This window comes from Aplidium turbinatum, chromosome 15, assembly GCF_918807975.1.
Source record: "Aplidium turbinatum chromosome 15, kaAplTurb1.1, whole genome shotgun sequence".
Classification (NCBI taxonomy): Eukaryota; Metazoa; Chordata; class Ascidiacea; order Aplousobranchia; family Polyclinidae; genus Aplidium; species Aplidium turbinatum.
In genome coordinates, this window is record NC_137486.1 from 12177894 (window position 1) to 12288250 (window position 110357).

At 38.4% G+C, this 110357-nt stretch overlaps 2 protein-coding genes across 2 annotated transcripts; both read right to left on the reverse strand.

Moving 5' to 3' along the window:
- Nucleotides 1–2364: 2364 nt before the first annotated feature.
- On the reverse strand, nucleotides 2365–5720 carry LOC145784748 (uncharacterized). The gene is made up of 2 exons (XM_082596599.1): nucleotides 5609–5720; nucleotides 2365–4129 (listed from the first exon to the last, which is right to left on the reverse strand). Exons 1-2 carry the CDS (start codon nucleotides 5675–5677, stop codon nucleotides 3230–3232), a joined length of 969 nt encoding a protein of 322 aa, XP_082452725.1. The 5' UTR covers nucleotides 5678–5720; the 3' UTR covers nucleotides 2365–3229.
- A 20175-nt stretch (nucleotides 5721–25895) lies between these two features.
- LOC145783975 (uncharacterized) lies at nucleotides 25896–93720 on the reverse strand. The gene is made up of 12 exons (XM_082595736.1): nucleotides 93618–93720; nucleotides 81171–81398; nucleotides 77080–77235; nucleotides 76033–76449; nucleotides 75668–75850; nucleotides 66753–66890; nucleotides 62795–63022; nucleotides 53842–53970; nucleotides 42823–42826; nucleotides 32721–32824; nucleotides 26235–26459; nucleotides 25896–26152 (listed from the first exon to the last, which is right to left on the reverse strand). Exons 1-12 carry the CDS (start codon nucleotides 93718–93720, stop codon nucleotides 25896–25898), a joined length of 2172 nt encoding a protein of 723 aa, XP_082451862.1.
- Between the last annotated feature and the right edge of the window lie 16637 nt (nucleotides 93721–110357).

Below are 110357 nucleotides of genomic sequence, written 5' to 3' on the forward strand. Positions count from 1 at the left end.
GGAGCTATTGGATTAATAGGTCATCCAGTTCGTGCAGCCATGCTCGCCATTTGGCGCATGATAAATGGCTCAGTTGCCGATGGTGTGATCAGGCCCGGATTTAGGGGGGGCAGAGGGGGAAGTTGCCCCGGGCCCCCCGACTTTTGAAAGGCCCCCCTATGTAAAAAAAAATGTGATTTTGTGTTATTTTTTTCTTTTGGCCTTTAAAGTTTCTGCAAAATGCTGTGCAGTACTGGACTGATGCTACTGAAGACGTAGAGGTGGTTTGTCGCGCCGTAGGCGCAAAAAATTTTTTTGCACGGGGGCCCCCCGATCTAAAAGTGCCCCGGGCCCCCCATCAGCTAAATCCGGTCCTGGGTGTGATCTGAAATATGTTCCTCATTGGTGCAATTGCGGATGGTGCCATCCCCCCTTTGTGCATGTTGGAGCGAAATAGTCCGACGCCAGTGCGCAGGCGATTAAGTCGCACCAATGTCTTTCATGACAAAGCATCCCGGTACGCAGATCCAGTCACGAAAACTGACAGAGTGAAGCTTCCGCTTGTTGACATGTTGATGTTTGTAAATAATTCCATCCAAAAGATGTCCCTAAATTGAAAGCAATTCTAAAAATGAGTTGCACAAGCCCACATTCTGAAGGCTAAACCAGGGTTGCTTGATCTTGCCGTCGTTTTCAGCAATGACGCTTGCCGTTTTTGGCAGCATTCTGTGCTGCCTTGCGTTGCATCTATTTTCATTTCCAGCCAGCAAATCAGTATTTTCTACAATCAATTGTTCTAACGTCTGCAGACGTTAAATCAAGGCAAAAAGGGGCGGATATGTTGACTTGGCTTTGTTTGACTTTTGATACGCGTTTCCACGTCAATCTCTGGTGCTTGACGATGGTCTACGATTGGCCATGACTTATTTACATTGAGTTTTATTTGTATTATCTTGCAATGTCGAAGACTGAATAGTTTCAAAGGAATATAATGGTCAGATTTAAGCAACCAAATAGAGAAACTGAATTTGATTTGACAATACTGAACAGCTCATAACTTATCCCCTAATTTGATGCCTGAATCAAAGGGTGGGATATAAGCACAACCAGTGTCGTGCGAGGTATTTATTGAAGGATTTTACTCGATCAGATTGATGAACATTTTTGTTTTAAAACAAAACTGCCTCATTTTCCAGCTTAAGTAACTCTGTGAGTAAGATCTAATTCTAAACCACACAGTATAGGCTACTTGCCACAAATCAATCTAATATAAATTTAGTAATAATAATGTTATGGTTTCATTTATTGTTGCTCTACAACTGCTAAGGTCTATTAGGGACAAGACTCATGTTTAATTTTATATCAGGTTTACGACGTCATCACATTATTACGTGGCTTGTTCCCACTGTTGTGCAAACAAGAGGCACAATCGGTGCCATTTTTAAAGTCTTCGGTTTGACACGATCTGGAATCATTCTCACATCTACCAGCACTAAAACCGAAGTCGAAACCACTCGGCTACTGAGCTGGTTGTAAATTCAGTTGGAAAAATGCCATTCCAGAGAATAACTGCTTGTTGGGCTTAAGGGTTGCGTTGTTTCATTCGAAGTGCCTCGTGAATTTTGGTTTGAAATTCGGATTGACAGTTTCGAATTATTTCATATGAATCTGAAGCACTATAGATTGCCGACAATTAACTGCGTCGGTCAACGCAGCCCTTATCAAACTACAGTATCAAAGCTGACTTTGGCATCATTCACTGTAGCCTACTAGCCTATAGTCTGCAACTGATTCATTGAAGTGTATTTTTGATTATTATTGTTTTAATTTTGTTATTAACTAGTTTTTTCCCCTTTTTATTTTTTTGTTTTTACCACTCATTCCATACAGTCCGTCTTACACTCATTCAATTAGTTAATGTACACGTTAAAATATCCCATGTTGGGCACCTGGATTTAGAGAACCGCATGATTTTTTCGATATCTTTATCATGTAGCTGCATAGCCGACTGGAGAGAGCCATGGTTCGACGTTCGAAAGGCCGTCAGTTCGACACCGCTCAAGAGCATGTGGCTGTGCCCTTGGCAAGACACTTAAAAGCATGCTGTCGATTGCGGAGTAGCGCTCCAACTATAGCCCTTGACTTCTCTTATGATTATGAGCAGCAAGCTGCTCTAGCGAAATGCCTATTGCCCTTCTGAGGGCTATGGCCTACTGAACTGAATAGTGTAGCTTCCAAATAAACAAAAGTAATGAGTTATATTATCTGTGGTCACAGCGGTAAACCATAATCTCTTCGTGGGAAAATTGTAACATAAGATTCCCGCATCCGTTCGTCTATATGTAATGACCGAAAAGAAACACTCTTCTGAAACGTCTATTCAAGAACTGTATTTCTGTAAAAATAGCCACTGGCTGTCGAAATTGGGACGCAACACCGTACGCCACTAAAACTTGTCACTACAATACAAATTACTGAGATAAAGACGGAAATTTCGTCCAGCTGGCAAGCACTAAGCAAAACAGTTAAATATGCGAACAACTTTTCAAGCAACAATTTTAAAATGACGAGAATAGATTGCAATCTTCCAAACGCACGTAACCATCTTATGTGACGTAATAATGATAAGCATTATGAAGCTATTCAGGCACCTGTTAAATTTGGCTTACACCATATCTCGTAATTCAAGATTTAACGATGATGTAATGTTTCAACAGGTGTTACAAAGGTGATGCAATCTTTGCTTATTTCTAGCAATAGTCCATTACGTCAGACGCCAAGATTCAGTACACCTGAACAGTTTTATGTGACGCTTAATTTGAAAATTGTCCGGAACAATCTGCTATTATAGCCAACATTAAAATGAATGTGGAGCTATACTAAAATAAACTCGATAGATTGATCAACAGAAGTGACTACAAAAAGTTTAAACCAATCGACAGCATAGTGACAATTATTGTTAGCAACGCTAATTCACTTGGGCAGAAGTTTACATTCTACCATCACTGCTCCAATTGTAGTAGGCCTAAATGTAAATATTTTTCTGGCATACATTGATTAAGATCCTGTACAGCATAATAAGTTCTGTCGTCAGTTTATCTAATGTAACAGCTTCGATCAAAACGTTGGCAAAAGTAATATTGCTACAAAAATAATGACGTCAGAAAATGTGCAGTGGTAGATTCCCAAGTTCTGTGGTGTGCCATAATCAAAAAATTTGAAAACCTCTGATCTAAAAGACTACTGACTTCTATTTCAGAGTTACTTTCTTGTTGTTTGTGATGCTCGTTCCGCTGATATTGCTGGATAATGACGAATAATTATCTTTCACACATTTATTTACAACTCCCCTTCTCTTTAAACTTGCAACGCCAGTTTCTCGAATTTGTCCATTGATGAACACACTTCCTACGTGCTCCCATCCCACTCGTTTTGTTGGAAATGGCAACCCTCCGCCCCACTTATCACATGAAAAAGAGTCGTGTTGCAGCAAACTTTTCTTCGCCATTGGCCATATGACTCTATTTAAAAAGTTCATGTCCTCTAAATACTTTTGGTTTGATACATTTCTCAGTAACTCAATCATATTTGGAATAGTCTTCGAACACCACATGCCACCAGACATGGCGAAACGTGCATGTGCAGGATGGTCACGCATAACGTGAAATTGTTTCCCTGACTTTATCCATTCATCGACGGCAGCTTTTTCTCGCAACGATAAGCGTGAATCAATGTCTCTAGAGCACGAACGCTCTGCACTTGCAGCAGCTTGGAAGCGCCACGACATTTTGTTTACTTTGGAACCTGTCATGCTAATGAGTTCCACACTTGCATCTTCTAATTGAGACAAGATATTTCTGGGGACACTATCATCATAATATACACGCATTGTCCACCCAGGATATATTTTTTTGTACAATTTTGCGTTTGCAAGTGCCCCGTCAGTATAACGAGGATTTGAACCGTACAACGAGTAAGAAATGATGCCTGTTACTATTTTTGAAACATTTGGTTTCTTTCTATTAGAAGCATGATTTCCAATATGTGATTCATTATGTTGTTTGTCGTAAGCAGTTGTCCATGTTGCGTTTAAGTCATCGTGGTATCTCCAATTTATCCAAATCATAAAACATACCACAGACCCAACAACCTGGAACATAAGATTATAACAAAAGCATGTCTCGACCAAAGTGGGATCAATTACACAGTTTTCGGTTCAATTACATTACAATTACATTGTTCTGAAATTTTCAAATTACCATTGTAACCAGTGTTGTACGCGTCAATGAAATAAATTGACGGCGTCAGCGTCAGCGCGAATTGCCTAAAAACTTCACGGCGTAAAGTACTGCGTCAGCTCTTAAAGAAATTGACGGCGTCAGCGTCAGCCCTAATTTCTTCCGCTATTTTATCCAGGGTCTCACAAAACAGAAGTATCTCAACCAAGTTTAGGCTAACAATAGCTACAAATAAAGAGCAGGTATTATGTTTTGAGACTGTATTGTAATCAGCTGCTTAGCCTATTAGTTATTGCCTTGTAGAAACACAAGCATTTTAAAATGTTTTTCCGACAATCTGCTGCGTTTGGGACGCATAATGTCCTTTCCAAGTGAAAACATGCGTTCCACAGCAGCGCTGGATGGTATTGGTGTGTTGTATTTCAAAAACAAGCCTTGAAAACGCTTATTCGGAAAGGTACCACTGTTCCAAGCGTGCTATGATGGTGTAGCATATATATATCTTTTAACGAGGTCCACTGCACCAACATCGTTCTTTTCGGGGGCATAGAGCTCTTGAAATAAGGTATCTTCAACCTCTGCGATGACATTCATTGATTTTTCGCTTTCTTTCTCTGATCCCTCGTTTTCGATACAGCTCACGATATGAGTGATCACCATTTGGCGAACTTCTTCCGCTTGTATTCCAGGGAGCCATTCTAACCAACGCGAAAGCCGGTAATTCGGATGAGTCGCGCTGGCCAGAATACATTGTGAAACTCTCATTGTGAAACGAGATTTTCCATGAAAACAAAAAATGACGCATAGCGCTTGACGCTTAAAATCGGCGAAATAGTTGACGGCGCTATCACTTCCGTCATTTAAAAACTAAATTGACGGCGCTAGCCTCAGCGTCAACAAAAAGTTGACGCCGTTAACGTACAACACTGATTATAACTATAATTACTTTCAAATGTAATTAAATACACGGTACTGCTAATTTGCATTCATTTAATTACAAATATTAAATGTTTCAATGTTTATTTTAGTCGATGATATTTGAGAATTTGATCTTTATGAAAGACAACCAGAATTGTGTTTGATAAAGATTGTTGCAATGAAGAAGTAGTTAATTACATTAAATAAGTGTTATTATTATCCAAGCTTATGTTTATTGAATAAATAAAAAGATTATTAACAAAAATAACCAGTGTATCTGACTAACTTTTACAGTACTTGTAAGTGTTTTTTCAGCATTGTAGTGTGTTCTCACAAACACACGAAACATTAAACATAAACGCTCAATAGGGATAATTCCTGACGCTCAAAAACAAACATACCTCCAACATAATTACAAACGAAGACTTTTTTCTCAATATCTTCAACTTAAGTAGAAAATGGTTGGTACTTACAAAAGTTAGGCAACGGCGCTTGAGTTTCAATGCTTTGAAATTTCTTTTTTTGTTATGTTCAGTGTTCATTTTGAGAAATGTAAATGCAGTATGTTAAGAAAGAAAAGAAACGTCCTGCAATGGATATGGGTTAGTATTGATAAAATTTAATCTGCAAAAAGCATTTACAATATGGATGACGCTGCACAGATATTATAAAATACTGTAGGCCTACTTGTGGGCGTAAGAGTCAACTTTTCAATATTTCAAAACTATCAACAACTTTCATAATTTTGCACATTGAGTGATCTCAACTTCACCAGGCCCTTGAAATTGATCCCATATGACTTCTTATCAACTCATCAAATGTCATAATTGTGTTTGAAAATATAAGTTACTGTAGGCTACTAAGAAACCACACGCCACCATCTGAAAATAAAACTGTTAGCCTATAGGCTACTACTTCATCAAAATTTAAGACAAAGGAAGGTTCGCAATGGTTTTGTTCATCATACCATAACGTAGCTTACTTCTTACAGGTACATTCGCATCTTATGAATATAAAAACCCCGAACTATTGTAGGCCTGGGATTGTGTTTAACAGGGGTGTCCAAACTTTTCTCTTAGAGGGTCACATTCAGAAGAATACATGTCCGAGCCGCGAAAAAATTTTTCCTACGAACTTTTTGCTACTTTGCATAGAGTTTGTATTTATACCGTGTGAATGCAATCATTTTTCGTTGGCGCGTTTGATTCAATGATTTCGTGTTTTGCCTTACATTCGTGAGGACATCGGTTCGACGCCCATCGAAGTCAATTTTTTTTTTCTTTAGGCCTACACTAATTTTTGCAGTGCACAAAAGCTTTTTAAAAAAAAGTAAGGTTAGGGCTAATGGGTTAAGGTTAATTCTTAATCAATTCGGAAAATCTTACTTTTAGACTAGTGACCAGAATCAATTTCTTTTCTCAACTTTTTTTAACTTGACTAGACTAGGTGTGTCTCCAGGCTACGTATTTTTTCAAGTTCAATGTTTACATTTGGACCTGCTGGAGGGCGAAAATCGGTAAAAACAGTTACGCGCGCCGCGCGGTAACCAGTAATGGCTACGCTTACAGAAATATGCAAATGAGACAGAAAGTTCGTGGGAAAAAAATTTCTCGTCCGGGCCAGTCGTCAAAGGAAAGGCACATAAGCAGTGCCGGATTTACCATTAGACTAGAAAGGCTGAAGCCTGGGGCCTCAAAATTTAAGATGGACCACGTATATTGCAGGGTATGGGATGGAATGGAAGACGTTTTTTCCATCTTCCATCCTGAGATTTTCTTCCATTCCATCTCCATTCCATCTCAGAAATCTCTTCCATCTTCCGTTCCATCTTCCATCTTCACATTTTGTGATCTCCGCGTTGAATATGCCACAAACAAATCTAAAAACCATAGGCTAAATTCAAGCTAAAAATTTAACTAATTAAAAAGGAGTTTGACACATTTAACCTTAAATAAACGTAAAGTTTGTAAGGGATCCACGTAAAGCAGAAACTTATGCGTCGAAAATTTAAGAAAAAAATAAGTTGAATACTTTAACATATTAACATCCATCTTGCAGACATCCACCTTACAGTCTACAAGGTGGATGTTAATATGTTAAAGTATTCAACTTATTTTTTTCTTAAAAATTTAACAGCAGTATTTTCCTAAGGATTATTTACCGTTTGGTGTTTAAACTAGAAGCGTAGATTGATTCTATAAATACAGCAAGAAACAACATAACACGTAGCAAAGTTAAAGAAACTGTAGCAGTAGTCTACGTTGGAGAAGATAAAAAAGTAGCTAACGAAAATACTTGAGAAGCATCGCGGACAATTGGTGTAATAAAACCACAAGTTAAAGTCATCATCATCGGATGATATGGTTGAAGCTAGTCCTGCGTGAGTTTCACAAACAAAAACACTAGTACTGATGGGTGGCAGCCACAAAAAATTACATAAGCTGCATTGCACTACGCGCTATACGTAGCTACGCTATTAACGTCGGCCCTGCGTGGGTAGCTCAAAGCCTCTACAAAAAGTAGCCTACGCAAAACTGCCAGGAATAAAAGTCCGATGATATTAATATCAAAGGCTAAAATATCAAAAGATAAAAGGCTATTCAAAAGATAATATCAAATGCTATTAATATCAAAAGATAATATCAAAGGCTTTGTCAGTCCGATGATAAAGATTCATAACCAACCAACCTATTGCACAACATTACTTTTGTTTAGGTTGCAAATACTTTCAAACGTTTAGTCCTCCTTTTGAGACATTTTTGTTTTGTTTCCTTCTGTTTTTTGTACAAAAATCTATTTCGTTTAACTGCCTTCTCGAAACAAAACCCACGAGAATCTCCAAACATAGAACACAAGTGTCGTATGATGAAATGCTGTCAAACGTCAAAAAGTTTCCATCTCTTAGGAGAAGTGTGAATTGTGTATTGCTTTCTGATTGGTCAATTCTACCTAACGATAGTAGGTTTGACAAATACGCGTCAGGCAACAGTCCCATTGGTTTAATACGAACCGAAAATCAAATTATTTCAGCAAGCAACGTAATATTTATCATGTCTTGAAAAAGCGTTGAAAGTTAATGATGGAATTGGGATGGAATGATGGAAGATTGTCTTCCATCCCATCATCAAGATCTTCCATTCCTTCCATTCTTGACATTTTCCACCTTCCATCCTAAAATCTGTCTTCCATTCCATCTTCCATTCCATTCCATCCCATTCCCTGTATTTAAGAACGTAAACACATGGCCTATATATTTGGAGAAACTTTCAACTGGTAATAACGTAAAATTTTCTGGCAACCAGTTCTAACAAAGTAAAGTAGGTATTCATAAACCGGTCGTAATGTAAATTAAATTTCTTGTGTGTTTGCTTTTCATGGGAAGGAAATATGACACACGTTAAAGGTTACATTTTTAATGGTTACTTTGAAAATAGCTTCATTGTTTTTTTTTGTTTTTTTTAATATTGTATTATTATAATAATAAAAAAATTGTTAATAGACATTGTGAAAATTATCTGCTAATTTTAACGAACCATGTAATTAAGTTAACTATTTTCTTTGACCAACATTTCCTATTTTACAGTAGCCTAAGACTTCACACAAATGTTTACAATCAAATTACACAATTTGGCTGTCTTCAAATTGATAATTTCAACACTTGCATGCAGGAGCGTAATCAGGGGGGCAATTTCCCCAAAAAATATTTTTATATATGCACTGACTAACAGACATTTAAGCTAGGCTATTGGCTAATAGATATTGATATACCGGTACTGTCAATGTCAGTTACATTATTTTTTGTGTTTGTCTGAAATGACAAAATCATCGTTTCTGTGAGGTGGCAATTGACTAGTCTTATGGTCGTTTCGTTGTCTCTCGTCAGTATGGCAACTTGTGCCACTTTTGCAGTGTATATAAAACTTGCATATTTCAAACATGTAGGCTACTGTTTCTGACAAATAATTCATTGGTTGACTGTCAGGTCTCGCAATGATGCAAATAAACAGAACAAAACAATGCAGTTGTTTTGGTTTAATGTAAATTGAATAAACTTTTTGCACTCAGTTGCAGTATCATTTGGCAAAGCTTTACTATTAATTAGCGCTGAAAGTGCTCTCAGAATGCGCAATTTTAAGACATTTTCTTCAAAATTTTATGGGGGAGGTCCCCCAGACCCCCCACGTTGCCGGGATTACTGACATGTGTAATATAATAGCTTATTCATTTTCCCCCCACCCCGAAATTCTGTGCTGGAGACGTCCCTGCTTGCGTGCATATGTCTCCATCACTAATAAATTCACTATCGAATTAGTGGTTGCTTGAAATACTCGTTTTTATGGCTGTTAGAGTGGAGGTTAGGGGCCTAAAGTGGACAATGGCCTAGAGCCTATTGTTCTCTAAATCTGGCCCTGCACATAGGCTAAGGCTCCTCTTTTATGTGGCATATCAATGTTTGTGGACTGTGCGTCATGACTGAACATAAAGAAAACGCAACACTTAACACATTTTCTTTCCTTCGCTTATTTTTCTTTTGCCCAGCTGGACTGTCTTGGTACAGAAAGATACCTATTGGACGATACAATGTATTTTAACAGCTTCATCTCCATTTTCTTGCATTTTGTCGCATACCATGACGTCAGTCGCCACATTCTCCTCACCGCCTGCCATAGTTTGAGCTCTACCTGTTGTAAACGTGACACCATACTGCTTGGCATTGGACACAACTGTAAAAATGTCTTTCTTGTAGTTGTGCCCTTTAGAGTCCTGACATCAAGCCACTCTTTCGCAATACCATAAAAGTCGTCACCTTAAAAGCCACTCTTTCGTTATAGGTACCGTAAAAGTCGTAACCATAAAAATCGTAAAAGTCGTCACATTCCGGTAAAAAATTAACAACTGTGTTGAGCAACCATTGTCTGTAGCGTTGTTACAAGAACGATAAGATGGCTAATGGCTTCAGAGGCTGTGACCTACCTCACTGATATATTCTTGAGGCTCATCTGATTGAACTTGTCTCTCCGAGGTTGATTCACTGCAGTGATTGAATTCATGGACAAATTACCGTTAGGCTACTTATCATGAAGATAGATCTATGGAAAGTGGAGGTCAAACATGGAAATCTGAGCATGTTAACGAACATAAAATCTGAATAATTGAAATCCGAACAATCTTGATGAGACACTTGATAAAAACAAAACCATCGGAAATACAAGTATGACGCAGCTTGTGCAAACGCACCTAGCTTCTCTGCAATATTAATTGCAGTCTTACTTCACCAAATTGAATGAACTGGAAGCAAAATAGATTAAAAACCAGTGTGATAAACTTTGAAAGTATGAATACTATCTGAAAGATGTTGTACACTCAAAAAGAATTTTCGAAATTAATGAATAATTCTGTTGCAAAAATGCATTTAAAAAGCTTACCCTGACTAAGTTTTAACTTTATCTGATATTGTTCTAATCTTAACTCTTTGCTGATGTGTCACAATACCCACTTACCAGAGCGAGCAAGAAATGAAAACTAAATATAAAGTAGGCTACAGCTTTTGTGATTCATGACTAACACGCGTGCCTGTCTTATCCCAACTACTGGAATTGGGAAACTTATTTGCAACAAATGGACAAAGCTTCACACTAAAGTTTAATATTTCAGCTGAAATAATTACCGGTACTGCTGTAAAGCGCTGATAATGTTTGTGATTCTGCGATGCAAAGCCATTTAAGTGTTTATATGTTGTCATAGGTGTACGGGAAGCATATTTTTTGGGGGTGCAAAAGAATTCTTGCCCAAATATAATCAACTGGCCTAAACAAAAGTACTACACATGTAAGAAAAAGCAATAACATAGCCTTAAAAAAACAGCATAAAGCATCAACTGACAAGGCTCCCACAAAACCACTGGTATGATAGGCTAAGTACGTTACGGCAGTGGCGTAGCCAGAAAAAAAATTTGGGGGGGGGGCCAAATATTTGATGAAATGATGAGAACAACAAAGTGTTTGATTAAGCCATTGCCACCTGATGTGCGGTGGTGTATCCTGGTGGGTTGAGCAAGGGAAGCAATAAAAGTGGGAGGGGGAGGTTAGAGCGTGCCGAAGGCACGCGTTTTTTCAACTTCTAGGGGAGTCCGGGGGCATGCTCTCCCGGAAAATTTTTGCAAATTTAAACTCAAATAATGGATTATAGCGCATTCTAAAAACACTTTTAGGGTAATATTTGTATGAAATTTATTAGCAGAAAAACAGCTATTAACTTATTAAAGGTAGCTCTTACACACAAACGGGCAAAAACTGCGGCTAAAATTAGAGAACACCAAAAACTCAGCTACACAAAAACTCAATAACTACACAAAAACCCAACAGAGTAAGCCATTCTGAAATTGATCCACAAATTAGTTAAAAGAAACGTAAATCGCGTAAATTTTGCGCGATTTACGATTTGCAAAATTTATTGGTGTGGTGTGTCTAAAACAAATCCTTGGGGGTGTTAATAGCCGGATGTCTTAGAAAACTTTATAAATTTCTACAAATTTTGTTTATTATATTTTCAACAAAGGGCTCAACTTCGGAATCCAATCTTTGAAAATTTGGGGGGAGCATGGCCACTTTCGCCCCCCCTGGCTACGCCTATGCGGTACGGTATACCATTAGGCTATGCAAATTTGCAAAACAACAAATTCATCAAAAGACAATTGAAGGAAGTAATTGACACTACACTAACGAACCAGTAGAATGCAGTACTACCAGTACATGGCTCTAAAAGTGCAAAACTAAAACTGCAAAACTGAACTAGAAAGTATTGATTAGTGGTAGACTGGTGGTTATAGGCTACACAAATTTAAAAGAAGTATTTGTTTCGCCAACTTCGTTGTCCAAATATATCTACAATGCGATTGACATCCACTTTATTTGTTGTTGTTCTTTCTAAGTGCAACAAAGCTAAGTTTGACAGTCGTGTTTGGCCCATTATTGATCTCAGATATGTCTTCAGTAGTAAGTAAATGTCAAATACAAGCCTTTTTTGTAATAACCCAAAGTAATAACCTGCAATAGGACAATATTGGGAGCACAATTTTCGGCCGATTTGAGCGGGCGGTTGATTTGAATCAGGAAGTGACAAAGTGTAGTTCGGCTAGATTGTGAGCATATTTTTCTGGGTCCAGCTCATTTTGAACTTCCTGCGCATTGTGAACGGATTTTTTTTTTGGGACAATATTGTGAGCACATTTATCTCGATTTATCATTTGTTGAACAATATTGTCCCAAAAAAAAAAATCCGTTCACAATGCGCAGGAAGTTCAAATCGGCCGAAAATTGTGCTCCCAATATTGTCCTATTGCAGGTTATTACTTTGGGTTATTACAAAAAAGGCTTGTATTTGACATTTACTTACTACTGTCTTCAATCGTCGTAATCCGGAAAAAAAACTCTCAGCTGAACATAAAGTTGCAGGAACTGTTGCAAGAACTTTTGCAGCTTTGGCAAAGTGGGGCATAGTTTTATCTAATCCATTTGAAATTAGGAATTTTGTACATTGTACAGCAGTTTTGATTTCTCTGTTGCGAGTGAGTTGGTGAAACAGTTGATATTCCGATTCCAGGAAATCCTGTTCCACGGTGTAGAATTCAGATATCAACTTCAAGCTTTGTTGGTTGGCAATTGGCATTATTTGTATCTTCCGAAAATTCTCCTTTTGAAGACTAAGGAGGATAGATAGGTGTGAAATCTTGCCCAAATATGAAAAATTGCCCAAATTTTCGACAGATTGGGGGTGCGATTGCACCCCCTGCACCCCCGGCTCGTACACCTATGTATGTTGATATCCTTCGCAATGTCGTTTTTATTGACTTAGTCAATATTGACTCTTACCGCTTCATTTGATGTCAGCTTTTTTGGCAGTTCGGGTTGATTGTTTTAAAATTCCGGGCTGTGTAGCAGCCCAGGGGTTCACCAAACTTTTTTCTGTGACGGCCGGATTGCTGCGAGACTAACAGCTGCGGGCCGGATACAAATTGGGAAAAGATATACAACTATTTAGAATCTCCATTGGCTTGAATTGAGCACTATAAATAACAAAATCAGTGGTGGAATAGCAAAGTTGTGATGAAAATCGAAAGGTTGCTGGAAAAGTTATTCCCTGCTGTGATACACTACAGGGCATCGTGCTCTTGAAAAAACATTACATCTTACCAATCTTAGCCTTTTCCAAATTTATGGAAATATCATTAGCAGGTTGCGTGTAGCTCAATAGCAACGTCAGTCCTTTACACAATGTTGGTCACAGCGGTAAACCATAATCTCTTCGTGGGAAAATTGTAACGTAAGATTCCCAAATCCGTTCGTCTGCATGCAATGACCCAAAAATAAACACACTTTCGAAACGTCTATTCAAAAGTGTATTCCAGTAAAATTAGCCCGAGGCTATCGAAATGACTGGTGCAACGCCGTACACCTAAAAACTGTCACTACAATACAAATTACTTGGATAAAAGACGGAACCTTTGTCCAGCTAGCAAGCACTAAGCCAACAGTTAAAAGTGCGGCCAACTTTCAAACAATCATTTTACGAATGACCAGAATAGATAGCAATATCTCAAATTCACGTATGCAGTACTGTGACGCAATAATGAAAGACAATTATGAAGTCATTCCAACAGGTGTTTAAAGCTGATGTAATATTTCCTGTTTAAACAGGCCCAAACAGGTCTGACAGGTTTGACACAATTCTTATGAACGCTGGTGCAATTTTGGCACATTTTCTAGCAACTTCCATGACGTAATATTCAGTAGACTTGAACGGTTTTATATGACGTTTGATTTGTACAGAGATTGGCCGTAACATAGCGGCCCCTAGTTATGACAGTCTAACATGGCATAACTAAAAAAGAATTGAAGGACAATCGTGAGCCAATGAATAAAAACACATGATACACAAATTGTTTGAATCACTCACGTTTAAGTTAATACGCAAATACAAAGGGCATGCAAAGAATGAACAGCAATACGGAATAATACACGACGATACATGAAATTGGTACCATAGGTACACGCTAAAATGACGCTATATACAATAGTTGCGATAATAACCGACTGTTCCGGGCTCAGACAAGGGTCGGCCACCGCAGACAAAACCAGGCTCAAACCCTAACACTTAGGTGTTCTTTACGGGGGCGAGGCACGAAATATCCCTCAACACGTAGTCTACTTTTACTTTCCCCGTACTCTCATCATAGTTGCAGACGGCAACTTTGGCTCTACGAACCACAGGCTTCCCTTTCCTAATTTGTGGAACTACCTCATGCACCCTCCCAAGTTGATACTTCCCACGTTTACCAATGTCCTGGAGAGAACCTACCACTACAAGTTGACCAGGCTCCAAATTCTCGGCCATTTTTAGCCATTTTTTCCGGCCCTGAAGACCTGGCAAGTAAAAATCGATCCATTTACTCCAAAACTGCTGAGAAAGTGACAAATTAAACCGATAATCCCTTCTTAATTGGTCACGATCATGTGGTTGCCCAACAGCACAGTATGGGTCTAAGTATGGGGTCAAAGGTGAGGCAGGGGTGATGACAGTAAAATCCCTAGGGTCGTCACTCAAAGGTACCAAAGGGCGTTCGTTCACGATCCGAACGGCACTGCCTGTGTACGTAAGCAGTTCAATAAAACTGGGCTTACGTATTGAAGAGTCCAAAATGTGAAAAAAGTACTTGGTCATATCGGCCACGAAACCAAATCTTTCAAGCCGAAATCTAGCCAAAACATCTGCCAGAGGGTTTAACAAGTCAGACAAGTCAAGACAAGAAGACATTAAATCATTAACACAAGTTCCTCGAAATTCAGACTTGCCATCGTAAACAATGCGCTTTTTTAATTGTGACGTAACAAAGTATGGTAAATACCATTCAAATCCCTTGACATTTCCTGCTTCACCCGCGCGCTCAATATAGCCATTAGATTTAAGATCTTTCATGGTGTCAGTAAGGAAATCACGAAGTTCAGGTTGTTTTAAAGCTTTCTTTCTTAAAGCAGCAGCTCTATCTGACGCCAACACAAAATTGTTAGGTAAATCAATATCTTCCCTCAACGGTACAGGTATCTCAAATCGACCATCTTTCAACTCATAATTCGGTTCGACAAGTTCTTTAGCCAAAATATCATTGCGAGACAATTCACAGGTTTCATTTTGCAAAGTCAAATCCTGAATGACTTTATTCAGGTCTGCTATTTCCATATCACGAGACTCAATTTTACGCTGAAAGCCAGAGATGACATCCGACTCTGAAGACGTCTGCACTCTGCACACTTTAGCAACACTTTCAACTAAGGGTGACTTACCACCACAAGCCAACCAACCGAGAGGAGTGAGTAAAGCATGCGGTTCACTGCGATTTTCACCAACACGTTCTTCTTTTGCCCACATCAAATAAGCGTTGTCATTGCCAATCAGTACATCTACAGTACTACAATCATTCAAATGAAACATATTCACGTCATGAAAATGACGGAAACTACTTAAATCCTGCTTATGTGGTAAAGTTTTAACATCGTCAGCCCAAGCTGGGTTAACCACCGAGGTTATATCACAAAACAGTTCATCAGTCTCTAACGACTGGATGTTAAGTTTAACAAGTTCAGCACAAGTAGGTTTCTGACCAGCCAGAGTATCCATTTTAAACGACGCTTTATCATACGGTTTAAGACCAAGTTCGCACACCAAGTCACTCGAAACAAAGGTCAACTGCGAACCAGGATCATGCTGACAATACACCAACTTCGATTTGCCAGTCATTGGATTCAAAACACGAGCAGCAGTAACGCGGTTAAAGGCTGCTTTAACATTTCCAATCTTAACATTACGCACAGGAACTCTGGCACCAGCCTCATCTTTACCGACCAAATCGAGAGAATCACGTGACGTCACATAAAAATCATGCAGAAGAAAATAGTGTTTCCTATCGTTGTTAGGCCCACACTGACGACAGTTGTTTGCATGATTACAGTCCTTAACCATATGCTGGCGCAAACAGTTCAAGCATTTTCCAGCTTTCACAATGACATCTCTCCGACCTTTAGGTGTCAAGCGCAAAAATTCTTTACAATTAGACAAAAAATGATATTCAACTTGACCACGTGACGAACAACAAAAACATGCCGGTAGGTCTTTACGTCTAGCCTCACCACCGCGCGGTGCGCCAACAGCAGTCGAGTACTGCGAACTTCCTGACATGACAATATCATGGGGTTTTACAGACGTCTGCCTAACCGGACATGAAGGCAATTTTCCTTTGCCAAACTTTTTAAATTGCTGCGACTCACCAGAATCGCCCATTAGCATAATGCTAAAATCAGTCGACTTGCGCGTTTCCTCTCGTACTACAAATTCAAACAAACTCTGAAAGGTAGGTTCCTCAGTGCTACCATACTGATCACCTAAAAAGTCAAGATAACGCTGCTTAGCGTCAAACGGGAGTCGCTTAGCCAAATCCAAAACAAAACGTCCTTCTAATTTATCACGCTGACCATAAGCTTTCGCGTAAAGCAAACACTGCGACAATTCATCTTTAAACTCTTTCAAATCACTGGAAGAGATAGAAGTCAATTTGCTACCATAGCGATACTTTCTAATTTCTGGTTCTGCGAAAAGACCTCCACGAACTCCAAAACGTTGGGACAAGCGAGATAACGACATTTCTATCCTGTCTTCCTCTGACAAGCCAGGAGTGTCGGAAACCAAATTAGCAATCGTTTGTGCAGCTGTTCTAACACAAGCTGCTTGCAACAAAGTCAAACGAGTTCCCTTAAAGGGCGAAGCTGCCATCAAGGCCATAACACGATTTTTAAAGAAGACAAATGGCATATTATTACCATCGTAACCAATCAAGGCCGCCTTATCGAAGAACGTCCTACTATTTTGGTATTCAAAAAAGCAATCCTGCTGTTGAGAACTCGATTTAGCGGGAGAAGACGAGCTATATCCCTTAAGGGGCTGAGTGGGCTCAGTCACATGCACAGCCCGATCACGATCCTCAAACACGTTAAAATCAGGAGACGCGATACGCCTCTCACAACCACCCAAATTACGTGTAGCTGGGCGATCAAAAACTAGCGGCGCTGAAAACTGTGAAGGGGGCAAAGCATTACTGCTAATGGCGGCCCCGTGACCTGTACGCTCTGGGGGAGAAGTTCGGTTGTAATTTGCAGACCTTGGCTCTACAGCCTTCGGAAGACCCTTAGCCGTGGCCCCGAGACCTCCTGAAACAGCTGGAAAACATGTGGATTGTACAGGTCCACTTACGAATTGAACAGGCGTGTGGAAAAGGTTAGGTAAATTAAACTGTGATTGATGTTCACTTCTGGAATGCCTAGAAGAGCCCTTCCTAGAGCTACGCCGGGAGCCCAACTCAGAACGATATTCAGCTAAAACTACCTCTTTACGTTGTTCGGCCCTCAACTGAGCGTCTTTGAGTACGAACTTAGCAGCTCTCGCTTCGGCCTCAGCTCTCGCGATGGCCTCAGCTCGTATGGCCTCAGCTCGTATGGCCTCAGCTCTCGCGGCGGCCTCAGCAGCTCTTGCTTCGGCCTCAGCTCTCGCGGCGGCCTCAGCAGCTCTCGCTTCGGCCTCAGCTTGGATCTGGAGCTCCTCTCGTCTTAACTGTAGGTTAATTTGTGCAACTATCCGTGACGAGCTCTCAGACATCCTAGTGCTTACATTTGAGGCGCTATCCTCAGGATGTATGTCAGCATCCAACCTATCTGACAACTCACTTTCTTTTTGTTCGAAGTTATTTTTTAACGAGTTAAATTCGGGATCTACCCTATCACGAAGTTCTGCCAAGATTGCAGAGTTAACAATTTTACTCAAAAGAGCATGGAAATGCCGTAATTCCTCTTCTAAAGTAGATAAGTTAGATCGAAAAATTAACAGTTCCTGCTTATCACTCAAAGAACCTAGGGCCACAGAAAGTTTCCCAATTTGAGTCAAAATATCCCGTCTAAGATGCCGGGCCTCTCGAACTGACTTAGCCTCATCGTTAATGGGTCCCTCCCCAGAATGGCCTGCCCGACCGCAAAGAACATCATCAGGCTTAAACTCAGTCGAGTCGACGGCGGTCGAGTCCCTGTCACCACCGAGTGTAGACATATTAAATGTTAGGGCTAAATTTAACAATTAAAAAATTAAGTTACACAAACACACAAATTACAGTAGTTATAAAAAACTTAACTGCAAAGACCGTAAAAATACAAAAAAGAATTTAAATGCACGATACCGTAGCTGTACGAGTATGTGAAGTCCAAACGTCCACAAAACTTGCTTGGATTCTTCCACTTGAATCTTCAAGCACAGATGGATTGCCTTTAATCTTCTTTCTTGCCAATAAATGTCAAAGTTATTTTTCTTCTGTACCAAACTGAGAAGAAATGTCTTTACTTTTCTTTACTTCTTTAGACTACCAACCAAACTTCGTCTTTTATTTTTCTTTGCTTCTAAGTGCTTCTGTGCCAAACACTAGACAGAGAAACGTCTTTTATTTTTTATGGTCACAGCGGTAAACCATAATCTCTTCGTGGGAAAATTGTAACGTAAGATTCCCAAATCCGTTCGTCTGCATGCAATGACCCAAAAATAAACACACTTTCGAAACGTCTATTCAAAAGTGTATTCCAGTAAAATTAGCCCGAGGCTATCGAAATGACTGGTGCAACGCCGTACACCTAAAAACTGTCACTACAATACAAATTACTTGGATAAAAGACGGAACCTTTGTCCAGCTAGCAAGCACTAAGCCAACAGTTAAAAGTGCGGCCAACTTTCAAACAATCATTTTACGAATGACCAGAATAGATAGCAATATCTCAAATTCACGTATGCAGTACTGTGACGCAATAATGAAAGACAATTATGAAGTCATTCCAACAGGTGTTTAAAGCTGATGTAATATTTCCTGTTTAAACAGGCCCAAACAGGTCTGACAGGTTTGACACAATTCTTATGAACGCTGGTGCAATTTTGGCACATTTTCTAGCAACTTCCATGACGTAATATTCAGTAGACTTGAACGGTTTTATATGACGTTTGATTTGTACAGAGATTGGCCGTAACAAATGTTTAGTAACTTTTTTCCTTAACAGTTGCAGTGCAGCTGTTATTTCCGCAGCACGTGGTGAGCCGGATGAAATCAGTTTGCAGGCCAGTTTCGGCCCGCGGGCCGTAGTTTGGTGACCCCTGTAGTAGCCTGTAACATGTACCATGTTTTAACTAAAACCTAACGTTCTCACAGAACATAAGTCAAGCTTCCTGTTGACAAACGCCACTCACACAGAATCTAGCTCAACACATCTGTATTTCTAATGCGACATAACTATGAAACCGGTATAGCTTTTCCCTTGATTCTTACGATAGCTATTATTGATGAAAAGGCTCTACCGGTATATTATGAAGTAAGCGGGGAATTGAAAAAGACAGGCATTCGAAATTAGACTTGCAAAGCGAACGAAATGAACTTTAGAACAAGAAGGTTAAATTCACGACTGGGGAATGTCGCTCTTCTGACACCGGTCGCAATAAATTATATTGATTAGAGATATTTTTCAATTCCCGAATAGCAAATTTGTAACTTTGATTTAATAAAAAATGATTAATTCTATTTAATTCGTTTGCTTTTTTGTAGGAAGTCATACCCCTAGACTAGACAGCCAGAAGCCTAAACTATCCTTTGAATTATCCTCTTTAATTAGAGACTTAGAGTCTTTCAATATCCTTTTAATTATCCTTTTTGTTTTCTTTTTATAAACAAATTTACGACAAATTAGACAGCCAAACCCTACGCTGACGACTTAAGTTAGGCAGAACCCTACACTAGGGAACATAGAATAGCTAAGAACCCTACATTGCTGCGAGACTGACAGCTGCGGGCCGGATACAAATTGGGAAAAGATATACAACTATTTAGAATCTCCATTGACTTGAATTGAGCACTATAAATAACAAAATCCGTGGTGGAATAGCAAAGTTGTGATGAAAATCGAAAGGTTGCTGGAAAAGTTATTCCCTGCTGTGATACACTACAGGGCATCGTGCTCTTGAAAAAACATTACATCTTACCAACCTTAGCCTTTTCCAAATTTATGGAAAAATCATTAGCAGGTTGCGTGTAGCTCAATAGCAACGTCAGTCCTTTACACAATGTTTGGTAACTTTTTTCCTTAACAGTTGCAGTGCAGCTGTTATTTCCGCAGCACGTGGTGGGCCGGATGAAATCAGTTTGCAGGCCGGTTTCGGCCCGCGGGCCGTAGTTTGGTGACCCCTGTAGTAGCCTACTGTAGTCCTTTCTCTGACAGCAAATGACACGCCAACAGCGTCAAAGAAGCATACACGATAGCGTACTGACCAAACAAAAGATAAGCAGCATACAGTGAAACAAGAATATTTGCCAAAAACAAGTAGCCTGCCCTGCTTGATCAACATGAAGTGAGGAAAAAAGCTGAATAGGAGGAAATTTGCTTACACAAATTAAACGTCATAAATACTCAGCAATAGCTTAAGAACTTGTGAAGTACTGGTAGGCTACTTAATATAAGTTTATGTTATTCTAAAAACACACATTCTCTGCCTTGAATCTTTTCTACAGAATCCGCATCTTCAACCTCAAAATTGATGGTTTCCAAACCCTTTGTAATTTCTAACTCTCAATTTCCACCAGTCCTGAAATGTTCACCTGTGCAGCTCCTCTGACGGTTATTATCAATTTCACTTTAGCGCAGTGCAGTTCTGCTGGTTTATCGTATGTCGTCGTTTGGTTTGCTTTTAATAAATTGGTATAAAAAAATGTTTAGAGATCTAGTAAAAGTTTATCTCTTACAACGAGTTCAAGACGTGAGCGGTTTGACGCTTGCTCGCTACTAGGTTTTGATTTAAATAACAGAGTGCGCTTCGGAAGTTTTTGGTTTAGAATTTAAGCTCTGCCACAAATAGATTTACTCCTACTTGCTTTGTTACAATAAGGTTTGGGATTTCGGCACATGGTTGAAAAATCCTAGGATTGTTACTGTGAGAAAAATATTTAGGCTAACTTTATTTGCTGGTAAAACGATATTGCTAATTGTCATTTGTCAATTGTGCTTGTTTGATTATACCAACAGTTCGTTTCTTTCCGGATTATACTGCAAGGTAATGAGTTATAATTAAGTTTAGTTGCAATAGACTGTTTTAAAACGAGATTCTTTCTACTGGGAAGGTGGCTTTAAGTTTCTTAATATTGTCGGATTTAACCGGATTAGGAGTTTACAATGCTTATAATCTGCATTTGGATTTTAGGTTAAAATCCGGAAGTGGATTTGGATTTTAAATTCTAAAATCTGTAGATCTCTGCTGTGTATCTATGCACCTGGTTTACGTCTAGGCTACAGAATTATTTAAGCTGGCTACAGGCTGCGAATCAGGCATTTTTAATTGAAACAAGCATGTTTATCAACATGATGAAATGAAACCGTCAAAAAAATCTGCGCACGCCATTGGTTGTGCTTATAACCTGTCCTATGTTATAACGCTTGCACCAAATTAGATGATTAGTTATATGAACTATTCAACAACAACGGATCGAAATGGGTTCTCCTCTGTTTGGCTGTTTATTTCAAATCTAAACCACATTTCCATTTGAAATTATTGTCTTTGACAATACAGGATTATACCTTTTGTAACTAAAAAATGTTATCACTTTTACAAATATTCAACGTTGCGACAACGTAAATATGACCAAGTAAAATTGATGCTTGACCTTTGCGCAGTCGTAGACACTTTAAAATTAAATCGTTGTAGCCTACAACTGGCAAGCTAATAGGTTTGGTATATGTTGAAATTTAAAACACAATAAGTGATGACCACCAATTAATGGTAAATGATTGACAAAGTAACACGTATCAAAAGTCAAACAAAACCCAATCAACAAAACAGTCGTTTCATATCTTGATTTAACGTCTGCAGACGTTAAAACAATTGGTTGTAAAAAATACTGATGAAAAGAACGGCAAGCAACGTGGCAGTGAAGAACCGCAAGATCAAGCGGCCCTGGTTCAGCTCTCTGGGTGTGCGCTTGTGCAACGCGTTTTAAAGACCCCTAAGCGGAAACGTCATTCTGCCAATCTTGACAACTTAATTACGTAATTTTTGCGTTTCAGTCGAAAATTCCCTAGTCTGATATCCTTGTACAGATGCACCGACAATATTATGGCACTGGACATAGAATTGGACTAGCGCTGGCGGAGCCTCCTCTCTTTTAACCGTTTTTAATTGAATTGTCACGTGTTGTGCTTTTGTCCATCTTGCGTAATCTACTGGAGTCCTTCTCTGAACAATTAATTTTACCTTTCAAATATTTGACCCGTTACGGTTGTGATGCGTAACTTTTCAGTTATCATTTTGTGTAAACAAGCTTGTGTGAACAAGCCAAAAACTTTCTCTTCTTGCTTTTTTGTTTTTATAATGTTAAATGTAGTGTTGTTGCTGAGTTATGTCTGTTTATAGTTATCGCAATCGGTTACAAGCGATTCATACAAAAAAGCACAAAGCAAAACAAACGCATTTTAGTATTTTTGCACAAACAATGCACACCAAAAACATCTACAAAATCCTACATTCCACTGAGGGAAGGCCGTAGGCGTAGCCAAGGGGGGCAAAAGGGGCCATGCCCCCCCAAATTTTCAAACTTTGGATTCCGAAGTTGAACCCTTTGTTGAAAATTTCTGTGTGAAAATTTCTGTGTTTCTTTCTGTGTGTCTAAAACACCCCCCCAGGACTTGTTTTAGACACAGAGAAAGACACCAATAAATTTTGCAAATCGTAAATCGCGCAAAGTTTACGCAATTTACGCTTCTTTTTCAGAATCGCTTACTCTGTTGGTTTTTTTTGTAGTTTTGTGTAGCTAAGTTTTTTTTGTGTTCTGTAATCTTAGCCGCAATTTTTGCCCGTTTGTGTGTAACAGCTATCTTTAATAAGTTAATAGCTGTTTATCTGTCTATAAATTTCATACAAATATTACCCTGAAAGTGTTTCCAGAAAGTGCTATAATCCATTATCTGAGTTTAATTTTGCAAAAATTTTCCGGGAGGGCATGCCCCCGGACCCCCTAGAATACGCGTGCCTTCGGCACGCTCTAACCCCCCATCAGCTTTATTGCTTCCCTTGCTTAACCCACCAAGAAACGCCACTGCAGATGTCTTCAATTAAACACTTTGTCGTTCTCTTCAATTTATCAAATATTAGCCCCCCCCCCCAAAAAAAAATTTCTGGCTACGCCACTGGGGAAGGCTTGTCTGGATAGTTAGCAAGTCTGTTGCTGACTGCCTCTAAGCCTTCCAAGTTCCACAACATCGATGACGAAATATTTGCATCAATGCCTTGCTCCGAGAAATTATTCATTGGATCATGAAGATCCAACACCAACTGAATTGGATAAGGTTGTTTAGATTTATGAATCTTGTAATCACTCCAAGTTTTATCATCCTCAAGCTCCTCATTCATCCTTTTTTGCATTTTTTCAACTGGATTTACAACCAGCTCAGTGGCCGAGTGGTTTCGCCTTCGGTTTTATTGCTGGTAGATGTGAGATCGATTCCAGATCGTGTCAAACCGAAGACTGTAAAAATGGCACCGATTGTGTTCTTGCTTGAGTAACACAGTGGGAGCAAGCCACGTAATGCGATGACGTCGTAAACCTGATATAAAATTAATCACGAGTTTTGTCGCTAATAGACCTTTATTAGCAGTTGTAGAGCGACAATAAATGAAACCATAACATTATTATTACTAAATTTAAACAATAAAAACTACAAAAAGTATTTAATGCAAAAACCCAAGCAGAGCGATTTAAATCAAATATAGTTATATTACTCTTTAACTAAATCCTTGACAAACTGTTTCAGGACCTTCTGATGATCCTCCTTTTAGGTGAAACAGGCTGTCAAGGGTTTGCTTTAGAGAGAAATGTTTGATTTTTTTACCAAATTTATATTAGATTGCGTTTGCTTCATGTCATAATTGCTTCCTCGGATTATCATTTGTTGCCGCTGGCTATCTCGCAATCTTGTCTTGCGTTTACACTAATATAGGTTAAAAAAATTATTTATCCCGTTAAAGAGTATTAGAGAACGATTTTTCAGCCATTCTTTTAAATTGAGCAAAATCAGTGATTACGCTTAGACTGCCGTGATTTGACAAATGGCTGACCAAAAACAGAACCAAAAAGTGGACAGCGAGTATGGTTAAGAAAAAAGTGGAAAGTTGAATATCCTTTACAAAGTCAAAGAAAAGTGTGCTTGCTTGACCTGCGACAAAACTGTTGCTGTGGTGAAGAAGTAGGCGGTAGGTTAAGTGCAACGACATTTTCAAACACACAAGAAAATGTTAAAACAAAAAATGTTAACAAAATGTTAACACGTTTGGTATCTGTTCTTTAGTTGTCTGTGTACTTAGCTCAGATCGAATTGCAGTTATTTGTTTAGTTACTTATCACTACCGTACCATTATTTACAGGTACAGTATTTGTTTAAATGTATTAGGGGGTATTTTCTGATGAGGGCAAAGAGTTCTTGCCGAAAACGTTTAAATTTATTATGTATTGAGCGATTTTTGAAATTTGTTGCTCAAGCGCACGCTCCAAGAATCGAATCAATGCCGCTTGATCCTGCTGTTTCTAAGTTTGCTTTCTTGTATTTTACAAGACTGCTTCCTATTGTGGTGTTGGTTTAACTTTTTAAGTACCAGTAACCATTGGAATCTAGATGTGCGCGTTAACATCACATTCACAGAGTAAATTCATGATTAATTATTGCTTGATTCCTGATATGAAACTAAACAAAAGAACGACAGCATAGCGGAAACACACAATGAAGCGCATAAGTTTGACATTTCATCAGGGATTTATAGAAGTAGGCTATGGGATGACCAACTAAGTTACGGTACCTGACAAGTAAAGAGTGTGTTAAACAAAGGTAGCGTACATCCAGATATTTAAATTATTTTTAGCAAAAATATATTTTTGAAATTTTTAAAGTAGTAAAGTAGTAATTTTTACAGGCAGCACCTTGACTTGTTAACCGCAAGGTTGTTCGGTGCTGCCAGACCTTTCTATTGCCATATTTTGATTTGTATGTAATTGTGTTTCTTCATATCGAGTCGTATTAGAAAGGCAAATAAACAATATCTCTCTCTCTCTGGTCGCCCAAAGCTTGTTCATTTTAGACTAGCCTGAATTTTGAAGTTGCACAAATATTATTTAAAGCAATTCGTAATTATAAGCTATCTTGCAATTAAATTGTGAATTTTCTTATAAAACGTAAATTGAAAAGACCTTACATGTTGAGAAAATATGTCATTAAGCACTTTACACAAAAAACTGAAAATACACCTCAGAACTATACAGCTTCATGTTTTAAGTGTTGAAGCTTATAATTTCAGGTAAGCTACCGTAGGCCTAATAAGTTCTATGCGTAGGAGAGGTTAAGTGTGAATGCATTATGATGGTTTAAAAATGGATATTTTAAATTGCTTTAAGTTACCATTGGAATATTTTTATGGGCAAGTTTTGGGTTACCACCAGTGTAAAACAATAACTTCTCAAAACCTTTGAAAAACAACTGGCAACACTATTGTTTAACACACCCTTTGCTGGTCTGGTAGTTGGACATCTCGATTCTTACACTTCTATGAGTCCTTAGTATTCATGCACAAACAACCCACACCAAAGATATCTACAAAATTTTATAATATACTGCATGAGGAATTGTCTGGATTGTTAGCAGGACGGATGCTGGCTGCCTCTAAGCCCTCCAAGCTCTGCATCATCGATGACGAAATACTTGGATCGATGCCTTGCTCCGAGAAATCATTCATTGGACCATGAACATCCAACACCAAGTAAACTTCACAACTGTCATCGATGTTGTAGTCATTCCAGGTTTTATTATTTTGAAGTTCAATATCATCACAGAAGAGACTTTGTCGCTCTGAAGGTATTTCTGAGTATTTGAAATATTAACGAGATTTAAACTTCGGAAAGCACCAGCAGTTAATCATAGCTAAATTTGCAACTTGTCTAACCTTCATTTTCTTCAATGATTTGCTTGACTTTTCCAATCGAGTCTGATGAATTAAAAGGCAGGCCAATAAGTTCTCCTGTTAAAGTTCTTATGCAGAATCCCCCTCCTCTCAGACGCAACACGAGGTGCAGTGTAGACTTATGTTGAATGTTGTAGTCACTAAGTGTACGATCGTCTTCTAACTGCCTTCCAGCAAATATGAGACGTTGTTGGTCAACAGGAGTTCCTAAATATGTGTGATATGTGTTATGGTTTAGTCAAAAATTTTAGAACATTGACTGCTTATTAGGAAGGTTGGTTTTGAATTTTTATCTTCAGAATGACAAAGCTTCTGGTAGGTTATTCCTAACAGATTCAGATACTTGTAGAGGTTTTGAACCACTGACACAGGGCCGGTTACCTAGATTGACAAAACAAAGTTTCCAATAATTGTTGAAGTGTTGTTGCCGGAGAATTCTTCCATTCACTAGGTATCGCTGAATAGAGAGCAGTCTTGAAATGCGTTGCTCAAGTGCACACATGGAGAGTCGAACCAGCACCTTGATCTTGAGTCGTGCTCTTAACTACTGACTTGAGCTAACGGGACGGACAAAATAAGTCGGCGAGCTAAATCACATAGGCTACTATTAATACACGATCAAAGTTCATGAATTTAGTTTTGATACTTTATTTCTAATTTCCAAATGCTTGCAATCAACCATAGCATATTATTTGTAGGCTATCGCAACCAATATAGGCTAGTACAGTGATTCTCAACGTGGTCCAGCTGGACCACTGGTGGTCCACCTGGAATTTATGTTGGTCAACAAAGAGTTCTATAAATCCTTGCTGAAACGTTCTTCAAAATTGTATCATTTACTACAGTAAATTATGTAAGGACTACAGTGCATAGCCTACAAGTGTAAGAAAATTATGTGGCATGTGTGATTGTATGTCAGCGTAACGTATCTGCGTAATAATCAAGTTTATTCTTGATTTTTGATCGATTTTTCTGGAAGTGCTTGATGAGCATACTAGATAAGCTCAGCAGTTTTTGAATTTATTTTACTAGTTGACGAGTAGGCTGTTGAACCAGGTTGAATCGTTCAAGGCATGAGTGAAGTGCTGGCAGGCCTAATCAATAAATCATATGTTGCTGTAATTGTTGTGGTGTTGTCAGTGCACGAAGATTGTGCTTTTTCATGGTACAAAGTTTCTGAAGGAGAGCTATATATTCGCTGTTTCACTGAATGTTAATTAAATTATTTTATGAATGTCACATGTTATATTTTTTCAGACGCTAAATTAAGTACTGTATTCTGCCGGAATGGCCCATTTCGGAGAAGCGGATTTGGAGACAGCCTTTTTCGGAGAAAGCCATTTTCGGAGATTTTTTGAAAATCCAACGACGCCTTCTGTAAATCCAACGACGTCTTTTGTTTCTAAACAATTCGCATTCTAAACTGCCACTTAGGTTTTAACTTAGTTGATTATGTCAAACGCTATTTGGCAACTGTCTTTTTTTTGTTGACACTTTTTCGCTGATACTTTATCTCATTTACCTCTATTAATCATGAAACGCTGTTGGAGCAAATCGTTGTTGCAATTGATCGGCGAAATGACCATTGCATTTACAAGCGCGCCGAGCCAGTCAGCAAAACAGTTTTTTTAACATTGAATCAACCTGTTCAGACGTGAAATCAACGTGAAGAAAAGCGATAGACCAACTGAGTGATTCAACGTATTCAGACATTGAATAAATGTAAATACGAACTGTTAGGCTAATACTAATAGGGTTCTTTAAACAAATCGAATGGCTTTCGTAAATGTTTTTCTCAGTTTCAACCTATATCTAGTCAGCAAAAGCTCCCTTTTGTACACGATTTCAACGTCTGGCGACGTTGAAACGATGTAAAAATGACAATTTTTGCTGGTCGGGAGCTATAGGCTACCGTACCGAAGTTGAGCTTGACCAATTAGGCGGTTGCAAACATATTTCCTTTCGATGATACCTATAGGCTACCACGTTTGGTTTGCCTTAAATTACATTCAAAAGTTTTGTTGACATCACAAATTCTTTGACTGTTTTGAGTTACAGCATCTTTTTGTGAAAAAGGTTGTTTTAATCCAAAACAAATATTTTGGACAGTTTGTTCAATGTACTAACTTACAGGCTGAAGGCACTCAAAAGTAAACACTGGATGAGATATATTTGAAATATCATATAAAATCAGCAAATAGCTTATTTAAAAAATGAATGCCTTGACGAATGACATAAACATGACGCAAATAAGGTGGATGAAACAATATCGATTCTATAGCCCAGGATGTGTATGCTGCGAAATGGCTGCACGGCTAAAAATGTTTGGAAAGTACTGCCATAGCTTATGCATACAGATGGTCTTTACAACAATCCATGCATTACAAACATCAACAATCCAATCATTCATTTTCATTCATTTCTTTATTGTAAGCTAATTCCTTTCAATATACATATGCCGCTGTGATTTTACAATTCTCCGAAAAGGGCTTTCTCCGAAAAAGGCTGTCTCCGAATAGGGAATTCTCCGAATCGGATTCTCTGAATAGTAGCAGACCCGTATTCTGCAATGCTTTCAAATTAACAAAATGATAGAAGCTCCTGTTGCTAACAAGGCAAGACTGAGACATTACCATGACATTACCATTCTATTGAAACAATATGTGCATGATGTTTTGTTAGAATAAAATTTGAAATTAAAATTATGTGGTATTCAAGTAGTTAAGGTTGAGTGTGCAAATTAAGAGGGTTTGCTTAATTTGTTAATTGCGCATTATTTTATTAACGACTAAGATTGAACACGCCCTTGAGTTTTCTGACCTATGTGCAATACAGTTTCGACTAGTGGCGTTCATGAGGCGTCAACATAGCAAAGTGGTCCATCGGATGTTTTTTTTTTTTGAATATGGTCCATGGGCCAAAAAAGGTTGAGAATCACTGGGGCTAGTAGACTAATGTTCACTTGAGTGCCATAAGCCTATCAATTCAACATGATGTGCTAAACTAGAGATAACTTTCATGTGGCATTGTCATAACAAGTCACAGGTTACCGCTCTAACGTTGCGTGTTGCTGGATGGTTCCTTTCCTTTTGCTCAAGCGCAAACACCCTACTTACTTACTCAGCATTTAACTTCAGACATGAAATTCATATAACATTAAACATTGATCACACAACCATACGTCATAACATTATTTTTGTGGTGGAAACACGATTATTGTGAAACTTTCGTTATTTCTAAACTTTGATGCGTAAAATTGTGAGTTGATCAAAGTATTTTTATTTGCCACACGAGGCAATGCTCCCACATAATCGACCTAATACTATTAACTCATCAAATACAAACATCATCATCATCATTATTTTCAGCCTATGAGAGCCCGGCCACTGCAGAGCGTAAGCCTTCCCCTTTTCATGCCAATTTACATGATTATGTGCTAGTTGGTACCAATTGGTTGTATTGCATTGTTTGTCGATGTCGTCCCTTCATCTCACTTTTGGCTTTCCTTTCTTTCTCTTGGTTTCTCGTGGTGTCCATGTTGTTAATTTTTTAGTCCATTTATTGTCCTGAATACTTGCTATATGACCTGCCCAGGACCATTTTAGTTTCTTGATTGTGCTTAATATATCTCGTAATTTTGTATGATTTCTGATTCATCCGGCAGTCTTTTTATCTCGCCATGTTAAACCCATCATGATTCGTTCATGTGCTCTCAGCATAGTTCTTAGTTTAAGTGTTAATTTCTTTGTAAGGTTCCAAGTTTCTGCACCATATGTACTGTAGCGGTTGGAAGGATGCAATGATCGTAGACTTGCTTCTTGAGAGAAAGAGGCAGTTTTGACTTAAATATTGAACATATCAAACTTGCTCTTCCGAAGGCTTGCCATCCAAGTGATATTCTTCTTTTGATTTCATCTTCTTTATTGGAGTTGGTTGTAATTTTTTGGCCAAGATAGATATAGTGATCAACTTTTTCGATAGTCGCTCCGTCCAAAAGAATATTGCTGCCGATGTCTGCCAGCATGTTAAACATAACTTTCGTTTTGTTAAAGTTCATATGAAGGCCAATCTTTTTGCTTTCTGTATTGAGTTCACTTAGCATTGTTTGTAATTGTTTAGGTAGCTCAGATATAAGGATGATGTCATCAACAAAACGTAAATGGTTTATGTATTCACCATCAATTTTGATTCCTTTTTCTTCCCAGTTAAGTTGCTTAAAAATTTCTTCTGAGGCTGCTGTAAAAAGTTTTGGAGATATTGTGTCACCTGGACCGGAATGGCCCGTTTCGGTGAGTCCGATTCGGTGAGTCCGATCCCTTAATGGGGGATTTTTTAAATTTTTTTTTTAAATTATCGGGTACCATAGCCTAATTATTATTGCAGTTTTAGGGTTAGGGGTAGGGGTTAGAGGTTAGGAACTCACCGAATCAGACTCACCGAATCGGACTCACCGAATAGTAGCAGACCCCACCTGGACATACCCCTTTTTGAATCTGAAATGGTTCAGAGTCTTTGTGCAGCCAAATTATAGATGTATTTTTCGCGTAAATGTTTTTGAGAAGTTGAGTGTATGATTGGTCAATTCCCTGTTTTTCCAGTGCTGAAATGACAGCTGATGTTTCAACAGAGTCAAACGCTTTTTATAATCTATTAGTCCAAGGCAGAGTGGGATGTTATATTCGTTTGTTTTTTCAATAAATTGGTTGATAATATGCAAGTGGTCCATGGTTGAAAACCCTTTCCTAAACCCTGCTTGTTCTCTCGGTTGGTGGTAGTCCAAATCTTTAGCAATTCTGTTGGTAATTACTTTTATTGGTATTTTTTAGTTTATCTTTTTAGGTTGTCTTTCTGTAGTTGCCTGTTTGGCTACGCCTTTGTAGTAGACAAGGAAAAGTCTATCGCTCTATGTCTGCACACTTGGTTAGCGCTTAACTTCGTGAACGAAGAAGCTTCAACATCAAGCGGTGCTGGTTCGACTTGCGGAGTGTGCGCTTGAGCAACAAATTCTAAGGACTGTTCTTCATTTAGTGGCACCTAATAGATGGAATAAGTCTCAGGCAACAACACTTCAACAATGGGAAACTTCACTCTGTCAATCTCGGTAACCGGCCCTGCGTCAACAGTCTCAGGAATAACCTGGTAGTTTCGCACTACCAGTGACTTCCATATTTTTCGCCCGACTCCTCAGCCCTGGTTTTTAAACAACCAGCTTATGCCGGATGTCGAACCTGGTTCGCATTATTGAAAAGCGAGGGTCTAATTATCTTCTGCGCTTTCCCATCGCTAAGTCTAATAGTAGGCTACTGTATAGGGCAGGGTTACTCAACTGGCGGACCGCGGTCAGAATCCGGACCTTCTGGGTGTTGATGGTGGACCTCGGCTTCTTAAAGAATAACATCATTGCCACGTTTCAGGGTCTCTTTAAACATATTTCTACTGGAAGAAAGCAATTTTGTCTGTAATTATCCTAGTAGCTAAGGGGCTTCGACCTCAGACCCCTGAACACTTTGTCAAAAACCTAATTTGAGTTATATTTTTCCAAAAAAAAATGGTTCGGTACTGGTGCTGATAGTTTAATTTTCTTGGTTGCGTGTGATATAGGGTCCACGTCCACGTCTTTTAATCTACAGACTTTACTAGGCATAGCACCTAAATGACCGGGCGCCACAGTGCTCCGCACCTAAATATCCAGACGCCACAGTGTGCGCGCCTATTAGACCAGCGCCTAAAAGACTTGCTCCCAAAATTAATAGGTGAAAGTTAATAGCCTACGACCAGAGTTGGACAACTAGATACTTCTAGTTGTCTAATTCGATGAATTAGAGCAAAATGTTAGTAGGCTAATTCTAGTTCTAATCTAATTTGGTAAAAACTTGTTTACTCTAATTCTAGCTCTATTCTAATCTCCGGTTTTGCTAAAAATTCTAGTTTGTCCAACAGTGTTTTTCAGCAAATGAAAGGAAGCCTCATGCAAGAAAACGATCAAGATCAAAGTGTCATTCCATCGCTTAAATAGCGAAGTCATTAAAAACTCGATTAACTCATCAATTCACCCACATCACAATGTCGATTCCTAGACGTGGTTTTAACGCAGTAATGGGGGAATGACACTTTGATCCAGAGTTGCCATATTAGCGTTTTTATCCAAAAAGAAAAAAAAATGTGACGACTGCCTCAAACTAATTCTAATCTAGTTTAAATTCTACTCTAGTTTGCGAAAACTTAGCTAGCTCTAATTTTAAGTCTAGTCCAATTTGTAAAAACTATAATAGCTCTAATAATAATTCTAATCTAATTTTAAAAAGCTAAAAAAATTCTAGTTTTCCAAGTCTGCCTACGACAGCCTACGTTTTGCATAAAATAGCAACAATATTTACATAACCCCTTACTGCAGTTTGGCTACAAAATTGGTAAAGTTTGTTGTAAAATCAGACGTTGACCAATTTTTTACATTCGAGGAACATTTACCTTCTTGGTTCTGAATCTTCTGTTTAACGTCATCGATAGTGTCAGTAGATTCAACTAGTAAAGTGATTGTTTTTCCAGTCAAAGTTTTCGCAAAAATCTTCATTCTTGTTTGAAAACCAAATAATTAATTTGAACGCTTTAGAATCAACTTTGTTGAAATTCTCTGTTCAAAAATCGTTAGTGACAAATACTTCGACATTTTCCATGTAGGTTCTGAGGTCACGATTCACAAAATTTGTCCGCCCCGTTAGCTCAGTGGTTACGCGCCGCAAGTGCGACTCTTGGGGTGTGCACTTGAGCAACGCATTTCAGAACTGCTCTCCATTCAGCGGCACCTAGTGAATAGAATAATTCCCCGGCAACAACACTTCAACAATCGGAAAACTTCACTCTGTCAATCTCGGTAACCGGCTCTGCGTCAAGAGCCTCTAGATACTCTGATACAAGTATGCAAAACTACTAGCAATAACCAATCAAGGCTTTATCAGTCCGAGGATAAAGATTCAAAACCAACCAACCAAAATTTTGCTCAAAGCGTTGTAGGCCTATAGTGCTTTTCAGTTCATCAAAATTAAAGTTTTCCGTTCATCACTTAAGCTTTGCGTGGTTTTAAGTTGCTTGAACAATGAGCAAAACAACATCACTAAGCAAGGACGTCGCTACAGTCGCTATTATTGGTATCTCCAATTTATCCAAATCATAAAACACACCACAGACCCAACAACCTGGAACACAAGATTATAACAAAAGCATGTCTTCACCGGAGTGGGATCAATTACACAGTTTTCGCTTCAATTACATTAAAATTACGTCGTTTTGAAATTTTCAAATTACCATTATAACTATAATTACTTTCAAATGCAATTAAATACACGTTTTTATTACAAATATTAAATGTTTCAATGTTTATGTTTATAGGCTATTAGGGAATTTGATGTTTATCAAAGAAAAGCGGAAATGTATTTAATTACATTAAATAAGTATTATTATTATGCAAGCTTATGTTTATTGAATAAATAAAAATACTATTAAGAAAGAAAATAAACGTCCTGCAATGGATATGGGTTAGTATTGATAACAGTGGCGTAGCCAAGGGGGGGTTTTGGGGGTTAAAACCCCCCCTTTGGCACGCGTGTGACGTCACGATATTGAGAATGATGCTTTCAGTATAAAAAAATGCCTAATTTTAAACAAAATTGCATTAAAAGAGCAAGTTTTGCCAATACCAAACATCTCAGCCAGGAATTAGTAACAAGAAAACATAGAGACTTAGCTTTATTTCCGAAAAATGCCGAAGAAAACATGATCTTATCCTTTTGCTATGCCACCAGACACCACCATTTTACAGGAATATTCGTAACCACATTTTTGTTGAAAATGCTCTCAGAATGCACCAAGTTCAAAGTGATTTTTTAAAATTTTCTGGGGGAGGCCCCCCAGACCCCCCGCCGCTGGGTCTCGTCAAAACCCCCCCTTTCCAAATTCTTGGCTACGCTACTGGATAAAACTTAATCTACAAAAAGCATTCACGATATGGATGACGCTGCACAGATATTATGCAATACTGTTCTTGTTGGCGTAAGAATCAACTTTTCAATATTTCAAAACTATCAACAACTTTTATAATTTTGCACATTGAGTGATCTCAACTTCACCAGGCCCCTGAAATTGATCCCATATGACTTCTTACCAACTCATCAAATGTCATGATTGTGTTTGAAAATATAAGTTACTGTAGGCTACTAAGAAACCACACGCCACCATCTGAAAAATAAAACTGTTAGCCTATAGGCTACTACTTCATCAAAATTTGAGACAAAGGAAGGTTCGCAATAGTTTTGTTCTTACAGGTGTCATATTCTGTCTGTTTACTGGTGTATTATATACAGAAATAACGTACACTTCCACTGTGATTAATTACTGACAACAGAATGTACTTCCGGGATACTTGCCAGGGTTGCCAAAAGATAATCTGGTAACCGGTCATAAGCATAACATAATAATCACATTTCAATACACTACATCCCTTCCTTCTCGGTTTAAAACGTAGTTTTCAAAGGCATTACTTCTTTCGATAAAAACCTATTTTACATTAAATGATCATAACAGGTGATGAAAACCATGAGCACTTGAACCAAACGACGCATCATCATTAGATTTCGTTTACGTAAGCATCATTCATGCAATCTATGGTATACACAGATTAACTTTAAGTACCAACATTTACTGTCAAAAGCAATATAGCCATACTCCAAAGATCATGATTAGCCTAATACGTTTGCTTCTACTTTTCACACTTTGATCTTGAAATTGTAGTGGCGAACAATTAAATAGATTACTGCTCAATTGACATGACGTTTAAACAAATAGACATGCGTTCCAGAGCTAGTCTTTATAACGAAAGAACAAAAGGAATCATAGGTAGGGATGGGCAAAATAGAAGAGTAAGCTATTCTAGAATAATTTTTCGAATTTAGAATTTCGAATACTTATTCTAGAATATTTTTTTTTAATGTCAGAAAATGTCAAAAAGCTTTTATTCTGGTTTTATTGAAGACACATAATGGAAAGTGGCAACTAAACGAAAAACAATAGTAACTGCCTAGGAGAGCATGTCTTTGTGGCAGTGAAGAATGTTTAAAGCTTCTAAATGCTTGCCATTGAGCCGCAAACGCAGTTTTGATGCTGTTAATCTAGCACTCGAGAATAGTCTGTCTGAGGATGCGGAAGTGGCTAAATACTTCCTTGCAAGATCAAACAACATGGCGAACTTTTCTTGATTTTTGTTCCACCATTCAATTGCATCGCTATATGGTACTTTTGCCTTAAGGTAGGATCGGTTTTCTACGGCAACTCAAAGCTGTTAATTGTCATGGTTACTTGATGCTGAAGTATTTGTCGCCTCAACACCGGAGCTCAATAGATCATCCATTTTATTGGATTGGTGCATTGTTGCGGCAATTATGACACTAGGTGTAGCGGTAGCCTCACTCAGAGTTGAACCGTGTTCCATGTTTTGTATGTACGATAAAAATAGATGCAAATCCACAGCACAACGGTCTTCCCACGTCTACAAACCGCACTGGTAAAGAGAGCTGGCTAGCTGTGGTTGAGCCGAATGTAATTGATCGACGAAAAATCGATAAAAAATTTTGGTAGTCTGAAAAGTGGATATTTTCATTTCGGTTTGGAAAATTCGATTCGAAATGTCATTTCAATTCGAATAATTAGATATTCGGATTGTAACTATTCGATATTCTATATTGCCCACCCCTAATCATAGACATACAAGTCTGCATTCTAGTCACTTCAAGTTACATAATCGTTAAAGCGAGCAGGTTTACTGACATTACGTGTCGGACGAGTACGTACATGTATTGAGGACTCATTCAAATCAGCGTTCACGGTCATGTCAGCAGGAGGTGAGTTTACATTTTCATCACTGGTGTTCAATTTCTTAAAAAACGACGAATTTCGTGTCAATTGAACCTCTTCATTGTTTTGTACTGTCACTTCCCCCCTTTCCTTCCTAACTACCTGTTGGGTAGCGCTATCAAAATTTGCAGAAAGTTTATTTGATTTTTGACTTTTAACCAAAACTTCATCTCCAACCCGAACATCTGAGTCGACAGCACGTCGCTTAAAGTCAGTATATAGTTTACCGTCTATTTTACCCTTCCAGTCTCTGTCTCGAATCCCTTCATCAAAGATCTGAGGTTCTCGGCACAGTTCAGGTAATTTAGACTTCATTTCTCTGCGAAACATCATATAATAAGGAGTAGAACCTGTAGAAACTTGCGGAGTTGAACGATATGCCATTAGAAATTTGTTGATCTCATACCGCCAATCTTTCTTTTCAACTTGAGCAACTTTGATTGCCTTTAACAATGTTCGATTTTGTCGTTCCACCTCCCCGTTTGCTTGAGGCCATAATGGTGTTGTTTTGCGGTGTATTACTCCATATTCTTCTAGAAAATTCTCAAAATCATTCGATACAAATTGTGGACCATTATCAGTTCGCAATGAGTAAGGTACTCCAAACCTTGAAAACATGGGCAGAATCGCTTGAATCAATTTTTCGCTTGTGATTGATTTCAAGATTGCAATTTCGTAAAAACGACTAAAGTAATCTACCACTACTAAAATGTTCTCACCACTTGGTAATGGACCAAGAATATCTGCCGCACAATCTTGCCAGGGCCCACTTGGTGGCAATACCCGAGCAATTGGTTCTGGTCTGCAAAAGTCGCTGGTGACTTGACATCCGTGACAAAGTTTACACATCTTTTCTGCATCAACATCGATCTTTGGCCACCACACCTTTGTGCGTAATCGATTCTTTGTCTTGACAATGCCTTGGTGACCCTCGTGTGCCAAATTGAGCACTTTTTCACGCAATGTAGCAGGTATAACGAGTCTTGTCCCTCTGAGCAACAAGTTTCCATATGTACACAGTTCATTTTTTACATGCAAAAAGCTTGTGGCTGTACACTTGGACCAATTTCCTGAATGAATATAGTCCCTAATTTCTGACAATTGTGGATCAGCAGCTGATTCTTGTTCAAGTTCTTCTGTAGATAAAGCGACTGGCATACTTTGAAGAACAATAGATCTCACATAATCATAAGGTTCTTTTAAATCTCTGCTTTCTTCATAGGGCTCTTTATTTAGCCTTGACAATGCATCAGCAATGTTAGTTTTTCCTGGACGATAGATAACACTAAAATCAAACGATTGTAAACGCAATACCCAGCGTTCTATTCTTGCTGATGGTCTTGATTTCTTCGTGTAAATGTATTGCAGGGGCTTATGATCTGTTTCAAGTTCAAAATGTCTTCCAAATACATACAAATTGAATCTTTCACAAGACCAAACCAACCCTAGAGCTTCTTTTTCCGTTTGGCTGTACTTCTTTTCCACATCTGACAAACTTCGAGATGCATAAGAAATGACTCTCCACACTCCATCTTGTAACTGAGTCAACACAGCACCTAGACCAACTGGAGATGCATCTGTCACAATTCTTGTCTTACAGTCATTCCGGTAATATGCCAATGTATCAGCCTTTGTGATCGCTGCTTTTAATTTCAAAAATGCATCTTGGTGTGCTTTATGCCATTGAAACTTTGCAGTCTTTTTGGTCAAGTCTAGTATAGGCCTTGCAATGGTTGCTAAATTTGGGATAAACTTAGCTGAAAACTGAACAAGACCCATGAATGATCTGACTTCACTAGCTGAAGTTGGAGGTTGTGCTTTTTGAATAGCTGCAATTTTCTCTGCACTGGGACTTACCCCTTGTTGGTGCAAGTCATGTCCAAAAAATGTAAGCTTTGACATTCTAAACTGACATTTTGTTTTATTCAAAGTCAATCCAGATTTTAACAACTTTTCCAGTACCACATGCAATCGACTGTCATGTTCTGTCCTGTCTTTTCCATAAATGACAATGTCATCTGCAATGTTAGCAACACCATCGCAGTTCTTCAATAAATCCCAAATAATTTTCTGATATTTTTCAGGAGCAGAACTCAGTCCAAACATTAGCCTTTTATATCTGTATAGACCTCGATGTGTAACAAATGTTGTAATATGGCGGCTCGTTTCATCCAACATTATTTGATGAAAACCCCATTTTAAATCCAACTTACTGAAAACAGTACTACCATTGAGTTGATACAACAGTTCTTCAACAGTGGGAATTGGATGTCTCTCTCTAACTATAGCCTGATTGGCTTGTCGCATATCAACACAAATGCGAATGTCACCATCACTCTTAGGTATGACTACCAATGGAGAGATCCAACTTGATGGTCCTTCTGGGACTTCTTCTATAATATCAGCATCAAGCAATTCATTTAACTTCACATCTACCTTTTCTCTCAGCGGAAATGGTATTCTTCGAACAGGTTGAGCTACTGGCTTAAGAGAATCATCAATATGCAATTTTAACTCATAATCTTTTAACAAGCCAACACCAGTAAATAAACCATCATACTTAGACACAATGTCATTATCAACTTGAGGTTCAACATTATTAGCACCAGATTTAACACCATTTACATGTATTGGACCAACATGCAACAAACCTAAAGTCTCTGCGGTGTCTTTGCCCAATAGTCTGTGTCCATCGGTATCTGCTACCACAAAGTCAGCAACACATACTTTTTGTGTAACTTTTGATTCAACTTTTGCCGTAAATGTTCCTAATGTTGGAATTGGCTTCTTACTTCCATACGCGTACAATGTTTTAGCAGATTTCCTTGTTGTTGCATTAATATTACATGTCTTCAGCCATTCCCAAGTTTGCTTGTTCACAATGTTGCATGATGCACCGGAATCAACTAACATGTCTCCCACCGACACACCACCAATGTTTAAACTTACACTGCACAGCCCATGTGTTGAACTTTTCATTGAAAAGACATTATTATAGTTGATGCTCCAAATTCATTTTCACCCAATCCTGAATTATCTATTTGATTGGCATTAGATTTTAAAAAGGTTTTAGATTTTGCATTTCTTTGTTGATAAAACTGTGTTGTATTCCTTACTTTTGATCTGCATTTCTTTTGAAAATGTCCCAGATTTCCACATTTGTGGCACTTCTTCCCTCTTGCTGGGCACTGCCTGTCAAGTTTGAAATGACCAAATAATCCACATGCAAAACACTCTTGTGTGTCTTTTCCCTGTTTTGACTTAATGTTACTCTTTCTTTGTATAGGAACTGAATTTACTTCATGCTGCATGCTTGGTTCTAATGATTTTCTTTCCATCATCTTAACCTGTGAATTAACTGCTTCATGTGCTCTAGCAATAGCTAATATATCATTTAACTGCACATCTCCTTTTTCCAAAAACTTTCGTCGTAATTGATTGGAATGACATTTATCAATTACTTGATCACGAAGTTGGGTATCCAATGAATCACCAAATTCACACATAGCTGCCTGTTGTCGCAGTCTGCAAACAAATTTGTTCACCGGCTCATCATGTTTTTGCATCAATTGCCTAAAAACATGGCGTTCAAAAGGTACATTAGCCTTAGGAAGAAAATGATCATCCAACAATGTTAAAGTCTCTTGAAGAGTTTTACCTTCATTGTCTGGAACCAAAGAAAAATAAATTTCTTGCACATCCAAACCAGCAGTATGCAGCAGCAGAGCTTGTTTTTGTTCATCACTGGTGACACCTTTTCCAGTGATATACAATGAAAACGCCCGTTTCCATCGCTTCCAACGTTGTCCCTGGCTTTGTGTATCACCATTGACATCAAAGGGTAATACAGCTGACACCTCGCAGGTAACTGCAGCTCCATTCATGATGCTCACTAGTAGTTTGGACAACACGATAAGAACAATTCACTGTCTGCTTGGACCTCTTGAGCTAATAGGCTACAGATTTAAATATTTTCTTCGTCGCCAAATGTCATATTCTGTCTGTTTACTGGTGTATTATATACAGAAATAACGTACACTTCCACTGTGATTAATTACTGACAACAGAATGTACTTCCGGGATACTTGCCAGGGTTGCCAAAAGATAATCTGGTAACCGGTCATAAGCATAACATAATAATCACATTTCAATACACTACAACAGGTACATTCGCATCTTATGAATATAAAAACCTCAAACTATTGTAGGCCTGGGATTGTGTTTAACAGGGGTGTCTAATTTTTTTTTCCTAGAGGGTCACATTCAGAAAAATACATGTCCGGGACAGTCGTTAAAGGAAAGACACATAAGCAGTACCGGATTTACCACTAGACTAAAAAGGCTGAACTCTGTAACCTCAAAATTTAAAATGTACCACGTATATTTATAAACGTTTATAGGCCTACATAGCCTATATATTTGGAGAAACTTTCACCTGGTAATAATGTAAAATTTTCTGGCAAACAGTTGTAATAAAGTAAAGTATAAGTATTCATAAACAGGTCGTAATCTAAATTAAATTTCTTGTGTGTTTGCTTTTCATGAAAAGGAAATATGACATAGGTTAAAGATTACATTTTTAATGGTTACTTTGAAAATGGCTTCATTGTTAATATCATTGAGAAAATTATCTGCTAATTTTTAACGAACGATGTTAGGTAGCTATTTTCTTTGACCAACATTTCCTATTTTACAGTAGCCTAAATTTTCACACAAATGTTTACAATCAAATTACAAAATTTGGTTGTCTTTAAATGGATAATTTCAACACTTGCGTGCGGGAGCGTAATCAGGAGGGCCATTGCCCCCAAAAATATTTTGATATATGCACTGACTAACAGACTTTTAAGCTAGGCTATTGGCTAATAGATATTGATATACCGGTACTGTCAATGTCAGTTGCCTTTTTTGTGTGTCTGAAATGACAAAATCATCGTTTCTGTGAGGTGGCAATTGACTAGCAGACTGTATGGTTGTTTCGTTGTCTCTCTGTCAGTATGGCAACTTGTGTCAGTTTTGCAGTGCATATAAAACTTGCATATTCCAAACATTGTACTGTTTCTTACCGGAATGGCCCGATTCGGTGAGTCCGATTCGGTGAGTTCCCTATTCGGTGAGAGCCTTTTTCGGTGAGAGCCCTATTCGGTGAGTTTTTTTTTAAATTATTGAGCGCCGTAGCCTAATTATCATTGCCGTTATAGGGTTAGGGGATAGGGGTTGCGGTTTTGGGGTTAGGGGGTTTTGGGGGTTTTTGGGGTTTGGGTTTTTTGGGGGGTTGGGGTTTTTGGGTTTTTTTGGGATTTGGGGGGTTTGGATTTTTGGGGGTTTTGGTTTTTTTGGGGGGTTTGGGTTTTGGGGTTTGGGGTTAGGGGGTTTGGGGTTAGGGGTTAGGGGGTTTGGGGTTAGGGGTTTTAATTAGGTTACGGTACCCGATAATTTTCAAAAAAAAATTCAAAGAAATCACCGAATAGGGCTCTCACCGAATAGTAGCAGACCCGTTTCTGACAAATAATTCATTGGTTGACTGTCAGGTCTCGCAATGATGCAAATAAACAGAACAAAACAATGCAGTTGTTTTGGTTTAATGTAAATTGAATAAACTTTTTGCACTCAGTTGCAGTATCATTTGACAAAGCTTTACTATTAATTAGCTCTGAAAGTGTTCTCAGAATGGGCAATTTTAAGACATTTTTTTCAAAATTTTATGGGGGAGGTACCCCAAACTCCCATGCTGCCGGGATTACTGACATGTGTAATATAATAGCTTACTCATTTTTTCCCCACCCCGAAGTTATGTGCTGGAGACGTCCCTGCTTGCGTGCATATTTCTCCATCACTAATAAATTCACTATCGAAAAAGTGGTTGCTTGAAATACTCGTTTTTATGGCTGTTAGAGTGGAAGTTAGGGGCCTAAAGTGGACAATGGCCTAGAGCCTTTTATTCTCTAAATCTGGCCCTGCACAAAACTCCTCTTTTATGTAGCATATCAATGTTTGTGGACTGTGCGTCCTGACTGAACATAAAGAAAACGCAACATTTAGTACATTTTCTTTCCTTCGCTTATTTTTCTTTCGCTCAGCTGGGCTATCTTGATACAGAGAGCTTTCTATTGGACGAAACAATGCATTTTTACAACTTCGTTTCCATTTTCTTGTATTTTGGCGCACACCATGACGTCAGTAGCCATTCTCTTCACCGCCTGCCATAGTTTGAGCTCTATCTGTTGGCTTATATCGTGATGATGGTCTGGCTATTTTGCGTAATTTATCCGGCCCTAAGATTGATCGTTTGAGAAAGAATGTCATTCAATTATTTAAACAACATGGCTTAAATATTACTGTGGATACTGGTCTAATTGAAACTGATTTTCTTGACGTCACTTTGAATTTGCTATCTGGTAAATTCTGGCCTTATAGAAAACCCAATAATGATCCAATTTACATCCATGCCCAGTCCAATCACCCACCCAACATTAAGAGACAAATCCCGACTATGATTTCAAAGCGATTGTCCGCCACATCATTTGGCCAAAATGAATTTGATAAGACCGCATCTGTTTATAATGATGCCCTTTTGAAAAGTGGTTTTGCGGAGAGAGTTTGCTACAACCCTGCTAATAACTTAAGAACATCTAGGAAAAGGAGCCGGAAAATTTTATGGTTTAACCCTCCTTTCAGCTTGCAGGTTGATAGCAATATTGGTAAGGAATTTTTCAAACTTGTTTCCATACACTTTCCACCCCATCATAGATTGCACAAAATATTCAACCGTAATACTATTAAGCTGAGCTACAGTTGTACTCCGAATGTTGCAAGCGTCATATCCTCCCACAATAAAGCAATATTGCAGGCTGATAATATACCATCGCAGCCTGGTTGCAATTGTAGGGTGAGGCCAGAATGTCCTTTGAATGGGCAATGCTTGCAGAAGGCCATTGTTTACAAAGCTACCATTGATAACAGCCCGAAGGTTCTTAATTACATTGGTTGTTGCGAAACTACTTTTAAAAAACGTTTTTCCAACCATAAATGTACCTTCATGGGTAGGTCTAAACGAAACAGCACCGAACTATCTAAGGCAGTTTGGGACCTTAAGGACAAGGGTGTTGATCCTAAAATAACTTGGTCCATCCACAGCTGTGCTCGGCCTTATAGTGGTGGTGGTCGTAACAATTGTGGCCTATGTTTGGCTGAAAAGCTGGCCATTCTGAAGGCTGATAGTGGCCACCTTTTGAACAAGCGTTCGGAACTGGTCGGCAAATGTCGTCATAGAAACAAATTTAAACTCAAGTACTTCAAAATAAAATAAATTCCTTTTGATTTTCACAGGTTTTTAAAATTTCATTTGATTTTTACAGGCTATAAATCTCATTTAATTTTTACAGGTTTATAAACAGATTTTATTTCATTTGTTCAGGACACTACAGGTTACATCATCACAATTCCTTGGGATTTTTACAGGTTATAATTTTGAAAAAATTAAATTTCATTTGATTTTTACAGGTTATAAATCTCATTTAATTTTTACAGGTTTAAAAACAATTTTTATTCATTCTGTTCAGATTACTACAGGTTGCGCCGATCATAACAAGCATTTTGCTTCTTTGTGATGTCATAAATGTTGCCATCATGTTGCTTGGTTTCCATTGGGACAAATTGATTGAAACTTTATGTGGCGGATGGAGGCTGTCCTTAGTAATTCTGGAGTTTTTTTTTGTGCAGATTGGATTACGGTTATAATATTTAATATCTTTTCAGGAATTCAGGTTTAGAGGGGTTTTTTTGCAGATTAAATTACAGTTGTAATATTTAATATCTTCTCAGGAAGTACAGGTTTAGAGATTTTTTTTGGCAGATTAATTTACAGTTGTAATAATTAATATCTTTTCAGAATTATCGATTCTTTACTGTTTACATGTTTTTTCAGGCTACTTATTATATGCTTGGTAGCATATAGCCTACTATCTATACTTGTGATCGTGTACTTAGAAATGTGTTAAAAAATTGTAGGCTATGTAGTAGCCTACTGTACTGTAGTCCTTTCTCTGACAGCAAATTACACGTCAACAGCGTCAAAGAAACATACACGATAGCGTAGGGGAAGTGTGGGACCTATGGAACACCAGATTTGCTCCTAAACCAAAAGTGGATTTAAAAAAATATTTATATTTGGAAACACCGTTTTGACATGTGAGCAGAAATCAACTTTGAAAATTCTGGAAAAGGCTGTTTTGAAAGACACAAACGCTTTTTTATGTTTTTGAGCTTGAAAATGTACCTTTGAGGTCTAACTTTGTAAGAATTCTTCAGGAGTTTAGGGCAAGCAGGACTCTTAGCGCAGAATCTCCGATAAAACCATTTATTTAAACAGTATATAAACAAGAATGCAGCACAGTGAAGTGCATCATTTCAAATTTACAACCAGATCTAAACATCATGGCTATGTGGGACCTATGGAACACTGTTTCACATAGGTGTCCATCTCTAAGGGGCGCTATCAATATTCTGGCTGGATTTGTCATTTAAATGGTAAAAAACTAAGAAAGAGACACTGCGGTTTTAAATAAGCTCTGCATGCAGTCGTTGCCAAAATGTTACTGTTCAATGTGAACCCTATTACCCAAAATTTGTTGGTGGCAACACTGTTTAATAGGCTATATAATGTTCGTTGCATAGTGTTTTTACTGAAAACTTCGGAATAAAGAATTCACTTTGAAAGGTGATATCTTGGACACGCCTGCACTTCAGTAAGAAAGTTTAAATTCGGAGGGGTAGAGTTTTTACGTTTTTAATATTTTTAGTAGCCTAACAACTTTACCACGTGACTTTATTTTCTGGGTTTCATTTTTTGTTATTTTTCTGTGTATTCGTTTTTTTCGATTGGTGTTGAATGTTTTCCGTGGTGCTTTGTTAAAAATCTAGATTTTGCTTGACAATGAGCAGTGCTTTTAGCTTTAATGCTATAGCGTTCCATAGGTCCCATCGGGTGTTCCATTGGTCCCATAAGGGTGGGACCAATGGAACATTTTGCTAAATTTTTGTTTTTTCTTGTAACTAGCTAACCAATCAACATATTTTTATTTCGCTTTATCGTAAGTTAAAACCACCCACCAGCATGATATAATCCAAAATTTAGGTTGTTTGAAGTTAAAATACAAAAGTTATGACCACTTCAAAAAAAGTGTTCCATAGGTCCCACACTTGCCCTACTCACCAAACAAAAGAAAAGTAGCATACAGTGAAACAAGAATATTTGCCACAAACAAGTAGCCTGCCCTGCTTGATCAACATGAAGTGAGGAAAAAGCTGAATAGGAGGAAATTTGCTTGGACTAATTAAACGTCATAAATACTCAGCAATAGCTTAAAAACTTGTGAAGTTTTAATATTAGTTTATCTTATGCAAAAAACACACCTTCTCTGTCTGTCTAATCTTTTCTACAGAATCCGCAGCTTCAACCTCAAAATTGATGGTTTTCCAAACCCTTTGTAATTCCTAACTCTCATTTTCCACCAGTCCTGAAATGTTCATCTGTATAGCTCCTGCGACGGTTACTATCGATTTCACTTTAGCGCCGTGCAGGATAGAGGAACCACGTGGGCCTGGGCCCACCTACTTTATTTTCTGGGTGGGCCTGGCCCACCCACTTTTGAAAGCCAAATATGTTTGAAAAGGTAGCAAAAGATTTGACCAAGATAACCTGCAGTTTTTGTGATATAGAGAAAGTAATTTTAGCTGCAGTAGAGGTAGGGGATGCAGCAACTTTGTCTTTAAAAGAAGGCACTTAAACCCAGCTAGATGGGGATATTGATGCTAATTCTTTCGAAAACTAACTCAAGCTGTTGACATAGATAAAACATTTACATAAATCTATCAAAACTGATAGTCTACAGTTTTACCTGAAAATTCCTATGTTTAATGCTATACAGCAAAAAGGTCTTTTTCTTGCCACAGACTGGTGAAAAGTTACTTAAAAAGCAGATTAACCCAAGTGCACTTGAACTATAGGATGAACAGTTGAACACATTCACAAAAACTTGATCGATCAGGTTGATCTCACCTCAATTTGCCAAGAATTTATTGCTTTCAATGATCGTACTATTAACTTTTTTAGGAAAAAATTTCAAGTGTAATACAGTAGCAGTCACCTATATAGTGACAATTGAAGGAACCTTGTTGTTGTTAGATACCAGTAGTCCCATTATATTTGTATATTGGTGGTGCAGCTGTTGTGTATGCACATAGTACTGCAGGCTGTTACTCCCGCATAACTTTGCTAACTGTTAAATATGTGTATATACGGTAGGCTACTAGTACCGGTACTTCTGGTACCTATTGAAACTTTGTGGTAATTAGCTGTGCATTGTTCATGCCAGTATTATATTTGCATATTGGTGCTATACGGCTGTCACATATGCGCACAGCCTACTGTATAATGCTGCAGATTATTTATCTCAGGTGGTATTATAACTGTGTGTGTATTGTTTCTTTTTCATTTGTGTGTTCACCGCCATATTTTGTACAGCACTATAAAGCAATTTAACAATTTTGTAAATGTTTTGGCCAAATTGAGCCTAAGAATAGTAAATTTTCCCTTGTTGGTACGAAAGGCAATCATGAAAACTCAATGTATAAATGATGTAAAGTCTTTGGAATGCAGCAATGCTAAGGGGGTCTGGGGGGCGAAGCCCCCCAGAAGTTGGACTGACTTTGACTGCTGCGCCTCTGGGCCCACCTACTTTTAAAATGGTTCCTCCATCCCTGGCGCCGTGTAGTTCTGCTGGTTGATATCGGTCAATGTTCTGCTGGTTGATCGTATGTCGTCGTTTGGCTTGCTTTTAATAAATTGGTATGAAAAAATATTTAGAGATCTGGTAAAAGTTTATCTCTTACAACGACATCAAGACGTGAGCGGTTTGCCGCTTGCTCGCTTCTAAATTTTGATTTATATAAGAGAGTGCGCTTCGAAAGTTTTTGGTTTAGAAATTAAACACTGCCACAAGTAGATTTACTCTTAATTGCTTTGTTACAATAGGGTTTGAGATTTCGGCACATGGTTTTCAAATCCTGAGATTGTTACTATGAGAAAAATTCAACTTTCATGGAAAAAAGTTCAACTTTCATCGCTGGTAAAAAGATATTGGTAATTGTCATTGGTCAATTGTGCTTGTTTGATTATATCAACAGTTCGTTTTTTTCCGGATTACACTGCAAGGTAATGGGTTATAATTAAGTTTAGTTGCAATAGATTGTTTTAAAAGTAGCTTCTGTCTACTGGAAAGGTGACTGTAAGTTTCTCACTTTTAATGTTAATATGTTGTCGAATTTAACCAGATTAGGATTTTACAATGCTTATAATCTGCATTTGGATTATAAGTTGAAATCTGGAAGTGGATTTGGATTTTAAATTCTAAAATCTGTAGATCTCTGCTGTGTATCTATGCACCTGCTGGCTTACGTCTAGGCTACAGAATTATTCAAGCTGGCTACAGGCTGCAAATCAGGCATTTTTAATTGAAACAAGCATGTTCATCAACATGATGAAATGAAACCCTTCAAAAAAATCTGCGCACGCCATTGGTTGTGCTTATAACCTGTCCTATGTTATAATGCTAGCACCAAACTAGATGATAAGTTATATGAACTATTCAATAACAACGGATCAAAATGAGTTCTCCTTTATTTGGTTGTTTATTTCAAATCTGAACCACATTTCCATTTGAAATTATTGTATTCGACAATACAGGATTATACCTTTTGTAACTAAAAAATGTTATCACTTTAACAAATGTGAAGAGAGGGGCGTTCTTCCCGGCTATCAGCACAAGGCTGAGCACTCGCTAGCACTCATGTCCTCTGCCCTGGTGCCTGCTGGTTTTGTTGGCTCTTTCTTTGTTTCCACAAAGATAAGAGTTAAACTGACTGGTAAAGCGGTGGTCGAATAAATTTGTGGCAGAATACGGTGCGATACTGATAAGCCCAGCCTCATGGGCGAAACACGTGTCTATCGCTGTCAATTCTTGCTACAAATCGGCTGCCAAGAAACTTTAACAAATATTCAACGTTGCGACAACGTAAATATGACCCGACCTAGTAAAACTGATGCTTGACCTTTGCGCAGTCGTAGACACTTTAAAATTAAATTGTTGTAGCCTACAACTGGCAAGCTAATAGGTTTGGTATATGTTGCAATTTAAAACACAATAAGTGATGACCAACAATTAATCATGGTAAATGATTGACAAAGCAACACGTATCAAAAGTCAAACAAAACCCAATCAACAAAACAGTCGTTTCATATCTTGATTTAACGTCTGCAGACGTTAAAACAATTGGTTGTAAAAATACTGATGAAAAGAACGGCAAGCAACGTGGCAGTGAAGAACCGCAAGATCAAGCGGCCCTGGTTCAGCTCTCTGGGTATGCGCTTGTGCAACGCGTTTTAAAGACTCCTATGCGGAAACGATATTCTGCCAATCTTGACAACTTAATCACGTAATTTTTGCGTTTCAGTCGAAAATTCCCTACTCTGATATCCTTGTACAGACGCACCGGCAATCTCATGGCACTGGACATAGCACTGGCGAAGCCTCCTCTCTTTTAACCGTTTTTAATTGAATTGTTACATGTTGTGCTTTTGTCCATTTTGCGTAATCTGCTGGAGTCCTTTTGTTGTGGTTATATCCCGTTGTGGTTACATCCCACCCTTTGATTCAGGCACCAAATTAGGGAATATGAGCTGTTCAATATTATCAAATCGAAATCAGTTTTTCCGTTTGGTTGCTCATTTCAAATCTGACCAATTTCTTCCTTTGAAACTATTCAGTCTTCGACATTGCAAGATAATACAAATAAAACTCAATGTAAATAAGTCATGGCCAATCGTAGACCATCGTCAAGCACCAGATATTGGCGTGGAAACGCGTATCAAAAGTCAAACAAAACCAAGTCAACATATCCGTCATATTTTGCCTTGATTTAACGTCTGCAGACGTAAGAACAATAATAGAAAATACTGATTTGCTGGCTGGAAAAACAAATACATATGCAACGTGAGGCTGCACAGAACACGGCAAGCGTCATTGCTGGAAGCGACGGCATGATCAAGCAACCCTGGTTTAGACTTCACAATGGGGACTTGTGCAACACATTTTTAAAATTGCTTTCCTTTTAGCGACATCTCTTAGATGGAATTATTCACAAACATCAACACTTCAACAAGAGGAAGCTTCACTCTGTCAGTTTCCGTGACTGGGCCTGCGTACCGGGATGCTTTTGCCAAGAAAGACATGGGTGCGACTTAATCGCCTGCGCACTGGCGTCGGACTATTTCGCTCCAACATGCACAAATGGGTGATGGCACCATCCGCAATTGCGCCAAGGGGAACATATTTCAGACCACATCATCAGCAACTGAGCCATTTATCATGCGCCAAATGGCGAGCATGGCCTGCGCAAACTGGATGACCTATTAATCTAATAGCTCCTCGACATGTGATCAAACATCTAGCCCGAGTCGCCGCCACTGCTCAAAGGTGGTAAAAGGCAGAGCCCCTCGACCCTTGTTTATTCACGGTCACAATAAGATGCTTATATAATTGCCAATGAAGAAATTTTTATCTCACTGTCCGCCCGGATGCGAAATATTTTTTCCCACGAGATTTCTGTCTCATTTACATATTTTGGTAAAAGTTTGTATTAAAACCGTGTGAATGCAATATTCTCTCGTTGGCACGGTTGGTTCAGTGGTATCATCCTCTGCCTAGTAATCGTGAGAACGAGGATTCGACGCCCGTTGAAGTCAAACTTTATTTTTTCTTTAAATTAATTTTTGCGGTGCACAAGAGCTTTTCAAAAAAGTAGGGTTAGGGAAAGCTTATATTTTATTATCATTGCAGAATTTTATTGGCAAATAGTTATTTCGCAATCTGAATCAACCAATCTCTCAAGCACTTTCGGAAAATCTTACGTTTAGAGTGACTAAAATCAATGAGACAGAAATCTCGTGGGAAAAAAAATTTCGCCGCCCGGATAGGTTAGTTGGTTAGCGCGTGACTTCGTGAACGAAGAAGCTTCAAGATCAAGCGGAGCTGGTTCGACTCTCGGGGAGTGCACGAAAGCGTCGCATTTTAAGCACTGTTCTCCATTCAGCGGCATCTAATGGATGGAATAATTCCCAGGTAACAACCGGAAAACTTCACTGTGTCAATCTCGGTAACCGGCTCTGGGTTAAAGGCCTCTACAAGTATGCGAAACTATCAGAACCTATCATGGCTTTGTCAGTCCAAAGATGAAGACTCAAAACCAACCAACTATTATCTATATAGCGTAATACAATATGCACAAGTGATATGAAAGCGTTTCGAAGTGTTGCCAGATCTACATTCAAGGACATAAAATGACTTTTTTAAGGACATTGTCGATATTTTTATTCAATTTAACTTTGCTTAGAATCATTACCTGTATTTTATTAAAGTGAATGTCATCTGAGACACCGAGACCTAACCCTGGCACGCCGTCAGCAAGAAGCGGTTGACTTGATCACATCAAAAAAAAATTTTGAGAATTTAAGTAAAGTTCAACCAGCCTCATGTTTAAAAAGAATATATATTTCGCTACATGGTAACGAGCACCTTCAGTTCTGCAAACAAATTACTGCAATGAGTGCTGTATAAAGGGAACCTATGCTGTAAGCCTCTATAATCAAAATTAAGATGATGAGCAAAATTTCTTCAACATTTACACATTAAGAAATTTTTTAAGAAAAATGTTGAAGAAATTTTGCTCATTATCTTAATTTTGATTATAGAGGCTGACAGCATAGTTTCCCTTTATGCAGCACTCATTGCAGTAATTTGTTTGCAGAACTGAAGATGCTCATTACCATGCAGCGAAATATATATTCTTTTTAAACATGAGGCTGGTTGAACTTTACTTAAATTCTCAAAAAAAATTTTCTGTATTTTATTATTTATTTTTCAATATGAAAGTACGTAAAATTTTTATTTTGACGTAAAAAGTTTCTACGCCTTCATTAAGATCAGTGGTTCTCAAAGAAGGCGGTACCGCCCCCGGGGGCGTTTTGATTTTTCAGGGGGCGATATGATTACCTCGGCTTAAGGGGGGCGTTTTGATTATTAGGGCACATTCTGGTTTAAACCATCTACCGCCCAGCGTAACGATTTCGTCAAAGAGCTCGTATCTTATCTTCGTGGTAGCATTTCCTACCTCATACCTGGTGGAAAAGGGATTCAGCTGTGTTGTTCTGCCACATAGCCTACCAAACAGGGAAACCCACTTGACATACGGTATCCAAAAGAGATGATCTTCGAATGTTTCTCACTGGCTGAAGAAACTGGCACTTTCTCACCAAGTCCAAGGTTCACACTGACTACCAGTAGGCCTATACTGTTTTCATGCTCGCAAATATATATTTGCTTTTCATCAAATATGGTTACTAGTCTCTAAAACCCTTACAGCCTGTTTCACCCTAAAAGGGGGATCATCAATCATTTGAATAACTTAAAGACTTTCTGATGATCCCCCTTTTAGGGTAAAACAGGCTGTAAGGGTTTTAGAGACTGGTAACTAGTCTATATTTGATGTAATTCACTCTGCTTGGCTTTGAGCAATTTTTGTAGTATTAATAGTATTTTTTTTCGCTTTTCGTAATTAATCGTTTTTGTTGGGGGGCGGTCAAATTTTGCCAGTTCATGAAGGGGGCGTTGAGCCAAAAAAGGTTGAGAAACACTGATTTAGATTTTAGAAAGACACCAAAGCAAATAGCAGTTTGAAGTTCTATCAGATGTAAAATTTGGAAACTGAGAGTTGGATTAATCAGTTTTCAAAATCTTTTGCTGTAATTTTTCCTGAAAAGATATAAATCAATCTAAATTTTGTGACAAAACTAATTTGATTTTACAAACTTCACTCAAATGAAACCTGCTACTTATGTTTTCTCTAAACATTATATTTATGTCGTCAGTCAATATAGGATTGCGTAACTATTGATTGAAAGTATTTTTAACAAATTAATACCAGTGCGTTAAAACATGTTTATTTCAAGCATTTTTTCTGGCAACTCTGGTATAGCCAACTTTGGGTGCTTTTTTCTCCTAAATACGCCGTTAGAAAACATATCCGGGGAACTAGATCGAGAAAAAAAAATGACTTCAATTAAAATTTAATTCTTCAAAGGTAAAATCGCTTTCTTCTATCAGTCTCTTTACCACTGACTACAAGAATTCTAACCATCTCATCTTTTCAATGTTTATTATTTACAATTGTAAGTTGTATCACGTGTCACAATAATAATTATATTAAGAATAATAAGAATAGAACAGATCAGAAAGAACCAAAAAGATATTTACAGCCAAATAAATCACAATAGAATTGTTGTGTAAGTTCCCACTAGCAAATATCCTTCCTTCTTTACATCGATTCAACGTCAACGGATTTTAATAGTTGAGAAATGGCCTAAACATATCCCAATAAAAATGGAGCAATTTCTCAACAAAACTTTCTTGACTGCTTTAAAGTGAATTGAGTTGAGTTGTTAGCTGTTGTCTTACTACACGCCCAAGCAACATAAAGTTTACAGCCTGCTTTTCATTTCGGCAGCATTTGAACACAGATGTTTAAAAAATGACAACGTAGTGGGATATGGATTGTAAAACAATAATAATTAAATAGGTGGGTGATGGAAATTTAATTATTAGATAAAAGACGAAAAATATCATGATCAGTCAAACTGGTTTGGATTAAAATAGGTTCTTGTTGCTTTACGTTTGCTGGGAAGTTTATCAAGGTTGAAGGTTGCCGTAGCAAAATCTATGGCAACACTTGTTTGCCAACAGTTAGCATCACCCCGGGCTCCGAAGAAAATTAAGAATTAATAAAATGAATGATTTGGTAAAATAAACCCGTCAGGTTTTTGTCGAATGAATGTAGCGGGAGTGAAGCTAAGTCAACCAAATAGCAAACAATAACGTTGAATTCAACAGTGAAGAAAACAATGATGAATAGAACCAGTTGACAATCATGATGCAAACTTAAATAGTTTCAGTTACAGTTATAACTATTTCAAAGGGTTGCACAAATTATCAGCTTTGAGTTTTTCAAAAGTAGCCAATTGAACAGCTTGTTGTAATGTAAACTACTTAAACAATGAATGTCGTAATGATCTACAAGATTTTTTTTTTCGAAGAAGGAAAGTTAATTTCCAAATAAATTTAACCTTAAAATGAATTGTCGGCAATATCTTGTTATGGCATGGAACCAACACGTCAACAATGTTACATTCGGTAGCTCACCATAGACTTAAATAGGGTTAAAAAACTCCTAAAATTTTACATTATTCATTTAACGAAAAAGCAACATTTGACTATCTTTCACGTTGATATTATAACGCCATGCAGCAATACACAATAAAGAATTAGACCATTTATCACAATCGGTTATAAGCGATACACAGAAGAAACCACAAAGCAAAACAAACAAATTTTAGTATTCTTGTACGAACTATCCTCTTCAAAAACATATACAAAATTCTACAATAAGTTGTATGAGATATTGTCTAGATTGTTAGCAGGTCTGTTGCTGGCTGCCTCTAAGCCTTCCAAGTTCCACATCATGGATGACGGAATGTTTGCATCGATACCTTGCTCCGAGAAATCATTTATCGGACCATGGAGATCCAACACCAACTGAATGGGATAAGGACATTTGGATTCATGAATGTTGTAATCACTCCAGGTTTTATTATCCTCAAGCTCCTCATGCTCGAAAAAGATACTTTGTCGTGCCAAAGATATTCCTGTTACGATAATCGCTGTCATAATTTCACCAACCTTGAGTTTTTTCCAAAGATGTAAAGAAAAAGTAATTATAATTGTAAAGTTTTAGTTAAGGTACTGCTAGAATAAAAAAGTGCATAACGCTAGACGGAGCTGTAACAACATCACTACACTTGTATACTAAAAAGTTTGATATTCACCCACTGCACTGAGGAGGCCGAAAGGTCGAAACGGTGTGCGCTAAAAAAAAAAAAAAAAAGGTTTGATATTCCTCATCACTGTTAACCCCCCTAGCAATAGTTGCAATGTTAATCAGATGAACGTTGCAACTATTGCGAAAGTAATCATTACACCACACCCAATGGTGAGATATCCTCTGGCAAGATTTTAACTTATTTAGACACTTCTCGAACACAATTTTATTATAAAGTAAGACACGGAAAAATCAACAAAAATAATAAAATAGTTTCAATTACTGTACTTTTTTAACATAACTCGCAGAGCTGCAGTCAAGCCGCTGTCAGATATGGCCACTCACCGTTCATCCAGCCAGTGCCGGATTAACCAAGTGCGGGACCTGTAGCAGATTTATTTGATGTACACTGTAGCCTACAGATAATGACTGGGAAGTAATTGAATATTTTACAGATTTGATATTTTTGATTATAGTGTAGCCGCTCTTGCCACATCGACCATCATGTTTCGCAGATAGGCCAGTTTTTAATCAACTTCAATTTTAAAAAATCTCTCTCCAGTACAATTAGTTACCATCATACATAGATAAATGCGTAACAAATTGTCAATGTTAGGAAACGTGGTGTCAATATTGTTTTCTTTAATCGAAGTGAAATAGTTGAGTTCTGGAAAGGAGCAATCAATAGCAATGTGGTTTACGAATTGGTGTATGCCTTGCGACGTTGCGCCAGCGCAGATTGTAGGCTGTCCAATACTGCAAAGAAAACTTCCACCGGAATCTGTCTTTAGTTGATATCCATTGCATCTGAAACTGAACGGCCACTACCTAGTACCTACATTCTCTTCGTGCGTTCAATTTTGGACAATTCTTTCTGTGCTTGTTGGTCGGTGATCCGGCACTTGAGTCAGCTTCTGCGCCTCTGAACACTCCAGAACGGACTACCGGCGTGTTGAAGCAGCAAAGAATAGCCTACATAGCCTAGATATTTTCAACGAAGTCAAAGAACTGAAATGTTTCTGGACACGATTGTGCAGCGCATACACCAACTAAATTCAACGAATGAGCAATGAGCATAGCATGGAACATATTCTGCAATAGCACCATTTTTTTTTTGACAAGTGCCTGTAGGCTTACTCCGTTATATTTTCCGCTCATGTTGGACCCGTTGTGATAACTCTGTCCCAAGGCAATCGGCAAGATTGATACTCTTCTCACTGGTGTACAGATAGCTCAGTTGGTTAGCGCGTGACTTCTGAAACGAAAAAGCTTCAAGATCAAGCTGCGCTGGTTCGACTGTCGGGGTGTGCGCTTGAGCAACGCACGTTAAGGACTGCTCTCCATTCAGCGGCATCTTATGGATGGAATAATTCCCCCGCAACAAGACTTCAGCAATCGGAAACTTCACTCTGTCAATCTCGGTGACCGGGCCTGCGTCAGTGATTCCAAGCCTCTACAAGTATGCGAAACTGCCAGGATTAAGCTCTGCAAGAAGCTTTCCCAGTCCGAGGATAAAGATTCAATCAATCAATCAGTACAGTCGAATAATCTTTCAAACAACTAGCAGCCTACGGTGGGCTCGTGGCACTCGATCAGGCAGTTGCCTCCAGCGGAAATTACCCGTTTTTAAAGTTTACAATAATTAGGAAGGGATAAGACGTTGGGACTAAGTAATTTAATCCTACAACTATAATATTCTCCCATGTCATTCCGGTTTGCAAGCCAAAAATTACCTACCAACTATGTTCGACAGTTTTTTGCAAAAAAAATGTTTTGCTCACCAAGCGCGGGGCCTTGTGAAGCGCCGGGCCCGTAGCAGCTGCTACATCTGCTACTATAGTTAATCCGGCAGTGCATCCAGCCCGTTAGCTCTGTAGTTAAGAGCCAGACTCAAGATCAAGGTGAGCTGGTTCGGCTCTTGGGGTGAGCGCTAGAACAACTCATTTCAGCACTGCTGTCCATTCAACGACACGTATTGAATGGAATAATTCCTAGGCAACAACACTTCAACAACTATCGGAAACTCCAGTCTGTCAATCTCGGGAAACGGCCCTGCGTCAATGGTTCAAAGTCTCTACAAGTATACCAATCTGTCAGGAATAACTTGTCAGAAGCTTTGTCAGTCCGAAGATAAAGATTCAAAAACCAAAAGAAAAATATATAAGCGCAAATTGAAAACAAGATTTCGACGCTGTAAACATGATTAGGATAAAGCTTTCAGAGCAAATTTGCTTTTCTGAACCCCGAGTTGGCTACTGTTCCGGTGATCAGTGTTCCTCTAAGAAAAAATTTCAGTGCGCAATAATTTATTTTAGTTAACATAAATATTTTGAGGCTGCTTTTGCAAAGTTGCAAGTAAATTGTGAATTTAGTAAATTGTTGTAAGTAGGCCTAATCTCAAAGTATCAAAGAACGCAAAAAAATGACAAAATTAATTCAAACAGCTTTTTTTTTGTTTCGCGCATTTCCGGTGATCACACTTTTCATTTCACTGTCGTCACCTGTTTTTGTTGCTTAGTCAAGATAGATTTGACTCGACAAAATCATCACTTATTGGAAAGTAGCGGATGTAAAAACAAAAATGGAGGGCACCTAGCTCCGATCAAAACAGCAATTTACAAAAAAATAAAAATATAACATTTAAGGTATGAAAAAGTATGAAAATAGGTGAGATCTGAGGGCTGGCCCCCAGAAAAATTTAACAACGTTTTACCTAAGTTTAGTCGTTTTTTGCCTCTAATATAAATGCTTTTTGTCATACTGACTGTCGTGCATATAACATATGTGTTGCACAATGATATTCCTATGGGAGCCAGTATAACATATGTGTTAGACACCTACTTTTTTATATAGCGCGAAGTATAACATTGTTGTTAGATACCCAATGCCCTTTTCAGTGTATTCTGAATGTTTGGTGTACACGCGTAAGTGAGGTATATTCTGGTAGGTTATAGGTGAATTGTTCGTAAACAGTTGTTCGTAAAACAATTGTTCGTAAACAGATGTTCGTAAAATTAATTCCTCGTAAAACAATTCTTCGTAAATCATTTCTTCGTATACATACTTAAACATACATCAATTCTTCGTATAGGTGAATTGTTCGTAAACAGGTGATAGGTCAATTTTTCAGTTGTTATTCAAGGGCGCCGGAAGCAGGGGGGCATCATGGAGGGGAAGGGAAGCAATGATGCCCTTTTAAGGTCATACTCATGTAAGCTATACTGCACATTTTGCAATATAACAATTTCTGCTGTTCGCTTTTAGCCTAATTATAATTTCATTTTTGTCTCAAAATAATATTCACAGCACAAAATTCTGCAACACAGTAGGTTACAACATTATAAAATAGCATGATTGATGTCCTTCATTGTATACCAGACACTTGTATCATTACTCGATAGTGAGCTGATAGATGAGCATTATCGCGATATCTTATCTTAAAACTTTTTAAAAAATTGACCTTTCAGCAACAAAAGTGCCCTTTTTCATAATCTTGCTCCCCAGCCAAAATCGTTTCGGCGCCCCTATTGTTACTCGTGCAGGACATTTTCTTTGAAAATTCTCAAATTTCCAATCGCCTAAGTAGTTTCTTGCCCTTGTGCTTTAAGTGTACTATCTTTGTAATAAAGCTGGCCACCATACAAAAGTTTTGGCTTTCCTTTTTCGCTGCGCACAAAGTGCAATGCCATTCTGAATCATGGAGTCTACACTATGTCTGCTCGTCTACAGTACGTCACATCTCTACCAGTGGCGTATATTTAGGGTGTTAAAGGTGTTCACTGAACACCCCAAGAAATTCAGAAAAAAAGAAAATTTCCATCGGTTGTCGATGTTCTTTACTTTCATGATATTCTAACATCTTGCTGCATGCTGATTGCTTTCTTTTCAATTGCAAAACTCGTCCCCTTCTAATTTTAATACTCCAACGTTTGAGGTCATTGCCTTTAAATTTTTTCGGTCATTACCTTTAAGCTGGGTGTGCACTGACAGCTTGGCGAGTGCTATTTAAAATAAACAATTAAGAAAAATGACGTCACAAGGCAGCGAAAACAGCAATGGTTTTAGTTAAGCCAGGCTGTTCACTCGCTGATCTGAACACCTTGGCGCGTCATTGGGGGAATCCCAGGCAATAGCAAGTTTTAGCTTGTTGGATTAGAGCAGTGGTTCTCAACGGGAGCGGTACCGCCCCCCAGGGGGCGTTTTGATTTTGCAGGGGGGCGTTATGATTACTTCGGATTAAAGGGGGCGTTTTGATGACTAGGGGCATTCTGGTTTAACCCATCTACCGTCCAGCGTAACGATTTCGTTATCTTCGTAGTAGCATTTCCTACCTCATACCTGGTGGAAAAGGGATTCAGCTGTGTTGTTCTGCTACATAAAAAAACAGCGAAAAGCGAAACCCACTTGACATATCCGTAAGAGGTGATCTTCGATTGTTTCTCACTGGCTTTACACCTGATGTGAAGAAACTGGCACTTTCTCACCAAGCCCAAGGTTCACATTGACTACCAGTATAGACCTACAGTATATACAGTTTTCATGCTCGCAAATACATATTTGCTTTTCATCAAATATAATTAATCTAACAGTCTCTAAAACCGTTACAGCCTGTTTCACCCTAAAAAGGGATCATCAAAAGGTCCTTATTCTAATAGAAATAGAATTCTACTGGAATAAGGACCTTCTGATAATCCCCCTTTTAGGGTAAAACAGGCTGTAAGGGTTTTAGAGACTGGTAACTAACTAGCCTATTTGATGTAATTCGCTCTCCTTGGCTTTTTGCTTGACATTGAGCACTTTTTGTAGTAAGTTATTAATAATATTTCTTGTTTTATATTCGCTTTTCATAATTAATCGTTTTTGTTTTGGGGGGGGGGCGGTAAAATTTTTCCAGTTCATAAAGGCGGCGTTGGGCCAAAAAAGGTTGAGAAACATTGGATTAGAGTTTGAGGTGATCAGAGTTGGAAACAAGATAAGATAAAATGTTTTTTATGCACCAAGTGCCAGTAAATTAGGACTATAGCTTATCTGAATCTGCAACAAAGCTTATGGCAACAGCTTTATTTTCTTGTTTATTATCGAGTTGCTTTGTTATTGTTTTAACTTTCACCTGTTTGTTTTTAATTCGCTTGTACATTTCTCAAAGTGTTGCGACCGTGCCTGATCCTTGCATGAAGTAAATCATTTCCATCTCGAGCACGCTTTAACTTTCGCGTTTTTTCAGACTCCTGCTGTGTTATGGCAAGTAAAATTGTTCGTTTTGATGGTCGGAAATAAAAACTGAACTGAAGTATTATGTGACTTTAGAAATGCAACTTAATGTTTGATATTATTAAGTCTTTCATTCAATAGGCGCTGTCAAATAAATATCTATTTTGTATTCTTCTCCATTCCGACAACATTATTTTTGTCAGTTCTGTTCATGTTCAGAATTTATGCTGAAAATGCTCTCAGAACGCACCAAATTCAATGTTAATTTTAAAAATTTTCTGGGGGGGACCCCAGACCCCCGCTGTTGCTTTGCCGTCACTGAACACCCTGTCAAAGTGGTCACGGTACGCCACTGACCTCTACGCTACCCTAATTAATTACTGTAACTGTTTATTGTAACCAATTAGTGTTATGGTCAATTGCATCCACGAAGAAATGCTTTACGAAAAATTGTGTTACGAAGAATTAATTTTACGAACATTTGTTTACGAAGAATTGTTTTACGAACAATTGTTTACAAAAAAAACGTCGGACACCATTCTGGTATATATCATTGGCGCCTAATGTTATAACTAAAAACCCGGCTAAAAACCTAGTTATAAAATGTGAATGACACATTAGATCACCAGAAAACATGTTCTTCTTTCTGTGCATGAGAAATTGCTTTTAGACTACATTTCACCGGGGTCACATGTCCGGGTATTCTTCGAACAGCCACTTGATGATAAAGTCCTCCAGCGTTGACAGACCAACTGTCCTCGGTGAAATGAAAGTCAGGCAGTGGTAGAGTATGTAGTCTGCGGTATGTTCCTCTGTACCACAGTTGTATGCCGCAAATGCTGATAAGACCCCACCTGTGCTTCAAGGATCCGAAGCGCCCAACACCCGAGCGGAGACAATTCAACTGTACCCAGGCAAGTCCACTGAGCTCTTTTCCTAATGGCATGGGTCCAGCGTCTAAAACAAAGTGTGGAGTCTAGAGGTGTTGTATGTCCTCTTCCTTTTTCAAGTGTTGGTGATCCAAACATGATAATATCTTACAAATACTGGATGTTTTACTGAGTGTAATGATTTGGTATGCATGTGACCAATCACCCCAAAATGGCTGCTAAACGCAACTAATGCTTTGTATGTAAGTTTGTAATTGTATGGTAATTGTAATTGTATGCATTGTAATTGTATGTAAGTTTTTTTTAAAGGTTGTTTGGGATGTTGGAAAAGTTACTTCATAATTACAGCTATAGCTTATGTAGCATATGTGTTATACATACAGTATATAACATATGTGTTTATTATGTTTTACATGATGTGCCGGTGACAAAATTTTAAAAATTATGACTTTATTATTAATCGAATAATGATGGCAAACAGGTGTAACTTACATAAAAAGTCATATAAAAAACAGTTTTCAACGAGTTTTGAAAAAAAATACTTTGGCTTTCTGGGAAAGTTTTTAAAAATGCCCCTAGCAGTCAACGTGCGCGAGAGCCTGAACACTTTTCTCATTGTAACAGCATGTAAGTAAATGAATTTCTGAAATGCATTTAATAAAACAAAACTAACTTTAAGTAACGGTAACTTCTATCATGTATAGTTTTTCAATGTAACAGCTTCCATCAAAAAGTTAGTCTTCTTGTTTCGTATGAGACAGGATTGTTCAAATTTCAGGGCAGGTGATGGAAAGCCAGGTGAGTGTAGCTGTGCTGCCATACCATGCATTCCATTTGGTGCCTTGTAAATGGCACATTCATGAATGACGTGATCAGCAGTTTGTTCCTCTACGCCGCATTCGCAGGCCGATGAGGGAGCCAAACTCCACTTGTACATGTTGGAATTGAAGCGGCCAACTCCTGTTCGGATTCTGTTAAGCTTAATTCAAGTCGGCCAGGACAAGTCCATACTAGGGTGCGAGCCACTGGGTGAAGTATAAAACCATGGAGTTTGGTATCGGCGGCACACCATGCTGCATTCCAAGTGTCTTCCATATAATGTGCTGCGCTGATGGTATTATCGCTGAATGGTTGTAATAATTCAGCGGTAGCTGGCACATAGGAGTGCCTTGACTTTAGCCGCCGGGAGGGTTCCTGAGGTGAAGTTGGCTGCAGGTATCCAGTCACAGTTCACAATGCGTCGTTGATTGGCCGGTCGATGAAGCGGATGTGGGCATTGCGGCACCAGACAGAGGCGTAGTATTTAGCATTAGAGTGAACTAGAGCCAGGGTTGCAGTGCGCAAGGTGTCAGCGTCTGCATCCCACGTTGTGCCTGCCAAGCGTTTTAGCAAAGCGATGCGAGGCGTCATTTTTTGCCAAGTGACTGTAAATGGTGACGGCATGTGCATGACCTGTCAAGCGTAACCCCAAGTTAAATTGGCTCTGGCCAAGACGGCAAGATATTGCCGTTGATGTTCACTTTCAGGTCACGTTGAGCTTCCTTGCTGTTGGAATGGAAGGCTGCTGTCAACGTTTTACTTTCGCTGAGCTGCAGTTTTTATTAATGGAGGCATCCAGATATGGTCGTCATGTCTTGGCTCAACGTCGTTTCTAATGATTGCCAGTCTTTCGCAGAGTGCAAGATGGCCAAGTCATCAGCGTATGCATATTTATCAGATCTTGTAGATGATATATCATGCATATTAAATATAGACGTTGAAAAGAAGGGGTGCCAAAATTATCTTTGTGGGACATTGTTTTTGAGACGCCGCAGTCGCCTAGGTTTTCCGTTTCAGGTTGTAAGGGTAAAACTTTTGTTGTGGATGAGTTCCATGATCACTTTGACCATGTGTCTATCAGGGAGTAGGCGGAGTTTGAAAACCACTTCTTCTTTTTCTTCTTCAACTGCCTTGCCTGAACCAGGCATCGACGGCCTCAGATAAATAATTTAGACCAAATATTCCTATTATAATTATGTTGCATGGATGATTGTTTCTGTCTTGTCGTTAAATTGTTTCAGATGAGTTTGTCTTTGTCTGCTAGGTGTCCGCTTTCCAAAAATTTTACCAGTTAAGAGAGATGCTCCAGTTTTTGCTTTCTTATTACATGGCCGAGAAATTTATGTTGTCTGGTTTTCATACTTTTTAACAGGGATCTGGTTTGGTTCACTTGGTGTAAAACTTCTTTATTTGTCTTCTTTGCAAGACGTTTTACACCAAGTGAACCAAACCAGCTGTTCTCTAAAAAACCACTGCTGTAGAAGTTAAACTTGAAAGCTTTGTTTTACGTTTGAAATGCTGTAAGCTCACAGAAATCAATAATTCAAATCACTCTACGCAAATTGACTGGTGTTACTGCGCAGTTGCGCATCTTAAAGGGAACAATGCTGGAGTGCTGGTGAGTGATGACAGACTAGAAAAGTTATATTCATGCATGGTATATCGAGAAAAAGACAACCAAGAAAAAAATCATCATCAGATTTTATTGAACAAGGCTTCTACGTTTCCCACCTTCACTATCTTGAATCATATTTTTGACTTTTTCAATCGAGTCCGATTCCTCAAACACTATTGGAATGAACTCTCCTGTCGAAGTGCACCACACACCGAACCTGTATCCTCCTCTAATCCTCAATACCAAGTGAAGTGTAACTTTGGGTCCGATTTTGTAGTCACTGAGCTTTCCACCATCTAAGTTCTTTCCGGCAAATATTAGTCGTTGTTGATCGATCGGAATCCCTAAACATACCTTGTTGGTCAAATAGGTTAAAATGTCTTTCAGCACTGGCTGAACAAAAGAAAGCTAGAAGCTGAAAAAAAAATAGTATTTTTTGCCTGAGGTGAAAAATATTTCACAAATAGATAGCACTGAATCATGTATAGCAAACCATAGCAAACACATTATTCTTCATCTACTATTCTGATGCCATTTAAATCATTTTTAAATCAGTTATAAATTTAAATCAGCGCCACAGATTTAAATCAACGCCACCATAATAGGTGCAACATTCCAGATTCCAAGTACCAAATTTTGTGTCAGCCATTGATAATAATAATTCACTTGGGTTGTAGCAATTACTCAGAAATGTAGAAAAGATTTATGTCAAAAACACTAATCTAAATCCTTTTACTATAGCATTTGTTTCACAAATGGAAGGATAATTTCTCTAATCCAATCATCTTCTCTGTTCGTCTTTTACCTCAACAACAATGCTGATGTAGCTGAGCCACAAAGAAACATATTTTTGCCACTAGCGTTTAAAATCTCTGTAGATATTGGGCAGTTATTGAAGTGTTCTTATGGTTCTTATCAGCAATAGACCCAATTAGTTCTTGGTGGTACACATGTCGTCGTTCCATAGTGGGCAGTCTTGTAGCCGGCAAGGTTCGGATTTTTGTCGTTTTTGAAAGGTGTTTTGGAGGGTTCGTGAGCGTCGAAAGAGGCGGACTGGCAAATCCAGGTCTTTGAAAACTTTCTTTACTTTATGGTCCGCGTTGTCGCTAATAAAGAGAAATTCAAAATGTATTAGGTTATATGGTGTTTGTCTATTTTGCTGGTGTCGTCGTCATCTGGGTTGTTGCTTAAGAAAATCTTTGGGGTATCCGTTGTCCTCGATCGTCTTCTCGTTTCGTCACTTATGTGGTGTTGCTCCATTGGGTGAGGAACATCTATCTTTTCTTCTCTATATTTCGTTAAAGATTATGGTCTTCTTGATAATGGTGGGTATAGGGCCGAGTCGAAGTGTGGGAGTAGTTTTTCATTTGCTTTTTTCTGGAAGGACTCGTGGTGGATTGTGCCGTCTCTGTCGATCTTTATAGTGAAGTCTAGTGGTGAGATTAGATTTTCTGCTGTTGGTAGTTTCATTTCAAAGTTAATAGCTGGGTGCGCTTGATTGAGGGCGTTTTGAATGGCTAAAGTTTCTGTGTTGTTGACTGTCAGCAAGAATGTGTCGTCAACGTATCGTCTGTAGAAAGTGAGGTTTGTCTGGTTCCTCAGTGTCTGCTTTTCTAGGGTGTCCATGAATAGAATGGCGAGGATTCCAGATGTGGCGTTTCCCATTGGTAGACCGTCAACTTGGCTATAGAAATTCTCCTTGAATGTGAAGACGTTGTTTTGAAAGATAATCTCGAAAACAGAACCGATTTCTTCAGGTTGTAACGGGCTGCAGAACTGTGTTCTTCATGTCAGCAGTTTTTGGATCACATTGTTGATCGCTTCATTAGAAGGGACGGAAGTGTACATTGTTGTAACATCTAGGCTAAAGGGAAGTTGAATTTTCTCAGGGGGTCTCTTGCATGCCTCTGAATTGGTTGAATAATTCTTGACTGTTTTTAAGGTGTGGCGGAATGTCTTTCAATAAGGGGTTGAGTCGGGTGCAGACTCAGTACCGGATTAACCAAGTGCGAGGCCTGTAGCAGATTGATTAGATGTACAGATAATGACCGGGAAGTAATTGATCTACATTCTGCAACAACAAAAGTCTAGTGCAATGTTTTATTTGCAAGGAGAAATATAAAACTTCAACAATATCATTCAAAGGTCTTTTCGACGCATTTTGTTCTCTGCAAATGTGCAATTATTATGTTAGGAAACGTGATGTCAATGTTGTTTGCCTTAATCAAAGTGAAATAGGTGAGTTTTGGAGAAAAGCAATCAATAGCAATGTGCTTTACGAATTCTGAAAACTGAGGTAGTTCATCTTTCAATCTGTCTTCCAAGTCCTGGGAATATGCTTCTGGAAGTCTGTCAGCGCTTTTTTGGATCTGCGCAGGTGTTGGGTCATGTGTTGGCCACTGCCTACATCCTCATCGCGCCTTCGATTTCGGACAATTCTTCTTGTACTTGTTGGTCGGTAATCCGGCACTTAAGTCAGCTTCTGTGCCTCCGACTCAAACTTAGCGAATTGTTCTATGAAAGTCTGTAGGGACCCTGCCAAAGAGGCACATAACGCTGAAGCAATGTTGAGATTTTGCTGCTTTGCTTGAAGAGAGGCTTGAGTTGGCTGGAAGCGATCGAATAAGCTATTCTAAAAAAACACTAAGATTCCAGTTTTGAGCAACTTTGTTTTCTCGGGGAGTCCATTGCCTGCTGTCGACATTCTGAATTTTGCTCTTGGTGATTCGAAAGTTTCTCCAGTGCTTCCTTTATGAAAGGAAAATGTTCTTTAATAACCTTAATGGCATCAGCTCTTGCGGATCATCGTGTTGCAGAAAGTCTCTTTAGCACTCCACCACCTGAACACTCCAGAACGAACCGGTGTGTTGAAGCAGCAAAGAATACATAGATATAAAGTTTACAATAATTAGGAAGGGACAAGACGTTGGGACTAGTAATTTAATCATGTAACTATAATATTCTCCTATAATGCAATTCTAGTTTGCAAGCCAAAAATTACTTACCAACTATGTTCGACATTTTTTTGGCAAAAAAAATGTTTTGCTTACCAAGCGCGGGGCCCGTAGCAGCTGTTACATCTGCCCCTATGTTAATCCGGCGCTGTGCAGACTATAGGTGTGACAGTTTGGCGGCTGGCCCGTTTTTACTTGAGACAATTGGACGAATCTTAATGTCAGGTCGTTCTTGATGAGTCTTGATCAGGTGGTAGAATCGTGGCATACTTGAGTTGTTTAATTAATGATGTAAGATTTAGTCACGTGATGTGGTAGTTGAGCTCTGGTGGCTACAGTCCTCCATGTGTTGTTAAGTTTTCGTTCCATGGTTTGCGCTTTTGTGATCCTTGAAGTTATGTAGCCTATACTTTTGGGTCGCTCAGGTGTTGTTGGGCCGCTGCATCGTAGCGTTCTGTTTCAATGATGCAAAATTCACCGCCTTTGTCGCTGGGGTGATATGTCATGTCCTTTGCTTTTAAGCGTTTGATGGTCGAGAAATCCTTTTTTGAGAGGTTCTACAGGTGTTTGTCACGGAAGATGTATACAGAATGTCTTGGATCTTGATTGATGCAATTCACAGCTTGTGTTCTAGTACTTCACTCGCCTGCGGTGGTTTGTGAAGGTCGTCGTTGCGAGAAAACTGCGACATTCTTGTCGATAGATTGTTGTCGTCATTGGTAGATCGGTGCTTGTTTTCGTTGTGTTCTTTCCATCGAGCTTGGTATGCTAGTTTGCAGAAGGGCGATGTGATGTTCAGTATAGGATACTGTGTCCCGAAAGCTACTGCAATTCACTATTACCACAGCAAACTCGCAGCATCACACTAAAACAGATCGTTAATACATTGTGAAGTAAGTCTATAATAATGTCGTATTAACTAAACAAAAGACAATTAGGCTACAAAAAAACAAAAGAATTTGCCACAAACAAGTAACCTACTTGATGAACAAAAATATGATAAGAAAAGCTAAAGGGGGGGGGGATTTACTTGCACAAATTGTACATCATAAATATTCAGCCATACTATTTGTATAGTATCAATTTAATGTTAATTCATGTTATTTCGAGCAACAAGCACCTTCTTTGTCTTGAATCTTTTTTTTGAGCTCTTCAACAGAAGCCGATGCTTCAACCTCAATTTCAAAGGTTTTTCCTGTCAAAGTCTTCACAAAGATCTCCATTCTGCTTATAAAGTACGACTTAGCGTCGACACTCACTGTTAAACATATTTAAAATTGTTAGCTGGTAGACATACAGTGGTGCATGATGCGTTCAGATGAGTTTGCAAATCCAAGAACCTCGCAGGATACCACAGTTTCGAATCTCGATTGTTGTCTAACAGTTGGGTTCGCTTTACAGGGAAGGTAACTTAAAAGCTTAAAGGGACTTAAAAGCTTAAAAGCTTAACTTAAAAACTTAAAGGGAAGGTAACTTACATAGATTAAACGTCACAAGAAGCCAATTAATTGATTCTATTTGTAGTGTATTAAAAGCAGACAGTTTCACATAAAATTGTAAAAACAGTTTATTGTAGAATGTAGAGCTTTTGCCACAAAAGTGTGACTTTGTTATTACATATCTCGAATTCAATGATGTTATGTCGAACAACACCCACCTTCGTTGTCTTGAATCTTTTCTTTGAGCTATTCGACAGAATCCGAAGCTTCAACCTCTAAACTGAAGATTGTTCCTACCAAAGTCTTCACAAAGACTTGCATTCTATTTATAAAGTAAGCTAAGTAATTAACGATGGAACTCACTGTTCAAACATCTTAAAAGCTTTTAGCTGGTAGACATCTAGTGGTACATGATGCATTCAGATAAGTTTTCACTTCAAGAACCTGGTAGAATAGGCTACCATAGCTCCGAATCACGATTGCCGTCTAACAGTCGGATTTGCTATTTGTCCTTCAGACTGTTCAGATACCTTGTCTACAGTACAAACTCAGGGTACAAACTATCAAATTTGTTTCATTATGTTCATACAATTTAAGACAGGATATTAAGGTCATAAACTGATTAGCTCCCGTCAAATAGGGATCGGGAAGTAAGCTTAATTCTTCATTTGCTTGTTTGTTTTTTTGTTTTTTTTATTATCTTTATCCTGCATTGCGAGAAAGCGGACTTGAGCGCTATGCATCGGTGTACGCTTTCCGACGTACACCTGACCCACGCTGCAGCCGACGGCAATGTCTGTTTGCGGTTGTCTACTCTACTTATGACTGAAATTTGGTTCTACCCATTACTCGAAATCGATCACTGAGTAGAGGCAATTATCGTAAAGTTTCTTGCCCAGAGAAACAACAGCAAGTGTGGGTGGCTGGAGTCGAACATGCAGGCTCTCGACTGCGAGCCCAACGCGCTAACCGCTCGGCCACTGCTGCTTTCTACCAAATCCCGCCCCCACTTCTAACTGTTAATAGAGAGACAAGGTTGCCAAATTTCTATCTTTTTGCATAAAAATTTCGATTAGGCGTGTTATTTTGGTCCAAACAATTTATAAGTTTGGCTTTAGGCAAAGAAAAAAATAAAATTTGATTAAGATGAGAATTATTGTTATGTGCCGTAAGTTTGATTGTCAAGCTAATCCTTGGTATGGCCCACTGTTACATTCAAAATGATGTCTTTTCCTCTGTGGAAATTGGTGTAAAAATGATATGAAAACCTGATAAACGTCTGGTGCTATCACTGCTACATTACAATTTATCTATGCACTGAGTTTGGGCAAGTATATACTTAGATCTTAGCCACAGAGTTGTTTAAGCTGGGAAAGGAGGCATTTTTCTTTTAAAACAAAAATGTTCATCAATCTGATCGAGTAAAACCCTTCAACAAATCATTCGCACGACACTGGTTGGGCTTATATCCCACCCTTTGATGCAGACAGGGGCTTCGAGAGGGGGAGGGAAGTCGGGCAACTTTCCCCCCTAGCATAACATTGTAAAGGAAAAACGAGTAGTTTTTTTTGCGTTTTCACGTTTGAGGGGGACCCATGTTTGCCACTAAAATAATAGTGTACTAACTTGAAAAATAAACAAATTTTTGAATGAAATAGGCAGTTCCAAGTATTTTTCGATCATGGTAGATGCTACTTCAGAGGTTTCTGATCAAGAACAAATCATTCTCGTATTAAGGTAGGCTATGTCAAACTGCTTCAAGACGTAAAATTTGATTATTTAGCTGCCTACTTTAGCTGCCTACTTTAGCTGCCTACTGATTTCTACATCATTATAGGGTTTCTATTGTTTTAACTTCAAAACTGGTGCTGCTACGATTGGCTAAGTGTGTAGCCTACTATTTTTGCTTGACCAACTGAACCTTGACTTCAAAAACTGCGTTGGTCAGGCATATTGATCCAACATGTCAGGAAAGATTAAAAATGTTCAACCAAGATTCAATTTAAGGGAAGTAAATCCTTTTTGCCTATTGTCTGCTTATGGATGTCATTGCTTAAAACTGGTTTGAGTTCATAGTGTTGTCCAGATGTCATACCATTTTTGGAGTAAATGATCGACTGTAGGCTAAGCTTGTGTCATTTTCAATTGTAACCCGACCACATAGGAAATTCTAAAGAAAGCTGTCTCAATGTCTCATCCAAGCAGCTTACTTGAACAGTTTCAAATCTATGCTTCTCTGCATTTTGTGGATTGGTTCTAAACAATATTCACTCGACTAACCTATTCATACAGCGATAAAGAACTGTTTAATGGATAGCTAGATATTCAATGGATAGATGTCGGGCTGATAGCTCAGTTGGTTATCGCGTGTGACTTCGCGAACGAAGAAGCTTCAAGATCAAGCGGCGCTAGTCCGACTCTCTGAGTTGCACTTGAGCAACGCATTCTGAGGACTGCTCTCAATTCACCTAATGGATGGAATAATTTCCCTGCAACAACACTTCAATAATCGGAAACTTCACTCTGTCAATCTCGGTAACCGACCCTGCGTCAAACGCCTTTACAAGTATGCGAAACTACCAGAAATAACCTATTCAAGGCTTTGTCAGTCCAAGGATAAAGATTCTAAACCAAACTAACCAATCAACTTATATAATTGTAATCAATGTTAAGGGAAGCTAGGAAGAGTAGGCCAGGCTATTCGCAACCCTAAGTTGTATTACAGGAACTATGAATTGAAAATAAAAAGATTTGATTTTTGATTAGGGACCGAACGCTTTACTAGCTCAATTATGCAAACAAAATTTATTTGACTGTATGTTGTAACATATTCGCTAGCTGTTAATAGTCAATTAACAACTGTATCAACAAACTCAAAACATAAATTACCATTGATATGTTTGAAGATCTATGGAAATTTCTATGTCTATGTCTGATGTGCAGCTGAGGGCATGTGGAACAAGTTGTGGGCTACAATAATGAAATTTTGGATGAGTCGGTAGGCCTACTTTTGAAAAAAAGCTACACAGCAAACCTGAGTTGCTTTTTTCATATTGGTACGTTGTTAAAATCTAAACTTAAAAGAAATTCAATTTCACGCTGACGAAAGTAGGCCAAGTTCAGCTTAAAACATATGATGCAACGCATGATACAAATTCGTTGAGCATTTTATTTTTGCTGAAACAATTTGGGGCCCGTTTTACGTATTGTTTCCCGAACAGTCCTGATTTCTCTCGGAGGCCGTGGATGCAGGCATCAAATTAGGTGGTATGAGCTGTTCAGTATTATCAAATCAAAATCAGTTTCTCCATTTGGTTGCTCATTTCTAATCTGACCATTATCTTTCTTTGAAACTATTCAGTCTTTGACATTGCAAGATAATGCAAATAAAACTCAATGTAAATAAGTCATGACCAATCGTAGACCATCGTCAAGCACCAGAGATTGACGTGGAAACGCGTATCAAAAGTCAAACAAAACCAAGTCAACATATCCCCCATGTTTTGCATTGATTTAACGTCTGCAGACGTTAAAACAATTGATTGTAGAAAGTACTGATCTGCTGGCTGGAAAAGCAAATATATGCAACGCAAGGCTGCACAGAACACGGCAAGCGTCATTGCTGGAAACGACGGCAAGATCAAGTAGCTAACCCTGGTTTAGCCTTCCGAGTGTGGGCTTGTGCAACGCATTTTTAGAATTGATTTCCTTTTAGCGGCATCTCTTAGATGGAATTATTCACAAACATCAACAAGCGGAAGCTTCACTCTGTCAGTCTTCGTGACTGGATCTGCGTATCGGGATGCTTTTGCCAAGAAAGACATGGGTGCGACTCATTCGCCTGCGCACTGGCGCCGGACCATTTCGCTCCAACATGCACAAATGGGGGATGGCACCATCCGCAATTGCGCCAAGGGGAACATATTTCATACGACACCATTAGCAATTGAGCCATTTATCATGCGCCAAATGGCAAGCATGGCCTGCACGAACTGGATGACCTATTAATCCAATAGCTCCTTCACATCTGACCAAACATCTAGCCCGAGTCGTCGCCACTGCTCAAGGGTGGTAAAAAGCAGAGCCCCCCGACCCTTATTTAGTTACGGTCACGATAAGATGGTTATTGCCAATGAGGAAATTTGTATCTCATTGTCCGCCCGGATAGATTAGTTGGTTAGCGCGTGACTTCGTGAACGAAGAAGCTTCAAGATCAAGCGGAGCAGGAGCTGGTTTGACTCTCGGGGAGTGCACGAAAGCGACGCATTCTATGCACTGCTCTCCATTCAGCGGCATCTAATGGATGGAATAATTCCCAAGTAACAACACTTCAACAATCGGAAAACTTCACTGTGTCAATCTCGGTAACCTGCCCTGGGTTAAAAGCCTCTACAAGTATGCGAAACTACCAGAACCTAATCACCTATCAAGGCTTTGTCAGTCCAAAGATAAAGACTCAAAACCAACCAACCATTATCTATATCGCGTAATATAATATGCACAAGCGATATGAAAGCGTTTCAAAGTGTTGCCAGATTTACATTCAAAGACATAAAATGACTTTTTTAAGGACATTGTCGATATTTTTATTCAATTTACCATTGCTTAGAATCATTACCTGTATTTTATTACTTATTTTTCAATATAAAAGTACAGTAAAATTTTAATTTTGACATAAAAAGTTTCTATGCCTTCATTTAGATTTTAGAAAGACACCAAAGCAAATAGCAGTTTGAAGTTCTTTCAGATGTAGCAATTAGAAAATTGAGAATTGAATTCATTAATTTTCAAAATCTTTTGCTGTATTTTTTTTTATAAAATGATATAAATCAACCTAAATTTTTGTATGTCTGTGACAAAATTAATTTCACTTTACAAACTTCACTCAAATGAAACCTGCTACTTATGTTTTCTCTAAACATTATATTTATGTCGTCAGTCAATATAGGATTGTGTAACTGTTGATTGAAAGTATTTTTAACAAATTAATTCCAGTGCGTTAAAACATGTTTATTTCAAATATTTTTTCTGGCAACTCTGGTATAGCCAACTTTGGGTGCTTTTTTCTCCTAAATACGCCGTTAAAAAACATAGCCGGGGGACTAGATCAGTGGTTCCCAACTCGTTTTTAAGGCGACCCACTTTTTAAAAAAAATTAGTTTGGTAAAATCTTGCGACCCAAGCAAATTGTCGTAATATTTTAAAAGTCATAGAAGATTGTGTTGCAAACAAACAGCACTACAAAAGCAGTAACTTTTTTCGAAAATAATATGTTTATCAAATCACAAATGAGATAGCTGTGCTGGCTTGGTGTCAGTAAGTTTTTAAAATCGAGGCGTTATTTTGCTTAGGCATAGCCGCATGTCGCTTTAACTTCCAGCCGGTTTCGCTGTTCAGTTTTCAATATACACATGGCGCTAAATCCAATCTTACAAAGCCAAGTTGTTGCAAATGGAATTTGTTTTTGAATCCCTAATTGTGAAACTGTGGGATACACTTTGTACATGGAAGCCCAAAAGTGGATGTTTGCAGAATCTTTAGGGTATTTGTCTGTGAAGGACGCAAAAGAAATACGGTTTGCTACTTCTGTCGTTATGTCCATTAACTGTTCAGCAACATGGATGAAAAGTTGAGGCAGATCTTTTTCAATAAATGGATCAATTATCCAATCATTTTGGTTATTAAGTGTTAGAGATTCTCCATAGTAGTGCACAAAATTTTTGGCAAACTGTTTCAGGTGTCTAATTATCGTTTGCTTAATATCAACTTCATTGCCACAGATATATTGCGTTAGCTGAGGAAATATATCGTACTCATCTCTGGTGACATTACTTTTCCAGAATATGAGTTTTTTGTGTTAAGCACAAACTTTTGCGGCGCGATCAACTACCGTAAAACCGTTGCCTTGCATATATAAATTTAGAGAATTCAAAGAGTCAAATATATCGGCAAGGTAAGCAACTGTTGCCTTGAAATCTTCTTGCAAAAACTTCTCGGCTAATCTCACCACACAGTTCTGTTGCCTCAGGAAAATAGCAATCTCCTCTCGCAAATTACAAACTCGCTTCAGGACAGGACCTCGTGACAACTATCGCACTTCTGTGTGCAACAGCAATGCTTGATAATAATCAGAATCCACAAAGACAAAAACAAATGCCGATTTAGTGGACTTGTTTTGATGAAGTTTACACACTTCACATCATTCAACACTTCGTGCAGCTCTTGAGACAGCTTTTTTGTAGCAAAGGCCTCTCTGTGGAGAAAGCAATAAGTCCATACAGCACTTGGGGCTTTGTCTTTGATGCGTTTTACCACACCAGACTATGCGTGGTCCAACGTGTGGAAAACTTTGTCATAGTTTGTCCGACATAGCGTTCGTGACATATAGTGCAGTAGTGCACGTTACAATATATATCCCGTAACTTTGTCAAGTTAATTTATGTTTGAAACTGAAATTTTTGTTGGGTTTACATTTAATAATAATAATAACAATAATAAAAGCGAAAATTGTTAAAACTTCTTGCACTGCGATCATGCTACAAAGCTTTCCGATGTCTCAACATGAAACGCTTCATGACTTGTGTTTATATTTTCCAGTTTTGTGATCGATCTCTTCACGTTTTAAATTTTTTTTATTGTTATTTTTTTCGCCCAAGATACAATATGCCTGAAAAACAAGCGACTAAAAAAAATTATCAGGCGACCCAACTTTGGGTCGCGACCCATGAGTTGGGAACCACTGGACTAGATCGAGAAAAAAAAACTGACTTCAATTAAAATTTAATTCCTCGAAGGTAAAATCGCTTTCTTCTACTTCTCTTTACCCCTGACTACAAGAATTCTAACTATCTCATGTTTTCAATGTTTATTATTTACAATTGTAAGTTGTATCACGTGTCACAATAATAATTATATTAAGAATAATAAGAATAGAACAGATCAGAAAGAACCAAAAAGATATTTACAGCCAAATAAATCACAATAGAATTGTTGTGTAAGTTGCCACCAGCAAAAATCCTTCCTTCTTTACGTTGATTCAACGTCAATGGATTTTAATAGTTGAGAAATGGCCTAAACATATCCCAATAAAAATAGAGCAATTACTCAACAAAGCTTTCTTGACTGCTTTTAAGTGAATTGAGTTGAGTTGTTAGCTGTTTTTTACTACACACCCAAGCAACATAAAGTTTACAGCCTACTTTTCATTTCGGCAGTATTTGAACACAGATGTTTAAAAAATGACAACGTAGTGGGATATGGATTGTAAAACAATAATAATTAAATAGGTGGGTGATGGAAATTTAATTTTCAGATAAAAGACGAAAAATTCATGATCAGTCAAACTGGTTTGGATTAAAATAGGTTCTTGTTCCTTTACGTTTGCTGGGAAGTTTCTCAAGGTTGAAGCTTGCCGTAGCAAAATCTATGGCAACGCCTGTTTGCCAACAGTTAGCATCACTCTGGGCGCCCAAGAAAAATAAGAACTAATAAAATGAGATGGTTTGATAAAATAAACCCTTCAGTTTTTTGTCGAATGAATGTAGCAGGAGTGAAGCCAAGTCAACCCAATAGCAAACAATAACGTTGAATTGAACAGTGAACAAAACGATGATGAATAGAACCAGTTGACAATCATGATGCAAACTTAAATAGTTTCAGTTACAGTTATAACTATTTCAAAGGGTTGCAAAAATTATCAGCTTTGAGTTTTTCAAAAGTAGCCAATTGAACAGCTTGTTGTAAATTACTCAAAAAATGAATGTCGTAATGATCTACAAGATTTTTTTTCGGAAAAGGAAAGTCAATTTCCAAATAAATTTAACCCTAAAATGAATTGACGGCAATATCTTGTCATGGCATGGGACCAATGTTACATTCGGTAGCTCACCATAGACTTAAAAAAGGTTAAAAAAAACTCCTAAAATTTTACATTATTCGTTTAACGAAAAAGCAACATTTGACTATTTTTCATGTCAATATTACAACGCCATGTAGCAATACACAATAAAGAACTCAGGCTGAGCGTGAAAAGGCTAAAATTATCATCATTGCATCCAGAGACGTATTTTGGGCGTGCTTGTATTTTATGTTGCATTTTGTTTAAAAGCAACTAATTAATGGAAAGACTCGATTCGAAAAATGAATGAAAGAAAGCACGATGAAAAAGTCTTCAACACCAAACAAAGGAAAAGCAGAAAAAGCACCATGGCTGTCTAGGTTGCCATGGAAACACTGAGAGTTGATTACAAATATTCTCGTTGCTTGATAATTTGTTGATTGTGCACTGTGCAGTCACCAAGGAAAACGTTTTGTTATGTGACGTCAATTTATCGTCAGACGACGTTGAAAAAAAATATCACACTGCGATACACTGAAGCATACTAATATGCGCGATTTAAATATAAAAAATGAAAAATAAAATTAAAACGTAAAACCATGATCGCGACTTCGTGCCGATGCTATACCGACACTTCATGTGATGAATTGTTAATTTCACTCGATAAAAGTTCGCGATTTGAATCGCTCGCCGATGAAGACGACGTCGCTTCATCGTAGTTATTGTTTTGACAAGGTAGCGCTCGTACCGCGAGCGTACCCGGCTCCTCATACGGACAAAGTTCCTTTGGGGAATCGCTCGGGCACTCGTGCCTCGACAACAGCGGTACTTGAGCGGGTGTGCCGCCTGCTTGAGTCACAATTTGACGATTGTCCCCACACGTTTGCGTCGGTCGAGTGCAATGACGGGAATACGACGGCGGTGGCGATTGTGCACATTGGCCTGAAGAGACCGCGCTCGTGCTCACCACTGACGATTGTTGAACACAGGGACAGGAAATTGTGTGGGGACAGATATCGTCTGAACGTACAACGCTTTCGTAAGGTGGCAGCACCGAGTTATCAGCCACCGATTCAGGTAAATGTTTTATCGGTGGTTGCGAGCCAGGTCATACCTCATCTAACATGTCAGACTCCGAGTGACGAGCGTCACTGTCATAGCAAAAGTTTGATGATAGTGAAGAACGATATCGCTGCCCATGAGACCGACGATTATCGTCGTATCGTTGATGAGAATTGTGGGAACACCTATGTTGGCGACGATTGCTGCACTGGTTGCATCTAGAATAGATGGACGATGACTTTGTTCCATGAATGCAGCAACTTCTTCAGATTCAGAGTAATCCTCATGAGGAGACCGTGAGTAAACGGATCTTGGAAAACCACGATATGGCCTGATGCTTCCTCCTGCGTGGTCGTCATGCCGACATAACAATCGACTTTTTTCGTGGCATGACAAGGTTGACGGGATTAATGACGTGTCAAACATGTCGTCATCCGGATCTCTGTTTTTTCCTTCTTCACCGAGGAAATGATGACACTCTATATACACTCTCGACGAAATGTTAAGAGTCGGAATAACTTGACTGGGGCGTTATGTGCTGGAATTTTAGCAAGAAATTGGTCGCCACCGAGCTGCAATTGCATGGTCATTGCGACGATAGATTACGTAGGGTTAGCAGCGTTCGTCTACCAGTTTGCGCAGCTTCATGTTTGGTTATTTCTTTGACTGCTTTTATTATGTGTGTTTTACTTGCCCATATGTTTCGTAACTTCTGTCGTGACATTAGACAGCCATAATAAAAATCAAAAGAAGACTCACTTCAATGATAGTTATAAACATTTCTGTAACATTTGAACTGTAACATAATTTTTGTCACATGTTTTTTAATCGAATGTTTTGGGGTTTGGACTGGAGCAGTCGTCACTAATAAGATATTTTCAGAGTGGACCATTTATCACAATCGGTTATAAGCGATACACAGAAGAAAGAACAAAGCAAAACAAACAAATTTTAGTGTTCTTGCACGAACAATCCTCTCCATAAAACATCCACAAAATTCTACAATAAATTGTATGAGAGATTGTCTGGATTGTTAGCAGGTCTGTTGCTGGCTGCCTCTAAGCCCTCCAAGTTCCACATCATGGAAGACGGAATGCTTGCATCGATACCTTGCTCCGGGAAATTATTTATTGGACCATGGAGATCCAACACCAAGTGAATTGGATTAGTACATTTGGATTCATGAATGTTGTAATCGCTCCAGGTTTTATTATCCTCAAGCTCCTCATCCTCAAAAAAGATACTTTGTCGCACCGAAGATATTCCTGTTATGATAATCGCTGTCATAATTTCATCAAACTTGAGTTTTTTTCCAAAGATTTGAAGAAAAAGTAATCATAATTGCAAAGTAATGGTATTAGTAGTATATTACAGTAGTAGCAAAGTAAACACTAGCCCTGCTGCGTACTGCTAGAATGAAAAAGTAAATAACGCTAGACGGCGCTGTAACAACATCACTACACTTGTATAATAATTTGATATATTCCTCATGATTGGTAAACCCCCTAGCAATAGTTGCAACGTTAATCAGATGAACGTTGCAACTATTGCGAAAGAAATCATCAGTACACCCATTGGTGATTGGTGAGATATCCTCTAGCAAGATTTTAACTTATTTGACACTTCTCGAACACAATTATATTATAAAGTAAGACACGGAAAAATCAACAAAAATAATAAAATAGTTTCAATTACTACACTTTTTTAACATAACTCGCAGAGCTGCAGTCAAGCCGCTGTCAGATATGGCCATTCACCGTTCATCCAGCCCGTTAGCTCTGTAGAAGCGCCAGACTCAAAATCAAGGGGAGCTGGTTCGGCTCGTGGGGTGAGCGCTTGAACAACTCATTTCAGCACTGCTGTCCATTCAACGACACGTATTGGATGGAATAAATCCCAGGCAACAACACTTCAACAACTATCGGAAACTCCAGTCTATCAATCTCGGTAACCAGCCCTGCGTCAATGGTTCAAAGCCTCTACAAGTATACAAAACTGTTAGGAATAACTTGTCAGAGGCTTTGTCAGTCCGAGGATAAAGATTCAAAAACCAAAAGAAAAAAATATAAGCGCAAATTGAAAACAAGATTTCAATGCTGTAAACATGATTAGGTTGGAACTTTCAGACCAAATTTGCTTCTATGAACCCCGAGTTTGCTACTCTTTTGGTGATCAGTGTTCCCTCTAAGAAAATTTTTCAGTGCACAATAATTTTTTTAGTTAACATAAATATTTTGAGGCTGCTGTACAAAGTTGCAAGTGAATTGTGAAGTTAGTGAATTGTTGTAAGTAATCTCAAAGTATCAAAGAACACAAAAAAATGACAAAGTTAATTTAAACAGCTTTTTTTGTTTCGCGCTTTTCCGGTGATCACACTTTTCATTTGACTGTCGTCACCTATTTTTTGTTGCTAAGTCAATTACGATAAATTTGACCATCAACATTTCTTATTGGAAAGTAGCGGATGTAAAAACACAAATGGAGGGCACCTAGCTCCGTTCAAAAAAGTAATCTAAAAAAGTATAATATAAAAAAATGAGGTAAAAAAAAAATATGGCAATAGGGTGGGATCTGAGGGCTGGCCCCCAGAACAATTTAACAACATTTTATCTAATATTAGTTGTTTTTTTGACTCTAATATAAATGCTTTTTGTCATACTGACTGCCGTGTAGGCCTATAACATACGTGTTGTATAGTGATGTTCCTGTGGGAGCCAGTATAACATATGCGTTAGACACCTATTTTTTCATATAGCGCGAAGTATATCATTGTTGTTACATTCTCAATTCCCTTTTCAGTGTATTCTGAATGTTTGGTGCACACGCGTAAGTAAGGTATATTCTGGTATATATTATTGGCGCCTAATGTTATAACTAAAAATCTAGCTATAAAATGTGAATGACACATACATCACCAGAAAACATCTTTTTCTTCTTCCTTTGTATGAGAAGTTGTTTTTAGACTACATTTCACCGGGGTCACATGTCCGGGTATTCCTCGAACAGCCACTTGATGATAAAGTCCTCCAGCGTTGACAGACTAACTGCCCTTGGTGAAATGAAAGTCAGGCAGTGGTAGAGTATGTGGTCTACGGTCTGTTCCTCTGTACCACAGTTGTATGCCGCAGATGCTGATAAGACCCCACCTGTGCTTCAAGGATCCGAAGCGCCCAACGCCCGAGCGGAGGCAATTCAGCTGTATACCCAGGCAAGTCCATTTAGCTCTTTTCCTAATGGCATGGGTCCAGCGTCGAAAACGAAGTGTGAAGTCTGAAGATGTTGTATGTCCTTTTCTCTTTCCAAGTGTTGGTGATCCAAGCATAATAACATCTCACGAATACTGGATGTTTTACTGAGTGTAATGATTTGGTATGCATGCGACCAATCACCCTAAAATGGCTGCTAAATGCAACTAATGCTTTATATGTACTGTAAGTTTGTAATTGATAATTGTATGTATTGGTAATTGTATTTGTATGTAAGCATGGCGATCTAGTATAGATCGCCATGTATGTAAGTTTTTTAAAGGTTGTTTAGGATGTTGGAACAATTATTTCATAATTACAGCTATATGTAGCATATGTGTTATACATATATGTAGCATATGTGTTATATCATATATAGCAAAGCGATGCGAGGTGTCATTTTTTGTCAAGTGACTGTAAATGGTGACAGTCTGTGAATGACCTGTCAAGCGTAACCCCAAGGTATGTTGGCTCTGGCCAAGACGGCAAGATATTGCCGTTGATGTTCACTTTCAGGTCACGTTGAGCTTCCTTGTTGTTGGAATGGAAGGCTGCTGTCAACATTATACTTTCGCTGAGATGTAGGCTAGTTTCTATTAATGGAGGCATTCAGATATGGTCGTCATGTCTTGCCTCCACGTCGTTTCTAATGATTGCCAGTCTTTCGCAGAGTGCAAGATGGCCAAGTTATCAGCGTATGCATATTTATCAGGTCTTGTAGATGATACATCATGCATACAGACTTTGAAAAGAAGGAGTGCCAAAGCTGATCCTTGTGGGACACTGTTTTTGAGACGCCGCAGTCTACTACGTTTTCCGTTTCGGGTTGTAAGGGTAAAACTTCTGTTGTGGATGAGTTCCATGATCATTTTGACCATGTATCTATCAGGGAGTAGGCGGAGTAGCTTGTAGACTAAGCCAAAAAGTTAGTGAAAAGCAATATTAAACAAAAAAACAGTGAAGTAGTAAGTCAATGTGCCGTTGTAGATTCCAAAATTCTTTGGTGTGGTGCCGTAGTCCAAAATAGTTTGAAAACCACATCTCCTTCTTCTTCTTCTTCTTCTTCTTCAATTGCCTTGCCTGAACCAGGCATCGACGGCCTCAGATAAATAATTTAGACCAAATATTCATATTATAATTATGTTGCATGGATGATTGTTTCTGTCTTGTCGTTAAATTGTTTCAGATGAGTTTGTCTTTGTCTGCCAGGTGTCCGCTTTCCAAAAATTTTACCAGTTAAAGAGAGATGCTCCAGTTTTTGCTTTCTTATTACATGGCCGAGAAATTTATATTGTCTGGTTTTCATACTTTTTAACGGTGTCCGACGTTTTCTTCGTAAACAGTTCTTCGTAAAGCAATTCTTCGTAAGCAATTTTTCGTAAAACAATTCTTCGTAAACTTAATTCTTTGTAAAACAATTCTTCCCAAAGCATTTATTCGTGCATGCACTGGAGATTTGATGTATACGAAGAAATGCTTTACGAAAAATTCTTTTACGGATTTCATTTCACCAACAACTGTTTACGAACAATTGTTTTACGAAGAATTGCTTACGAAGAATTGCTTTACGAAGAATTCGCCTATAACCCTTTTTAACGGAGATCTGGTTTGGTTCACTTGGTGTAAAACTTCTTTATTTGTATTCTTTGCAAGACGTTTTACACCAAGTGAACCAAACCAGATCTCTGAAAACCACTGCTGTAAAAGTTAAACTTGAAAGCTTTGTTTACGTTTGAAACGCTGTAAGTTCGCAGAAATCAATAATTCAAATCACTCTACGCAATTTGACTGGTGTTACTATGCGCAGTTGCGCATCTTAAAGGGAACAATGCTGGAGTGCTGGTGAGTGATGACAGACTAGAAAAGTTATATTCATGCATGGTATATCGAGAAAAAGACAACCAAGAAAAAAATCATCATCAGATTTTAATGAACAAGGCTTCTACGTTTCCCACCTTCACTATCTTGAATCATATTTTTGACTTTTTCAATCGAGTCCGATTCCTCAAACACTATTGGAATGAACTCTCCTGTCGAAGTGCACCAAACACCGAACCTGTTTCCTCCTCTAAGCAGCAATACCAAGTGAAGTGTAGATTCGGGTCCGATTTTGTAGTCACTGAGCTTTCGACCATCCAAGATCTCTCCGGCAAATATTAGTCGTTGTTGATCGATCGGAACCCCTAAACATACCTTGTTGGTCAAATAGGTTAAATGTTTTTTAAACACTGGTTAAACAAAAGAAAAGCTAGAAGCTGAAAAAAAATAATAGTATTTTTTGCCTGAGGTGAAAATATTTCACAAATAGATAGCACTCAATCATCTGTAGCAAACCATAGCAAACACATTATTCTTCATCTACTATTCTGATGCATTAAATCAGTTATAAATTTAAATCAGTGCCACAGATATAGCCTACCCACAGGGTTGCCATCGACATGGACCCAAAAACAAGGACAACCGAAAAACTAGATTAGCATTTAAAAAATGTTTTTGGACATATTTTGTATTTATACGAGCCGTGTCAGCATATCACATTCCATACTTTTTGCTAGAAACAATCTGCTCCAGCAACTCTTTGTTATTAGAAATTGCTTCATGGATCTCGCGGCAGCTCAGGTCTAGATTTACCTTTACTTGTAGCTGGGATTTGACTGTCATTTCGCTAAGTCTGTTCCTTTCCTTGGTCCAATGGGCCGAAACAAGAGAGAACACTCTTTCCACAAACGCATTGCTGACAGGAAGGGAGAAAAATGATGCTGACCAGCTTGTAAATCAGCGGAAAAGAGTTGTTTCCGGTAAAGATTTTCATCCACTTGCCCTCAGGTTCATCCTTGTGGAACACATCATCTGGAATCTTCTTGAGCAGAGTGTTAACAGCCGAGACCTCATCGAACAGCTTATGTGTCATTGCCAATAGTGGATCAACTTGCTTCGCCAATCCCTTGACTTCCTCGTACTAGATTGCTTGATCTTTCAGCAGGGTCCAGTTGATGTGCGTTGGATGCTTCTCATATCGATACCACTTATAATGGTGTAGAACTCCTGAAAGCTCGCTTTGAGAACCTTAGCATGATCTTCATCGACTGTTCTTAGTAGTTCGTCTGTTGTTTCTCGGAAAAACCTGAACACTGGCGTTGCAATAGTTTGATCTTGAAAGATTCAGTTGTCTCTGCCAGTTCTGGAAACAATGCAGTTGACTTTTGCAGGAGTAACAGTGGTTTATTGAAGAGCAAGAGAGCACTGTGGAGGAATGATACGATGATCAGTGACTCTTCTGATTTAAAGAAATCCTCCAATATTCTTGGTGGATGTTTCAGCGAAAGAAAATGCGCTTTGAGTGGTTCCCAGAAATCGATCATTCGCTCGAGTACAGCATCAAGTGTGGTCCATCGAGTCGGCGTGTGAGTTGGTAGAGTCGAGTAGTTGCTATCAAGCTCCTCACAGAAATGCTTGAGCCTCATCGTCCTACCAGATTGGCTTTTGAAGTGGCTACCAATCTTCAGTACGATTGTTTCTATGTCAAGTGTGAGGCGCTCTGATCCCTTCTCTGCTGCGTTATGCAAAATATGAGCAGGGCAGCCGATTGGGATTAAATGCAATGTTTGCTCTTTGAGACGAGAGAAGACGTTGTTTTTTCCACTATGATGTGATCCTCCAAAATTCACTGGTGCATTATCGGCACAAAAGGATGACAGCTGTTTCATGTCTAGGCCATTCTCTTGAATAGAGGAGAGAGTAAAGTTCGTGATCTGTGCCGACGTCTCGCCTGGCATCGATCGCAGGTCAAGAAAACGCCCTCACACTCCAACTTTGGCGTTGAAGAATCTGATGACTAGAGGAAATAGCTTCACCTCGTTGTAATTAGAGACGTCAACCAAAATAGAGAATGGCTGTAGGCTACACCAAGTTCAGACAAAATCATTTTTTGAGCGTATGGAGCAAGAACTCCAGTAACGATACTTGTAGTCCTGGTCCTGGCGGAAGCAAACTTCTTTGCGATGTTGAAATCGGAGAATATTGAGTTGAACAATTGCGATGTGCAATCGTTGGTGAGGAATGATTGCTGGTGTTTGACAGTATGAAGTGCCCAGGTACCCTCAGCAGCAGCTGCCTTGTAGTGTAGTCTGTGGTCGTTGGTGCTGATCGATTTGTGAAAAAATTATTCATCGACTGATTTGAATTAATTATTATGACACACTTCTTGTGTTTTTGGGTATCAATGTGAGTTGAAATTAGCGGACTTTCCTGTGGCCAGTGTTGGGCGCAATAACTCATTTTTCAGTTAAGCGATAACGATAATCAATAAACCAAAAATGCCTAAAGCGATAACGATAAACGATAAATCAAAAAAAGTTAAGCGATAACGATAAACGATAAATTATCGCCGATAATGTCCGATAACGATATTTTTTTTTTTCTTGATTAGCGCTGCCCCATCCCATGCAGCACGAACTGATTTCATCAACATGACGAAAAATCGAACATAATATACTGTAAAGGGACAAAACTTTTTGTAAGTTATGCATAAATAGAATCGCAATAGGGGAAGTGGGTATCGAATCTTCAACCTCTTGATCCAGAATCAAACCACTGAGGTAACCGCCGTGCTTATAATTATACCTTCAGATACCAGTTGGATGCTTTTATTAATTGAGCTACACTGCCGCTTACGTGCAGTAGGCAAAATAATTAAATCAAATGAAAATACCATAAAAAATTCCAAACTTTGTATTTGGCTTTCTGCAAGGGCTGTTTACAGCAAAGTCAGCAATAATTGAAAAAATTCCCAAAAACGCAAAATGCTTGAAACTTTATCAGTAATCTTAAGCGTTATTGGTAGTAAAAATGTGCATACTGTGAAATACATCAAGCTTGTCAAATTAGTCGTGTTTGTTTAAGAACAATAACATAATTATCGTAATTTACTGATAGTTTTTTTTGTTTTCTTTGTGAACACCATCATTAAAGCAATGGCAGAACGCTGAGTTGTTGAGATAAGAATTACAATGTAGCCTAGGCACTGTATTAGTGGGAATAAAAATATTTGATTGAGGTAGGCTATGTCGCATAGGTAGGCTACAGTAAATGAGAAAGGTTATACTGTATTTAGCATAATTTTACTGCGCAACTCGATCCGCCTATTGTCATGCAAAAACTACTACAAGATGCAAAAATGTGATGTCGGTCTGCATGTTAAATGCTTCAAGCAATACCATATTCCGCAATGACTTGTTTCAGTGATGTTGTGTTACTTTGCTAATTTTCATCTTCATACTTTTTAAACTTTTATTTCAATAAAATCCTCGATGACAGTAATGACATGACAAGACATGAACAAGACATTTTCCATTTATCACTTTGAGCGATAAGTAAAATGTAACAACGCTTAAGCATTACGCACAAGAAACTTGTGAAATTTGATAACGGATTTGCCTAGCGTCTTATATATAGGACGGCTTTTTCTCAAAAAGTACAAACACAATTAGGAAAAAAATAATTGTGATATGTTTTTTAGGTCATAATTATGCCATATTTAAATTTTGCGAAATTTTTTTTAAGTACTTTCACTTTCGGTAGCACAAATGGGTTAACTTTTTAAGTTAACTGACACTTATGCATTCGGTTATTATTTTTACATTAAAGTTATATCGCCAAGCTAGAAAAAAATCGATCTTACAGTCTATAACCGATCTTGTGTTGTTATTGTGTGTGAATTTTGTCTTTTAATCTGAGTTTGTGACGTAACCGCACGTCTCAAGGCAGGTTCTTGCAATTTTAGTTAATCTACTCATCTAAAGATTTAATGCGCTTAAAACAGTAAGTTTCATGTTTTGACGAGAGATATTTTATTTTTTTACGACAATTACTAAAAACTAACACTTCCAACAAAAAAAGAAAACACAAGAATAAAATAGTTGATCGTGAGGTGGCGCGAAAGACCATGTTTCCGATGTAAACGCGGCCTCGTATTGCGACACTTTCACAAACCACTTGCCAATTTCTTTCGTTTCGCTTCAAAGGAAGCTGTGCCGCTTGTGCGCTTACAATTTAATTGTAAAATTCACTCGCGATTGCCCATTGCAGCAAAACAACAAGAGACTTGTTGCATGCATTTCATTGCATTGCAATTTGCAACTCTAAAAATTATTGTGTTGTCAGGGCCGTCACTGCAGGGGGGCATGCCCCCTCCCCTGATAACGACCTGTGCACACACACTTCAGGCACTGAAGAAGAACTGGTTTTAATTTTAGTTTCATTAACTAGGTAGCTAATAAAAATATTACTTTTCATGATCTTTCCACTTGTGTGTTGATCCGAAATAAAATTTATCGGCGATTAATTATCGGCGATAATCAAATATTGCCTTTCGCGATAACGATAAAGGATAACTGAAAAAACAATTAAGCGATAACGATAAGCGATAAAAATTTATCGCCGATAATTATCGCCTATCGATAATTATCGATAATTTATTGCCGATAATGCCCATCACTGCCTATGGCCTCCAGGTTAACGTCACTATTGCAGATATTGCAGTGTGTGAAGCACTCGCCCTTCAAGCTGCGTTTGATACCTTTGAATTCCCTCTCATAATCGTCACGAAAAACGTTTTTACGCTTGCTCATTTTAACTTATCAGATTTACAGATTTAGCCTTATCAGAAGCTAAAACTATATGTCAAGGCTACTCAACTGGCGGACCGCGGTCCGAATCCGGACCTTCTGGGTGTTGAAAGTGGACCTCGAGCTTTTAGAAGAATAACCTCATTGCCACATTTTAGGGCTTCTTTAAACAGATTTCCATTAGGGAAAAGCAATTTTTTGTGATTATCCAAGGAGCTGGGGGCTTCGGCCCCAGACCCCTCAACGCTTTGCCGTCTTTTCTGATGTGCGATCCACACAGCTACACTACAAACAAACACAATACATTTTTTCCTTTTTTATTTCTTTGTTTGTGTCAGACAAAGATCCAAGTCGTGTTACATACTATCTGAAAAGTGTTTCGGTGCTCGTAGGCTACTGATTGTTTAATTTTCGTGGTTGCATATGAAATATTCACCGGACCGCAAAAATATTCAACTTGTCAAAATGGACCTTTACTAACATTAGTTGAGTAGCCTGCTATATGTGCAATGTAATTCAGATAAATTTATCAATCATTTATAGCTTTACTGCTTTAATCCAAGTGTCGACGGCACTGCACCCATTTCCCCATTAACAACCACTTCGCAATAAATGCTGCATTCGCCGCAGCCTATTCTGCTGTAGCCCAAACAGCAGTAACCTGGTACTGCTGTTTACTGCTAAAATGACGTCAGCTGCTGTATTCAGGTACAGCAGCCTAAACTGCTGTAGGTACCTAAACTGCTGTACCACTGCCCTAGCTATCAAGTCAAATCCTGTGACGTGTACGCCACGGAGTAGGCTACCTTTCATTTATGATGTCATAAAATCTCGGCGCAAAAGCATAATTTTAGAATATTATGCAACACCGGATACCAGAGGAAAACGATCGAAGTACTGTAATTGTTCAAAATAACACAAAATAAAGACGCAAGTCGAAAACAAGGACATTTGTTAGAAATAAGGACATTTAAGTTTTTTAAGACCTGGCCCCTCAAAATAAAGACAAATCTTAGAAATAAGGACGGTATATACCCCATAATAGGTGCAACATTCCATGTACCAAATTTTGTGTCGGCCATTGATAATAATAATTTACTTGGGTTGTAGCAATTACTCAGGAATGTAGAAAAGAGTTATGTCAAAAATACTAATCCAAATCAGTTTACTATCATCTGTTTCACAAAAGAAAGGATAATTCCGCTAATCCAATCATCTTCTCTGTTCGCCTTTTACCTCAACAACATTGCTGATGCAGGTGAGCCACAAAGAAACACATTTTTGCCACTAGCGTTTAAAATCTCTGCAGATATTGAGCAGTTATTGAAGTGTTCTTATCAGCAATAGACGCAATTAAACACATTGCAGTGTAAACTCTAGAAATGGTATCACTCTATGCTTGTCGAGATGTTATACTTTAAAACAGGCAACAAATTATATAAATATAAAAGTGTTTTTTCTAAGACAGCAAATTTCACGCTACAGAAGCGTCGAGTAAGTCTATACTATGCAATAGATTGAGTTTCGCTTCTAGCAGCATGATCGATTGATCGCTGTTTACTTCATAATGTAGATATTAACGACCTGTTTTAGCTTGATGCTGCGAGTTCGGGACATGGTTTGGGACATAGTTCTCTAGTCATGTGGTATAACAAATGGTGTTGAAGTCAGTGGGTCGTTGTTTTATGCGGCTTGTAGCGGACGTCTAGCAGTGCAAAGCATTCGCTCATACCTAGCTGTAAATTATTGCAGCAACATCCCGACCAGATCGGTGGTGGGGAGGATCCGAGAATGATGTCTATATGCATGAGTTTATTGCAGAAAACAAATCTTCAAACCACCAAACCGAAAAATGTCTGACTAACAGAACGTGGTGAACTGAATCAAATCATGACTCGTAACATAAATTAAACTGACACCACAACTGAACTGGTACCAGGTTCATAACTGCAAACAAAGCGTGGTGAACTGACTGAAAGATGGCACCACTCAATGACAGAAAAAAATCATAATAATGAAATTCAACGCGAGACACGTTGGTTTAAGAGAAAAACCAGTGTGGTTGAAATGCTCCAAGCGATGCACTTAATCACGACACACAACCACACTGTGGCATGCAGCAGATGCACAACGCTAAAAAAAACGTAAATCTAAGTGTATATTTATCAAACTACCGATTGCAAGAATGCACTCAAATTATTAGTTAACCTTCCAAATTCCTCAGAAGCACACAAATACCTAGCTAGCGTTTCAAATTCCTAACCATGACACACTTGACTTATAGCGAAACTACAAGGACTAAAGGCCTCCAGATTTTCACGACACCAATAAGACACAAGGGAGCACAATAATGCGCAAAGAAAAAGCCGCAGAAGCTACACGGCTCTTTTGTTTGGGTTGAAGCTGCTGTCTTGAATGCTGTCTGTTGAGTTTCTGTGTTGTTAGGCGTTGTTGCTGTGAAATTTTGTTGAATCAGTTGATTAGTAGATTGGTTGACGTAGTTCGTCCCTTTCGGCACGGTTGTTGATCTTTCGACGCTGACCATGAAAATGGCCTCTTTGAAGAGCAATTGTACCGTCTGGTTTTCTCTGGCCATGATAGTAAATTCAAAGTCGGCGAGGCACTGTTGTTGATGATCAAAAACCGAACTTTAATCTGAGCTAAGGTGTTGTTTCGGGCGGGAGTGGAGTGGGCGGATCGTGCTGCTTATGTAGCTTTCCCTGCATTTTTTTGCATATGATCTTGTAGACACAGTTCTTGGTGGTACACATGTCGTCGTTCCGTAGTGGGCAGTCTTGTAGCTGTCAAGGTTCGGATTTTTGTCGTTTTTGAAAAGCATTTTGGAGGGTTCGTGAGAGTCGAAAGAGGCGGACTGGCAAATCCAGGTCTTTGTCTTTACTTTACGGTTCGCGTCGTCGCTCATAAAAAGAAATTCATAATGTATTGGGTTGTAGGCATGGTGTTTGTCTATTTTGCTGGTGTCGTCGTCTTCTGGGTTGTTGCTTAAGAAAAACCATGGGGTATCCGTTGCCCTCGATCGTCTTCTCGAATTTTGTCAGGTGTGGTGTTGCTCTGTTGGGCGAGGAACATCTATGCTTTCTTCTCTATATTTTGTTTAAGAGTATGGTCTTCTTGATACTTGTGAGTAGGGCTGAGTCGAAGTGTGGGAGTAGTTTTGCCTTTGCTTTTTTCTGGTAGAACTCGTGGTGGATTGTGCCATCTCTGTCGATCTTTATAGTGAAGTCCAGTGGTGAGATTACGTTTTCTACTATTGGTAGTTTCATTTCAAAGTTAACAGCTGGGTGTGCTTGATTAAGGGCGTTTTGGACGGCTATAGTTTCTCTGTTGTTGACTGTCAGCAAGAATGCGTCGTCAACGTATCGTCTGTAGAGAGTGAGGTTTGTCTGGTTCCGCAGTGTCTGCTTTTCAAGGGTGTCCATGAAGAGGATGGCGAGGATTCCAGATATGGCATTTCCCATTGGTAAACCGTCAACTTGGTTATAGTACTTCTTGAATGTGAACACGTTGTTCTGAAGGATAATCTCCAAAGCAGAGCCGATCTCTTCCGGGTGTAACGGGCTGCAGAACTGTGTTCTTCCTGTCAACAGTTTTTGGATCACATTGTTGATCGCTTCATTAGAAGGGACGGAAGTGTACATTGCTGTAACATCCAGGCTAAAGGGGGAGTTGAATTTTCTCAGGGTGTCTCTTGGCATGTCTCTGAATTGGTTGAATAATTCTTGACTGTTTTTAAGGTGTGCCGGAATGTCTTTCAATAAAGGGTTGAGTAGGGTGCAGACTGCAGACATCAGTACCGGATTAGCCAAGTGCGGGGCCTGTAGCAGATTGATTTGATGTACAGATAATGACCGGGAAATAATTAAATATTTTATAGATTTGATCTACATTCTACAACAACAAAAGTCTAATGTAATGTTTTATTTGCAAGGAGAAATATAAAACTTCAACAATATCATTCAAAAGTCTTTTCGACGTATTTTCTTCTCTGCAAATTTGCAATTATTATGTTAGGAAACGTGGTGTCAATGTTGTTTTCTTTAATCAAAATGAAATAGTTGAGTTCTGGAGAGAAGAAATTAATAGCAATGTGCTTTACGAATTCTGAAAACTGACGTAGTTCATCTTCAATCCGTCTTCCAAGTCTTAGAAATATGCTTCTGAAAGTCTGTCAGCGCTTTCTTGGATCTGCGCAGATGTTGGGTCATGCAGATTTCGCAAAAAACAAAACCGTGTGTTTAATTCGGCAACACTAAAAGGCGGAAATGCCTTGCGACGTTGCTCCAGCGCAGATTGTTGGCTTTCCAATACTGCAAGGAAAACTTCCACCAGGAATCTGTCTTTAGATGATTGATTACACTAGTCAACACAAATTTTTTGGCAGACAAAGTTAGAGTGTTTTTGGGGGTTTTGAAGAACGCTGATTCCGAATATGGCCTTAGTTTTCCCGAATTGGCTCTAGTTTAGGAGATATTGCATAGGGTCATTTTTGACCAAAATCCTATATTTGAGCCTTATGTGCTAGATCAAAAAAACAGTTTAACCATATTTGATATTTCAGAAATGCAATTTAATGGTCAATTGTGAACAATAAAGACAGTTTTAAGTTTAAGTACAGCAACATCACGAAATTTTTAGGAATATTAGATTTGTCATACTTCAAAACTTGATGTTACCGATGTCATATACAGTACACAAAATACACAATCATATACAGTAGGCTAGTGTAAGCACATAAAACACTAAAACATGTTGCATTAAATCAGTCTATCAACCTTGTATCATAAAATGTAGATGAAAGGAACCACATTATCTTTTTCATTGTAAATTGAAAACAATGGTATGAAATACAATAAGATTAAAACTATTAACTCATTTGCGCCGAAAAAATGTCTCTTGTAAGATTTTCGCTTGTGAGAAACTTTTGGGCAGTTTCTCAACAGGTTCCAGCAATAGTCTGCCATTATGTGCTCATTCCATCTGCCCTGATATCTTTCTTCCATTGTCTTGATGTCTTGGTGGAACTTTCCCACGGCTCTGTAATCACCAAGATTGTCAGGAAATCTGTCAGGGTGGCTGAATAGGAAGTGAAATTTAATGCTCATGTTAGCTCCAAGTTTTCCAAATGCAGATAACATCTTCCGAACTAATTCTCTGTAATTAGGTGCTTTGTGATTCCCCAAGAAGTTTTGTACTACATCCTTGAAGGAGTTCCATGCAGTGAGTTCATTGCTGTTCATGTGACCGGTGAAATCCAAATCTTTCATCAACGTTCGAATCTGAGGTCCATCAAAGACACTAGCTTTGAGCTTTTTCATCGGAGAGTCCTGGAAATTGACTGCAAATGTACTTGAAGCAATTCCCCTCCTTGTTTAATGCTTTGACGAACTGCTTCATTAATCCTAATTTGATGCAGAGGAGGAAATACAATTCTATCCCTGGGAACTAAAGGTTCATTGATTACATTGGCTGACGGCTGTCACAACTTGAAGACTGGTGCGTTCTGGCCAGTTTTTCTTGCGCCAGTGCTAGGTTATCGCCCTGCTGTCCCACAAACACAGGGAGCAAGGATACTTGGTATATCCACTTTGTTGACCAATTAGAAAATTGACCATTTGTATGTCAACACAGATGAGCCACTTATGGGTATTGTAGTCAAGCTTTTCAAGGACGAGTTTGATGGCATCATACTCCTCTTTCATCTTGGTAGAATGTCCAATTGGTACGGGAGCAAAATGTAGGAAGGAATGTAGGACTTTACAGTAATTTTTAAATTAGCTTTTGTTACTAATTATTATGTTATATCAAACAAAATTGATAAGATTTACGTCCTTCTTGGTGAGATGTTTAGGGGGTTAATACAGGTAAATACACTAATTTGGACTAATCTAAGGGTATAGGTATCTTCTAAACTAGAGTCAATCTGGCAAAACCAATGTCATATTCGTAATCAGCGACCTTGAAAACCCCAGAAAACACTCTTAGATGTCCTGCCAAAAAATGTTTTTCTCATTTTGTTGACCAGTGTTATCCATTGCATCTGGAACTGAACGCCCACTGCCTACATCCTCATCGCGCCTTCAATTTCGGACAATTCTTCTTGTACCTGTTTGTCGGTAATTTGGCACTTGAGTCAACTTCTCCGCCTCTGACTCAAACTTAGCGAATTATTCTCTGAAAGTCTGTAGGGACCCTGCCAAAGAGGCACACAACGCTGAAGCAATGTTAAGACTTTGCTTGAAGAGAGGCTTGAGTTGCCTGGAAGCGATTGAGTAGGCTAAGCTATTCCAAAACACACTACGATTCCAGTTTCGAGCAACTCTATTTTCTCGAAGAGTCCATTGCCTGCTGTCGACATTCTGCATTTTGCTCTTGGTCATTCCAAATTTTCTCCAGTGCCTCCTTTATGAAAGGAAAACGTTCTTTAATAACCTTAATGGCATTAGCTCTTGCGGACCATCGTGTTGCAGAGAACCTCTTTAGCACTCCACCACCTAAACACTCCGGATCACCGGTGTGTTGAAGCAGCAAAAAATACATAGATATAAAGTTTACAATAAATAGGAAGAGACAAGACGTTGGGACTAGTAATTTAATCATACAACTATAATATTCTCCTATGCCATTCCAGTTTGCAAGCCAAAAATTACTTAGCCTACCAACTATGTTCGACATTTTTTTGGCAAAAAAATGTTTTACTCACCAAGCTCGGGGCCTTGCGAAGCGCGGAGCCCGTAGCAGCTGCTACATCTGCCACTATGTTAATCCGGCGCTGTGCAGATTAGGTGTGACAGTTTGGCGGCTGGCCCGTTTGTACTTGAGACAATTGGACGAATCTGGATGTCAGGTCGTTCTTTATGAGTCTTGATCAGGTGGTAGAATCGTGGCATACTTGAGTTGTTGGTGATGTAAGATTTAGTCACTTGATGTGGTAGTTAAGCTCTGGTGGCTACAGTCCTCCATGTGCTGTTAAGTTTTCGTTCTATGGTTTGTGCTTTTGTGATCCTTAAAGTTATGTATACTTTTGGGTTGCTCAGGTGTTGTTGGGCCGCTGCATCGTAGCGTTCTGTTTCGGTGATGCAAAATTCACCGCCTTTGCCGTCGCTGGGGAGATAGGTCATGTCTTTTGCTTTTAAACGTTTGATGGTCGATAAATCCTTTTTTGAGGGGTTACTACGGGTGTTTGTGACGGAAGATGTATTCAGAATGTCTTGGATCTTGATTGATGCAGTTCGCAGCTTGTGTTCTAAGTCAGTAGCTTACTTCATTTACCTGCGGTGGTTTGTGAAGGCCGTCGTTGCGAGAAAACTGTGGTATTCTTGTCGATGGATTGTTGTCATCATTGGTAGATCGGTGCTTATTTTCGATGTGTTCTCTCCATCGAGCTTGGTATGCTAGTTTGCAGAAGGACGATGTGATGTTCAGAATAGGATATTGCGTTCCGAAAGCTACTGCAATTCTCTATTACCACAGCAAACTCGCAGCATCATACTAAAACAGGTCGTTAATATCTACATTGTGAAGTAGCCTAAGTCTGTAACATGTCGTATGTACTAAACAAAAGACAAGCAGGCTATAAGGAAACAAGAGAATTTGCCACAAACAAGTAGCCTACCTGATCAACAAAAATATGAGAAGAAAAGCTAAAGGGGGGGGAGGGATTTACTTGCGCACAAATTGTACATCATAAATATTTAGCAATACTATTTGTATATAATCAATTTAATGTTAATTTATGTTATTTCAAACAACAAGCACCTTCTTTGTCTTGAATCTTTTTTTTGAGCTCTTCAACAGAAAGCGATGCTTCAACCTCAATTTCAAGGGTTTTTCCTGTCAAAGTCTTCACGAAGACCTTCATTCTGCTTATAAAATATGACTTAACGTTGACACTCACTATTAAACGTATTTAAAATTGTTAGCTGGTAGACATACAGTGGTACATCATGGGTTCAGATGAGTTTGCAAATCCAAGAACCTCGCTCTCGCAGGATAACATAGTTTCGAATCCCGATTGCTGTTTTAACAGCTAGGTTCGCTGTACATTTCAAAATGATGTCCTTTCCTGAGTGGAAATTTTTGTATAAGTCCAGGAAAATCAAGGACGTATCGGAAAGCGAAACTTACGCCATCTTGGTTCTCAGAGTAGGGTGTGTTTTGAAAAAGTGTTGCCAAGTTTTCTGTACATTTTCAGACAAAAAATTATTTTTAATCAAGTAGCTGAAAAATCAGGCAATGATTTCTAATCAAGACTCGCCTACAATTTGCAAGAACTTTACAAATTATCTAAATTCCTAAAATGATCTATTGTCAACTTACTAATCAAATGTAAGCCAGCAGGATACTGAAAAAAATAACTAATCAAAGTGCTGGTAGGCTATTGATAAATTTAAACCAATTATCCGTACAGAAACAATAACTCAAAAAGAAATCACAAATGTAGTAGACTTTGTACTCATTATTTGACTCATCCAGTAATGCTATCTTTAGATAAGCTGATGATGTTGCACAGCAGCAGTGTTGTACGCGTCAATGAAATAAATTGACGGCGTCAGCGTGAATTGCCTAAAAACTTTACGGCGTAAAGTAGTGCGTCAGCTCTTAGAGAAATTGACGGCGTCAGCGCTAATTTGTAGCACTATTTTAGCCCGGGTCTCACAAAACGGAAGTATTTCAACCAAGTTTAGGCTAACAATAGCTATAAACAAAGAGCAGGTTTTATGTTTTGAGACTGTATTGTAACTAGCTGCTTTAGCTTATTAGTTATTTCCTTGTAGAAACACAAGCATTTCAAAACGTTTGTCTGACAATCTGCTGCGTTTGGGACGCATAATGTCCTTTCCAAGTGAAAACATGCGTTCCACAGCAGCGCTGAATGGTATTGGTGTGTTGTATTGTATTTCAAAAACAAGTCTTGAAAACGTTTACTCGGAAAGGTATCACTGTTCCAAGCGTGCTGTGAAGGCTTAGCATATATAAATCTTTTAACGAGGTCCATTGCACTAAAATCGCTCTTTTCAAGGGGATAGAGCTATTAAAATAAAGTATCTTCAACCAGGGGCGCCGGAAGCGGGGAGTAGAGGGGGCGAATGCCCTCCTGCTCTCAATTTTTCTGTGGATGGGGGGCAGGGGGGCAATGGTGCCCTATTGAGGTCATGTAAACTACTGCACATTTTGCGATATAGCATTTTCTGCTATTCGTTTTTAGCCTAATTATACAGTAATCTTTCATTTTTGCTTCAAAATAATTAATATTCCCGACACAAAATTCTGTATCACAATAGGTTACATCATTATAACATAGCATGATGCCCTTCCGTGCCATTGTTCTTTGTATACCGCACACTTGTATCAATACTCGATAATGAGCTGACAGATGAGCATTGTCGCTATATCTTATCCTAAAACTTTAAAAAAAATTGGCCTTTCAGAAACAAAAGTGCCCTTTTTTCATAATCTTGCCCCCCAGTCAAAAATCGTTCCGGCGCCCCTGTCTTCAACCACCGCGATGACATTCATTGATTTTTCGCTTTCTCTCTCAGATCCCTCGTTCTCGATACTGCTCACGATATGAGTGATCACCATTTGGCGAACTTCTTCCGCTTGTATTCCAGGTAGCTATTCCAACCAACGCGAAATCGGGTAATTCGGATGAGTTGCGCTGGCCAGAATACATTGTGAAACTCTTATTGTGAAACGAAATTTTCCATGAAAACAAAAAAGATGCATAGCGCTTGACGCTTAAAATTGGCAAAATAATTGACGGCGCTATCACTTCCGTCAACTAAAAAATAAACTGACAGCGCTAGCCTCAGCGTCAACAAAAAGTTGACGCCGTCAAATGACGCCGTCAAATTGACGGCGTCAACGTACAACACTGCACAGCAGTAGCTTATTTGATAAATTCATATTTTTTCAGGTTGTAGCCTAATTAAGTAAAATTACAACACTGTTGCAATGATGAGTTGATAAATTAAAGCAGTAGGCTAATTTTTTTGAAATCTTGTGTTTGCAAATTTTGTGAATTGATTTAACAAACAAACATCAATTTACTTTTGAGCAAGTGAAGAATTTATGCTGAAAAAAAACAACAAAAAACTGACAACGCTATTATTTAACGTACCCTACTCTGAAAAGGTAGTTTTGCATCCCGTAGCCTACTTTTAGAAATCCTTGTGTAGCCTATAAATCGTAGGAAACTTTTTGTACTAGGCTACATTGCTATCGTAAATGTAGACTGTGTTTGCTAATCGGTTCATTGAAAGTTGCAGCCACTTGCATGGCCCAAGCCCCTGGTTTATGTCAAAAGGCAAGTAAACAAACTAAACAAAAGGCAAGTACGGTGAAACAAGAGATCTTGTCCAAACAAATATTTGATCATCAAAAACATAAGGTAAACTATCAGGGATGTCCAACCTGCAGCCCGCTAATCATTTTCACTCCACGTAGTATTTTGAACTTTGAATCTTAGCCTAATTAAAATGTTCCAGTCAGTTTTTAGGGGCGTAGTAATAGTATAGTATGGGAGCAACATGATTATAAGTCCGTTTATATCTAAAGTTCGATGGCTCAGTAGAGCAGCCACCTTAAAAAGATTTCAATTATTGTTACCCGAAATAAAACAGTTCATGGAGAAAAAGAAACAAAATGTGAACTTGATAGAAAAGGAAGAATGGTTGAATGATTTGTCTTTCTTAGTTGACATCACAGAAATGCTAGCTGAGCTCAATTTGCATTTACAAGGGAAAGGTCAGTTGTGTACGTAGTTCAATGTTCGAGCGAATAAGTAGCTTTACCAGGAAATTAAAACTTTTCATAGCACAACTGAAAGCTGGTGCAATTGTATATTTTCGTAGTCTATCTGAAAGAGCTCAAAGACTGTTCTGTAAACTATGAAAAGTATGCTAAGTTATGTGAATTACTGGTTTGCTTGCAGAATTGAAGATTTGCTTGAAGAATTTACAGTCAGATTTTCTGATTTCAAAAAGATTGAAATTGAATTAAAATTATTCAGTGACCCAGTTTCATTTCCGTGTGATAAAGCGCCACCCGAATTCCAACTTGAACTGATTGAACTGCTAAGTCGAGAAAGTTTGAAAACTTTCCACAGAGAACACACTCTTCCTTTATTTTATAAAGAATTACATTCATGTAATCAATTTAATAAATTAAGTTAGTTAGTTTGTCCAGAAAAGTATTTATAGAATCAATCTACGCTTCTACTTTCTAACACCAAACGGTACGTAATCCTTAGGAAAATACTGCTGTTAAATTTTTAGCTTAAATTTAACCTATGGTTTTTAGGTTTATTTGTGGTATATTCAACGCGGAGTTCACAAATGTGAAGATGGAAAAGATTTCTGAGATGGAATGGAAGATTTCTAAGATGGAATGGAAGAAAATCTCAAGATGGAAGATGGAAAAAACGTCTTCCATTCCATTTCATCCCATACCCTGACCAATGACCATACCTCAGAATCCCGATTGCCGTCTCACAGTCCGCCCAGGTAGCTCAGTGGTTACACGCCCGGCTCAAGATCACGCGGCGCAAGTTCGACTTTCGGGATGTGCGCTTGAGCAACGCATTTTCAGGACTGCTCTCCATTCAGCGGCACCTAGTGAATAGAATAATTCCCCAGCAACAACACTTCAACTATCGGAAAACTTCACTCTGCCAATCTCGGTAACCGGCCCAACCGGCCCTGTGTCAAGAGCTTTCACGAGTATGCGAAACTACCAGGAATAACTAATCAAAGCTTTGTCATTCCGAGGATAAAGATTCAAAACCAACCAACCACAGTCGGATTCGCTATATGTCCTTCAGACTGCTCAGATACCCTAATTTAAGTTTAGGCTACAAACCATCAAATTTGCTTCATTTTGTTTTTATAATTTAAGGCAGGACAATAAGGTCATAAAATGACTAACTCCCGTCAAATAGGAATCGGAAAGTAAGCTTAATTTATCCATTTTCTTCTACCTAAATCCCGCCCCAATTTCTAACTGTTAATAGACTGTATAAGAGACAAAATTGCCAAATTTCTATCTTTTTGCATGAAAATTTCAATTGGGCGCGTTATTTTGGTCCAAATAATTTATTTAAGTTTGGCTTTACGCAAAGGAAATTTGATTTAGATGAGAAATATTGTTATGTGCCGTAAGTTTGATTGTCAAGCTAATTCCTTGGTATAGCCCAGTGCTTCCCAACTGGTGGGTCGCGACCCATTGGTGGGTGGCGAAGCTATTTCAGGTGGGTCGCGAAGCATTTCTAAACGTTACTGAATGTTAAAATTTTCTAAAAAATATCGACTTTACTATGGATCTCACAAGCCGCAGTTTGGTCTTGAACAGTAGGCTACTGCGCCTTCGCCATCGCTACTCTTATCTTCAGTTCATTTGTTGAATTTCCATTTTTATGAATTGTGCACCCTGTTTTCTACTAGATCGAGAAATTATCGCACTATCTTTACATAACAATTATGCAACAATGTAACAAATATGTAACAATTAGATGTGTTGTATCGCATTAACTATTTCAGTAGTACGCTAGTAGTAAAGATGCCATAATAAAGATGTCATGCGTCATTGCTGGTCGCACAATAAAACTCGAATTAAAAGTGGGCGCAATAAAGATGTCATATCTCATTGTGGGCCGCAAACTGAAAAAGTTTGGGAAGCACTGATAGCCTACCGTTACATTCAAAGTGATGTCTTTTCTTCCGTGGAAATTGGTGTGAAAATGATATGAAAACCTAATAAACGTCTGGTGCTATCACTGCTACATTACAATTTATCTATGCACCGGATTATGGTGGATTTTTGTGAGCAGTGACATGCAATGAATTATTCCATGGTTAAGCCAGAGCTTACGAAAAAGAGTACACTTTTCCTTCCGAAGTTACTCCTCCAACTGATTTAGGAAAACTCAATATATAAAAATCAAGTCTCCATAAAAGTGGAAAATTAAAACCAAGTGCAGAGTGTAGAAATCCAAAAGTTGTTGAATCTATAATATATTTGGAATATTTTATCCTAAATTACTCCCAAACAAATATTGACATATTTTTGATATTAAAATATACCACACTGAAAAAGTGTTGACCGGTAAAGGTAAAGGTGAGTCCCATACTTGATTCAAGCCTCGGGGAACGAGAAGATAAGGTTCTCATTAGACTAAGCCTTCGGCACTAACGAGAGTAGGGTGGCCAATTCCTTTCTCTTAGCCGCCTTTCCTTCAGCAACTACGCCCACCCAATTTATTACACCCTGGGTAGAGGTGAGCGGTGTTTTTCAACAACTAGCTTAAGCCGGGAGGAACCAGGATTGCATGATTGGAAAGCGAGCTCCTTATCCGCTGCGCCATCCCACCGCCCATTGTTGACCGGTAAAAAGCAAAATTGTAGAAATTATGTCAAAAAATGTGAAATTCAAGATTTTACATTTTGGAACATTCCAAAAAAAATACCAACCTAAATAGTTGCGTTGAGTAACAGGACTGATTTAAATAGTAAAGGATCACTTTTCACTTATAACAAATTTAAGTTCATATTTTTTTTTAAATCTTGTAACCAATGTCCAAGTAATAGCATTTCCATATTTTATATTAGAATAAATCAAAGATATTCCGTCCATCGTCATTGTCATCATCACTTGATACGTAAAGTTCGAGTATGGGAACGTTCAAATATTACGTAACGCCTTCGAGGGGGAGGGGGGGTTTATGCAAAGCGTTACGTTAGCGTCACATCGGGGGGGGGGAGGGGGTTCAAGCAAAACGTTACGTAACGCTTTCGAGTACGGAATGGTAGTTTTTTGTGCTGAATTCGTAGTGAAAAAGCGTTACATGGGGGAGGGGGGATTGAAAAAAGCGTTACGTTGGCGTTACATGGGGGAGGGGGGGGTCAAAAATTCGGGAAAAAAGCGTTACGTAATATTTGAACGTTCCCTATCTAAAATCAATAACATTGACCTGAAGATATGAAATATCTGATCTGACTGCATGTCACCTGACATATACAGTAGTTAAAGTCACTCTATACGGCCAACATGATGGTCACATGACTTGCTTCTGTTGTAGTGAATTATGACGTTTTATACTTAGATTCATCTTTATTGACTAAAAGCTTGATTGTCCAAGAAATACATCGTTGGAAAACGTTGAACTGAAGAACCGCTTACCTCTTTATTTTCACATCCTTCACCATGACAACCACAGCATGCTGTTACAAAAACTTAGGTCATGCTTCTTACATGAACATCTCTTTGTACCACAATGATTCTTCGTTGATTGGCATTTGCATCTTATAACCTGCAGGACACACTCTGGAGCAACTTCATTGTCCGTCATTATTGGAGAATAGTTGTTGTCTTCAAGTTTCCAGCCCCACTTCTCTTCCTTTGACTCTATTTCCCTATTGCTTTTCCGTATGGTTACTTGATGATGTGCACGAAGAGCATGGTAGGCTAATAAGCTACTCTGCTTGTTGGTGGTATTTTTTCTGGTTCCAACACACCTTTGGTTGCCATCTCTATATACTTTCTATGTCTAAAGTAAAATTAATATTGAAAGGTACCGGTATATGAAATAATAACTCATTACAGAGATGTTTAAAAGACTAGGGAAATTATCTTGCATTGCCTCTCTTCTGCGTTAATTTAGTTAAAGTGTTACATTCTTATGCACAAATGCAATGTTTTTAAGATTCGTGCTAAAATGCTGATTTGTTAGTAATGTTGTTTGTTAATTTTCGGTACTACGGTAATATAGAGTGATCTTCAGTGAGAAATATGTATACAGTTCAGTAACTGACTTAGCCAATACTTTTAAAACTAACCTGAGTTTCGTTAAGGTGTCAAATTTTTTTCCACCATACTGTACTCTGTACATTGCTACAATCTTTCAGTTCGTCAGATTTTTTCACAAGGTTGAGAAAGCTTGCTTTTCCTTTTCCAAATGGAACCGAAACAGTATCACAGCCGGACCACGCATGAATAAATAGAAGATGCTCTGATTGTCTCCAGTGGTGGTGAAACAGTTTTCATGCTCCAGCTTCCATCCCTTCTGAGCCCTTTCTTGGAAAAACACAACATCTTGAAAATCTTCCCTCCAATGATAGAGTAACATAACAATGATGTGTGTGTCGTCGGCTACAACAATAGGATTTCGTCTGTTTGCAGAAAAATTGATCGCTGTTTCCACAATTTCAGTGTCAGCATCACCATCACAGTTAGTTACTTGCTGTCCATCTTTTAAATCAGATCAATAAATTGAGCTTTGTTGTGTTCATTCGAAAGAAAACGATCCTGTGTAGCTGGTACAGAATTGATAGACGCCACTTAATGATGAAACATGCGTTTTCGTTAGAAATTTGAATCTTAACTTATGACAGTTCAATGAATCATAACATTAAAAGTGGGCGCTTCTTTTGTGAAAGTAATTCAGCATAAAATTATCTTTCTAATGAGGTAGGATAAAACATCAATTTTAGGCCATTTCGAATTTTTGGCCTATGGGAGCTGCTGCTATTATGGAAAAATGGCCAAAACTCACTATTCCCAAAGAGGAATCATCGGTTGACTGTCTCGTATCATTGCTATAAGACTTGTTACTCAATGCAACAAACAGTGTACCACTGTACCAGCCTCACTTTTTAATCATAGATCGATTTCGCTATAGCGAAATCTGATTAAAAAATGAGGCTGGTACGCAGGTACACTGTTTGTTGCATTGAGTAACAAGTCTTATAATAATATAGTTTCGGGAGAGAGTTTGCTTTTTTATACCAAAGACAGGCAAGACACAACAATAACACAGGGTTGAGCATTACAAAGTATTTTTGACCATAGTTCTTATGTGAAAGCGATTCAGCATTAAAGTATCTTTCTAAGGAGGTATCAAAGATAAATTTTACACTAAGTTATTTCGAATTTTTGGCCTATGGGACTTGCTGCTTGTCACGATTTCTTTCTATCTCTTACCAGGAAAAAGACTTGGAAAGATTCAATGACGTAGTTTGATGGGTCAACCGAAAAGCAGTCAATTAAATGTCGAATAATTCTACTAGCGAAATGATAATCTGACTTCTTGAAGAACTTTAACGAACGGCTTCTCAAATAACTCTAATTTCTGCATCAACTATCAATCCACAACTCATAGCACAACTCTCATAACCAACTCAATAATAATCATCATAATAATTCTCAGAATCTCAGAAAATAAACTACACCACTATTTATAGTTGGTTGTTCAGTCCAGTAACATCGAGAAGGTTACGTAACGTCACATTGTTCTGTCAAGTTGCAATAAATGTCAACAAGCAGAAGCTTATAGAATTCTAAAGAATGTCACGTTCGCAAGAAGATTCTTACATAATAACGATTTTGCAATCGGACATTTACAGATAAACAACCTTATGACGTCATGACAAACGACGCTCAGAAATCATGAAAAACAACAGAACCTTCTAGATTTGCATGCTTACAGATGATTCTAGAAATACGTTACATAATACAAATTTCTCAATCAGAGGTTACTTCAGGTCATAACCGATAATAACACACCGCACCAGAATTCTACAATCAAAATAGCACATTCGTTGAAGATACAAAGCAAGCCATCGCGAGGCATTTGCACCTTGATTGTGACACTGCTATTATGGAAAAATGGCCAAACTCACTATTCCCAAAGAGGAATCATGGGGCTTTTTTTTTGGTGACTCCACATCACCAATCGAACCAACTGGCAAAGTTTCAGCTTAATATTATTTTTTTTCTCGGGTTTGACCATATTTTTACGTTCAGCGACTGGACTATCAATGTAAATAAGTCATAGCCAATCGTGGATCATCGGCAAGCACCACTGCACCAGAGATTGGCGTGGAAACGCGTATCAAACGTCAAACAAAACGAAGTCAACATATCCGCCATGTTTTGCCTTGATTCAACGTCTGCAGACGTAAGAACAATTGATTGTAGAAAAGACTGATCTGCTGGCTGGGAAACCAAATATATGCAACGCAAGGCAGCACAGAATGCTGTTAAAAATGGCAAGCATCATTGCTGGAAAGGACGGCAAAATCAAGCAACCCTGGTTTAGCCTTCAGAGTGTGGGTTTGCGCAACGCATTTTTAAAATTGTTTTCCATTTAGGGACATCTCTTGAATGGAATTATTCACAAACATCAACACGTCAACAAGCGGAAACTTCACTCTGTCAGTCTCCGTGACTGGATCTGCGTACCGGGATGCTTTTGCCAAGAAAGACATGGGTGCGACTTAATCGCCTGTGCACTGGCGTCGGACTATTTCGCTCCAACAAGCACAAATGGGGGATGGCACCATCCGCAATCTGTGATTGCGCCAATAAGGAACATATTTCAGGCCACACCATCAGCAACTGAGCCATATATCATGCGCCAAATGGCGAGCATGGCTGCGCGAACTGGATGACCTATTAATCTAATAGCTGCTTGCAGGGGCGTATCCTCAATGGAAGCATAGCTTCCCCTGTCAAAATTGAAAAAAGGAGATAATGTTTTTCAGTAAAACGATTTTGTAATTTCTTTACCTGAATACGAATTAGAACAGTTTGTAACTCATGTCCCCGTATGATTTCAACTCGATTTTAATTCTAAAAAAGTTGGAAACTTACGGAAGCAGATATTCGTATTGCATCCATTGCTCTCGTTTATGCTATACGAAGAAACAAGGAAGAAACAAAGGAAAAAAGCAGAGCAAAGTTTGCGCGATTTACGTTTCTTTTAACTAATGCAGAAGCAATCTCAGAATTGCTTACTGTCAGGTATTACTTCGGTGCGTAATGAGAAAATCTAAGGCTTTAGTTTAGGGTTATATCTGCCTCGCAAGAAAAAGTTTGAGCTTAATGTTAGGTTTACACTGTTATCCTGGCTACTACAGCAGTAGGTAGCTGTAACTGAGCAGTTAAACTGAATTTTTGGTGTTCTCTAACTTGAGCCGCAGTTTTTGCCCGTTCGTGTAAGAGCTACCTTTAATAAGTTAATAGCTGTTTATCTGCTAATAAATTTCATACAAATATTACTCTAAAAATGTTTCTAGAAAGCACTATAAACCATTATTTGAGTGTAATTTTGCAAAAATTTTCTGGGGGGCATGCCCCCGGGACCCCCTAAAAAACCCGTGACTTCGGCACGCTTTCCCCCCGTGCTCAACCCACCAGAATACGCCACTGCTGCTCGACATCTGCTCAACAAACATCTAGCCCGAGTCGCCGCTGCTGCTCAAGAGTGGTAAAAGGCAGAGCCCCTCGACCTTTATTTACATACGGTCAAGATAAGATGCTTGTGGCCATAAGGAAATTCGTATCTCATTGTCCGCTCAGGTAGCTCAGTTGGTTAGCCCGTGACTTCGTGAACGAAGAAGCTTCAAGATCAATCGGCGCTGGTTCGACTCTCGGAGTGTGCTTGAGTAACGCATTCTATGGACTGCTCTCCATTCAGCGGCATCTAATGGATGGAATAATTCCCAGGCAACAACACTTCAACAATTGGAAAAGAAAACTTCACTCTGTCAATCTCGGTAACCGGCCCTACGTTAAAAGCCTCTACAAGTATGCGAAACTACCAGGAATAACCTATCAAGGCTTTGTCAGTTCAAGGATAAAGATTCAAAACCAATCATCATCATCAATATCGCGCAATATATTATGCACAAGTGATATGACAGCGATTCGAAGTGTTGCCAGATTGACATTTAAAGACAAAAATGGGTTAATTTAAAGACCTTATCGATATGTTTATTCAATTTAGCTTTGCTTAGAATCATTAGCTGTATTTTATTACTTATTTTTTCAATATAAAAGTACAGTAAAATTTTAATTTTGACATAAAAAGTTTCTAAGTCTTTATTCAGAAAAACACCAAAGCAAATAGCAGTTTGAAGTTCTTTCAGATGTAAAAAATTTGGAAACTGAGAATTGGATTAATCAGTTTTCAAAATCTTTTGCTGTAATTTTTCTTGAAAAGATATAAACCAGCCTAAATTTTTGTGTGTCTGTGACAAAATTAATTTGATTTTACAAACTTCACTCAAATGAAACTTGCTACTTATGTTTTCTCTAAAATTTATGTTTATGTCGTCAGTCACCACAGGATTGCGTAACTGTTGATTGAAAGTATTTTTAACAAATTAATACCAGTGCGTTAAAACATGTTTATTTCAAATATTTTTTCTGGCAACTCTGGTATAGCCAACTTTGGGTGCTTTTTTCTTCTAAATACGCCGTTAGAAAACATAGCGGGGGAGCTAGATCGAGAAAACAAAACAAAACTGACTTCAATTAAATTTTAATCCTTTAAAGGTAAAATCGCTTTCTTCTACTTCTCTTTACCACTGACTACAAGAATTCTAACCATCTCATGTTTTCAATGTTTATTATTTACAATTGTAAGTTGTATCACGTATCACAATAATAATTATATTAAGAATAATAAGAATAGAACAGATCAGAAAGAACCAAAAAGTTATTTACAGCCAAATAAGTCACAATAGAATTGTTGTGTAAGTTCCCACTAGCAAAAATCCTTCCTTCTTTACGTTGATTCAACGTCAACGGATTTTAATAGTTGAGAAATGGCCTAAACATATCCCAATAAAAATAGAGCAATTACTCAACAAAGCTTTCTTGACTGCTTTAAAGTGAATTGAGTTGAGTTGTTAGCTGTTTTTTACTACACACCCAAGCAACATAAAGTTTACAGCCTACTTTTCATTTCGGCAGTATTTGAACACAGATGTTTAAAAAATGACAACGTAGTGGGATATGAATGAATTACATTCATGTAATCAATTTAATAAATTAAGTTAGTTAGTTTGTCCAGAAAAGTATTTATAGAATCAATCTACGCTTCTACTTTCTAACACCAAACGGTACGTAATCCTTAGGAAAATACTGCTGTTAAATTTTTAGCTTAAATTTAACCTATGGTTTTTAGGTTTATTTGTGGTATATTCAACGCGGAGTTCACAAATGTGAAGATGGAAAAGATTTCTGAGATGGAATGGAAGATTTCTAAGATGGAATGGAAGAAAATCTCAAGATGGAAGATGGAAAAAACGTCTTCCATTCCATTTCATCCCATACCCTGACCAATGACCATACCTCAGAATCCCGATTGCCGTCTCACAGTCCGCCCAGGTAGCTCAGTGGTTACACGCCCGGCTCAAGATCACGCGGCGCAAGTTCGACTTTCGGGATGTGCGCTTGAGCAACGCATTTTCAGGACTGCTCTCCATTCAGCGGCACCTAGTGAATAGAATAATTCCCCAGCAACAACACTTCAACTATCGGAAAACTTCACTCTGCCAATCTCGGTAACCGGCCCAACCGGCCCTGTGTCAAGAGCTTTCACGAGTATGCGAAACTACCAGGAATAACTAATCAAAGCTTTGTCATTCCGAGGATAAAGATTCAAAACCAACCAACCACAGTCGGATTCGCTATATGTCCTTCAGACTGCTCAGATACCCTAATTTAAGTTTAGGCTACAAACCATCAAATTTGCTTCATTTTGTTTTTATAATTTAAGGCAGGACAATAAGGTCATAAAATGACTAACTCCCGTCAAATAGGAATCGGAAAGTAAGCTTAATTTATCCATTTTCTTCTACCTAAATCCCGCCCCAATTTCTAACTGTTAATAGACTGTATAAGAGACAAAATTGCCAAATTTCTATCTTTTTGCATGAAAATTTCAATTGGGCGCGTTATTTTGGTCCAAATAATTTATTTAAGTTTGGCTTTACGCAAAGGAAATTTGATTTAGATGAGAAATATTGTTATGTGCCGTAAGTTTGATTGTCAAGCTAATTCCTTGGTATAGCCCAGTGCTTCCCAACTGGTGGGTCGCGACCCATTGGTGGGTGGCGAAGCTATTTCAGGTGGGTCGCGAAGCATTTCTAAACGTTACTGAATGTTAAAATTTTCTAAAAAATATCGACTTTACTATGGATCTCACAAGCCGCAGTTTGGTCTTGAACAGTAGGCTACTGCGCCTTCGCCATCGCTACTCTTATCTTCAGTTCATTTGTTGAATTTCCATTTTTATGAATTGTGCACCCTGTTTTCTACTAGATCGAGAAATTATCGCACTATCTTTACATAACAATTATGCAACAATGTAACAAATATGTAACAATTAGATGTGTTGTATCGCATTAACTATTTCAGTAGTACGCTAGTAGTAAAGATGCCATAATAAAGATGTCATGCGTCATTGCTGGTCGCACAATAAAACTCGAATTAAAAGTGGGCGCAATAAAGATGTCATATCTCATTGTGGGCCGCAAACTGAAAAAGTTTGGGAAGCACTGATAGCCTACCGTTACATTCAAAGTGATGTCTTTTCTTCCGTGGAAATTGGTGTGAAAATGATATGAAAACCTAATAAACGTCTGGTGCTATCACTGCTACATTACAATTTATCTATGCACCGGATTATGGTGGATTTTTGTGAGCAGTGACATGCAATGAATTATTCCATGGTTAAGCCAGAGCTTACGAAAAAGAGTACACTTTTCCTTCCGAAGTTACTCCTCCAACTGATTTAGGAAAACTCAATATATAAAAATCAAGTCTCCATAAAAGTGGAAAATTAAAACCAAGTGCAGAGTGTAGAAATCCAAAAGTTGTTGAATCTATAATATATTTGGAATATTTTATCCTAAATTACTCCCAAACAAATATTGACATATTTTTGATATTAAAATATACCACACTGAAAAAGTGTTGACCGGTAAAGGTAAAGGTGAGTCCCATACTTGATTCAAGCCTCGGGGAACGAGAAGATAAGGTTCTCATTAGACTAAGCCTTCGGCACTAACGAGAGTAGGGTGGCCAATTCCTTTCTCTTAGCCGCCTTTCCTTCAGCAACTACGCCCACCCAATTTATTACACCCTGGGTAGAGGTGAGCGGTGTTTTTCAACAACTAGCTTAAGCCGGGAGGAACCAGGATTGCATGATTGGAAAGCGAGCTCCTTATCCGCTGCGCCATCCCACCGCCCATTGTTGACCGGTAAAAAGCAAAATTGTAGAAATTATGTCAAAAAATGTGAAATTCAAGATTTTACATTTTGGAACATTCCAAAAAAAATACCAACCTAAATAGTTGCGTTGAGTAACAGGACTGATTTAAATAGTAAAGGATCACTTTTCACTTATAACAAATTTAAGTTCATATTTTTTTTTAAATCTTGTAACCAATGTCCAAGTAATAGCATTTCCATATTTTATATTAGAATAAATCAAAGATATTCCGTCCATCGTCATTGTCATCATCACTTGATACGTAAAGTTCGAGTATGGGAACGTTCAAATATTACGTAACGCCTTCGAGGGGGAGGGGGGGTTTATGCAAAGCGTTACGTTAGCGTCACATCGGGGGGGGGAGGGGGTTCAAGCAAAACGTTACGTAACGCTTTCGAGTACGGAATGGTAGTTTTTTGTGCTGAATTCGTAGTGAAAAAGCGTTACATGGGGGAGGGGGGATTGAAAAAAGCGTTACGTTGGCGTTACATGGGGGAGGGGGGGGTCAAAAATTCGGGAAAAAAGCGTTACGTAATATTTGAACGTTCCCTATCTAAAATCAATAACATTGACCTGAAGATATGAAATATCTGATCTGACTGCATGTCACCTGACATATACAGTAGTTAAAGTCACTCTATACGGCCAACATGATGGTCACATGACTTGCTTCTGTTGTAGTGAATTATGACGTTTTATACTTAGATTCATCTTTATTGACTAAAAGCTTGATTGTCCAAGAAATACATCGTTGGAAAACGTTGAACTGAAGAACCGCTTACCTCTTTATTTTCACATCCTTCACCATGACAACCACAGCATGCTGTTACAAAAACTTAGGTCATGCTTCTTACATGAACATCTCTTTGTACCACAATGATTCTTCGTTGATTGGCATTTGCATCTTATAACCTGCAGGACACACTCTGGAGCAACTTCATTGTCCGTCATTATTGGAGAATAGTTGTTGTCTTCAAGTTTCCAGCCCCACTTCTCTTCCTTTGACTCTATTTCCCTATTGCTTTTCCGTATGGTTACTTGATGATGTGCACGAAGAGCATGGTAGGCTAATAAGCTACTCTGCTTGTTGGTGGTATTTTTTCTGGTTCCAACACACCTTTGGTTGCCATCTCTATATACTTTCTATGTCTAAAGTAAAATTAATATTGAAAGGTACCGGTATATGAAATAATAACTCATTACAGAGATGTTTAAAAGACTAGGGAAATTATCTTGCATTGCCTCTCTTCTGCGTTAATTTAGTTAAAGTGTTACATTCTTATGCACAAATGCAATGTTTTTAAGATTCGTGCTAAAATGCTGATTTGTTAGTAATGTTGTTTGTTAATTTTCGGTACTACGGTAATATAGAGTGATCTTCAGTGAGAAATATGTATACAGTTCAGTAACTGACTTAGCCAATACTTTTAAAACTAACCTGAGTTTCGTTAAGGTGTCAAATTTTTTTCCACCATACTGTACTCTGTACATTGCTACAATCTTTCAGTTCGTCAGATTTTTTCACAAGGTTGAGAAAGCTTGCTTTTCCTTTTCCAAATGGAACCGAAACAGTATCACAGCCGGACCACGCATGAATAAATAGAAGATGCTCTGATTGTCTCCAGTGGTGGTGAAACAGTTTTCATGCTCCAGCTTCCATCCCTTCTGAGCCCTTTCTTGGAAAAACACAACATCTTGAAAATCTTCCCTCCAATGATAGAGTAACATAACAATGATGTGTGTGTCGTCGGCTACAACAATAGGATTTCGTCTGTTTGCAGAAAAATTGATCGCTGTTTCCACAATTTCAGTGTCAGCATCACCATCACAGTTAGTTACTTGCTGTCCATCTTTTAAATCAGATCAATAAATTGAGCTTTGTTGTGTTCATTCGAAAGAAAACGATCCTGTGTAGCTGGTACAGAATTGATAGACGCCACTTAATGATGAAACATGCGTTTTCGTTAGAAATTTGAATCTTAACTTATGACAGTTCAATGAATCATAACATTAAAAGTGGGCGCTTCTTTTGTGAAAGTAATTCAGCATAAAATTATCTTTCTAATGAGGTAGGATAAAACATCAATTTTAGGCCATTTCGAATTTTTGGCCTATGGGAGCTGCTGCTATTATGGAAAAATGGCCAAAACTCACTATTCCCAAAGAGGAATCATCGGTTGACTGTCTCGTATCATTGCTATAAGACTTGTTACTCAATGCAACAAACAGTGTACCACTGTACCAGCCTCACTTTTTAATCATAGATCGATTTCGCTATAGCGAAATCTGATTAAAAAATGAGGCTGGTACGCAGGTACACTGTTTGTTGCATTGAGTAACAAGTCTTATAATAATATAGTTTCGGGAGAGAGTTTGCTTTTTTATACCAAAGACAGGCAAGACACAACAATAACACAGGGTTGAGCATTACAAAGTAT

Excerpts from the sequence above, each read along its gene's own strand:
- LOC145783975 (XM_082595736.1), bottom strand. The coding sequence starts at position 93,720 with ATGAAGGTCTTCGTGAAGACTTTGACAGGAAAAACCCTTGAAATTGAG. Across the intron at positions 77,236-81,170 it reads TATGATTCAAGATAGTGAAG|GAATATCTTCGGTGCGACAA; the intron begins GTGGGAAACGTA and ends TTATCATAACAG. Across the intron at positions 26,153-26,234 it reads AATCATTGAAGAAAATGAAG|AAATACCTTCAGAGCGACAA; the intron begins GTTAGACAAGTT and ends TCAAATACTCAG.
- LOC145784748 (XM_082596599.1), bottom strand. The coding sequence starts at position 5,677 with ATGAACACTGAACATAACAAAAAAAGAAATTTCAAAGCATTGAAACTC. Across the intron at positions 4,130-5,608 it reads AGCGCCGTTGCCTAACTTTT|GTTGTTGGGTCTGTGGTATG; the intron begins GTAAGTACCAAC and ends CTTATGTTCCAG.